Source organism: Physcomitrium patens, chromosome 16 (genome assembly GCF_059467195.1).
Source record: "Physcomitrium patens ecotype Gransden chromosome 16, ASM5946719v1, whole genome shotgun sequence".
In the NCBI taxonomy this organism is placed as follows: Eukaryota; Viridiplantae; Streptophyta; class Bryopsida; order Funariales; family Funariaceae; genus Physcomitrium; species Physcomitrium patens.
In genome coordinates, this window is record NC_143425.1 from 8,583,720 (window position 1) to 8,717,082 (window position 133,363).

The 133,363-nt window shown below is 34.8% G+C and overlaps 10 protein-coding genes, 3 long non-coding RNA genes and 2 other non-coding genes across 33 annotated transcripts; 7 read left to right on the top strand and 8 right to left on the bottom strand.

The window, feature by feature from the left end:
- Positions 1-25,375: 25,375 nt before the first annotated feature.
- LOC112293043 (putative choline kinase 2) lies at positions 25,376-28,526 on the bottom strand. 2 transcript variants are annotated; one of them, XM_024542071.3, is made up of 8 exons: positions 28,252-28,526; positions 27,508-27,996; positions 27,140-27,261; positions 26,812-27,004; positions 26,417-26,534; positions 26,251-26,298; positions 25,944-26,044; positions 25,376-25,703 (listed from the first exon to the last, which is right to left on the bottom strand). In XM_024542071.3, the coding sequence occupies exons 2-8, from the start codon at positions 27,943-27,945 to the stop codon at positions 25,605-25,607; spliced, it is 1,119 nt and encodes a 372-aa protein (XP_024397839.1). In that variant the 5' UTR covers positions 27,946-27,996; positions 28,252-28,526; the 3' UTR covers positions 25,376-25,604. The 2 variants fall into 2 exon arrangements, with proteins under 2 accessions (XP_024397839.1, XP_024397837.1); XM_024542069.3 differs by having other exon boundaries at positions 28,134-28,526.
- A 3,143-nt stretch (positions 28,527-31,669) lies between these two features.
- On the bottom strand, positions 31,670-32,757 carry LOC149987634 (uncharacterized). Of its 2 annotated transcripts, XR_016507064.1 has the most exons (3): positions 32,709-32,757; positions 32,229-32,620; positions 31,670-31,749 (listed from the first exon to the last, which is right to left on the bottom strand). It is a non-coding gene; the product is annotated as an uncharacterized LOC149987634 (long non-coding RNA). The 2 variants fall into 2 exon arrangements; XR_016507063.1 differs by lacking the exon at positions 31,670-31,749 and having other exon boundaries at positions 32,188-32,620.
- On the top strand, positions 32,523-33,453 carry LOC112293359 (uncharacterized). 4 transcript variants are annotated; one of them, XM_090256914.1, is made up of 3 exons: positions 32,523-32,640; positions 32,751-33,045; positions 33,118-33,453. In XM_090256914.1, the coding sequence occupies exons 1-2, from the start codon at positions 32,563-32,565 to the stop codon at positions 33,018-33,020; spliced, it is 348 nt and encodes a 115-aa protein (XP_090113040.1). In that variant the 5' UTR covers positions 32,523-32,562; the 3' UTR covers positions 33,021-33,045; positions 33,118-33,453. The 4 variants fall into 4 exon arrangements, with proteins under 4 accessions (XP_090113040.1, XP_073395657.1, XP_073395659.1 ...); XM_073539556.2 differs by having other exon boundaries at positions 33,137-33,453; XM_073539558.2 differs by having other exon boundaries at positions 32,751-32,928; positions 33,137-33,453.
- Positions 33,138-35,225, top strand: LOC149987635 (uncharacterized). The gene is made up of 3 exons (XM_073539557.2): positions 33,138-33,226; positions 34,569-34,688; positions 34,785-35,225. The coding sequence occupies exons 1-3, from the start codon at positions 33,190-33,192 to the stop codon at positions 34,946-34,948; spliced, it is 321 nt and encodes a 106-aa protein (XP_073395658.1). The 5' UTR covers positions 33,138-33,189; the 3' UTR covers positions 34,949-35,225.
- Positions 35,226-53,116: 17,891 nt separating this feature from the next.
- On the bottom strand, positions 53,117-53,187 carry TRNAG-GCC (transfer RNA glycine (anticodon GCC)). Its single transcript has one exon. It is a non-coding gene; the product is annotated as a tRNA-Gly (tRNA).
- A 21-nt stretch (positions 53,188-53,208) lies between these two features.
- TRNAD-GUC (transfer RNA aspartic acid (anticodon GUC)) lies at positions 53,209-53,280 on the bottom strand. Its single transcript has one exon. It is a non-coding gene; the product is annotated as a tRNA-Asp (tRNA).
- A 7,232-nt stretch (positions 53,281-60,512) lies between these two features.
- On the top strand, positions 60,513-64,846 carry LOC112293945 (uncharacterized). Of its 2 annotated transcripts, none has more exons than XR_002973171.3 (6): positions 60,513-61,147; positions 61,972-62,240; positions 62,759-63,021; positions 63,226-63,405; positions 63,588-64,116; positions 64,232-64,846. XR_002973171.3 is itself a non-coding variant. In XM_024543965.3 (6 exons), the coding sequence occupies exons 3-6, from the start codon at positions 62,839-62,841 to the stop codon at positions 64,523-64,525; spliced, it is 1,044 nt and encodes a 347-aa protein (XP_024399733.1). In that variant the 5' UTR covers positions 60,515-61,147; positions 61,972-62,240; positions 62,759-62,838; the 3' UTR covers positions 64,526-64,846. The 2 variants fall into 2 exon arrangements, 1 of the variants encoding a protein (XP_024399733.1); XM_024543965.3 differs by having other exon boundaries at positions 60,515-61,147; positions 63,588-63,974.
- Positions 64,847-73,845: 8,999 nt separating this feature from the next.
- On the bottom strand, positions 73,846-78,202 carry LOC112293192 (putative polygalacturonase). 2 transcript variants are annotated; one of them, XM_024542357.3, is made up of 8 exons: positions 77,729-78,202; positions 76,704-77,053; positions 76,095-76,358; positions 75,861-75,981; positions 75,416-75,590; positions 74,994-75,064; positions 74,497-74,702; positions 73,846-74,384 (listed from the first exon to the last, which is right to left on the bottom strand). In XM_024542357.3, the coding sequence occupies exons 2-8, from the start codon at positions 76,899-76,901 to the stop codon at positions 73,968-73,970; spliced, it is 1,452 nt and encodes a 483-aa protein (XP_024398125.1). In that variant the 5' UTR covers positions 76,902-77,053; positions 77,729-78,202; the 3' UTR covers positions 73,846-73,967. The 2 variants fall into 2 exon arrangements, with proteins under 2 accessions (XP_024398125.1, XP_090113042.1); XM_090256916.1 differs by having other exon boundaries at positions 76,704-77,076; positions 77,729-78,197.
- On the top strand, positions 78,069-78,892 carry LOC149987636 (uncharacterized). Its single transcript, XR_016507065.1, has 2 exons — positions 78,069-78,201; positions 78,588-78,892. It is a non-coding gene; the product is annotated as an uncharacterized LOC149987636 (long non-coding RNA).
- On the top strand, positions 78,876-82,193 carry LOC112293275 (uncharacterized). 6 transcript variants are annotated; one of them, XM_073539815.2, is made up of 8 exons: positions 78,876-79,039; positions 79,172-79,328; positions 79,779-79,964; positions 80,254-80,349; positions 80,626-80,702; positions 80,888-80,969; positions 81,105-81,185; positions 81,466-82,193. In XM_073539815.2, the coding sequence occupies exons 2-5, from the start codon at positions 79,191-79,193 to the stop codon at positions 80,671-80,673; spliced, it is 468 nt and encodes a 155-aa protein (XP_073395916.1). In that variant the 5' UTR covers positions 78,876-79,039; positions 79,172-79,190; the 3' UTR covers positions 80,674-80,702; positions 80,888-80,969; positions 81,105-81,185; positions 81,466-82,193. The 6 variants fall into 6 exon arrangements, with proteins under 6 accessions (XP_073395916.1, XP_073395915.1, XP_073395918.1 ...); XM_073539814.2 differs by lacking the exon at positions 78,876-79,039 and having other exon boundaries at positions 79,046-79,328; XM_073539817.2 differs by lacking the exon at positions 78,876-79,039 and having other exon boundaries at positions 79,046-79,328; positions 80,254-80,310; positions 81,466-82,101.
- A 232-nt stretch (positions 82,194-82,425) lies between these two features.
- On the bottom strand, positions 82,426-84,794 carry LOC112293245 (uncharacterized). The gene is made up of 3 exons (XM_024542458.3): positions 84,228-84,794; positions 83,497-83,708; positions 82,426-83,239 (listed from the first exon to the last, which is right to left on the bottom strand). The coding sequence occupies exons 1-3, from the start codon at positions 84,514-84,516 to the stop codon at positions 82,856-82,858; spliced, it is 885 nt and encodes a 294-aa protein (XP_024398226.1). The 5' UTR covers positions 84,517-84,794; the 3' UTR covers positions 82,426-82,855.
- Positions 84,795-88,158: 3,364 nt separating this feature from the next.
- On the top strand, positions 88,159-91,034 carry LOC112293329 (uncharacterized). Of its 4 annotated transcripts, none has more exons than XM_073539512.2 (4): positions 88,191-88,691; positions 88,986-89,567; positions 89,941-90,126; positions 90,316-91,034. In XM_073539512.2, the coding sequence occupies exons 2-4, from the start codon at positions 89,004-89,006 to the stop codon at positions 90,634-90,636; spliced, it is 1,071 nt and encodes a 356-aa protein (XP_073395613.1). In that variant the 5' UTR covers positions 88,191-88,691; positions 88,986-89,003; the 3' UTR covers positions 90,637-91,034. The 4 variants fall into 4 exon arrangements, with proteins under 4 accessions (XP_024398381.1, XP_073395613.1, XP_024398380.1 ...); XM_024542612.3 differs by having other exon boundaries at positions 88,995-89,567; XM_024542613.3 differs by having other exon boundaries at positions 88,159-89,567; positions 90,323-91,034.
- Positions 91,035-91,295: 261 nt separating this feature from the next.
- On the bottom strand, positions 91,296-93,622 carry LOC149987637 (uncharacterized). Its single transcript, XR_016507066.1, has 3 exons — positions 92,206-93,622; positions 91,818-91,940; positions 91,296-91,590 (listed from the first exon to the last, which is right to left on the bottom strand). It is a non-coding gene; the product is annotated as an uncharacterized LOC149987637 (long non-coding RNA).
- Positions 93,623-115,954: 22,332 nt separating this feature from the next.
- LOC112293445 (uncharacterized) lies at positions 115,955-121,046 on the top strand. Of its 4 annotated transcripts, none has more exons than XM_090256920.1 (15): positions 115,955-116,372; positions 116,575-116,729; positions 117,128-117,226; positions 117,430-117,503; positions 117,649-117,696; positions 117,935-117,986; positions 118,331-118,396; positions 118,580-118,672; positions 119,053-119,109; positions 119,294-119,356; positions 119,487-119,555; positions 119,736-119,808; positions 119,938-120,029; positions 120,316-120,348; positions 120,625-121,046. In XM_090256920.1, exons 2-15 carry the CDS (start codon positions 116,589-116,591, stop codon positions 120,667-120,669), a joined length of 1,005 nt encoding a protein of 334 aa, XP_090113046.1. In that variant the 5' UTR covers positions 115,955-116,372; positions 116,575-116,588; the 3' UTR covers positions 120,670-121,046. The 4 variants fall into 4 exon arrangements, with proteins under 4 accessions (XP_090113046.1, XP_090113047.1, XP_024398614.1 ...); XM_090256921.1 differs by having other exon boundaries at positions 120,319-120,348; XM_024542846.3 differs by having other exon boundaries at positions 115,955-116,229.
- Positions 121,047-121,280: 234 nt separating this feature from the next.
- LOC112293444 (uncharacterized) lies at positions 121,281-126,273 on the bottom strand. Its single transcript, XM_024542845.3, has 14 exons — positions 126,012-126,273; positions 125,177-125,324; positions 124,904-125,022; positions 124,591-124,678; positions 124,326-124,474; positions 123,997-124,173; positions 123,612-123,722; positions 123,179-123,290; positions 122,904-123,062; positions 122,629-122,666; positions 122,380-122,469; positions 122,202-122,282; positions 121,789-121,944; positions 121,281-121,574 (listed from the first exon to the last, which is right to left on the bottom strand). The coding sequence occupies exons 1-14, from the start codon at positions 126,078-126,080 to the stop codon at positions 121,392-121,394; spliced, it is 1,680 nt and encodes a 559-aa protein (XP_024398613.1). The 5' UTR covers positions 126,081-126,273; the 3' UTR covers positions 121,281-121,391.
- Positions 126,274-133,363: the final 7,090 nt, after the last annotated feature.

Below are 133,363 nucleotides of genomic sequence, written 5' to 3' on the forward strand. Positions count from 1 at the left end.
TATTCTTGGTCTTTTCTGGTTGGAAAAGTATAATCCATCCATAGATTGGAGGTTGCGGAAGATGACCTTTCCCACAAAACCATCCAAGAACAAGCCTAGTAGAAAACCCCGAATAGAGAAATCTTTATTCATTAGAGTAAGAGCGTTTGTAAGATCGTCCAAGGAAGGCACACCGTTTGTCATTTATGCGGCTCCAACTACCGGAGAGAAGATCTCGACAGCAAGTATATCTGAGCAATATAAGGATTTTAAAGACGTGTTTCAAAAAAAAAATGCAGACATGCTACCACAACACTGACCATATGATTGCGCCATAGACTTGCAGGAAGGAGCACAACCGCCTTTTGGCCCAATCTACAATCTATCGCAGATGGAGTTGGCGGAGTTGCAGAAGTACATCGACGAGAATCTAACCAGGAACTTCATCCGTCATTCAAAATCGTTAGCTGGGGCAACCATCTTATTTGTGAAGAAGAAAGATGGCTCGTTGCGGATGTGCAAGGACTATCGAGGCCTCAACAAGGTAACAAAGAAGAATCATTATCTGTTATCTTTGATTTCTGGTCTCTTAGAACAACTTGGACGTGCAAGGATCTTTACAAAAATTGATCCAAGGGGAGCTTACAACCTCGTACGAATCAAGGAAGGAGATGAATGGAAGACATCGTTTCGTACAAGGTATGGCCATTTTGAGTATAATGTCATGCCCTTTGATCTTGCCAATGCTCCAGCGGTCTTTCAACATATGATGAATGATATTTTCCGAGACCACCTTGATGATTTTGTTGTCATCTACTTGGATGATATTTTGATATTCTCCAAAAATGAGAAAGAGCATGAAAAGCACGTTCGTTTGGTCTTAGAGAAACTACACAAGCGAGGACTATATGCCAAGTTGGAGAAGTGTTTATTTCACCAAATAGAGATGGAGTTTTTTGGATTCATTGCGACTACGGTGTCGTATCACGTGCTTTCCTGCTCGAGAACGCATCGGGCGTCTGACTGTAGAAGGTAGTATGGAGATTCGCCAATAGTCAAGCAGTCTATTAGTTTTTGACTGCTGGAATATAAACGACTGCAAGAATACACCGTAAATCTATACGGATACCCTTCGACTGCTTGTTGAAGTCCTTTTTGCCCCAGCCGGTAGGTCTCTAGACGTTACAGAGAACCTCGAACAACCCAATCTGCTAATCTTTGATACCGCTTTGTACTTACGATCTTGTATCCACTTACTGTCTTGTTAGATTAACTCAATAAATTTCATTCACTCCGCATACTCAATCCTATAGACACCCTTTTAATTCTTCAATCACAAACGTAACTCGATTTCACAAAACAATCAAGAGTAATCAAACCCACTTCATTAAAAAATCCCAATTCAACATTACAACACTGACTTCAGCAACGATTGCCTCAGTCTTTCCAAAACTCTATGAAGAAGAAAAATCCAATTCTCCGTCTTTTCTTCCCCGACCCGAAGCATGAAGCTCCTCTCCAATCCCCTTTGATCTTCAAAAACCTCCAATGAAACCGAACTAGTAACTTTGCAAAGAGCTTGAAGCTAGCTCTTCGATCCAAAAAACCCTGATCTGAAAAAAAAAACCCCCCCTAAAAACTTATTCTCCCCCTAACCTTATCCTTTGAATTTCTTCAATCTTCCATCTTGGATCCGGAATTGGCTCCCATCGTTAGAGCTTAGATCCAAAATTGGCTCCCACCGGCAAAGCTTTCTCCTCTGTTTTTACCTTTAAGAGATCCATTTACCGAAAACAACGTTCCTCAAAACGACATGGAGAATAGGACAGCCTGAAACAGAATCGAAACCCCGTACTCGGTCTACATTGAGTCGTCCGACCAATTCAGGTCTCATATTGAGTATGATGCCCGTAGTAACTCGGATGTTCTCGTAATTTGATCAAATTGGTCCTTCGCGTTAGACTGGCTGAGGCCTGTAGTAAGACCTAGATTTTCCCATAATTAGACTGCATTGGTTTGCCCGACCAATGCAGGTCTCATATTAGGTAAGAGGACCCGGATTGGATTCTTGAAATTGGATCGAATTGGCTCTTCGAACCAGGCTCATCCGTCGTGTGAATTGGTCCTTTTTCTTCCTGCTGACTTCCGTTATTGGAATCGAATGGAGCATTTCAGTATCCCCTGGCTGACTGTAACGGGGTGACTAAACCTGGCCACTTAGTATTTGCACCGGATTTGGTCGTTGCTCCCAATATTCGAGGTAACTGAACATTAATAAAAGTCCCCTTTCTTTATATTTTCACGGTATACTCGTGTTACAACACGACATCCACCCCCTATGAACCTGTGCATCCTCCGATATGCACCAATTTACCCAATTGCTGTTTGATTCAGAATATATTTTCTACGTCTTTATCATGTTCATCTTCGTCACCTTCATTATCCAAATCACTTTCATCTTCTTGCTGTTGAATCTCTATACCTTCATTAAGGTCTTCCATATTCATCTTTGCTTGTCTTCGTTTAAATATTTTTACTCGCTTCCCTGTAATTGGTATTTTCAATTTTGTACCATCTAACTCCCGTAATGAGTAAGTTGCATTATCATGAACTGTTGTTACCACATATGGTCCAAACCAATGTTTTGAAATTTTTTGCAAAGTACTATGTTGATTATCCAGACTATTATCATAAACAAGTACCCAGTCACCTTCCTCGATTGCTTTTGGTCTCAATCGATGTTGCTTATCGAATCGCGCCTTGTTTTGTAACCTTGCTCTTTTTAACCTTTCCAATGCTATCTGCACATCTTTCGTTCTTTGTTCCAATTGTCGAATCCTAATAGCCAGAAGTTCTTCTTTTGTCAATCCATCTTCCCATGGTAGCATACTCCAAGTAAGTACCTTTTCTTCAATCGGCATAATTGGTTTTTGACCTCTCATAAGTTCTACTGGCATATATCCTGTCACCGAACTATGTGTTGTTGGATCAGCCCATAATGCAAATGACAAAAGCCGTGGCCACTCTTTAACTTTCCCATTACAAGCTTTAACCAATGCTTTCACAATCGGTGGGTGACCGCGTTCGCTTTTTGCATTCCCTTCTGGATTATAAGCAGTAGTCAGTGATAGTTTAATTCCACATCTTTCAAAGAACTTACGAGCTTCTTGTGCATTTAATTCTCCACGATCTGCAGTGATTTTTCCTACGCATCCGTAGCGGCAAATGACATCTTCAAGCAAAAACCTACAAATCCCCTCTGTAGATTTTGTCCTCAATGCTCTTCCTTCTACTTGATTTGATAAATCTTCGCAAGCTAAAACCAAATATCTCATCTCCCATAACCCAACCGGCATAATAACCAAATCAACAACCCATTTAAAATGAATAACCAGAGGATACATAGGATGAAGACCATCTCGATGTTAGATATTAGAATACGATTGACAGATTTCACATGACTCTACAAATGAGAGCACATCTCGATACATATTTTTCCACCAATATCATTTCTTGAGTTTAGCAAAAGTAGCCTAGATTCATCTATGCCCTGCCCATAAACTATCATGAAACTCTTTTAATAATTTTAGTCTTTCTTCCCTTTTGCCTATCACTCGTTGTGGCATCCCAATTCCTTTCTTCGGTCTCTTCCATAAGAATCCATCTCGAAGTAAAAATCCATATGCTTTTTTTCTTATTTTTTTGAATTTTTCTGTAGACCAATTCCCCTACTTACTCAAGGTATTCAAGTAATGACCAATATCCAATAATTCTCCTTCATAAGATTCTTCAAGAAATAGCTTGTCTTCTCTGTTGAGATTTGATATTGAATAGAATTTCAATCCGACGTCATCAATGTCTTCAACCATTTCGTCCTCCCTCTCATATCTTGCTCGAGATAGCATGTCTGCTACTAAATTATCTTTCTCAGTAATATGCTTAAATTCTGGATTTAGTGACTTAATATAAGCAATCCATCTCAACATTGCAATATCTGGTGTTGAACAGTTAATAATCATTCCAAGCAATGGCAAGTAATTTGTTTCAATTACTACTGCTGCCCCAATCAAATAATCCCTTTCAGCTTTCATAGTCAAAACGATTCCCCAAAGTTCTCTTTTGACTTACGAATATGCACGCTAACGAATACTTAAAACTTTAGCCCCAAATCGAACTGCAAATCTACTCCCATTTGAATCATCTTGACCCATAGCCCATCCAATGGCAATTGGACTAGTGTCCACAGTAAGAATCACTAGTCTATTGCACTTATAATCAACCTTCCTCAATATTGGAGGTAACATCAACAATTCTTCAATCTTTGCATTGCCTGAATATGCCTTTCTTCCCATTTAAATCGGTAACCCTTGCGTAACAGTTCATATAATGGATTCGCTATGTGAGCAAAATGAAGGATCCAGATTCGATAAAATACACATGCATCCAAAAACCTGCGAACCTCTGTTAAAGAATCACAAATCCTCTTTCATCCTTCTAATTGCATCAATTTTAGTCAGATCTGGTTTTCTTCCGTAAGATCTATATAAATGTCCAACAATCACAACCTCTCATACTCCAAATACGGACTTCATACCCGATAATGTAAGATGAACTTCTCCAAGCCGAGTTAAAATCTTTTCACAATCTTGTATATGATCAACAACATATTTGCGACACCCCCTCGTATCTAAAGTTTCATCCTTGTCTCCTTCTCTGCACCCTTTTATAGGAACATCATCTAAAAAAGGCATAGTCTTTTTCAGAATAAAATCTCTCAATACCTTATTCATCCCATTCATCATATGCGCAACTGAGTTGGTCGCGCCTTGAGGAAGAGTGCACATTCTAACCAATCCAAGTGGTTTCCTCATTGTTGTCATATCTCTACTTCCTTCGGCAAGTTGAAATTGATCATAACCTGAATACAAGTCACCCATTGAATAGATCGCCCTTCCAGCAAACGCCTCAGCAAATTCATCCACAATAGGTCCAATTCCTGTATTCCTGACAGTTACTGCATTCATCGGTTACATATCTTGAATAAACCGTAGTGACCCATTCTTCTTAGGTATCGTAAACCATCGACTAGAATATGGTGCAAATGAAGGTTCCAATATTTTCATCTTTATCTTTTCTTTTAATAGTTCAACCAATTTAGGTAAATGTGCCCTCGGTACTGGAATCGGTCTTAGATTCCAAGGTACATGTGGTACAATGAAGATAACCATAGGTCTTATAATATTTGGATCCACACATCCAATTTCATGAGATTCGAAGGCAAACGATCTATCTTGTTTAGCCAACATCTTTTTGAAGCAAGTGATTTCCTCTGGCAATAAAGAACCATCAGAACCAATCTTCAATTCTTCAAAAGTCTCTTTAGTAAACTGATGTCCAATACTCATTGGATCTCTTAAACTTGCTTCTTTTGATGCTTCTCCCATTTGTTCTTTAGAATCTTCTGGTAATGGTCCGGCAATAGGCTTTACCTTCTTATCTGCCGTTTTATATCTCGTCTCTACAGTGACTTCTGGTGCTTGAAAAGATTCAAGCATGGTATAAACCTCTCTTGAATGAATCTCAACAATCTTATCATTATCCCCTAATCCAATAGATGTAATCAATTCCAATGAATCTTCCAGTCCATTTTCTTCATAAATACCTAAAATCCTCTCATCATCTTGCAATGTACCTAACTTGCATAATTCTCCTTCAATATTATATAATCTTTTTCTTTCTTTTCTTTTAAAATCATCAACTTTCTTATACATAATATTTCCATTCTCCAATATATCAATAAAACTCGCATCAAAGGCACCTTCATCTCATGAGAGTACCTCCTCCTTTGTACCTCCATAATCTCGCTTTACAGTGGTACCTTCCCAAAATCCTTAAATCCTTCAACAATCTTTGGCAATGGTTTCTCCCTCAACCTATCTCGATTCCGTTCATGGTTAGGAGGTACTGTTAGAAATTGTACAGCTTTCCTCTCATCTTTGCTACGTACCCTTGCAAAAGCAGAACCATCGTCAAGTACTTTTTTTTCCATCCGTGTTGCCGTAATATAAGGTTGTCCTAAAATCAACGGATAAGATGTTGTATCTTGAACAAAGAAATGTTGCTCCGACGCAACATCTCCAATCCGAATTTTGACATCTGGACAAGCTCCATATAATTCGCCCCATGTGTTATTAGCCGCTCGAATTGCCCATCCATGTTCCATATCAATTGGCCATTTTTGCTTCTTTTAAAGATCTTTAGACATAAGATTTATTTCAGAACCATGGTCGACCAAAGCAACTATTGGTTCTTCTATATCTCCTACTTTCACCAATACCTCAGTAGTTGCCCTTGCCCAATGTTTCCGAGTATAATGGCTCAAAGTTTCCATTTCCTTGTCACTAGAATCTTCAAAACATACTCGTTGATTATACCCATTCTTTTCAGTTGTTGGTTGCTTGTAACTAATATCAACCTCTTCTTCATCTCTACATATTCTTGCATCAATAGCATGATTCATTCCAGTTTCACCCATTAATTTCCTCTTTCGCTTAATGCTGTCAATGATAACATCATGAAACTCCTTCTTTGCAATTCCCAAAACTTCTTTCAATGTGAATTCCACCTTAGCGTTTAATATACGTTCTTCCAACACCCCTTTCAAATTTGTTGCCACTTCAATGTCAGAAAGTAGCTTATAAGCAATTGATTTGCCCTTATCTTTTGTCTCCTTTGTTTTTTCTCCCAATGATGCTGAGGTATCCTTTACAAGCAATTCTTGTGAAGCTGCCTCCCAGGCCTTGTCTCCTCGAGTTTGCCTCTTAGAAGAATTTCCTTTTCTAGTATCATCAAAATTTCCTCGTCTCTTTTCTTCCATCAAAGCTTCATGTTGGCTCTTAGCAATATATGCATGAACTGAAAGAGACTCAACAGAATCCTCCCAACCTGTTAGACCTCATATTGTAGATGCAGTCCTCAATAATGCTTCTCAAGGTAATTTTCCTTCTTGCATTGTAGAAACGGCAGAAGCCCAAAACTCACTAGTTTCCGTACTTCCACTAAGGTCATCATCTACTCTAGCACCATAACTTGCACTCTCTCGTGCTGCTGTTTCATGCTCTTTTAGGTAATTTTGAACCAATGCTCTCATTCCTCCCTTGCCAAAATTAGTTTGAAGAAGATCCTCCCTATCTTTCAATGCTATCTTTCCATCTTTCCAGCAAATAATTCCTTGTCGTATCATATTATTAAATTCATTGCAATCTTTCCTAGTGTGTGAAGCGTCATCACACCAAATGCATCTTTGTACATATCTTTGTTTTGAAACATTCTTTAAATTATTTGTAGAAGTATTCTCTTCAAGTCTTGCCAATTTGATTTGAAGATCTCGCATTTCTCGTATAATTTCTTCCATCCCTATATCTGCTTTCTTTGATAAGGATGTCGAAGGTTGAACTGTAGGCATTGTTGGTGGTATTGTACGTATTAGAGCTTTGGGTACTTGTACTGTTTTCGGAATATTGCTCCTATCCTTCCTCTTTTCTCTTTTTGTAAGCAACCCCACCGCATCTTCAATGTTCTTCCACTTCGTTGTCAATCCTTCATCTTCTTCTTTGTCTTCAAGAAGGAGTTCTAATTTCCCTTGCAATTCTCCATCAGCAGCTTGAAGAAATAGATCAACTTTGTTTGGCTCCAATGTCAATTTTTCTACCTTCGATAATTGAGAGTATTGCCTTTCAAATTCCCTTAGTAGCTCTGTTAATTGCAAATTCTTATTGGGCTGTTCAATCCATTCCAGAAACAGCTTCTTAGTAACGCGATCAGCATCTTCCAAGAAATATTCGTCTTTCAATGCATGTGAAAAAACCTCCCAAAAATTTCCATAACGATCCATAATCGATGTAATGTAGTCTCTTATCTCTGGTATCGTGGCAAGTCCAAATAGTTCAACCATTTTCTTTTCAGAAACCTGATTTAATTCCATTTCACGAACATAACATCTTAAATACCTTGAAATATTCCTTCCATCAAATTGATCAATTTTATTAACCACTGCTTGCAATGCTTTGGTTGCCAAAGCTTCCTTTCGATCATTGCTTTGTTGTTGCTGCATTGATAATGAGAAGGCTTGAAACATACTAGCAATAGACGGATCCATGTGCCTACCTTGTCCTTTAGAAGAATCCTCACCAGAAACTCCTCCCAAAAATCCTTCAAAATTTTTATTTTCGTTTTCCATAAAATAAAGATAAAATCAACCAATATCCAATACCTTCCACCTCAAGCATTCACGTCGAGTTCACCACTTTTGTCGTATCACGTGCTTTTCTACTCGAGAATGCGCCTGACATCTGGCCGTAGAAGGTAGTATGGAGATTCGCCAATAGTCAAGCAGTCTATCAGTTTTTGATTGCTGGAATATAAACGACTGCAAGAATACACCGTTAATCTATACGGATGCCCTTCGACTGCTTGTTGAAGTCCTTTTTGCCCCAGCCGGTAGGTCTCTAGACGTTACAAAGAACCCCAAACAACCCAATCTGCTAATCTTTGATACCGCTTTGTACTTACGATCTTGTATCTACTGATTATCTTGTTAGATTAAGCCAATAAATTTCATTCACTCCGCATACTCAATCCTATAGAGACCCTTTTAATTCTTCAATCACAAACGTAACTCGATTTCACAAAACAATCAAGAGTAATCAAACCCACTTCATTAAAAAATCCTGATTCACCATTACAACACTGACTTCAGCAACGATTGCCTCAGTCTTCCCAAAACTCTATGAAGAAGAAAAATCCAATTCTCCGTCTTTTCTTCCCCGACCCGAAGCATGAAGCTTCTCTCCAATCCCCTTTGATCTTCAAAAACCTCCAATGAAACCGAACTAGGAACTTTGCAAAGAGCTTGAAGCTAGCTCTTCGATCCAAAAAACCCTGATCTGAAAAAAAAACCCCCCCAAAAAACTTATTCTCCTCCTAACCTTATCCTCTGAATTTCTTCAATCTTCCGTCTTGGATCCGGAATTGGCTCCTACCATCAGAGCTTAGATCCAAAATTGGCTCCCGCTGTCAGAGCTTTCTCCTCTGTTTTTACCTTTAAGAGATCCATTTATCAAAAATAACGTTCTCTGAAATGGCACGGAGAATAGGACAGCCTGAAACAGAATCGAAACCCCGTACTTGGTCTACATTGAGTCGTCCGACCAATTCAGGTCTCATATTGAGTATGATGCCCGTAGTAACCCGGATGTTCCCGTAATTGGATCAAATTGGTCCTTCGCGTCAGACTCGCTGAGGCCCGTAGTAAGACCTGGATTTTCCCATAATTAGACTGCATTGGTTTGCCCGACCAATGCAGGTCTCATATTAGGTAAGAGGACCCGGATTGGATTCTTGAAATTGGATCGAATTGGCTCTTCGAACTAGGCTCACCCATCGTGTGAATTGGTCCTTTTTCTTCCTGCTGACTTCCGTTATTGGAATCGAATGGAGCATTTCAGTATCCCTTGGCTGACTGTAACGAGGTGACTAAACCTGGCCACTTAGTATTTGTACCGGATTTGGTCGTTGCTCCCAATATTCGAGGTAACTGAACATTAATAAAAGTCCCCTTTCTTTATATTTTCATGGTATACTCGTGTTACAACACGACAACGGAAGGCTTGAAGATGGATCCTAAGAAGGTTGAAGCAATCATGTCTTGGGAGGTTCTGAAGACGATTAAAGACGTACAATGCTTTCTTAGTTTTGCTAACTTCTATCGGATCTTCATCAAGAATTACTCTCAAGTTGCTGCTCCTCTCACTCGGTTGACATGCAAGAATAAGTTGGAATGGGGACCTCTAGCAGAGAAGGCGTTTCAAGACCTGAAGACGGCATTTACTACGGCTCCAATCTTGGTACATCCAGACTTTAGAAAGGCCTTCTATTTAGAAACAGATGCTTCGGATTTTGCTTTGGGAGCTGTACTTTTACAAATGGGAGAAGACAAGAAGCTCCATCTGGTTGCATTCTATTCTCGAAAATTCTCTGCTGCTGAAATCAATTATGAGATCCACGATAAGAAACTTCTTGCTATAGTAGATTCTTCCCAAGAATGGCGTCACTTTCTTGAAGGAGCTGCACACCTAGTGACCGTATACATGGATGACAAGAATTTGGAGTATTTCATTTTGACTCAAGTTCTAAATCGACGTTAAGCTCGATAGAGTATGTCGCTATCTAGGTTCGAATTTGTTATCACTTATTGACCTAAAAAGCAACAAGGACTATTCGATGCCTTATCAAGGAGATCGTATCTTATACCAAAGATTAGAGAAGCAGCGTTTGATCAACAATGTACGACATTGTTGAAGCCAGAGCAATTTTGGCTTTGCGCTACTATTGTGCCAATTGATGCTGACTTCCTAAACCAGGTATGTACCGTGACCATTGAAGATTTAGTAGCCATTGATATCAAGCAACATGCCAATGATAACAAGTTCAAGGTGGAGGGAGATCTTTTATACTTTGAAGAGTAGTTGTATATTCCAAAAGGACCAGCATGACTCCGAGTGCTTCAATCTCACTACGATTTTCCAATTCCGGGACATTTTGGATTCAACAAGACCTTGGAGCTTATTTCTCGAGATTTTTAGTGGCTCCAAATATAAAAAGATGTGAAAGATTTTGTCCTCTCCTATGATATCTGTTCAAGATCCAAGAATCCTCGGCATCGCCCTTATAGACTCCTACAACCATTGTCGATTCCATGTCGACCATGGTCTTCAATTTCCATGGACTTCATCATGGACCTGCCATCATCGAATTCATTTGACAGCATCTTTGTCGTGGTAGATCAGCTTACAAAGATGGCACACTTTGTCCCTTACAAGAAGATTTTGTCTAGTGAAGTCACAGCAAGGCTCTTTCTCGATAATGTGTATCGATATCATGGACTACCAGATGATATCGTATTAGATCGAGGAACCCAATTCATATCAAAGTTTTGGAGATCTCTCTTTGAGATACTGAAGGTGGATATCAAGCTTTCTTCGACTTTTCATCCTCAAATTGATGGCCAATTGGAATGGGTGAACCAAGTCTTGGAACAATACTTACGATGCAGCATCAACTATCAGCAAGACGATTGGACCACATATCTGCCGCTAGTCGAGTTTTTATATAACAACACCCTCCATGCGTTGACTCAATACACACCATTCTTTTCCATCTATGGATATCATCCGAAGCTTGATTTATTGAGTCCGTCAACAAATAACAATCCAGTAGCTGAAGGATTTACGAAGCAACTATCAGAGCTTCAAAATACGTTGAAGCTTCAATTACAATCCGCTCAAGAATCTTACAAGGCGTTTGCAGATAGATTTTGGAATCAAGCACCTACTTTCAAAATTGGAGATAAAGCATGTCTTCTTTGATGGAATATCAAGACCAAGCAACCATGTGATAAATTGGACTATTAAAGATTGGGACCATTTATCATCCAGAAGCAAATCAATCCAGTGGCGTATCGTCTCGAATTATCGACTTCTATGAAGGTACATCCAGTCTTTCATGTTTCTCTGTTGGAGCCTTATCGAGAGTCGTCTTTTTTTGGAAGAGTGCAATGTCTGCTACGTAGTATTGAGATCGAGAACCACGAAAAATACGAGGTAAAAAAGGTGCTAGATTCATGACAAAGATGGGACAAGTTGGAGTATCTTGTTCATTAGTGCGGCTACGACATTAATGAGCAAACGTTGTCGTGTTGTAACACGAGTATACCGTGAAAATATAAAAAAAGGGAACTTTTATTAATGTTCAGTTACCTCAAATATTGGGAGCAACGACCGATTCCAGTGCCAATATTCAGGGGCCAGTTCAGACACCCCGTCACAGTCGATCAGGGCATACTTACTAGTAACGAAATGCTCTGTTTGAGTCCAATAGTGGGAGTCAACAAAATCAAAAGGATTAAATCGATGACTAAGCGAGCTTGAGGTGAAGGACCAATTTGACTCAATTACAGGAACATCTAGGTCTTACTATGGGCCTCTTAGCCAATATGAGACTTGAATTGGTCGGGCGACTCAATGTGGTCCCGATTACGGGGATTTCGATTCCGTTTCAAGCTGTCCTGTTCTCTGTGCTAGGGAATGTTGTTTCCAGAAAAAGAACCTTTTAAAAGGCAAAAAACGGAGGAGAAAGCTCTGACGATGGAGCCAATTTTAGATCCAAGACGGAAGTTTGAAGAAATTTTGAGGCTAAGGTTTGAAAGAGAGGAGAATTAGGGTTAAAGAAGAGGATAGGTTAAAAAATGAAAAGGGGGAAGAATAAGGGATTTAAGGGTCGGAGAGCTAGCTTCATGCTTCAGGGAGGAAAAAAGACAGAGAATTGGGGGTTTTTTTTCTTCATAGGATTTTGGAAAGACTGAGGCAATCGTTGCTGAAAGTCAGTGTTGTATTGGTGAATCGGGATTTTAATGAAGTGGGTGTGATTACTCTTGACTGTTTTGTGAAATCGAAGTTACGTCTGTGATCAAAGAATTAAAAGGGTGTCTATAGGATTGAATATGTAGAGTGAATGAAAAATTTTGGATTAATCTAACAAAACAGTCAAATGGATATAAGGTCGTGAGTATAAAGCGGTATCGGAGATTAGTAGGTTGGGTTGTTTGGGGTTCTCTGTAACGTCTAGAGACCTACCGGCTGGGGCAAAAAGGATTTCGGCAAGCAGTCGAAGGACATTACTATAGATTTATGATATATTCTTGTAATCGTTTATATTCCAATAGTCAAAAACCGATAGACTGCTTGAATATTAGCGAATCTCTATACTACCTTCTACAGCCAGATGCCTGGTGCGTTCTCGAGCAAGAAAGCACGTAATATGATATTAGTGGTGAACCCGACGTGAAAGCTTGAGGTGGAAGGTATTGGATTTTGTTTGATTTTTATTTTTATTTTCATGGAGAACGAAAATAAAAATTTTGAAGGATTTTTGGGAGGAGTTTCTGGTCGGGGTTCTCTTAAAGGACAAGGTAGGCACATGGATCCGTCTATTGCTAGTATGTTTCAAGCCTTCTCATTATCAATGCAGCAACAGCAAAGCAATGATCGAAAGGAAGCTTTGGCAACCAAAGCATTGCAAGCAGTGGTCAATAAAATTGATCAATTTGATGGAAGGAATATTTTAAGGTATTTAAGATGTTATGTTCGTGAAATGGAATTAAATCGGGTTTCTGAAAAGAAAATGGTTGAACTATTTGGACTTGCCATGATACCGGAGATAAGAGACCACATTACATCGATTACGGATCGTTATGGGAATTTTTGGGAGGTTTTTTCACATGCATTGAAAGACGAATATTTCTTAGAAGATGCTGATCGCGTTACTAAGAAGCTGTTTCTGGAATGGATTGAACAGCCCAATAAGAATTTGCAATTAACAGAGCTACTAAGGGAATTTGAAAGGCAATACTCTCAATTATCGAAGGTAGAAAAATTGACATTGGAGCCAAACAAAGTTGATCTATTTCTTCAAGCTGCTGATGGAGAATTGCAAGGGAAATTAGAACTCCTTCTTGAAGACAAAGAAGAAGATGAAGGATTGACAACGAAGTGGAAGAACATTGAAGATGCGGTGGGGTTGCTTACAAAAAGAGAAAAGAGGAAGGATAGGAGCAATATTCCGAAAACAGTACAAGTACCCAAAGCTCTAATACGTACAATACCACCAACAATGCCTACAGTTCAACCTTCGACATCCTTATCAAAGAAAGCAGATATAGGGATGGAAGAAATTATACGAGAAATGCGAGATCTTCAAATCAAATTGGCAAGACTTGAAGAGAATACTTCTACAAATAATTTAAAGAATGTTTCAAAACAAAGATATGTACAAAGATGCATTTAGTGTGATGACGCTTCACACACTAGGAAAGATTGCAATGAATTTAATAATATGATACGACAAGGAATTATTTGCTGGAAAGATGGAAAGATAGCATTGAAAGATAGGGAGGATCTTCTTCAAATTAATTTTGGCAAGGGAAGAATGAGAGCATTGGTTCAAAATTACCTAAAAGAGCATGAAACAGCAGCACGAGAGAGTGCAAGTTATGGTGCTAGAGTAGATGATGACCTTAGTGGAAGTACGGAAACTAGTGAGTTTTGGGCTTCTGCCGTTTCTACAATGCAAGAAGGAAAATTACCTTGAGAAGCATTATTGAGGACTGCATCTACAATACGAGGTCCAACAGGTTGGGAGGATTCTGTTGAGTCTCTTTCAGTTCATGCATATATTACTAAGAGCCAACATGAAGCTTTGATGGAAGAAAAGAGACGAGGAAATTTTGATGATACTAGAGAAGAAAATTCTTCTAAGAGGCAAACTCGAGGAGACAAGGCTCGGGAGGCAGCTTCACAAGAATTGCTTGTAAAGGATACCTCAGCATCATTGGAAGAAAAAACAAGGAAGACAAAAGCTAAGGGCAAATCAATTGCTGTAAGCTACTTTCTGACATTGAAGCGGCAACAAATTTGAAAGGGATATTGAAAGAACGTATATTAAACGCTAAGGTGGAATTCACATTGAAAGAAGTTTTGGGAATTGCAAAGAAGGAGTTTCATGATGTTATCATTGACAGCATTAAGCAAAAGAGGAAATTAATGGGTGAAACTGGAATGAGTCATGCTATTGATTGAAGAATATATAAAGATGAAGAAGAGGTTGATATTGGTTACAAGCAACTAAAAAATGAAAAGAATGGGTATAATCAATGAGTACGTTTCGAAGATTATAGTGATAAAGAAATGGAAACTTTGAGTCATTATACTCGAAAGCATTGGGCAAGGGCAACTACTGAGGTATTAGTGAAAGTAGGAGATATAGAAGAACCAATTGTTGCTTTAGTCGACTATGGATCTGAAATAAATCTCATGTCTAAAGATCTTTATAAGAAGAAAAAATGGCCAATTGATATGGAACATGGATGGGTAATACGAGTAACTAATAATACATGGGGCGAATTATATGGAGCTTGTCCAGATGTCAAAATTCAGATTGGAAATGTTGCGACGGAGCAACATTTCTTTGTTCAAGATACAACGTCTTATCCGTTGATTTTAGGACAACCTTATATTACGACAACACGGATGGATAAAAAAGTACTTGACGATGGTTCTGCTTTTGCAAGGGTACGTAGCGAAGATGGGAGGAAAGTTGTACAATTTCTAACAGTACCTCCTAACTATGAACGGAATCGAGATAGGTTGAGGGAGAAACCATTGCCAAAGATTGTTGAAGGATTTAAGGATTTTGGGGAGGTACTACTGTAAAGCGAGATTATGGAGGTACAAAAGAAGAGGTACTCTCGCAAGATGAAGGTGCCTTTGATGCGAATTTTATTGGTATTTTGGAGAATGGAAATATTATGTATAAGAAAGTTGATGATTTCAAAAGAAAAGAAAGAAAAAGATTATATAATATTGAAGGAGAATTACCCAAGTTAGGTACATTACAAGATGATGAGAGGATTTTAGGTGTTTATGAAGAAAATGGACTGAAAGATTCATTGGAATTGATTACATCTATTGGGTTAGGGAATAATGATAAGATTCTTGAGATTCATTCAAGAGAGGTTTATACCATACTTGAATCTTTTCAAGCACCAGAAGTCACTGTAGATACGAGATATAAAACGGCAGATAAGAAGGTAAAGCCTGTTGCCGGACCATTACCAGAAGATTCTAAGGAACAAATGGAAGAAGCATCAAAAAAAGCAAGTTTAAGAGATCCAATGATAATTGGACATCAGTTTACTAAAGAGACTTTTGAAAAATTGAAGATTGGTTCTGATGGTTCTTTATTGCTAGAGGAAATTACTTACTTCAAAAAGATGTTAGCTAAACAAGGTAGATCATTTGCCTTCGAATCTTATGAAATTGGGTGTGTGGATCCGAATATTATAACACCTATGGTTATCTGCACTATATTGCATGTACCCTGGAATCTAACACCGATTCCAGTATCGAGGACACATTTACCTAAATTGGTGGAACTATTAAAAGAAAAGATGAAGATGAAAATATTGGAACCCTCATTTGTGTCGTATTCTAGTCGATAGTTTACGATACCTAAGAAAAATGGGTCACTACGGTTTATTCAAGATATGCAACCGATGAATGCAGTAACTATCAGGAATGCAGGAATTGGACCTATTGTGGATGAATTTGTTGAAGCGTTTGCAGGGAAGCGAGTAAAAATATTTAAACGAAGACACCTGGAGATGAATATGGAAGACCTTAATGAAGGTATAGAGATTCCGCAGTAAGAAGATGAAAGTGATTTGGATAATGAGGGAGACGAAGACGAACTGGACAAAGACGTAGAGAATATATTATAAATCAAACAACAATTGGATAAATTGGTGCATACCGGAGGATGCACAGGTTCAGAGGGAGTGGATGTTGTGTTGTAACACAAGTATACCGTAAAAATATAAAGAAAGGGGACTTTTATTAATGTTCAGTTACCTCAAATATTGGGAGCAACGACTGATTTCAGTGCCAATATTCAGGGGCCAGTTCAGATACCCCGTCACAGTCAGTCAGGGCATACTTACTTGTAACGAAATGCTCCGTTCGAGTCTAATAGTCAGAGTCAACAGAATCGAAAGGACTAAATCGATGACTGAGCGAGCCTAACGTGAAGGACCAATTTGATCCAATTACGGGAACATCCAGGTCTTACTACGAGCCTCTTAGCCAATATGAGACCTGAATTGGTCGGGCGACTCAATGTGGTCCCAACTACGGGGATTTCGATTCCGTTTCAGGTTGTTCTGTTCTCTGTATTGTTTCAAGGAACGTTATTTCTGAAAAAAGAATCTTTTAAAAGGTAAAAAATGGAGGAAAAAGCTCTGACGACGGAGCCAATTCTGGATCGAAGACGGAAGATTGAAGAAATTCAGAGGCTAGGGTTTGAAAGAGGGGAGAATTAGGGTTAAAGGAGAGGATAGGTTAAGAAATGAAAAGAGGAGAGAATAAGGGTTTTAAGGGTCGGAGAGCTAGCTTCATGCTTCGGGGGAGAAAAAGACAGAGAATTGGAGGTTTTTTTTCTTCATAGGGTTTTGGGAAGACTGAGGCAATCGTTGCTAAAAGTCAGTGTTGTATTGGTGAATCGAGATTTTATTGAAGTGGGTGTGATTACTCTTGACTGTTTTGTGAAATCGAAGTTACGTCTGTGATCAAAGAATTAAAAGGGTGTCTATAGGATTGAGTATGCGGAGTGAATGAATTTTTTTGGATTAATCTAACAAGACAGTCAATGGATACAAGGTCGTGAGTATAAAGCGGTATCGGAGATTAGTAGGTTGGGTTGTTTGGGATTCTCTGTAATGTCAAGAGACCTACCAGTTGGGGCAAAAAGGATTTCGACGAGCAGTCGAAGGACATCAGTATAGATTTACGGTATATTTTTACAATTGTTTATATTCCAACAGTCAAAAACTGATAGACTGCTTGAATATTAGTAAATCTCTATACTACCTTCTACAATCAAATGCTCGGTGCATTCTCGAGCAAGAAAGTACGTAATACGACAACATGGGAGCCAACTGAAAATCTCGCCAATGCACCGCAAAAGGTACAAGAGTTTCATCAACAACATCTTCATAAATCTAAGTCGGTTTGATGATAGCTTCCTTCTGAAGCTTGCTCACCCAAGAATATAAGAAAAGGGGAGAGCACCACCAAAATTCGTAGTTGATGTAGTTATTTTCTCCAAGATAAAGTAGAATTTTTTCAGTAGCCATAGTTTGGTTTTCTAATATGGATAGCCAAGAGATAGATACTATGCCAATCAGATTGTCTCAACCGACTAGCTCACAAAGGTGCCCTCAAGATGAAGAACCGCCTATATCATGACGATGACGGAGGATACCGAGTAACCGATCACTGGTGATTGTATTTGAGTTCGAGTCTGCTGTCATGGATACAAAAATACAAGCTCGAGATGTAACAAGAAGTTCAAGAAGAACTGGCAAGAACTAGATTAATCAGATGAATATAAGAACAACATCAGAGAGGTGAGCGAGAGCTCCAAGAGATGTATTGTCGAGACTGAAGAACTCTTCAACCTCGATTCCAATATATACTCCTATTTAGGAAGCTTCTCAAGCAACTTCTACCAACTAGGAAGCTTCTAGAAGGTTCTTGAGACTTGTTTCTAGAAGGTTCTAGAAACTTATCTCTACAAGGTTCTAAGGACTATGTCTTTAACATCTTCTACTAACTAAGAAGCCTCTAGAAGGTTCCAGAGACTTGCTTCTAGAAGGTTCTAGAAACTTGTCTCTAGAAGGTTCTAAGAACTATGTCCCTAACATCATCCCCTCCTTTAGCTTCGAGGTCTTTGAGAGGCAATGTTGTTGTTAATTAGTACCAACGGAAGAAAATGAAGATCTGTCACATAACGTCTGCTATGAACTCCAACTGTTGTTCACGAGGCAAGTGGTTCATGGGCCCTTGAAGCCAACGGTAGTCGCCCACTCCTTCAACTTTTGACCAAGCATGAACTTCCGTGTCCTCATTGTAAAATTGTCCTACAAACACGCCTTTTGGCTGACCATCGTAAGCAAACTCGAATTCAAATACAATCACCAGTGATCGATTACTCGATATCCTCCATCGTTGTCGTGGTGTAGGCGGTTCTTCATCTCGGGGTCGCCTTCATGAGCTAGTCGGTTGAGATAATCTGACTGGCATAGTATCTATCTCTTGGCTATCCATATCAAAAGACCAAACTATGGCTACTGAAAAAAATTCTATTTTATCTTGGAGAAAATAACTACATCAACTACGAATTTTAGTAGTGCTCTCCCCGTTTCTTATATTCTTGGGTGAGGATGCTTCAGAAGGAAGTTATCGTTGAACTCGCTTAGGTTTATGAGGATATTGTTAATGAAACTCTTGTACCTTTTGTGGCACATTGGCAAGATTTTCAGCTAGCTCCCACGTTTGCTCATTAATGTCGTAGCCGCACTAATGAACAAGATACTCCAACTTGTCCCATCTTTGTCGTGAATCTAGCACCTTTTTTACCTCGTATTTTTCGTGGTTCTCGATCTCAATACTACGTAGCAGACATTGCACTCTTCCAAAAAAAGACGACTCTCGATAAGGCTCCAACAGAGAAACATGAAAGACTGGATGTACCTTCATAGAAGTCGATAATTCGAGACGATACGCCACTGGATTGATTTGCTTTTGGATGATAAATGGTCCCAATCTTTAATAGTCCAATTTATCACATGGTTGCTTGGTCTTGATATTCCATCAAAGAAGACATGCTTTATCTCCAATTTTGAAAGTAGGTGCTTGATTCCGAAATCTATCTGCAAACGCCTTGTAAGATTCTTGAGCGGATTGTAATTGAAGCTTCAACGTATTTTGAAGCTCTGATAGTTGCTTCGTAAATCCTTCAGCTACTGGATTGTTATTTGTTGACGGACTCAATAAATCAAGCTTCGGATGATATCCATAGATGGAAAAGAATGGTGTGTATTGAGTCAACGCATGGAGGGTGTTGTTATATAAAAACTCGGCTAGCGGCAGATATGTGGTCCAATCATCTTGCTGATAGTTGATGCTGCATCGTAAGTATTGTTCCAAGACTTGGTTCACCCATTCCAATTGGCCATCAATTTGAGGATGAAAAGTCGAAGAAAGCTTGATATCCACCTTCAGTATCTCAAAGAGAGATCTCCAAAACTTTGATATGAATTGGGTTCCTCGATCTGATACGATATCATCTGGTAGTCCATGATATCGATACACATTATCGAGAAAGAGCCTTACTGTGACTTCACTAGACAAAATCTTCTTGTAAGGGACAAAGTGTGCCATCTTTGTAAGCTAATCTACCACGACAAAGATGCTGTCAAATGAATTCGATGATGGCAGGTCCATGATGAAGTCCATGGAAATTGAAGACCATGGTCGACGTGGAATCGACAATGGTTGTAGGAGTCTATAAGGGCGATGTCGAGGATTCTTGAATCTTGAACAGATGTCATAGGAGAGGACAAAATCTTTCACATCCTTCCACATTTGGAGCCACCAAAAATCTCGAGAAATAAGCTCCAAGGTCTTGTTGATTCCAAAATATCCCGCAATTAGAAAATCGTAGCAAGATTGAAGAACTCGAAGTCGTGCTGGTCCTTTTGGGATATACGACCGCTCTTCAAAGTATAAAAGATCTCCCTCTACCTTGAACTTGTCGTCATTGGCACACTACTTAATATCAATGGCTACTGAATTTTCAATGGTGACGGCACGTACCTGATTCAATAAGTCAGCATCAATTGGCACAATAGTAGTGCAAAGCTGAAATTGCTCTGGCTTCAACAATGTCGTACATTATTGATCAAACACTGCTTCTCCAACCTTTGGTACAAGATACAATCTCCTCGATAAGGCATCGGATAGTCTTTGCTGCTTTCCAGGTCAATAAGTGATAACAAAATCGAACCTAGATAGCAACATACTCCACCGAACTTGACGTCAATTTAAAACTCGAGTCGACATGAAATACTCCAAATTCTTGTGATCTATGTATACGGTCACTAGATGTGCAGCTCCTTCAAGAAAGTGACACCATTCTTGGAAAAAATCTACTATAGCAAGAAGTTCCTTATCGTGGATTTCATAATTGATTTCAATAACAAAGAACTTTCGAGAATAGAATGCAACCAGATGGAGCTTCTTGTCTTCTCCCATTTCTGAAAGTACAGCTCTCAAAGCAAAATCCTAAGCATCAGTTTCTAAATAAAAGGCCTTTGTAAAGTCTAGATGTACTAAGATTGGAGCTGTAGTAAATGCTGTCTTCAGGTCTTGAAACACCTTCTCTGCTAGAGGTCCCTATTCCAGCTTATCTTTGCATGTCAACCGAGCGAGAGGAGCAGCAACTTGAGAGTAATCCTTGATGAAGATCCGAGAGAAGTTGGCAAAACCAAGAAAGCATTGTATGTCTCTAACCGTCTTCGGAACCTCTTAGGACACGATTGCTTCCACTTTCTTGGGGTCCATCTTCAAGCCTTCCGTAGTCGCAACGAACCTCAAAAACTCCATCTCGATTTGGTGAAATAAATACTTCTCCAACTTGGCATATAGTCCTCGCTCGCATAGTTTCTCCAAGACCAAACGAACGTGCTTTTCATGCTCTTCCTCATTTTTGGAGAATATCAAAATATCATCCAAATAGATGACAACAAAATCGTTAAGGTGCTCTCGGAAAATATCATTCATCATATGTTGAAAGATCGCTGGAGCATTGGTAAGACCAAAGAGCATGACATTATACTCAAAATAGCCATACCTTGTACGGAATGCTATCTTCCACTCATCTCCTTCCTTGATTCGTACGAGGTTGTAAGCTCCCGTTAGATCAATTTTTGTAAAGATCCTTGTACGTCCAAGTTGTTCTAAGATACCAAAAATCAAGGATAACGGATAACAATTCTTCTTTGTTACCTTGTTGAGGCCTCGATAGTCCATGCACATCTGCAACGAGCCATCTTACTTCTTCACAAATAAGATGGGTGCTCCAATTGACGATTTTGAATGATGGATGAAGTTCTTGGCTAGATTCTCATCGATGTACTTCTGCAACTCCACCAACTCCGTTTGCAATAGATTGTAGATTGGGCCAAAAGGCGGTTGTACTCCTTCCTATAAATCTATGGCGCAATCATATGGCCAGTGTTCTAGTAGCATGTCGGCATTCTTCTTTTGAAACACGTCTTTAAAATCCTTATATTGCTCAAGTATACTTACTATCGAGATCTTCTCCCCGGTAGTTGGAGCCGCATAAATGACTAACGGTATACCTTCCTTGGACAATCTTATAAACGCTCTTGCTCCAATGAATAAGGATTTCTCTATTCGGGGTTTTCTACTAGGCTTGTTCTTGGGTGGTTTTGAGAGAAAGGTTATCTTCTGCAACTTCCAATCTATGGATGGGTTATGCTTTTCCAACCAGGAATGACCAAGAGTAACAGGATTTGATGGGATTCTAATAATATTGAAAATAATATGACTATTATGGCCCTTAAACGTCACTTCTATAAGTTTTGATTCATGGGTGATCTTATGACGCTTCGCAAATTCTTCGTCTAAGAAACAAGCAGATGCTCTTGAATCTAATAATGCTAAGGTTCTCAATTTTTGAGAGCCAATAAGCAAAGGGATTGTAAAGCAAAGGGCAGGTTGAGCGGAAAGAAAGGAACTTGGTTGTTGTTGCGATATTTCACTGTCCAGCTGCACGGTTCCTATTGTGGCTGGGCATCCTCGTTTTCCTGAACAAACATGCTCCTAGTCGTGACAATACGTCGATTTTGCTTCTTGAGACAATTTCCAACTTTGTGGCCTTCTTCACCGCAATACAAGCATAGATCTTTTTCCATACGCCGCTTTTTTTCTTCTAGAGTAAAGGATTTGACACATATCGCATCAATTTGCATGTCTTCTACCTCTGAATGTGAATTCACATTGCTTGTCGATATAGTTGGGGCCTGGCAAACCGTATGTTGTCTTGAACGTTGGTCTTGGTGACGTTGGAATAGGCGGTTATCACACTTCACAGCTTGGCTAATAGCTTCGTTGAGCATTCGTGGATCAGGAAGAGTTAACAGCAAATCCTTCACATTGTCCCTTAAATCCCAATAGAATTGACTCATCAATGCTTCTTCGTCCCAATTGATGTCGCATGCTAATTACCTGAAATCCGATGCATAGACTAATGTAGAGTGCATCCCTTGTCGTAGTGACCGGATCTTTGTTGTAGCCCATCAAACCTTGTCGTGTTTACCAAATGCTTCCTCAAACGCCTCCAAAAAGGTTTCAAAGTTCTTTAGTATGGACGATCGTTTCTCAAACAAAGGAGCAAACCATGATAGAGCTTGCCCTGTAAGTAAGGTTCCAACAAGCCCAACACATGACTATTTTGTTGGATAGCGTTCTGGCTATAAAATTGTTAACAATTTGATTTCATTGAAAAATCCTTGAAACTTGGAACGCATACCATCAAACTTGTCCGGAAAGCTAACTCGGGGCTCTTTATGTTATAGAACTAGTGGTGCTTGTCGAACCTGAGGCAAAGTTGTTTCTTTAAGTATAGAAGTTTGAGGTTGGTGCAACCTAGATTGTGCCATCCCAAATGCTCCATCATTATGAAGCCTTGCCACGACTCCTTCAATCTCTGCAATTCTCTGCAATAATGTAGCAAGGGCATTCATGATAGCATCCAACTTGGACTCTGAACTTTCCATCATACTAATGTCTTGGCCCCCAGCCATTCTAAGAGAAGGACAAAAATGACTCTACAAGAAGACAATATTGGTTTAGAGGAGGGTACTCTGCAATCTCTAAAATGCTAGTACACTTCCAAGCAGAGGGATAATCCACACTCTAACGAGGAAGAAACTATCTCTGATATCTGAGGTGAGTGAAGTCTCGACAAACTGTCACGGACACAAAAATACAAGCTCGAGATCTAACAAGAAGTTCAAGAAGAACTGGCAAGAACTAGATTAATAAGATGAATACAAGAACAACATCAGAGATGTGAGCTAGAGCTCCAAGAGATGTGTTGTCGAGAGTGAAGAACTCTTCAGCCTCGATTCCAATATATACTCCTATTTAGGAAGCTTCTCAAGCAACTTCTATCAACTAAAAAGCTTCTAGAAGGTTCCAAAGACTTACTTCTAGAAGGTTCTAAAAACTTATCTCTAGAAGGTTCTAAGGACTATGTCCCTAACATCTTCTACCAACTAAGAAGCTTCTAGAAGGTTCCAGAGACTTGTTTCTAGAAGGTTCTAGAAACTTGTCTCTAGAAGGTTCTAAAGACTATGTCCCTAACACCTGCTTACAATGGTCAGCCAGAAGGCAAGTTTTCAGGACAATTTTACAATGAGGACACGGAAGTTCATGCTTGGTCAGAAGTCAAAGGCGTGGGCCACTACCGTTGGCTTCAAGGGCCGATGAACCACTTACCTCGTGAACAACAGTTGGAGTTCATAGCAAACATTATGCGACAGATCTTCATTTTCTTCTGTTGGTACTGATTAACAACAACATTGCTTCTTAGAGACCTCAAAGCTAAAGGAAGGGGTGATGTTAGGGACATAGTGTTAGAGACATAGTCCTTAGAACCTTCTACAGACAAGTTTCTAGAACCTTCTAGAAGCAAGTCTCTAGAACCTTCTAGAAGCTTCTTAGTTCATAGAAGTTGTTTGAGAAGCTTCTTAGTTGATAGAAGATGTTAGGGACATAGTCCTTCGAACCTTCAAGAGACAAGTTTCTAGAACCTTCTAGAAGCAAGTCTCTGGAACCTTCTAGAAGCTTCCTAGTTGGTAAAAATTACTTGAGAAGTTTCCTAAATAGGAGTATATATTGGAATCGAGGCTGAAGAGTTCTTCAGTCTTGACAACACATCTCTTGGAGCTCTAGCTCACCTCTTTGGTGTTGATCTTGTATTCATCTGATTAATCTAGTTCTTGCCAGTTCTTCTTGAACTTCTTGTTAGATCTTGAGCTTGTATTTCTGTGTCCGTGATAATTTCTGTGTTTGTGATAGCTAAAGGATAATATCAAAGATTTATTATTAATAATGCAAAAATAAAATTGATTACAACAATGTATTGTTTGAGCCATTGCATGCAACAATCAATTCTTTAAAAGTCTCCAAGAATAAAGATTTAATTGAAGATGAACAAATCAAGTCATAACAACTTCTAAGTTTTTAGAAACTTATTCTTTAAGATCAAAATCAATGTAAATTAATACAATATATTTTGAACTTCTCATCAAATAAGATTTAATATCTAAAATTACCAATATATATATATATATATATATATATATTAAATCAATCCATTTAAAAAAACATTAATCAATGTATGATTTTTGTAGAGATTTTTTGAATTTTTTAAAAAAACTTTATAAATAATTTTTTTAAAAAAGTAACAAAGATCAAGAAAGAAGTGAAGAATTGTTAATAAAGAATAATATAGCCAATTTTAAAATACCAATTATATCTTTGCAAAAAGATCTATTAACCATTGTACAAAGATGGTTAATATATCTTATTAATTCACACTTTAAAAGATTATAATTGTTATTATTATTAGCACGTTGATTTTTTCTTCTAATAAAATTGTCTCATCTTTACCTTTCTAATGGCATCAACACAAAAAAATCTATTGGACTTCGATTTTGGCTATGGCCTTCAATTTGGCGATGTATATATATATATATATATATATGTATATATATTTTCCTTCCTTTGGCATTTGGCATTGTCACATGTTCATTCTTCATCTATTTGCAATATATTGGCTACATGTCTTCATCTATTTGTAAAGAATTTAAAAACATTATATTGTATATATGTGTCAATTCAAATGAAACATATGTATTATGGCACAGAGCATCGAGTATTTGATGACTACAAATTGTGCACCTATAATTTTGGAACTAACCTGCAAAATGGTTCTTAATTTTCTGCTGTACAAGATTTCCTCTGACACCATACAGATCTCAATTTCTATTGCTCACCTTGCATGATACATCCACGGGCAATCTATCTACTCCCAAACAAATCATGTTTCAGCCTGTAGTATTCTGCAAATCGCTGCCGAGAATAACTAAAGAAGTCGAACTCCACATCTTGGTGCGCAGCCTGTGACAAATTACACATCATACAGTTAGTATGAGAGATGATCGACGTGCCACTTTCTCTTATCACGATAACCTAAATGATAAATCCAGGTACGACGTAAGCAAACAAACCTTGAGGATTTCGACCCAGGAAGATCATTCTTTCCATATAAACAATACATAACCCAAAACTAATAACATCGGCATTGTCCCTTGCGAAAGCAGAAGGGACCTGAGTATGACTAAGATAATGAACTCTTACCGACAACAAACCCCAAAGAGCCCAGTGTAGGTGACTCGCAACCACGAACTCGTCCACTTCTTTCACAAATCTCTCCACATCAATCTGGGTAGCTGAGTCCCCTGATATTCAACACATCCAAAAATCTTCAGTTCAAGTAAAAGGTAGCAGGAGAGCCTTGATCACACGCAAAAAAAATAAACAAAAAAATAAATAAATTACCAAAAAGTTCGATAGGTTAGAGGCTTGCAATGAAAAATACCAGAACTAGAAAAATTTAAACTCCGATCAGGAAAAAAAGTTGAATGAAATGCACTAAATCAAATACCTGAAGCTTCCAGATACGCACGGCAAAATCGGCTTCGTTCTTCGTAGTCTGCATAAAATTCCTCATTAGTATTGTAGTAAATATAAACTGTTGCACATCACTTCATATACACTGTGTTCGTTTCCCAGAGAGGACTTTAAGTCAGAAATGTATCAACAAAACTCACCAGGGAAGCTTGCTTGATTCAACAAATGAGGCTCGTCAGAATGATAATCTGCAGTCATTTCACAGAAATGATTGGCAATATCAAATGCCACAGGGTTGTAACTGGCGTACTCATAATCCTGCTCCCAATCCGACAAACCACAACAATGTAAGCATAATAGTAATATAATGTTCACCAAAGCAACTACCTACTTGTGCAAATACCTTCCTGACATCTGCCACATCCACTGATCCTAGTTTAGTATTTTAATTTTAAAAAACGATGAGAAGGCTCTATCAACGTGCGTAGAGCACGAAATTTCCACGATGCGCTATCAAGCGTCCTACAAAAGATAAGATTCAGCTGATTCAAAAAGAGATAAATAAACAAGTAAAAGTCGAAAAAGGTACACATACTATGAGTGTGATAGAGTCGTCCTTCTCTGAAACCATGATATTGCCATATTGCAAGTCGTTATGACAAAAACCAATTCGAGTATCAGGCTTCATCAATCGGCGTTGCAAGTCATTGATTTCATCGTCCAATTTGTTGATACCAAAGTCCTCTTCAGTAGAATCGGAATGCTCGAAAATCTTCACCAACCAATCCCTAGCATATATCAAAGCTTTTCAGCAACGTGGTTCTATTTATAAACGGTACTTGAAATACTAATAAAAAGACGAAGAGAAATAAAACAGCTCTTCACAAAATTTTGTGCTAAAATGATTGCTCGCATAAGCTCACCTGAGGCGTTCCCACAACTTGGCTTTCCGTGGCCCAGGCATGTCGAGACTGTGAAATTCCTGCAGTTTCTCAGCAATTCTCTTCGAAATTTCTGGATCTCGCAAGTCGTGCTTCTCGAGTGTCTGCAGTAGGAAAATTCAATTAACTGTTTTTAAAATACCAAACTTTGAAATGGACAAAAGGACGCTTTACTACACGGCAGGTGAATAACAAGTCGTAGATCTTCAGAATCTAGCTTATTCAGAAGCGAAACCTCAAAAACTGCTTCGGTGTGAACCAGCATAGTGGATTCCTGGATGAGTTTTCTAAATTGTCCTTCACGTCTGAAGAGTACGACCCAACAACGACGAGCAAGAATTGGTACAAACCCGTGCTCGCAAGAATTCTTCCACTCGACCATTAGGGAACCGACCCAGAAGGTGCGGTCCTTGACCTTTCTGCGACATCAACTCAAACGTGAGCACTTCATCGTTTCTGTTAAAAAACATGCTCGAACCTTCTCCATAAATCCGCACAAGAACTGTGCGAGGGCGGTGACCATTGTCTCTTTCCCAGTGGCACTGGTAAACATAATTTGTCATGGCACCTTTGAGCCGTGTCAAAGTAAGATCTTTGGGATCCAAGATGTCAGTCCATTTTCGAGCCAACTTGTGAAGCATTGCGTAGGCTTCGCCTGGTAAGTCTAAAACGTCCGACGGTTTTAGGTTCTCCTCCAGCTCTCCCACTGTCTGCCAAGATTCTAGGCTACATGGTTTCGCAACAGTGGTGTGCACAGAGCTTGGAGGAACTGTGTCCATAACCACCATCCCGTATCCCGAGTGAGCGTGAACTCGTCGTAAAATTGTAATGCAGGCAACCTAATAAGAAAGAAAAGTAAAGACTCAGCCAAATCTGTTGAATTTCAGACGAAACTATAACTGTAAAATCATAAAAGAAGAAAAAAAAAAAAAAATCAGTTTCAACATCATCAAAAATACATGTAATGAAAACCAACCTTGAACACCGTTTGCTCTAAAAAATTGCTAAAGATCTGAAAAACATCCACAACAAAACTCATAATAAACAATCTTCCAGAATTGGCACACAGCTATTCAAAACAAGCAGAATCATACCTTGAGACCCCACCTAAAGTATACGCTCCTACACTCAAACTCTCCCCGACTTCCTTAAATCTCCACTCACACCCTTACCCCCGCCCTCTCAGAAATTCGAACCACCAAAGCTCTCACCAACAACACAAAAACTCTTAACAAAGCCACAGCTCTAGATGCTACGTGCAGTTTAACAACTTCCCCCCAAAATATGGTGACAAACGAGCAGATTGCTTTCGAAACCACGGTATTGAGGAGATCATAGACCAATTCGGAGGCAGAAACACGAAAATGGCAAGCTCCGATTAGAAGGGCGACGACACCAAGGTGCGGGATCAATAGTCTGGAAAAACATCTGCGTTCATACGGGATAAGTGGATCCAGGCAAAATTTTGTCTCGTTCACACGTGGGATAAGAATCAACGGCAAAAAACCTCGGGAAGCGGATAGATTGGATTGGAGATTCCGGGTGGGGGGTGTAGAAGGGGCAGGTTGGCCCGGGATTCTGATCGCCGAGGGTGGCGCACGGCCAATGGCCGTGGCGATGCTCATAGGTGAGACCTACGTGGCACTGGGCGTGGACGGATATTCACGAATCCTCGAGATGGCACCCGGTGGCGCCACACTCTTCCCAGGTGGGGACATCGCACTCACTCACTCACTCACAACCCTTTCAGGTCCTCTGGGATCTACTACCGCGAGCCTCTTCTGCTCGCCAACCCATCCTTCCCGTGTGAACACGTGAATGTACAGATCAAATCGATGGAGATGAACGGAGAGAGTATAACATTTCATACTCACATCTTCGCATACTGTGTTAGAAAGCTCAGGATTGATTTTCCAACACATGTCACGTTGGCCCGTTCCTTATTGTTTATTTTGGTTTTGGTTTTGGTATTGTTTATTTTAGTTTTCTTTTAAGAATGGTGAATATTTCTCTGTATTAAAGTACATTTAAACTTCTTAAAATAAATATATAAATAAGATAAAATTATTATTCGAAAGACATTTGAAAAAGTTGAGAACTACACACGATCCAAGAAGCTCAATTCAATACAATTGCAGATATTATGCATCCACACACAAGTTACACGTGGCATAACCTATATTGCAACATGTACTTGCCACATGGCATTTTTACAGGGCACAAGGTTTGAGAATCCCTGGTTCTCTAAGCATTGTAAGAGCTCCTACTCCACAAGTGTGAAAATGGATAGAGTGACATCAACAAATATAAAGAACCCTAAAGCGTGTTTTCAACTGCTTGAAGAAGCCGTGACTGATTGGGCCTTGTCCAAAAGTATAAATTATGTTCCCCCATCATCGAAAGGGACTTCGACCAATCCAGCACACAACAAACTACTCCCATATTGTTGGTGCGACACTATATTTCTTCGTGAATTTTTGCTTGTGTAGTTTGAATATAAAACTAAAAAGGCCAAACACTTAAACGGAATGTTGAATTGGAGTGTGCGTTTCAGTTCGTTTATTTATTTGTTTATTTGCTGTAGTTGAATTGCTCTAAGGAAAAAGAAAGCAAGAAAGAAAAAAAAGAAAAAAGAAGGTAAAATTTGATTTGAGCTGAATTAGTAACAAAGAATCGTTTAATCCAATTTTCAAAGCTGTTGGATTGATAAGAACAAAACAAGTAAAAGAATACAAGATACGTGGCCTCTTTGCACATGATTGAATCAGACATAGAGGAGCCACGTATTCAAAGTTATCTACATATTGTACAAAATCACTTTTTCAATAAATAAATATATTTTTTTTCTCATTAGTACACAATGTTTGCAACAATAAGTTTTTTATTTCAAATTTGGAATTTAAAAAACTTTGACACTCACACAACGGATGAAAAATAAGTTCCTAATTTTTTTTATTTTTTTTATTTTTTTTATTGAACCCTAAGAATTTCTCTTTAAAATCCTACGTAATTTATATCAGGATTTCAAACAAAAATATTTCAATTACAAAATTAGGTCTACCAATTAGCTTTTTCAGCTATGTGAACAAGGGCACGAGAGAACACAACCGTGTCTTATATTCCACGTGGGATGATTTTACAACTAAACTTACCTAAACATTTACACAAGTACATGCAAAGCTTCTCAATTCTGAAGTCCCGTGTTCGGTAACCTGGATGTGTATGAGTCGATACCTGGTCAAGCATGCTAGAACTGGTCTCTTAGCAAGAGCTGGATTCTAGTCACAGTGGTTGTGAGAATCAGAACACTGAAAGCCTAGAAAACAGCAAAAGCGAGAGAGAGAGAGAGAGCGAGAGAGGTAGAGTGAGTGCGTGGGAAGAATGTTTGACTGAATGAAATATTAATTTCGAAAAGATTCACATGTGTCTGTTCGAAGATCCATGCAATGAAAAGTCTGTCACGGAAGTCGTTGTCGATCACAGTTACGGTTGGGGAGGGAACAAAGCAACGATTGGTGTGAGGAGGAGGGTTTGCATCGGGGACCGTGCTTCCAAATCCTGTGTGGTCTTCCGAATGCGCAGGGAAGCCATTTCAGTTGCACGGGGCGGTGCAGAATCGGCAGTGTTAGATTCACAAGGCCCACCCCCTCCTCCCACCGTGTGGCTTGTCCCACACTCTCCTGTCAAATCTGAACAAGTCCTTGCAGTGGCGTGTAGACTGTGAAGACTGCGCATCGTGGGGTTCTCCCCGACTCCCAAAAGTCTCGGATATAGACTTTGGGGGCTGAGACGAGGAATATGCACCCGCTCAGTGAGAGGTCTGTTCGGAAACAGCGACCGGATAGTCACCTACTCTGGATGGTGGTTTCTAGCATGAATAGGGGAATGACAGGGAAAGATAATTGGAGGAGCAAAGCGGCATAGGAGACAAACTGGGGGAAGAATGGGGGAGACGAGGAGAATTGCAGTAGGAAAGATTCATGGAGAATCTATCTGACCTAACCAGAAGTTAGCACTTTATTATTTTTTTCTTATTTTTTAAATTATGTCAGTAACGTCCTTTAGACATGTGGCATTACATGAAATCAAAAGTAAGTTTGGAGATTGGAAGAAGCTCCCATGCTTTGTGTTGGATCCACAACAAGACTGTCTTTGTCTATGGAGAAGCAACCTTCTCCTCCACTGGCTTCTCACTTCGTATTGATCTAATTGGAGGACTCCCATTCGGTGCATCTTTGAGCTAGTGTCTTTTAAACTACTCACCTCCTTTGATGTTTCCTATTTTAACATGACTCAATTGGCCAATTAAAATTTTTACGTAAAATTTACACGTGTCTTCTTATTTATCTCTTTATCCATGAATAAAAACTAACTCGCTTCCCAGAATGTATATATATATATATATATGTATATATTTATAAACGATCTTTCTGTGTGTGTGTGTGTACATGTTTGTAGGTGGATACAACAATAAAGTTACTTTCATACATTCTTAATAACTTTGAAAGGGTACCTGACTTACAGCAAAGCCAGGAGGAGCCTAGAATTCTAGGCAGTATTCGAGTGTTTTTGGATTATTGGTCAATGACCACCTACAGAAAACGAGAACAGAAGTGAATTTCGATTGCGTAGACTTGCGCATGCTACCATTTGGGTCACATACATGCAAGGGGATATATGTGGTAGAACGTGATCAATATCAATATCATGAAATGTCACCACTAAGACGTGTATGAAAACACTTTGCAACAGGTTGTGTGAAATTAGCCTGCTTTCCCTCAAAACTCAAGCTCAAGGATCTGCGAAGTGTCGACTGTAGGTTTCCAGTTTCAGTACCTTCAGATCTACACGAATTGAGTTGAAGACACAGAGAGGCATACTCAATGCTTCCTTGATGATGTGGGAAGCCAGAAAATTATATTGGTGATATCTACTGGAGGTGCCGAAATTGGAAAACTATTTGTCTTCAGGAAGAGCTGTTTTCGATCTCTGTTAAGCGAAATAACGATTCCTACTGTGTTTGGGTATAATTCTTGTCAAGAATAGATAGATTTTATTGAAAGGAAATTACAATGCAACATCTGAAGGTGGGCCCGGTGTTTCCACAATCGTCCAGGAGTCTGAGACTAATTTGCGAATCGGAGTTGTGATTCATCACGTTAAAGTCGGGGAAAGTCTTTAGGGCACGGGATCGCTCTTTCACGAATGAACAAGATTGATCCTTACGAGGACTCATCATTTTGGATATCCATTCTCTGCAACTTCCTTAGCTCTGCCAACGGTGTACTTCGTGGTGATGCAATGTTTCTGTAAGATTCCTCTTGTAAAGCCGGATTCCCTCTGAGGACTTCGTTAGTCTGTATTTGCAAAGTTAACCATTAATTTAGGTACGAGTACTTTTTGCCATGGATCGCAGTTCGATGGTCGTCCTGCAAGCTGAGCAGTCCTACCTGAGTAAGATATCTGCACATTTGAGCATACATGTACGTGTTTCTTTTGTAAAAACTCCTTTGACAATGAGATTGCTAAGATTACTTGAGCAAAATAGTACCTCTTCCTCTCGCTTAGAAGGGGCGGACTGTGTAACGTTCAGATTCTGAGAAGACGGTTGTCAGTTTGTTGGCGATATTGGAAGGAACTGGTAAAAGCGATAGACCTATCCATATTTCTTGGAGTCGTACCACGGCGGCCGGACATGGCTAAGGCTCACAGATCACTCAACAAGACTACCTCACATTTCTTCGCCTACGGATATGCGCAATCAGGGCCACGTACAATCATTTTCCCTTTCCCTCGAAATAAGATAAGAATCTGGAGCTTGACATTGAGCAAAATTGTACCTGAAGCTACATCGATCAGTTAGAGGGGATACGGATGTTATGAACAGGGTAAGCTTGCTCTGGTTTGGTTCTGAACTTGCAGATGAGGCTGCACGGGATTGCACCCTAACCGTAATGTAGTGAGTTCTAAACTGTGCAGGACGCCATAGCTGATGCAAATATTTGGAGGTGAGTCTTATCCGCAGATTGTGGATGTTTGTTTCCCCAGCGAGTCCTTCGGATCGTTCAGGTATGGAAGGGTCGGGTGTCTATTATTACATAAAATAATATAGATGCAAGAAGAAACTCTAATTAAAAATATAGATGTTTAATTGGTGTAGGTGGGTTTAGTATTAGTGTTGTAGATCTTTTTTCTTTGGCTACTTTTTTCAAAATTGACTTTGTTATCCAAATTGAAATGACATTATATGTATGTATTTTTGCTAATAGTAATAGTAATTGTATTTTTTGTTCTTATTTTAGTTTTAAAATGCTATGGTTAGTTTTATGTATATATATATATACAAATGTTATTAATATATATCCTCCAATTGTGGTAGAAGGCTTAGATGGCTTCTTTTTTACTCACTATTTTGTCTTCTTTTTGTCTCTTAATTGCTTATTTAGAACATTTACTTGGCTTGGTTGACTACAAACTTGTCTTTTTGGTAATAATCTTTGTCACCTAATTTTAGGACTAACAAATATTTCAATGTTTTAAATATATATATATATATATATATATATAAATAGTCAACAAAATCTATTGTTTAAAGATTGTTTCACTTATTTTTTATTATTATGAAAAAACACAATGTCCAATTACTTTCTCCTCAACAGGTTCTTCATTAACCTCTTCTTTTGATAATTTAGAATTTTTTTAAATGGAAAATACAAAACCAACTATTACTCAGTTTTAACAATATTTGATTTCAAAACAAACACTTCAAAAATTGTTCAAAAAATTAAAATCTTCCTCTAAAATTAAATCAGATTACATTATCTCGTCATACATGAGAGTTTTTTAAACATGTTTGAACATTTTTCCTCTGTTGATTCTTCTCGAGCACCCTCCGATGCGGTTTCTATATAAACCTAAAGTTGGAAATATGGTTTAGGCTTCATGTATCATGTGTCTTGGTCACTGATGCCTGCCAGTCATGGGAATGAGTCTCTGTCGATCAGTAGCGCTTCAGACATTAGGAAGTATGAAAACTGTTCACATTCTGAACCCAGAATTGAAGTTTGTTTTCAAAGAACCGTTGCACCTGTGGCCAAGCTCTTGTACTCAAAGAGCATATCTGTAGGAAGGATGTCGCATTTGATGAGAAAAGGGACTTGCAGCTATCTAAGAAAAAGCCATTTAAAATGAATGACAAGGACGCATCACTAATCCTGCTCTGGACTCTGCTATCTGAAAGAGCAACCCAAACAAAATCCTTTCGGATTCACATGATTTTAACTCACTTTTGAAATTTTTTTTTTATTGGTGGATGTAGAATTGTCTAGTTTCTTGGGGAACATGACAAGTTTTGATCTGATCCATCTCTGAGAAAACTGATGAAAGGGATTTTTTTTTGCTTGCGTTGCAGGTACAATGGGTGTTTCCATTTGTATGCTTTCGACGAGTGTGTATCCTCTTCATCAATGTGGTTTCTTGCTAACTACCTGGGATACTTTTGGACTTGCCATTCCGGAGAACTTTCACGGTGGTAAAATTCTATACCTCTTTTTTGTGCAATTGTTGTATGTCTCCAGCACTTCTTCACTTCTTCGTAGTGTAAGTTTCGTTTCTCCGCATGATGTAGAGTTGAACATGCGCTGCTCTGAGAGGAACAACAGACAGTTCCAAGGTTTCGTGCAGCCAGCAAGCCAAGTAGTTGTAGGAGTCATTTGCTCCTTTCAAGTAAAGTTCCTTCCTGTTACGGCATATTGTTTGCCTCTACGAATGTTGAGCCTTCCATGGTTCTAATTTCAAACATCAACAAAACCCATTCGATTCAATGAGAATGGCACCTGCGGTCAATGGGTACGTCATTTCTGCGAGGTAAACGACGCTTACTTCGTTCAGTTCACAGAACAGCTTTGTGAAGTCTAAATTCGAATAGAGCAAGAGTGCTGAAAGGAATCGGCAGCCTCTTGTGGGTAACCTTCCTCTGCACACATCATAGTGAGTATCTATTATGACATACTTTTGATTTGTGAGCTTTCTAAGTAATGCCCTGGCAAACGAATCCAGATCCCATACAGAGATTTAGTGGCCCCTGACATGTTCATATCTTGGTGAGGATCTCTACTAACGATAATGCGATTCGCAAGGGTATGCTTCTGAGCGGAGCTCAACATGGACTGTGCAACGGTGTTTTTCTGGATAGTTGTGCTCATGGACAACGCTGAAGCTGCAGATATGGGCTCGTCAGCATCAAACTCATAAATTTCATTTAATCTGACCGTCAAAGCTTTTAGTACCGGCCATCGATACCTGTTCGATTAAATCCTCAGTTACTTCGTGGAATCTCCAATTTCATCTCTTACGTATCTTGCACTCTCTCTACTAATTGCTCCAGGGAATTTACTACGCACGTTAACTTTATTATCAACACTGCACCTCTATGGTATGGATACTTTTGCAGTTTAAAACAGAGATCCTATACATACATATGCATACATATATATATATATATATATAGATATATTATTCACAATAAAATTGATAAAATCACAAGTTTGACTTTTAATAACATAACTTTTCGCCATCCAAAATGTATAAATGAACGAAAGGAAACCAAATAAGAACCATTATAAACAATTATCAAAATAGTAAGACATATTTATCATTTATACAAAAAAAATAAAGTAATAAAAAATTTAAATTATAAACAAAGTGAAAAGAATGTTTCTAAAATTACTAAGTTAAAAAAATATTTTATTTTATATTTTAAAAATTAAAAAATTGATGAATCTACAAACATGAAATTTATTTAAAAAAAGTTAAATAAGTAAACACGACAATATAGATAAAAAAAAAAAACAAAAAAAAATTCAAATCTTAAAATATATATATATATATATATATATATAGAGAGAGAGAGAGAGAGAGAGAGAGAGAGAGAGAGAGAGAGATAAAGATAAAAATAATAATAATTAAAAAAAACTGAAAAATATCTAATTTATTAAACTAAACTTAAAGTTAGAAAAAATAAAAAATAAAACAATCAGTATAAGGCTAAAAACTTAAAATATTATTTTTTATTTTTCATTTTACTTCATAGAATAAATAAATAAATAGATTATATCAAAGACATGATTTTAGACAAAATCTAAATTACAACATACTCATATACTACTAAAGAAGGGAGATAATAAGAAAAAATGATATAATTGTCAATTCAATAAAAATCAATGTAACTATTATTAAATTAAAAAAAATAAGAAAATCTTAGAATATAAAAAGATTAGAATATAAAAAAGATGCTAATGATATTGAAGGCCTTAGTCTTACTTTTATATATACTAGCTACTAAAAACATCTTTTAGATACTTCTTAACAACTGCAAGGCTTATGGCTCAAGCATCAAATTATAGGTTGTTCTCAAAATAAAAATTGTAGGTTGTAGCTTCTTATCAATTAAAAACTTTGATGTTAAGTTTGATAACCAAAAGACATATCTATAAAAGTCCAAATATCTAATCCACACCAACAAAACTTTTTTGAAGCTTCTTAAAGAAAATATTATCTTTTTGATATATTTCTAATTATTTCTACTTACTTCTATTTATTTAAGTAATATGAACATTTATTACATTCTCCTCTCTTCCAAATCAAAATTTCTACAATCAGCAATCAAATTATTTTATAAGTTTATAGAATTGAAGATTTATTGAATGGTATTAACAACAAACTTTGATCTATTTTATGTACAAGGATAGTTGATAGGCCACTTCAATCATCAATAATAATTTGTACCAAGACAAGAAGACCATCTTGTTATTTGAAGATTGTTGAGGACTTTTTAACTATCTTTAAATAATATATTTAGCATTCTAGCATAAGTAGTATGTACCTTTGATAGTATTACTAAGCATCAAGAATTTTATTTAAGATTATGGTATCAAACACACTATATCTTATTACTTATTCAAAGAATGACATATTTTTTTTAAAGATCTTTATTATAATTTTAATATTTTTAAAGTTAAAATAATTTAAATCCTGCATCTAGGAATTTTGTAAATAATAAATCTTTAAATAAACTTCATAGTTCTTGATTCTCTATGTTATAATGAAGTTCTACTAATAGATCTTTCAAATTTTTTATCTTTGATTTAGATTCTATTATTATTAATAGTTGATCTTTTATTATTATAGATGTTGTTGATAAAAAACCACAATAAATATTGATGCATTTATGAGATTCTTTGAGAGTGCTAGTATACATTCACTAAAATCATATCTATGCTAATATATAAGATATTTTAATTTTTTTTAGAAATGCCTTAAATCCAAGATTATTTTTATTTTATACTCTTTGTTATCTACTTCAAGAAAAAGTAGTAGTAATTGCCTTCTTTCCAATATGTTGGTTGTAGTATAAAGCTCAATAAAAGATACATAGAATGCACAATAATATTTTTTTTTTTATTTAATTTTGGTAGTAATTAATATATAACTAGATTTATTTAATTTTAAATAATAAAAAAAATCTTTATTAATTTAGCTTCTTATAAGATCAATTGGTCTAGATATTCAAATAAAATAATTATTAAGTGATTTAAAAAATTTAATTAATTTTTATAATTATCCCATATTTTATTTTATTACAACTTCTTTATAATCTCAAATAGCATATTGCTTGAACAACAAACTAAATACCATTACTTTTATCATGAATGCAAGAATCATAGAAATTGATTGCATTTTCAAAAGATAATGCAACAATATGTTACGAATATATATCTATTGTAATTCTTACTTAGATAATATGAATAGATAGAAGTAGATAAAAATAGATTAATTTCATAATATCTTCTAGAAAAACTTCTTAGAAGGTTCCTAGATATTATTTTGACTTTACATGTCTTTATAGTTGATTGGTAGGTTAGAAACTTGGTCAATAAGCTAACCATATGCCACATGTATTGGTAGCTTGTGGAACAAGCTAACTATGTGGCATTTATATAAGAAACTTGCCTTGCAAGTTAAGATACGTATCATACAAAGTCAACACAGTTTTGGAGGTCCTAAAGAACATCGCCACATAGATCTTAAGTAGATAGTATATATAAAGACAAGAATGAAGCCTTCTTCACTCTTGTCAATTCTTTTCTTGCTTCTAGTGTCAAGGACAAAGACTCGATGAGGGAAAAATATACACCAAAAGGCTATCTCGATATAATAAGTCAAAATATAAACAAGTAGGTATATTAAAAGGAAACTGGAATGGCTATTGCCACAAGACAAGAAACTAAAGACTCTTGAACCTGGACTAGAAGCAAGAAAGGAGTTGACAAGAGTGAAGAAGCCTTCACTCTTGTCTCTATATATACTATCTAACTAGGGGCTACGTGGCGACGTTCTATAGGACCTCCAATATGTGTTGACTTTGTAGGACACATGCCTTGACTTACAAGGCAAGTTTTTCTACGTGTGGGCCACATAGTTAGCTTGATCTTCAAGCTAAGAACATGTGTGGCACATGGCCAACTTGTTAACCACGTTTCTAATCCAAAAAGTCAATTAAAGACACCTATGAAGTCAAAGCAGCGTCTAAGAAGTTTCTAGGAAGCTTTTATATTAAATATTATAGAATTAACTTACTTTTATCTACTTTTACTTACTTCTATCTATTTCTATATGTAATTATTAGCTTACATGATTCTGGCCGTGACATTACCCCCGCTTCTAGAGACGAGTTCCACGAGGAGTGGTCATCATATGTTGAGAAAGTCTATGATGCAACGAATTGTATTCGCCACATACTCTGATCTCTGTTCTCTTCGAAGATGATTGATAGGGCCTCTCAACCATCGGTAGTGTCCTATACCAGGGCGGGAAGACCACCCAATTATTTGATCATTGTTGAGGCCTTCGTAACTTCCTTCGAATAGAATATTCGGAACACCATCAAGAGTTGTTCCTACCTCTAGCAAAATCACCAAACATCGAGAGTCCCTTCCCAAATTGTGATACCAAACGCGTTGTATCTCACCATCTGTTCGAGGAAGAACATGTCGTTCTTGAAGATCTTCATCTCGATTGCGTCGTCTTGAAGGTTGTGACAATCGTAATGTCTCGTCCGGGAGGTCAGCAAACGAAGGTTCTTGAGTTGAATCTGCTGGTTGTTGGCTCTCCATCTAATTAGCATCACAAATGCAAAGAAGTTACAAACAAGAATAGGAAATTGAATGTTATCTTGCCTCAATCTTGTCTCTTTTATAAGAGAGATTTTCATCTTGGTTTTGATGGATGTCGTTGATGAAAAACTTTGACTTTAGCTGATGCATTTCCTAGATTCCTGGATGGCTCCCATGTGCGTTCACTAATATCATATCCGTGCCAATGAACAAGATATTCTAGCTTATTTCGGCGCCGCCTTGAGTCTAATATCTCTTCTACCTCAAATTCTTCACTATTATCTACTTCTATAGGAGGCGGTGGCATTTGTCTTCTTCCTTGTATATCCACTGTCTTATATGGTTCAAGAAGAGATACGTGGAATACAGGATGGATCTTCATTGACTCCGGTAGATGTAACCGATATGCAACTCGGTTGATCTGTTCAGAAACAGAAAAGGGGCCAAGCCTACGATAGTCCAACTTGTCACAAGGTCGAGTAGTCTTGATATTGCGACGATGTAGCCATACCTTATCACCCACATTGAGTTGTGGTTGCTCCTTACGATATAGATCTGCGTTTATCTTTTGTCGTTCTTGAGCTTCCTTCAATTGCGTCTTCATTATTGCATGTAACTCTGACAACCGATTTGCCATATCTTCTGCTGCAGGATTATCAACTTTTGAAAAATCAAAAGTATCAAGTCGTGGATGATAGCCATAATTGGCAAAGAAAGGTGTTTGTTGCGTGGAAGAATGTACCGTATTATTATAAGCAAACTCTGCGAATGGCAGAAGGGTTGTCCAATCATCTTGTTGGTAGTTGATAGTACACCTTAAATATTGCTCCAAGACTTGGTTTACGCGCTCTGTTTGTCCATCAGTTTGAGGATGGAAAGCCGAAGATAGCTTTATGTCCACTTTTAAAATCTTGAAAAGGGTCCTCCAAAATCTTGACACAAATTGAGTTCCCCTATCTGATATGATATCTTTAGGTAATCCATGATAGCGATAGATATTATCAATGAAAAGCTTAGCTGTTTCTTCACCTGTGATAGATTTTATACATGGCACAAAATGTGCCATCTTGATGAAACGATCTACTATCACAAATATAGAATCATAAGATCTTGAGCTTGGAAGATCTGTGATGAAATCCATAGAAACAGAAGACCATGGTTGTTCTGGTATAGGTAATGCCTCAAGAAGTCCGTAAGGTCGATGACGAGGAATTTTTGATCTTGAACAAATATCACATGATTGTATAAAGTCTTTGACTGACTTCCACATTTGTGGCCACCAAAAATCTCTTGATATGAGTTCCAAAGTCTTATTATATCCAAAGTACCCTGTTGCTGGAAAGTCATGACGTGCTTGAAGAACACGTAAACGTGCTTCTCCTTCTGGAACATATAGGCGTCCTCAAAATATAATAGATTATTCTTGAACTCGAACTAAGAAGGATCATAAGACTTGGAAGAATTATTCTCGATATCATAAACAAGAGGGTCTGAGGACATACTGGACTGGATTTGCTTGAGAAAAGTTGAATCAACAGTCAATGTTGATTTCATTGCTCGGAGATGAAATTGCTCCGATTTCAAGAGGACCGTTCTTTGTTGCTCAAAAGCTGCATCTCCTTCTTTTGGTGCAAAATAAGAACGTCTAGATAGGGCATCAGACAAACCTTGTTGTTTTCCTGGCCGATAAGTGATAATAAACTCGAATCTTGACAAAGACATACTCCAACGAGCTTGACGATGATTCAACACGCGTGCTGACATGAAATACTCGAGGTTCTTGTGATCTGTATATACAGTGAATGGACTAGAAGCGCCTTCTAGATAATGACGCCATTCTTAAAAGGAATCCACGATCGTAAGAAGTTCTTTATCGTGGATCTCATAATTGATCTCGGCTGCTGAGAATTTTCTTGAATGAAAAGCTATCGGATGAAGTTTGTCATCTGTTCCCATTTGTGATAAAACTGCACCCAAGGCAAAATCTGATGCATCTGTTTCCATAAAAAATGCCTTGGAAAAATCAACACGATATAAGATTGGTGCAGAGACAAACGATGTCTTCAAGGCTTCAAATGCTGCTTCCGCTTCTTGATTCCATTGAAATTTATCTTTACTAGTCAAGCGTGTAAGTGGAGCTGCAACTCGTGAGAAATCTTTGATGAAGATCCGATAGTAATTGGCAAATCCTAAGAAACATTGGACATCTCTTACTGTCCTTGGAATCTTCCAATCCATGATTGTTTGGACTTTCTTAGAATCCATCATGAGACCATCATTTGAAATGATGTATCCTAAAAAGTCAACTTGAGTAGTGTGAAATACACACTTTTCCATCTTAGCGTACAACCCTGCATCTCTAAGTTTTTGTAATACTTGACGAACATGTATTTCATGTTCTTCGACGTTCTCAGAATAGATCAGGATATCGTCTAGATAGCAGATGACAAAATTATCTAAGAATTCACGAAATACATCATTCATGAGATGTTGAAAAGCAGCTGGTGCATTCGTGAGTCCAAAGGGCATGACATTATATTCAAAATGTCCATACCTGGTTCGAAATGCAGTCTTCCATTCATCTCCTTCTTTGATCCGTACTAGATTATATGCTCCTCTTTGATCTATTTTTGTATAGATCTTAGCTTGATTCAACTGGTCAAGGAGTCCTGATATCACAGGTAATGGATATCTGTTCTTGATTGTGATCTTATTGAGTCCTCGATAATCAACACACATTCGTAAAGATCCATCTTTTTTCTTTACGAATAGAATTGGAGCTCCTGCTGGAGATTTTGAATGGCGTATGAAATTCTTCGCTAAATTCTTGTCAATATATGTCTTGAGTTCAGCCATCTCATCTTGCGATAAACTGTAAATTGGTCCAAATGGTGGCTGAGTTCTTTCCTTGAGGTCGATTGAACAATCATATGGGCGATGCTCAGGAAGAATATCTGCATTCTTTTTCTCAAAAACATCTTGATACTCCTGATATTGACTTGGAATGCCAATTCAAGTCTTTACGTTTTCAGAAATAGGTGCAGCATAAATAGCAAAAGTTGATCCTTCTTTTGCTGCGTGTATAAATGCTTTTGCACCTATCAGTATGGGTTTTACTATACTAGAATTATAATTTTTTACTTGGTTGGTAGAACTATTAATAACGCTCTGGGAAAAGTCAAGTTTACGCGAATTCCAATCTATTCGAGGGTTATATTTTTCTAGCCAAGATAAACCTAAAATAACTGGATTGGACGGGGATTTAATTATGTTAAAAGCTATGTAGCTATCATGACCGTCTATTGTTACTTTTATAGGATGAGTTTCATGAGTGACATCTCCAGAAGACAAGGGACGACCATCTATGACTTCTACATGTACTGGTTTAGGTTTCTGTACAAAGAGTATTTTACGACTTTTAACAAATTGTTCATCCAAAAAACATGCTGAGGCTCCCGAATCTAATAAAGCAGAGGCTTTGTAATTCTTAGGTCCTAAATATAAGTCTATTATAAAACAAGGAGATGGTTCTGAGGAGAGGATAGGACCTTCATTAGGAATTGTACAAGGTTCCAGCTGCACGGTCCCTATTGTAGCTGGACGAATCCATTTTCTGACATGTTGTCTTCTTTGACCGTCGTACCCCTCATTTTATAGTTGCGTCGTTTCTTTGGACAATATTGAGCAGTGTGCTTAGGTTCTCCGCAATATAAATATAATCCTTCTTGACGACGATGAATCTTTTCTTGCTCAGTTAGGGGTTTAAAACGTACCGCGTCAATTTGCATGTCTTCTACTTCTGAATGTACGTTTGGCAAAGATGTTGATGTTGCCATTGAGTAATAACGTTGAGGTTCCCGTGAATGATTCTCGGATCGAAATTTGAAAAGTCGATTATCACATTTTACCGCAAAATCGATTGCTTGACTCAAAGTTTGAGGATCAGGTAAGTTGAGCATCAATTTCTTTACTTCGTATTGCAATCCATAAAGAAATTGACTGATAAGTGCAGCATCATCCCACTTGATGTCAATTGCAAGTTGTCGAAATTGTGAAGCATATACTGTTACTGAGCGATTTTCTTGTCGCAGAATTCGGATCTTATTTGTTGCAACACGAGTTCCATCGTGTTCACCATACATAGATCAAAACTCCGCCAAAAAAGCTTCCAAATTGTCCAATATTGGATTTCGTTGTTCAAGAAAAGACAAAAACCACGATAATGCAGAAACAGAAAGTAGAGTGCCAATAAACCTGACTTATGATCCTGGAGTTGGATAGCTTTGCGGTTGAAGTTCAATTGCCAATTGTACTTGATTGATGAACCCTCGAAACTTTGATCTCGTACCATCAAATTTATCAGGTAAGGCAATTCTTGGTTCTCTAGTGCTTATAGGGTGTTGTACAATTGGAGAAGGAACGTGATTTGTTGTAGATGTTGAAGAAGCTCCGATCATCTCTATATCTCCACTTTCTGCTATTCTTGTTCTTTCCTGTGTTGGTGAATTGAGTTGATGCATCGCAAGCATTAACTCCCTCATTTGCTCTTGCATTTGTGCCATTGCACTCTTCATTTCAACAAGCTCTGCCATAATGACACTAAAAAGAAAAATTTGTTTGATATTGCTCAAGACAAAAGAAAGGAAAGACTTGATAACAAAGAAGATACTAAGAACAATATCCGTTTAGAAGTGGGTAATCCGCAAACTTCTAATATGCTTATGTCTTGTCAAGAGAAAGGGGTAATCCACTCTTACTCAAGAAAAAACAAAGCTCTGATATTGTAAGTGTACTCTTGTCAATCTGTCAAGGACAAAGACTCGTAGAGGGAAAAATATACACCAAAAGGCTATTTCAATATAATAAGTCAAAATATAAATAAGTAGGTATATTAAAAGGAAACTAGAATGGCTATTGCCACAAGACAAGAAACTAAAGACTCTTGAACCTGGACTAGAAGCAAGAAAGGAGTTGACAAGAGTGAAGAAGCCTTCACTCTTGTCTCTATATATACTATCTAACTACGGGCTACGTGGCGACGTTCTATAGGACCTCCAATATGTGTTGACTTTGTAGGACACATGCCTTGACTTAAAAGCCAAGTTTTTCTACGTGTGGCCACATAGTTAACTTGATCTTCAAGCTAAAAACATGTGTGGCACATGGCCAACTTGTTGACCACGTTTCTAATCCAAAAAGTCAATTAAAGACACCTATGAAGTCAAAGCAACGTTTAGGAAGTTTCTAGGAAGCTTTTATATTAAATATTATAGAATTAACTTACTTTTATCTACTTTTACTAACTTCTACCTATTTCTATATGTAATTATTAGCTTACATGATTATGGCCGTGACATCAAGTCTAGTTTTAAGAGTCTTTAGTTTCTTTATCTTTTAATAATAGCCATTCTTATTTCTTTTTAATATATATACTTTTCTATTTCTATTTATTCATATTTCTTTGAAAGAGTCCTACTTATTTATTTTCTTTCATTAAGTTCTTATCTTTGATAGATTCACAAGAGTATACTTATAATATTGGAGTTTTATCTTTTTTTGATTAAGAATAGATTTTTTTTTTTTTTTTTTTTTTTTTTTTTTTATAAGACTTAAGTATATTAGGGATTGTGGATTATCCTCTTCTAAATTGATATTGTCCTTAGTATTTTTTCTTTGTTTTCAAGTCTTCTCATCTATTTGTTTTGAGCAATATTAGATATCTTTCATTCTTTAAGTATTATCATGGCAGAGCTTCTTAAAATAAAGAGTGAAATAATACAAATATAAGAACAATTGAGGGATTTAATGCTTGCAATGCATCAACTCAATTTACCACCACAAAGAGAAATAAGAATGGCAAGGACCAAAGATATAGAGATGATTAGAGCTGCTTCAATATTTGTACTAAATTATGTCCCTTCTTCTATAATAGAACATCCTTCCAATGTTAGAGAACCAAAGATTGCATTTCTCAAAAAATTTGATGGCACAAGCTTCAAGTTTTGAAGATTTATCAATCAAGTATAACTTGTGATTGAACTTTAATTCCAAAGCTATCAAACTCTAGGATTACAAGTTAGATTCATTGATACACTCCTTTCAAGTTCAGCATTATCATGATTTTCATCTTTTTTTGAATGACAAGATCTAATATTGGATAATTTTAAAGCTTTTCTAACAAAGTTTCAATCTATGTATGGAAAATATGATGCAATTTGTATTGCAACTAATAAGATTTATATTTTGCGACAAGACAATTGATTGGTAATGTTATATGCTTTATAATTTTAACAACTTGCAATTAATATCAAGTAAAATGATATTGCACTTAATAGCCAATTTTTCTATAGATTATAATATGAGATAAAAAAATTGATATTCAACTTACTTGACCCTCAAATATTAAATCAAGCAATTGACTTTGTTATGAGGTATGCCAATCAACTTTTTGAATTTTGATCCAAGAGTTACATAAGTGCACCTCAAACGTTACTATAATTCAATGATAATGCCAATGTCTTCTTAATACATATATTTAAAAGTTAAAAATATGTAAATTGATGTGGTACATTTCAAACCTCTAATTGAGTAAGAAAAAATTCATCATTGTCAATGAGGATTATACTTATATTATGGAAAACCTTAGCACACTACTCAATATTGTCCAAAGAAGCAACGCAACCACAAAATGAGGTGTATAGCTATCAAAAAAGATAATATGTTAAAAAACAAGTTTGTCCAACTACAATAAGGATCATGTGATTGAAATCTTGTACAATATTTAATGATGGTCTTATTGTCTCTTCAAAATCTTTTCCTTGTTTTACAATAAATATCATTTTAGGACCTAAACATCACAAAACCTTTTCTTTTTTAGATTCAAGAGCTTTAGCATGTTTCTTAGATGAATAATTTGCTAAAAGATATAACATATTTTTAGTAAAGAAAATTAAACTTGTTCACATAGAAATCATCGATGATTATTCATTGTCTTTGGAAAATGTTACTCATGAAATCTTTTCTATAGAAGTAACAACTAATAGTCATAGTAGCTTTGTAATATTTAATATTATTAGATCTCCCTCTAATCTAAACTTTTTAGGTTTATCATGGCTAGAAAAATATAATTCAAAAATAGATTGGATTTCTTGTAGGCTTGAATTTTTTGAAAGTATAACTAAGAATATATTTATTCAAATAGAAAAGCATAAGTATAGTACAATTAAACATGTATTTGTAGATGCAAGAACTTTCTTGTATGGTGCAAAAGAAGGATTATCTTGTGTCATCTATGTTGCACCTGTTTCTAATGGTAGGAAGACTTCAAGTGGTATTTTAAGCCAATATCAAGATTTTAAAGATGTATTTGAAAAGAAGAATGTGGATACTCTACTAGAACATCATTCTTATGACTATTCAACTGACCATCAAGAAAAAGATCAACTTTTGTTTGGACCAATTTATAATTTATCACAAAATGAGTTAGTTAAATTCAAAGAGTATATTGAAGAAAATCTTACCAAGAACTTCATATGTCATTCCAAATCTCTATCAAGAGCTCTGATTTTATTTGTGAAAAAAAAAAAAAAAAATGGATCATTGCGGATGTATGTCAATTATCAAAAACTCAACAAAATCACTATCAAGAATAGGTATCCACTACTTTTGATATTTGAACTTCTTATCAATTAATTAAGTAAGATCTATATAAATAATACAAAGAGCATATAATTTGATATGCATCAAAGAAGGAGATGAATGAAAGACTGCATTTAGGACAAGGTATAAATATTTTGAATATAACGTAATGCTTTTTGGACTTACAAATGCACCAATAACTTTCCAATATCTAATAAATGATATTTTTTGAGAATTTTTAGATGACTTTTTTGTTTATTATCTAAACAACATCTTATTTTATTTTAAGAATGTAAAAGAATATAAACTTCACATTTGTCATGTATTATAAAAACTAAGAGATGGGAGATTCTATGCCAAGATAAGAAAGTGTGTATTCTACACAATTTAAGTTGATTTTTTAGGATACATTATTTTAAATGATGGACTTATAATGGATCTTAAAAAAGTTCAAACTATTATGGATTGGAAGATTTCAAACATAGTAAAAGATGTCTAATGTTTTTTGGGATTTGCTAACTATTACTAGATCTTTATCAAGAACTTCTTTCAAGTTGCAATTCCACTTACACATTTAATTTGTAAAGACAAACTTCAATGGAATCAAGAAATAAAAGCAACATTTGAAGTATTAAAGATAACCTTTATTTTTATACCAATCTTATATCGCATTGACTTTTTTAAGTCATTTTTTATGGAAACAGATGCATCAAAATTTGCTTTGGATGCCATATTATCACAAATAGGAAAAAATGATAAACATCATCCAATAGCTTTTCATTCAAGAAAATTTTCATCAGCTAAGATCAGCTATGAGATTCATGATAAAGAACTTCTTGCAATTTATGGATTTGTTTTAAGAATGACACCATTATTTAGAAGATGCTTCTAATCTAGTCATTGTTTATATTAATCACAAGAATTATAAATATTTTATATCAACACATATTTTGAATTATTTTCAAGTCCATTAGAGCATGTCTTTATGAAGTTTTGATTTTAAGATCATTTATTAACCTAAAAAATAACAAGATTTATCAAATGTTCTTTCTAAATATTCTTATCTTATATCAAAAGAAAGAAATGCATCTTTTAATCAATAAAGTATAATTTTCTTGAAGCCAGAGTATTTTCATCTTTAAGCAATAAAATCAATATTGACTATTAAGTTAACCCTTGTCAAACAAATTCAATCAAATATGTCCTTTGATCTTCTTGTTCATGATTTCAAGAACTATTTTTTTAAGTCTCATGATGCTTCTAAGTTTGAGTTCAAAAACAACCTAATCTATTTTGAAGGATGCCTATACATTCTTAAAAGAGAAGCACATTTACATGTTCTTTAAGTTCATCATGACTTTCTAGCGATCTGACATTTTTGGATACAATAAGACTTTAGAACTTATATCTAAAAAATTTTGGTGGCCAAAAATGTGGAAGGCAATGAAAGACTTTGTCTAGTCATGTAACGTTTGTTCAAAGATCAAAAACTCCTTGTCATCAATTCTATGAACTTTTTCAACCATTACTTATTTTAGAACAACCATAGTTTTTTTGTTTTTATGGATTTTATTATGGATCTTTTAGTCTCAAGTCCTTATGACTCTATATTTGTGATAATAGATTATTTCACCAAAATAGCACATTTTATACCATGTACAAAAGCTATCATAAGTGAAGAAACTGCCAAACTTTTTTTTGACAATATCTATTATTATCATGGATTACATACGGATATTATATTAGATAGGAAAATTTAGTTTGTATTAAGATTTTGAAGAATACTTTTTAAGATTCTAAAAGTAGACATAAAACTAACTTTGGCTTTCCATCTTCAAATTGATAGACAAATAGAGCGGATAAATTAAGTTTCAAGTAGTATTGAAGGTATACCATCAACTATTAATAAGATGATTGGACAACTTTTTTACCATTGGCAGAGTTTGTTTATAATAACACAATACATTCTTCTTTGCAACAAATATTTTTCTTTATTAATTATAGTTATCATCTATAATTTGATGCTTTTGATTTTTCAAAAGTTGATAATCTTGTAAAAAAAGATTTGACAAATGATTTATTTGAGTTACATACAATAATAAAGACATGACTAAACAAGGCTCAAGAACAACAAAAAAGAATGCAGTTGCTTATTACAAGGAACAACCTCATTTTCACATTGGTGATAAAGTATGATTACTTCATCATAATATTAAAACAATTCATCTTTGTGATAAGTTGGATTATTATAGACTTGGACCATTTTCTATTTGTAAACAAGTCAATTTAGTCGCTTATCAATTACATCTATTGGAGTTTATGAAAATCTATTTTTTATTTTACTTGTCTCTTTTAGAGCCATATAAGACAATGAATATTTTGAAAAAAAGACAAATACCATCACCTCTTATAGAAGTGGGTAATAATCAAGAATTTAAGGTGGAAGAAGTCTTAGATTCAAGGTGACACCGATATAGATTAAAATATATTATTCATTGGCATGGATACAATATTAGTGAACGTACATGAGAATTAGTAAAAAACCTTACAAATGCAGTATAAAAGGTCAAAGCTTTTCATCAACAACATCCATCAAAATCAAGATGAAGAATAAAAAACCTTTGCTATAAATAAATAAATAAATAAATAAAACAATTTAGAAAAGATTACATTCTACCTTCTATCCTTGTTTATAGTTTTTGTACAATTATGGCATTAAAAAGATGGAGAATTAACAGCCACCACATTCAACTCAAGAACCATCATTTGTTGACTTACCAGATAAGACATTGTGATTATTATAGCCTTTAAGACAACAAAATAGAAATAAAGATCTTCAAAAATGACATATTATTCCTTGAATAGATGGTGAGATATAACATGTTTGATATCATGACTTAATTAAAGACTCTTGATGTTTGGTGATTTTATTGGAGGTAAGAATGACTCTTGACAATATTACAAATATTTTGTTTAAAAGAAGTTACAAAAGTTTCAATAGTAATCAGATAATAGGGTGGTCTTCTTGCCCATAAATAAGACACTATCAATGGTTGAAAGGACCTATCAATTATCTTCCAAAGAAACAAAGATCAGAAAATGTGACAAATACAATTTGTTGTATCTTAGATTTCTTCAATATATAATCACTGCTCTTTATGGAACTTATCTCTAGAAGGGAGAGTTATGTTACGGATTTATATCTATTGTAATTATTATCTAAATAATATGAATATGTAGAAATAGGTAAAAATAGATTAATTTCATAATATCTTCTTGAAAAGCTTCTTAGAAGCTTTCTAGATGTTGTTTTGACTTTACATGTCTTTGTAGTTGATTAATAGGTTAGAAACTTAGTCAACAAGCTAACCATGTGTCACATGTGTTGATTGCTTGTAGAACAAGTTAATTATATGGCATCCATATAAAAAACTTGTTTTATAAGTTAAGATACATATCATGCAAAGTCAACACATTTTTGGAGATTCTATAGGACATTGATATATAGATCTTAGATAGATAATATATATATATATATAGATGCAAGAATGAAGCCTTCTTCATTCTTTCAATTCCTTTCTTACTTCTAATCTAGTTTCAAGAGTCTCTAATTTCTTTGTCTTTTAGTAATAGCTATTCCAATTTCTTTTTTAAAATACATAATTTTCTATTTCTACTTTGTCATATTTCTTTGAGAGAGTCCCACTTATTTATTTGCATTCATCGAGTTCTTGTCCTTGATACAATATGCACATGGATAGCATTATAAAAATTCTTTGACTAGTAAGTATTAAAATATTTATAAAATATTTATAAATTTATAAATTTTAAGAATTTTAAAATATAAATAAATTAAAATAAGATAAAAACTAAATTAACAGCATAAATAATCTAATACAAAGAAAATAAATAAATAAATATTATTAGAATATTTTTTTAAAAAAATAGATTTAATTTAATATAAAGATTAATTCAAATGATGTTTTTTTTAAAACCAAACTAATAAGAAAGATAATTAATGAAATCTTTTAAAAATTATGTTTAAAAAACATCTTTCATTCTATCAACTTCTATACTTTTTAAAACAATTTGGTTGTTGAATTCTCTTTGATCATCTATTTTTCTTTATTTTGTATATATATGATTTAAAAAATAATAATTATATAATCTTTTTATTTGATGTTGTATAAACAAGATAAATAATTATACATAAGACGGTATGCCTAAAAGAGAAATATCAAGCATATCACCTATAATGAAGATCATTGTGATTTTGGCTGAATCCACATCATTGTTACAAATAGCCTCACTTCAAAGAAGCATTTTTTTCAAAGACATGTTTATGAGCCAAAAAATATTTTTTACAATTTTTTTAAAAAACAAAAAAATAAAATATACAATAGAAATTTAGCTATAAAAAGAACTAGTCTATGCTAAAATCTAGTTGTTTCATTGAGAAAACACTTGCATGGATCCTCTAATCTTACAAATTTCTACTACTCAATAACTTTCTTCTTATTTGAAACATTTGCAATAATAAGAGTAATTGCTTTGAGCTTTATTATTTTAATGAAAGCTAATTTGTATACAAATGCTAGCAGTTGCTACCACCCACTACTTCTATATATTTTGCCCAAGTACAAAAAGAATATTTTTAAGGCTTATAGAGATACTAAGTATGATAAACATAAAAAATTAATTGTAGACATTTTGAATATAACGTCATACTTTTTGGACTTACAAATGCACCAATAACTTTCCAACATCTAATGAATGATGTTTTTTGAAAAAATTTAGATGACTTTGTTGTTTATTATCTAGATGACATCTTATTTTATTTTAAGATTCACTACTTTTTGAATTTTTAGCTATGAATTTTATTGGATCCATGACATTGAATTATCATGCTCCATAAAATCAAAAAAACATACCATTAATTATCATACAGTAAACTCTTTCTAAACTAATACTACGTTACTTAATATTCTCTTCGAGCTAATACACAAACACCAGTCCTACCATACACAGATACCACCATACAATATTGTATAATCTAATAATCTCCATAAACTAGTAGCATCCACCCAGTCCCAAAGATATTAGTTTAGAGAGAATTTATTGTATATGAAAACCCTACAATACTCATATCAATAAAGTATGAGAGCAACCATATCTGAAGAAATGTAATCAATATAAATCAGAGGAAGTTACCATCTGCTTACATCGGCGCGGCTTGCAACATAAGCAGAGACACAATCAACAAAGCGAGCACCAAAAAGGTGGACCTTGCATTTGTGTTCTTTCTTAGGAAGGAATAAACTCTATATTTTATATGTCCATTGAAAAATAGGGGTGCTTTTCAACTTCTTGTCATTCCTTCCACTATCTTTTTTATTTGTTTGGTATAATTTGATTTAATTTAAGTTGATTTTTATCTTTTATCTTTTCTTTTTAGTTTTTCAAATGACCTCCCAAAAAAATAAGATAATATTTAGTAGAATGGTTGATTTGAGATGCCAACTATGTTTTGAAGGATGTTATACATCATTGGCATAGAAAGTGCATGCAAGGGGGCATGTGGATATATTGGCTTTATGGATACCAAATCAAAGGGTTTCCAATCGAGGTATTGAATGTGTATGAGTAGAAGTTGGATGTTTCTTGCATGTAGGAAAATACAATATTTTAGAAGGAGCAAGAATTAGGGGATGTTGAAATAGTAGGGTTTTTTTTTTCTTCTATATTTTTTGTTTAGAAAAAAAAAAAAAAAAAACAAACAAAAACAAAAACAAAAACAAAAAAAAACAAAACAAAGAAAAGAGGGAAGAAGGTAGATACAAGAGAATGATGAAAATGAGAGGGTGGAAGATGTTTGTAATGTGGGGTGGATATGTGTAAGAGTGTAGGGATATTAGAAACATGATTGGAGTTTGGATGTGGGGTGGATATGGGTAAGAGTGTAGGGTTATTAGAAACATGATTGGAGTTTGGATGAGCAAATGTGGGGTTAGGCAAGCGAAACTCGTACGATGGAAAAGCGGGGTGACAAGAACCTCATGCGTGCGCGCCGTGGATGGACGAGCGGGCGAGGAGAAGAAAATGGAGAGGAAGAAAGAAAAAAGAAAAAGGAGAAGGGCAGTAAAGTAAGTGCACCGGCCGGGAATCGAACCCGGGTCTGTACCGTGGCAGGGTACTATTCTACCACTAGACCACCGGTGCTCAGGGGTGCCGTTGCGTCAACGCCGCTGCCGGGGATCGAACCCGGGTCACCCGCGTGACAGGCGGGAGTACTTACCACTATACAACAACGACTGCGAACAGCTTGTGACACACGGCTCTCCCTCCGAACCAGATGAGCAAAATTGCTTTCACACTACTTATAACACAAACCTCTTCCCGCACCGGTCCCACCCTCAGTATCCTCCTCGCCTGCCGTGCACCACCAGGCCGCACCACGCGGCCTCACCTTCAGGCCACGGCCCCTACGTGCGGGCCATCTCCCACTCCATACCGGGCTCCCCCACCATCTTCGTTTCATGCATCCACTCTTGCCCGCTCCTCACCTTCCATTGTTCATGTCTGAGCTCTTGTTTTGCTGCAACTGATTTCACAATCCATCGCTTGCTTGCCCAAACAGTTGCAGGTGTCAAAGTAAGTAGATGCCTTGTAGAAAGTATTTAGAGAAATAGTTCATTACTCAATTTAGGAATGGTGGATTTCATATTGCTGGAATTCGATATAGTCGTTTTCGAAATTGTTTTTTTAGATTTAATACAAGGATAACTTAATTTCCTAAATTGTGCTTATAACAAATTTATATTTTAAAACATATTTTTATTTCCTAAATGCAACTCTCTAAATCCATTTATTGCTAGCTATTGGATGTGGAACGTGATTCGAATTACGAAATTTGCAATGCAATAAAATTAAAGCCTTTGTTAACAGACAAGGGGGAAACAAAAAAATGAAAATGAAAATGAAATAACATTAAAAAAACAATTTTAAATATCATTTATTAGATATTGGAAAGTTATTGGTGCATTTGTAAGTCCAAAAAGCATTACGTTATATTCAAAATATTTATACCTTGTCCTAAACGCAGTCTTTCATTCATCTCCTTCTTTGATGCATATCAAATTATATGCTCTTTGTATTATTTATATAGATCTTACTTAATTAATTGATAAGAAGTTCAAATATCAAAAGTAGTGGATACCTATTCTTGATAGTGATTTTGTTGAGTTTTTGATAAGTGACATACATCCGCAATGATCCATTTTTTTTTTTTTTTTTTCACAAATAAAATCAGAGCTCTTGATAGAGATTTGGAATGACATATGAAGTTCTTGGTAAGATTTTCTTCAATATACTCTTTGAATTTAACTAACTCATTTTGTGATAAATTATAAATTGGTCCAAACAAAAGTTGATCTTTTTCTTGATGGTCAGTTGAATAGTCATAAGAATGATGTTCTAGTAGAGTATCCACATTCTTCTTTTCAAATACATCTTTAAAATCTTGATATTGGCTTAAAATACCACTTGAAGTCTTCCTACCATTAGAAACAGGTGCAACATAGATGACACAAGATAATCCTTCTTTTGCACCATACAAGAAAGTTCTTGCATCTACAAATACATGTTTAATTGTACTAGACTTATGCTTTTCTATTTGAATAAATATATTCTTAGTTATACTTTCAAAAAATTCAAGCCTACAAGAAATCCAATCTATTTTTGAATTATATTTTTCTAGCCATGATAAACCTAAAAAGTTTAGATTAGAGGGAGATCTAATAATATTAAATATTACAAAGCTACTATGACTATTAGTTGTTACTTCTATAGAAAAGATTTCATGAGTAACATTTTCCAAAGACAATGAATAATCATCGATGATTTCTATGTGAACAAGTTTAATTTTCTTTACTAAAAATATGTTATATCTTTTAGCAAATTATTCATCTAAGAAACATGCTAAAGCTCTTGAATCTAAAAAAGAAAAGGTTTTGTGATGTTTAGGTCCTAAAATGATATTTATTGTAAAACAAGGAAAAGATTTTGAAGAGACAATAAGACCATCATTAAATATTGTACAAGATTTCAATCACATGATCCTTATTGTAGTTGGACAAACTTGTTTTTTAACATATTATCTTTTTTGATAGCTATACACCTCATTTTGTGGTTGCGTTGCTTCTTTGGACAATATTGAGTAGTGTGCTAAGGTTTTCCATAATATAAGTATAATCCTCATTGACAATGATGAATTTTTTCTTACTCAATTAGAGGTTTGAAATGTACCACATCAATTTACATATTTTTAACTTTTAAATATATGTATTAAGAAGACATTGGCATTATCATTGAATTATAGTAACGTTTGAGGTGCACTTATGTAACTCTTGGATCAAAATTCAAAAAGTTGATTGGCATACCTCATAACAAAGTCAATTGCTTGATTTAATATTTGAGGGTCAAGTAAGTTGAATATCAATTTTTTTATCTCATATTATAATCTATAGAAAAATTGGCTATTAAGTGCAATATCATTTTACTTGATATTAATTGCAAGTTGTTAAAATTATAAAGCATATAACATTACCAATCAATTGTCTTGTCGCAAAATATAAATCTTATTAGTTGCAATACAAATTGCATCATATTTTCCATACATAGATTGAAACTTTGTTAGAAAAGCTTTAAAATTATCCAATATTAGATCTTGTCATTCAAAAAAAGATGAAAATCATGATAATGCTGAACTTGAAAGGAGTGTATCAATGAATCTAACTTGTAATCCTAGAGTTTGATAGCTTTGGAATTAAAGTTCAATCACAAGTTATACTTGATTGATAAATCTTCAAAACTTGAAGCTTGTGCCATCAAATTTTTTGAGAAATGCAATCTTTGGTTCTCTAACATTGGAAGGATGTTCTATTATAGAAGAAGGGACATAATTTAGTACAAATATTGAAGCAGCTCTAATCATCTCTATATCTTTGGTCCTTGCCATTCTTATTTCTCTTTGTGGTGGTAAATTGAGTTGATGCATTGCAAGCATTAAATCCCTCAATTGTTCTTATATTTGTATTATTTCACTCTTTATTTTAAGAAGCTCTGCCATGATAATACTTAAAGAATGAAAGATATCTAATATTGCTCAAAACAAATAGATGAGAAGACTTGAAAACAAAGAAAAAATACTAAGGACAATATCAATTTAGAAGAGGATAATCCACAATCCCTAATATACTTAAGTCTTATAAAAAAAAAAAAAAAAAAAAAAAAAAAAAAAAAAAAATCTATTCTTAATCAAAAAAAGATAAAACTCCAATATTATAAGTATACTCTTGTGAATCTATCAAAGATAAGTACTTAATGAAAGAAAATAAATAAGTAGGACTCTTTCAAAGAAATATGAATAAATAGAAATAGAAAAGTATATATATTAAAAAGAAATAAGAATGGCTATTATTAAAAGATAAAGAAACAAGAGACTCTTAAAACTAGACTAGAAGCAAGAAAAGAATTGACAAGAGTGAAGAAGGCTTCATTCTTGTCTTTATATATACTATCTACTTAAGATCTATGTGGCGATGTTCTTTAGGACCTCCAAAACTGTGTTGACTTTGTATGATACGTATCTTAACTTGCAAGGCAAGTTTCTTATATAAATGCCACATAGTTAGCTTGTTCCACAAGCTACCAATACATGTGGCATATGGTTAGCTTATTGACCAAGTTTCTAACCTACCAATCAACTATAAAGACATGTAAAGTCAAAATAATATCTAGGAACCTTCTAAGAAGTTTTTCTAGAAGATATTATGAAATTAATCTATTTTTATCTACTTCTATCTATTCATATTATCTAAGTAAGAATTACAATAGATATATATTCGTAACATATTGTTGCATTATCTTTTGAAAATGCAATCAATTTCTATGATTCTTGCATTCATGATAAAAGTAATGGTATTTAGTTTGTTGTTCAAGCAATATGCTATTTGAGATTATAAAGAAGTTGTAATAAAATAAAATATGGGATAATTATAAAAATTAATTAAATTTTTTAAATCACTTAATAATTATTTTATTTGAATATCTAGACCAATTGATCTTATAAGAAGCTAAATTAATAAAGATTTTTTTTATTATTTAAAATTAAATAAATCTAGTTATATATTAATTACTACCAAAATTAAATAAAAAAAAAAATATTATTGTGCATTCTATGTATCTTTTATTGAGCTTTATACTACAACCAACATATTGGAAAGAAGGCAATTACTACTACTTTTTCTTGAAGTAGATAACAAAGAGTATAAAATAAAAATAATCTTGGATTTAAGGCATTTCTAAAAAAAATTAAAATATCTTATATATTAGCATAGATATGATTTTAGTGAATGTATACTAGCACTCTCAAAGAATCTCATAAATGCGTCAATATTTATTGTGGTTTTTTATCAACAACATCTATAATAATAAAAGATCAACTATTAATAATAATAGAATCTAAATCAAAGATAAAAAGTTTGAAAGATCTATTAGTAGAACTTCATTATAACATAGAGAATCAAGAACTATGAAGTTTATTTAAAGATTTATTATTTACAAAATTCCTAGATGTAGGATTTAAATTATTTTAACTTTAAAAATATTAAAATTATAATAAAGATCTTTAAAAAAAATATGTCATTCTTTGAATAAGTAATAAGATATAGTGTGTTTGATACCATAATCTTAAATAAAATTCTTGATGCTTAGTAATACTATCAAAGGTACATACTACTTATGCTAGAATGCTAAATATATTATTTAAAGATAGTTAAAAAGTCCTCAACAATCTTCAAATAACAAGATGGTCTTCTTGTCTTGGTACAAATTATTATTGATGATTGAAGTGGCCTATCAACTATCCTTGTACATAAAATAGATCAAAGTTTGTTGTTAATACCATTCAATAAATCTTCAATTCTATAAACTTATAAAATAATTTGATTGCTGATTGTAGAAATTTTGATTTGGAAGAGAGGAGAATGTAATAAATGTTCATATTACTTAAATAAATAGAAGTAAGTAGAAATAATTAGAAATATATCAAAAAGATAATATTTTCTTTAAGAAGCTTCAAAAAAGTTTTGTTGGTGTGGATTAGATATTTGGACTTTTATAGATATGTCTTTTGGTTATCAAACTTAACATCAAAGTTTTTAATTGATAAGAAGCTACAACCTACAATTTTTATTTTGAGAACAACCTATAATTTGATGCTTGAGCCATAAGCCTTGCAGTTGTTAAGAAGTATCTAAAAGATGTTTTTAGTAGCTAGTATATATAAAAGTAAGACTAAGGCCTTCAATATCATTAGCATCTTTTTTATATTCTAATCTTTTTATATTCTAAGATTTTCTTATTTTTTTTAATTTAATAATAGTTACATTGATTTTTATTGAATTGACAATTATATCATTTTTTCTTATTATCTCCCTTCTTTAGTAGTATATGAGTATGTTGTAATTTAGATTTTGTCTAAAATCATGTCTTTGATATAATCTATTTATTTATTTATTCTATGAAGTAAAATGAAAAATAAAAAATAATATTTTAAGTTTTTAGCCTTATACTGATTGTTTTATTTTTTATTTTTTCTAACTTTAAGTTTAGTTTAATAAATTAGATATTTTTCAGTTTTTTTTAATTATTATTATTTTTATCTTTATCTCTCTCTCTCTCTCTCTCTCTCTCTCTATATATATATATATATATTAAGATTTGAATATTTTTTTGTTTTTTTTTTTTTATCTATATTGTCGTGTTTACTTATTTAACTTTTTTTAAATAAATTTCATGTTTGTAGATTCATCAATTTTTTAATTTTTAAAATATAAAATAAAATATTTTTTTAACTTAGTAATTTTAGAAACATTCTTTTCACTTTGTTTATAATTTAAATTTTTTATTACTTTATTTTTTTTGTATAAATGATAAATATGTCTTACTATTTTGATAATTGTTTATAATGGTTCTTATTTGGTTTCCTTTCGTTCATTTATACATTTTGGATGGCGAAAAGTTATGTTATTAAAAGTCAAACTTGTGATTTTATCAATTTTATTGTGAATAATATATCTATATATATATATATATATATATATGTATGCATATGTATTTATAGGTATATTCGAATTTCTATATGTTTATTAAGATCTTGATTAAAATATTAGGTATGCATGTATAATGTGGTATATATTTCAATGTACTCAAAATTCAAATTATAATGTATTTTTTTAATATGGAAATCTTTCTATTTTATACTTTAAAAATTAATTTTTTAATATTTAAAAAAATCATATGATAACAAAAGGATGCCAATTGTTGAGAGTTTTCTCTTGCTATGTTTTATTTTATGGTATTAGCAAGTAGTTGATTGCTTCATTTATATGCTTACTATTATCAAATTATTCTGTCCTGAAATTACTAAAATCTGGATCTACTAAAATTGATCAATGATGTATTAATTGTTTATATGAAATAATTTAATCCTTGACATTCTTAATGTTTTTCACTTGATTAAAGCAATTTAGATTTTTTGCATTCCAACATTGTATAAGAATATTCAAATTAAATTTTAATAATTTAGAAGATAATAGTGATTTTTGTAATTTTTAAATAATTTCTGAATTTTTACCAACAATTGATTTGAATCAAATTTATTAAAAATAAAATTGCACTATTCGAATAGGTTTGAATGAATGGATCTTTGTCCTTTACCACTTATTGGACAAAATAGAAGCATTGTCATTATTTCATCCAGATTTGTTGTTAACAAATCTCTATGAATTTTATTTAAATTACCTGAACACTCACACACACAGTACAATAAAATTCTTTTACATTAAGAAGTATAATTTATCCTGACCAGGTGAAGCAACAGACTGAATTCTCACTGATCTAAAAACTCATTTCTCTTCCAGTTTCAAATCCCATCTGCCATGCATGCTCCATCCACGGTGAGCCCTCACACAAGAAAAGAAAGTCCACATGCTGCACATGCAATAGCAACAATACATGCACTTGCATTTCTTTATTGTGGCGACATGTGCCGACAAACCCTAATTTCCAGTTACAATATGGATTTCTAACCCATCCTAACATGAAGTTCGAGGTGTGTCAGTATGGTCAAGGCTGTTGTTCACAGATTCTCATGCTTCAAAGTGGACCACAACACCACACAAAACACAATAAAATGGACCTAGCAAGAGGGTTTGTAGGGCTATATTGGTGTCAATGCCTGGTGAGAACTGTTCCTGATTCCACTTTGTTGACTCTGCATGAGATTTGTCGTAGACTCCATGGACGGAGACTATCCCTCGAGGATGAAGATAAATGGATGAGGAAGGAACGACATCGAAGGTTGGATGAATGAAAATCGGAACCGCGATGTCTTGTCCCCAGAATCTACATCCAATGGATGAACGAGATTCGATTTTAATTGGAAAAGAGGGCTTGGGGTCTCCGGGTGTAGGCAAAGACAGGCCGTGCCTGGAGAGAGTTGTGCACCGAAGGCGCACCATGCTGCTGGCCCAGGATGGGCCATGCCAACCTTGCCCGTGGCTCTGGGGTCGTTTGGTGCAAAGCGCGGTGGCCAGGGATCTGTGAGGTCACTTGCGAATTTCCAGCTCCACCGCCATGGCCAGCCACTTCCGATTCTTCTCAACGCGATCCTCTTCCTGGCTCCCCCTTCCCAGGCACTCTCTGCGCTTCCAACAACTCCTCCCCCGTTCGATCGGTGCCTGCCACCCTCCCGCGTTTATATCCTCTTCTCGTCTGGTAATATCACTCGAATCTTCTCGGGTTCTTCCGCCTCGGTCTCATCCACTTGTGAATTTGAAGATATTTTTTCTGTCCTCCGGCCTTCAGAGATAGCTTCATGCAGGTCATCGCTCTGTTTGTCGATGCCATGGCTGGTGTTTTGTTCGCCATTTGAAGCCTCTCCCTGGTTTCTGATAATTCCTTGGCTCATAGATGGTTCATGGATGGTTCATGGATGTCTCGTAGTTGAAGCCCTAGGCTCGAGTTGAACCCTCGAACCTTTGTTTCTTGTGCTCTTGCGAAGCGCTCCCGGTGGCGATTTGGAAGTGTTAGCAGGATGCTTGCTGCTGCGCAGCGGGTACGTTTTAATTTGCATTCCTCTTTGCGCGTTTTCAAGTCATGTTTATACGAGCCAGCTTTGGTGCAGTTTGTGTTTGATTCTCACTCAGTGCTTTGTCATCGTCCGTTTCGACGTTGTTTGTGGCTGTCTGAAGTTTTTAGATGTTGAAATTTGAAGATCAATCTGAACTGGTTGCACATAGTAGCACCTGTCACATTGCAGTCCACAAGGCTGTGCTGTAAATGCTCAATGGCTGTAGTTTGGGCTGATTAGTGATGAGTGGGGCGAAGGTGCGGGGTACCAGAACATCTTAAATGAAATAAGGTGAAGCATGTGTTAGTGTTTTCTTTAGGTTGTGCATGGGGAAGGAATTCAAAGGTTAGCTAGGGCTTTGTGGAGAGATCTAATGCTTAGGAATACTTTTGATAGAGAGAACATCTGTGAGCCTACAAGATTTAGTAAGGTTGTGGTGTGCACGTGACGAAATGTTAGGCTTGATTAGTGTAAGATATATGGAGGGAGCATGTTGCGTTTTTTATGGCACGATTAATGGTTTGAACCTCTGCATGTTAGTCGAGTGTGAACCAGAGATTAGGTGGTAGGAGTGTTGTCGAACTTCATGATGAATACTTGATTTTGAGACCATAAGGCCCGCAAATCTTACCGTAATTCTGTCACGGTTAGGTTTTTAATTTTTGATTTATTTGTTTCTTCTAGTGAACGTCAGTTCTTATGGCGAGCTAATCCTTTGTTATGCTCGATCTGATTTCTTCCCTTGTTGATTTAATTCATGCGTCATGAGCTTTATTAGCCTGTCTTGACATTGCTGTAGTTTATTCCAGCTGTCTTGTTTGAATGGAAAAGTATTCTGCTTCGAGGCTCCTGACGGCGAGCAGACGTGAAGTAAACATTCTCTCGACAACCTTCTTCAAAGTCACAAACATAGACAGAACGTGAAAGAGTTTACTCCTTCCTAAGAAGGAGCACGGATGCGAGGACCATCTTTTTGGTGCTCGCTTTGTTGCTTGTGTCTCTGCTTCTTATGTTGCAAGCCGCGCCGGCGCAAGCGGACGGTGACTTCCTCTGGTTTATATTGATTACATTTCTTCAGGTATGGTTGTCCTCATACTTTATTGATATGAGTATTGTAGGTTTTCCATATACAGTAAATTCTCTCTAAACTAATATCCTTGGGACTGGGTGGATGCTACTAGTTTATGGAGGTTATTAGATTACACAATATTGTATCGGGGTATCTGTTTATGGCGGGACTGGTGTCTGTGTATTAGCTCGGAGAGGATATTAAGTAAGGCAGTATTAGTTTAGAGAGAGTTTACTGTATGATAATTAATGGTGTGCTTTCTGGTTTTATGGAGCATGATAATTCAATGTCACGGATCCAATAAAATTCATGGCTTAAAACTCGAAAAGTAGTGAATTGTTCGTTTTCGATTAGATTATTATTATTATTATTATTATTATTATTATTATTATTATTATTATTTATTTTCGTTTCTTACGTTTGTTTGGAGTTAGTTTAAAGTTTGTTTTTCAACTAGCGTCATGTGCCCTTGCTTTATGCTCGGGGACGGAGCTGTGAGTTTTGACACTGATCAACTTTACACGCAGGACAAATCTGAAACACTTGTGCTGTGATGATAGCTTGAAAGAAACGGCCTTAATCGAGGGATATATTGCAAGTGATAGTGATGATTCTTCTCCTAGCGTCTTTCTGTGTTAACCTACTCTCCACAGTGACACGTCCATGGCGCCGGCTGTTCTGGTTGGCTTTGCATTTGTACATTTCTGTGTGGAGCGTTGTGCTAAATCGAGTATCAGAAGCATTTTCAAGGTCTGTAGAGATAGTGACAGCATATCGCCGCGAAAAAGAGGTACGTATCAGTGTTCTCCTAAAGGAATGCTATTGTTTTTCAATGTACCAATTTTTTTTTTCATGCATGTCAATTCAATGAAGCATCAATCCTCTTGTGCGTGCCATACAAAGTGGCAGTTTGTGTGCCCTGAATTTTTAGGTTAGATTCGTTTAGGGTCCATGAGTTGTTCCTGATTTGCTTAATCGATTACTTGAGTTGCAGCTGGTGGTACAGCTCTATTCTATGAGGCGCGAATACGAAGTCGTGAAACTACGGAACAGTGAGCTTCAGACGAAATTAGATGCTTTCACAAGAGATCGTCGGAGGATCATGGAAACACTTGACCTTGTGACGGCTGAAAAAAAGAAGGCAGTGGAGACCGTGAAGTTCTTGAAAAACAAGGTATGCAATGAGAATGACCACATCATTCTATGTTTCATACAGCTTACAGAATTTTCCTAATATATTTAAAAGAAATTATTTAAAGACCTCAAATGTAGGCTTTAAATGAAATTATTTTTATTTTAAATCTTTTCCTTAAAAGATTTTAGCATCACTTGCTTCTGATTCATTGTGGGATTTAGGTTCAGGATTTGGAAACTTCGAATCAACAGTTAACCGAGATTGAAGAGATGCTGCGGAGGGGTCTGGAAGAGACTCTATCAAAATTAAAAGTAGCCTCCAATCGAAATTCAGAAGTTTTCTTCAACGGTTTGGGTGCAGATTTTCAATCGATTCAAGCTAAAGATATTGCTAGCAAGACTCTTCTTGACAAGGACACTTACAAAGAGAAAGAGTCTTATTGTGACCTGCAGCCTCTGAGGACTCGACCACCTAACTCTACGCAGATTGGTCAAGCAGATCTCGAGATACCCCATGTTATTGAATCTGAGTATGGTGCGGCCTTTACGTCCACCATGTTCAGTGCGTTGTTGTCAACTTTGGTGGCGATGGTTGCAGGGGAGGCTAAGGTTGGCACCCTTCTGCTCCTCACTGTGTTTACCTGATGTTGCTCAAGTAAAGTTATTTGAGGTGTCCTTGATTTTGTTCTGCTCAGCGTGTAGCCACCGGGTTGGTTGTACCGGAAAATCAACTTGCGAATTGATTTCAAAGGTTAGCCACTGTGTTGATCTTTTGCTAATTCTCTCTTAATGGAGAGTGAGGACTTATTCACTTCGAACAGTTCGTTTACCTTTCACTCATACTCGCGCCTCAATGCTTTGTGCAGGATCCATGCCAACCTCTAGTGATTGCCCTGTTCTCTGTGGTGGGTATGTCACTAATCAGCGTAGTTCGCTTTTTCACTAAACTCCAAAGTCAGCGAGGTTTCTTAGCTGTGGCCCTTCTGAGCCTCAACTGGTTTGTGGTAGGGACCTTGGCTCATCCTGCCATGCCACACGTAGGTCATATGGGTTTTAATTTTTTTTTGGCTATTGGTGGTCGGTTGCTAAAGTTAACGGGATTTGAAAACATCACAAGAGTTGTCAAGTCTGCCGATCATACAGCAGTAATTGAGTTGTGAAAAGGTAGAAATTGCCCAAACTGTAGATCTGAGTTCCATGTTTAATTGATTGTAGTTAGTATATGGCACTCAGGTTTATTTCTGTAAATGATGTCTCGACAGATGAGTGTAGTTGTTAGTGTATAGTTTACAAGGATTCGCAAGGAATTGAAGTGCGTAGAACGAAAGTTTAAGATAGAACTGAGTAAAGATACTTTTATAGAGGTTTAGACACAAATGTTACTTACCTCGCTTTTAGTTCCGTTGTATTTTTACAGTCCTACTATAGCATGCATGATTTTGTTTTTACTATTTTTACTATGGCACTTCCTTTCGGCATAAGAGTTCAGTGTCATGTGAATCGCCTTGAAGGTTGTTCAGAATTGAACTTCTTTAAAAGTTACTTAACTGTGATATCAATTGATGTTTTGTATGTTGAGGACGCATGCTGCCTCTTAAACACTTTTCAGAAAATTATTGTAGTTACTGAAGGAATTCCTTAACTATTGACCAGCGATGAATTAATTCATCGCTGGACGTTGGACGGTAGTAGCAATGGCGCAGCATGTCAGAACATACATTTAGAAAAGTAACAAATTGTTAATTCATATTGCAGTCCCAGCAAACTGGTTTCACAAAGCTCCACTCTGGTCGTCAATTCTCATGCAATGATGCTCTATCACTACAGATTACTTCTTAGAGGTGCTGGATTGCCCTGCCTCAGTCCATTTGGAAGTTTCGTAAGAGACGGCCTCCACGATAAAGTGATGTCTAGAAGTTCAACATGAAGTCCTAACGTGGTATACAAGGCAGATCAAGCCTCAATACGATGCATCTGACCGAGAGCAGGTCATTAGTGAGCTCACATCGGAGGCAAGTTCGATCGGACCATGAAGATGCAGTTTCACCCTATCCTGGGTATAATTTTGCAGTAATCCTGTTTAACTTGACAAGTAGAAAGATAATCCCTGACATGCACAAAGTGCACACATCGCTGTAATTAACCATTCCCATGTGGTTATAAATTTCAACTGGATTACACGTTATTATTGTATTCCTCTTGCTGTCACTAGATGTTTCCAACACCCTGCAAAGTAGGAATGCGGACGTGTAACACGCGAGTATTTCGATCCATATATGTATATATATATATATATATATATATATCTTACTCAAGGATGAACCCTTAGGCTAGAGCCAAGGAGTATTCATGGAACCGCCTAATATTCCGTTGATCTTATGTTCGATGAACGCTGCTCGTGGTGCATGCTAGTGGATCGTCTTCTACCAGCTTCACGGTTGGGCCGTCGTTTCCATTGTCTCGCTTCCTTCGGTGCAGGATTTCTTCGTATATACTCAATTCTCGTTCGATTATGTGTGGAGTAGCAGCTGGTTGCATTTGATAACATCTGCCACATTGCAAATCACAAGTTGTGTCGCAAATGCCTTGCGGTTGCTGTTTACATTGATTGATATTGTCTAGGGAAAAGGCTCATGATTCCCGTAGCAATGTAATCGAAAATAGTGGGGGAGGAGAGTTTGGTTACATTTGAACTAGATTAATTATGAGAAAGGGATGCAAAGGTGACCTGGAGAGTTGTGAAGAGGGCTGATGCTTCTGGATACTGTTTGGGAGAATACACGTGAGGCCACACGGTGCAGTTACGTTGTGGTGTGCAAGTGACGACGTCGAAGCCTGTACTAAATACGACTTGCGAAGGAAGCACGTTGCGTTGTTTGTAGCACATGAATGGTGAGTGAAAATGAGGCTGATGGAAGGAATGGTACAGAAATCGCATTACAATGTTGGCTTTATATAGATTAGTGTACTATTTGTGCAATACTTGAATGTTGATTACTTTGGTTTGTGAACTGTTTGGGTTTTGGATCATAGATGCTTGATGCTTTGTTTCATAAAATATTATAATCAAAAGACAATGGTATTATTTGTTTGTGTGTGCATTCATCTATCAGACAATTCATCTATTCCTGTATTTATTTAGTCATTCATTTATTTTGTAACAATTTTAAGTTGGTAGTTGTTTAAATCTTTAAAAATCAAGTTAGCAATGATTACATGCAACAAATTTCTAAAGATGTAGCACCTCATATATTCATTAGAGTTGTATAGTATAGAAGCATATAGGAAGATTTTTAACCTTTTGAATAAGAAAATATATTTTTTGTACTCATAAATGATATTTAATAAAATAAATAAATAAAAATTATTATGTCAATGTAATTATTAACAAGGTGGGATGATAATTTAAGGAAAAAAAAAAAAAAAAAAAAAAAACTTGAGAGTATAATAGCTAGGCCCTTTCATAGAGAGGTTTTTTTTTGTATGATAGAGAATTGTTCTAGCAAAAAACTTGACACAACTAAGTCTTGTGCATTAACATCATGGACAGCTATAATTATTAGCATATATAATTAGTTAAATAATAGAGCTAAATAGAAGTAAGTTGAATTATTGATATATTATTGAAAAGCTTCTTAGAAGATTCGGAAATAAACATTTAAATGTATACATGTTTGTAGGTGATTGATAGGTTAAAATTTATCCAATAAGTTTGACATGTATCTTCCAAGTTGGACATGTACTATGTGGCATATAAAGCATTGCTATATAATTTTTATTGGATAGTAAATGGATACAAGAGTGAAGTTTTTTTTTTTTTTTTTATTCTTGTTAGCTTTTTTTTGTTTTTGATTTAATTTCAAGAGTCTCTAATCTTCTTATCTTTGGCAATAGTCATTCTAGTTTTTATTTAAATATATATTTTTTTATTCTCTTTTTGTTATCTCTTGTTAATATATATCTCACTTATTTATTTGCATTCTTTAAATTCTTGTCGTTGACAAATTGACAAGAGTATAATTATAATATGAAAGCTTTATTAAAAGTGGATTTTTTTTTCTTGATAATATACAAGTATTTTAGAGATTGTAGATTATTCACATCTAAATTGATATTTTTTTGAGATTTATTTTATTTTATTTTATTTTATAATAATTTTCTATCATTTATCATAAATAGTAGAATTTATTTTATTTTTCTAATATATTATAATTATAAAATTTTTAAAAATTAAAAATTCAATAGCACAAATGTAAGAAAAAATTAGAAAGTCAATATATATTATACATTAATTTATTTCATTATTACAAATAACATCAAGATTTGTTAGAAATGAAGATGTAGAGATGGTTGAAGCTACTTCAACATCTACCACTAAATCTAATACCTTCTCATATGATAGGGCATCCTAAAGGAAATCACTACTATTTTCAAAAAAAACTAGAAATTGACTTACCAAAGAAATTAGATAGTATAAGATGAAAATTTTGAGGATTTATCAACCAAGTAGAATTATTAATTGATCTTAAACATCATAGCTATCTCATCCCAAGATCACTATTTAATTTTGTTAGAATATTACTTTTAAATTTTGTCTTATTACAATTGTAATCTATGTATAGAGAAAAAAATATAATTTATATTGCAACCAACAAGATTTGAATTTTATACTAAGAAAATTCTTCAGTAAGACTATGTGCTTCACAAGTTTGACAACTTGCAACTAATACAAAGTATGAAGATGTTTTACTTATTAGCCAATATCTTTATAGATTATAATATGATATTAAAAAGTTGAGGTTGAACTTACTTGATCCTCAAATATTGAATTAAACAATTGAATTTGCTATAAAGTATAAAAATCAAATTTTTGAGTTCCAATTAAAAAAAACACTACAATATCTTTATAATTGGTTTTCTGTTCCAATTCATATTTAACAAATATAATTTACAGTAGAGTATATAAAAATTGATGAAATTTTCTTTAAATCTCTTATTAAGTAAAAAAGATCTCAATGTTGTCAAAACAAATTGTATTTGTATTGTGAAGCTTTTAAATACACTACTTAATAATGTCTTAAAAATAATAAAACTACAAAATAATGAGTGTGGTTGTTAAAAAATATGATGTATTAAAAATGAGCTTTCCTAGCTAAAATAAGAATTGTTGTTGTATCATGTGAAAATCAACATAAAAATATATTAGGCATTTGATTATGGAAGGATTTGATCATATCTTAAAGTTAGATTTATAATCCAATATAATGCAAAAGATATTTAAAAATACTTTCTTGGTAATATTAAACAACTTAAATAAGCTCCTATTTATATAAAGTATTTTTTATTTTTTTAAGATATTTTATTAACCTTAGGAAAATCTTTAAAAAATCTTATCATAGTCAAATTAACATCGAATAAAACTTAGTAATGTGTAAATTCTTTATTCTATATCAAATAATAAATTATTTTTTTATTCAAACCAATTTTTATTTTAGACCTTTGTATGTTTTTAATAAGTTATTTTTTATAAAAACAAACAATTTTTGTATAGTTTGTAAATTTTTCAAAAAAGAATCAAAAAATTATTCAAAAACAAAAAACTTTTTAAGTTCCACAAACTAATATATATATATATATATGTTAAAATGATCCACCTATTTATTAAATTAATCCATTCTATCGTAACCATCATTAGAAAGATGGATCATCTCTATACACCATCATTACAATCATGGCCCTCATCTCCACTCTTCTTATTCCTAGTCCCTGCTTCCTCCGTTCTCAGCCTTCATCCCAATCACTTTGTTTTCTTCTCTTCATTCCTAGCTCTTATTCCAACCATCTTTATTCCTTTTAATAGCGTGAATTGATTTATTAAATGGATGGATCATTTTTAACATATATAAATATATATATATATATATATATATTTGTATAAGCTTCTCAATTGACTAACTTGATTTTTTAGTACATGATCATTTTGTTTGTATAGTAAACAAAGAAAGGTGAACATAGTATTATAATATTTCACATTTTGTTTTAAAAAAAGGAGCCAAGTATGCATCTATGGTCCTCCTCACACCAAAGTTTGAGGTAGCAAGCTTTATATTAAAAAAAACTATTACATAAGGTTTTGACAATAGGTACTAAGTATTGACCTCTATCTTATATTATATATCTTGCATTAGCTTTTGCAGCACTTCAGGAACCATAAGGTACTTCATAAAAAAGAAGTCAAAGAAATTAGGTGCCCATGCAAAGACCTGTATTCTTACTAGGAGGTAAAATCGAATTTGGATCCATAGAAGTCAAAGCTAAGCATCCACACGACAATGTTGTGAAGGAATTCAGAGGTCTCATAGTAATAGAATTTTTAAGAATCCTAATTAAATCCTAAAGTAATCATAGAGAATTTAAAAAAAAAAAAAAAAAAAAAAAAAAAAACTTGAAAAAATCATAAAGAAAATTTCAAGAAATTTTAACAAAATCTTAGCCAATTCTGAAGAAATTCTAAGTAAATTCTTAAAAATCCAAATCAAACCTTATGCTTTAATATGCTATCAAAAAATAGCAAAAGAAAAGATACAAGAGGTATAAAGTCTCAATGAAGCAAGAATCTTTGCCCAAAAGAATCTTGTGATGGCCTTTATATTATAAAATCTAATGATCAAAGAACATTTGGATATGAAATTAAATTACAACCTTGCTTCTAAAAAATGTTAAGATAAGAAATACAAAAGATATGAAGTTTTGATGAAGTAAGAAATAGAATTGTTTAATTTTTTGATGGTTATATTAGATATGGAAATTTTAGAGTACTTTCAAAGGGTGGAAAAATGAAGGATATAAAAAGCATGAAATTTTCATGGAATAAAAAGTACATCTAATGAAGTACCTTAAATTAATTGTAATACTAACAACAACTAGAATTTTCTAAATAAAATAGGCCACTTCAAATCTTTTACTATATTTAATATGTGGAGGTGCTCAAGCATAACATCACTGCCAAATAAATTGGACAACCTCACATTTTTGACTACGTTAGATGTGTAAAGGTCCTCAAGCTTGAAATTTTTGTCAAATAAATTAGGCAACTTCACATCTTTGTCTACCTTTAATATATATCTGCTCAAAATTGATATCATTACTAATAAATTGGACAACCTTTCATCTTTTACTATCTTCGATATAAGTGATTGCTGAAGCTTAAATCATTATTAAATGTATTAAACAACTTCATATCTATAACCACCTTTAATATAAGAGATTACTCAAGTTTGATATCATTGCCTAAAAAATTAGACAACTTCACATCTTTGACTACCTTTTTTATAAGTGGATGTTCAAGCTTAACATTGTTGCTATATAAATTTACTTTAAATTTGCTTCTAGATCTTTTTTGTTCTTTCTTATCAATTATTATGATCACAATTGAAATTATTTTATTATATTTTATTTATTTCTAAATAAAAAATTAGATATTTAATATAATTATGCTTGTGAGTTTATTAAAAAAATATTTTATATTGTATTTTTTAAAAATATTATTCTATTTTTTATTAAAAGGCAAAAAATTTTGAAACTAAAATTTTATAATTTATAATTTTATTATGTAATTTAATAATTTTATTCATTCTATTAATTAATTTAAACATATACTTATTTAAATTTATATAGTATATATAAATATTTAAAAAAATTGAAAATTAAAATATATATTATTAACTTTAAAATTTATAAAACATTGCACATTAGACATTGTGTAACCTATTTAAATTAAGATATTGCATTTTTAAAATGTATACTGGATTCAATCAAAAAAATAAGTCTATAAAAAATATTAGTTTAAAAACTAATCAATTATTATAATTATTGATTAAAATTTCAATTACTTTGTGTATATAAAATTAAATATAAAATTATTCTTTCTACTTCAATCATTTTTATATATAGAGAAAAAAATGTCTCACAATTTTTAAAAAATAAAATACTATAAATTAATATAAATATAGATATATGCATAAAAATATTTATTTTTATTTACCTACATATATGTATATATGTTCGATAATTTATAAATTTTTATTTAATGAGTTATTATATACAAACGCTTTAAAGATAAAAATTTTAATAAATTTTAATCATATTTTAAATTTTATTAAATGATAAAATAATTATAAATTTTATTAATATGATCAATAGATTCAAATTAATAATAATATATACATATATATATATATATATATATAGTTTATTATAATTTTATTTTTTATACTCGCTGAAATTTGAATTTTTAAGTAGAAATTGATCCTTATTTAAAATAATATATATCTTAGTACAATAATTGCTGCTTGTAACTTTAGAATGCTTTTTTTTTTTTTTTTTTTTAAGTTAGAAATTAAAAATCAAAAAATCAAAAAAATATGTTTTTAGTATTGATTTAATGTAAGGACCAAGTTCTAACTTAAAGCAAGTGGCAATGGTTTTTTTCTTAAAAAAGCAATTGCAATCTTAATAAAAAGTTTGATGGGCATAAGAGCCTTGCCTGTTGAATGCAACTTACTTAATGACCATTGTTGCTTGTTTTATAGAATTTAAATTTTCTAATTATATATAATTGATTTTTAATTATATCATTTATCTTTAGATTTTAGATCTTAGAAGCAAATTTATTCTATGATTTATTTTTGATTTCTACATAATAAAGTTAAAATAGTATTTATATTTTTATAGACTTTTGTAATAATTTAAAGTTAGTATTTCTATTCTAGTAGATGAGTATATATATATATATATATATATATATTTAAATTTAATCATATCTTTAGAAGATTAAGTCTAAGAGTAAAGATTCCAAGAATGTTGTGTAAAATACATTTATAGTTTGGAATTGAAATTATTTTATGAAGTGAAGATTGAAATGAATAGACATTTAATTATTAAATTATAACCTTGTCAAAAATGATAATAACAATAGATTGGTTAGAAGAAAATTTGAATGTAACTTTTGAAACCTAGAACCTAGATTAAATTTTTTAGGACTTGATGTCTTTATGCTCCACATGCTTATTAATTGCTTATTGGTATGCATTATATATAATTGAGATTGGAAGGAAACACAAGCCATATTATTCTACAATCTACATCTCACAATTCAATCGTTGCAACTTAACCAATTCACCCGAAAAGAAAATTAAATACTTCATGACAATATTTTGAAATGGCATGGCAATAAAGCACACACATTCAAGGGTTAATTCTTTGCACGCCACCGTCAATAGTGGAGCCTTCAATGTATTGTCGAAAGTTGGATCACCAATTAGGATCCGTTTTCCGGATGTCACTGTTCTTGAATTCAAGCGTAAAACTGATTACTATTCTCACACGTGAAAGTTTTTCTGTGTTTTGATACTTATGCCACAGTAGATAAGGAATAGTTATAATGCTACTGGTTTTGAGAGTATTATTATTTCAATCGCTAGTGACTTATTCTTGTTAATAAGAAATTCTGAGACCCTTCCAATCTCGTTCTTGAGAACATTTTCTGATATTGATGGCCTTGAAAAGCTTGTGAGAGTACTACCGAATTTCGCGTGGAAAGGAGGCTCGGAGCAGTGGTGTTGATGTTGGGGTTAGTGATTCCTGTGGGTTACATGATGTTTAGGACGAAGCGGGTGCCGTTCAAACGTGCAAAATTTATGGCGTGAATGTGTTGGTTTCTCGAAGGAGACTGTAAAACATGATATCCGTCAGTGACTTTATCATATTGCTTGCGAGTGGGTGCAAATATAGCCAACAAACTTGTCATTCTAGCAAAATCGTATGGACGGGAAAAAATTTATGGGAGTAGTTTACTGTAGACATTGAGCGGTGAGTGTCAACTATCTTTGTCTACCTCCCATGTTTTAACGACTTCCATGTGGGGACAGTGAGATTGTTGGCCAACGAAGAGGTGTGTTACTACAATTGTCATTTTCGTGCTCGTACATCAGATCTCATTGTCATTTAATAAAATATTGTGAGATTTCAAATAGCTGAGTTTCACATATGAGCTGTCTGTATTGGGATCTATATAGAACCTAATTGCAGCCCAACCTCTTGCAGAAGGCATCAAAGGTTATCATGTATTGTGGTATTTTCATTTAAAATTTATATCTCCCATGACAACTCATTACATGCTTCGCCCAATAAGCTGTAGTAACATAATCTTGTGGTTCGACAGAGGCTCGAGTATCATCAAAATTTGTAAGGGTATGGCTTGCTGTGTTATTCAATGCAACTTCACCTAAGTTCGGTTGCACCGATCACTAAGTGGAAAGCGATCATCCAGAGCAGATTCCATGGTTGAGAGTATCGAAACACCTCCTTGTGGGTAGAGTACTGACCTATCCCTTGTGCTATATTTTCCTGACAGGCGGACGTCTAAAATTACCGTTACAAATCTCTGAAAATGGTCCATGACAGGTGCTTTGCTAGGATATGCCACATCATGAGAGCTTTCATAAATTTAAATTCAATTACATGCTGTATAATCGTGTAGTCTCTACAAAACGTCATGCAGCATGCCAGGGTGTATATTTACAAGGTTTTTACAAGCTCGTCCTAGCCATTCGAATTTTCCATAGTCAGCTCAGGGCATGGCTTAGGTAATACAAAGTTATAGAATCCAGTTACCCATGAGCAATTCCAAGGACCTTGCTTTGTTGTGCGAGTATCAAGGACTACTTTGGTGAGGTGGATGTCATGAAAAGGTGCGTCTGGTAACCCCAGCAGAAGACCTGCCTGTGTGATGTTTTCACCCACAATATTCCCCACAAGAATATTCTCAATGACTGGATACGCAGTTCGGTTCCAATTTTCATCGGGATGTTCTCCATAATTGCCCATGACAGCGATCGCAGTCCTGACCGTATGCATTACTATGTTATTCACTGTGACATTCCTTATGTATGCTCCTCGTCCCACTGAAGTTTTGAAGCGCACACCCCATCTGGAATTAGTGATGACCATGTCATCAACCTGCAAAAAAATCAAAAATCAAAAATCAAACAAAAATAACTAGTCAGAGCAATAGATATTACAGGTGAAAATCGATTATTCAGTTCTAGAAACAATGCTGGTGAAACCTGACCTCGATGTCAGAGATGCCCCCAGACATTTCACTGCCGAATGAAATTCCAGCACTAGTATGCGAGAATGCAACTACGCGTTGAATTCGAATATATTTGCTAGGCATCCCGAAGCCTGTTCCATATTGATCCCATCCGCTTTTGATAGAAATCGCATCGTCACCAACACTAATGTAACAGTCTTCAATGCAGACATATTGGCTAGAGTCTGTAAAATAAGGCCAACAAAAAAATATATGTCATTCAGATAAAATATCCAAAAATCAGAAAAAAAATTATTTCCCACGCAACCCACAAAACATAGACAACCATCCTGACAATGACTAGTGCGCTGTGCCGATTACAATTGACCAATAAATCTAGCCATAGTTGGAGATCGATGTAAATTGGTACAAACCCAGTACTTTACGAGGTTAACGTCCAACTCATGTGAAGATACAAAAAACCAGATACTGGTATGGATCTCATTGCGTAACTTCTTTTTTGTCAGAGGTTGTACCTGGGTCAATACCGTCTGTATTCGGAGAATTCAGTGGATTCAAGATGGTTACGCGTTTCACCACTACATTCCTGAAAAACCAACCATGGTACTCATTGTGTAATTTTAATCATAAAAAACCAAGTACTAAATTGTCTTCTACATATTCCACAAAACATTAACCTAGAAGCGAAAGGCAAAAGTTAAAGCAAATCACCACATCACATAATTTCATGGAATACTAAACAGTGATTGACGTTGGTGACCTTATTCAGTTCATAGACGCACTATCCTCTAAGATAGTACACATAACGTACATTGCACCGACTTGAGAACATCACACCTGGTTGTGCAAAATGAGCGAAAGAAGAGTTTGTCAGTTTCTTTTTTCTTTTCTTTTTTTCTTGTGGGCAGGGGAGGGGGGATGTGGAGAGAATAGTTACTTGGAATAGACCGGATGGATGGTCCAGAATGGCGAGTTTTGAAAAGTAAGATTTGAAATTAAGATATCTTGTGCTTCTATAAGCTCTAACAAATGGCCTCGGGTGTGCTCCAATGTTTTGCTGCGAAATGAACTCCACCATACCGCTCCTTGTCCATCAATTGTTCCATTATTACCTGGAACCATAAGTAGCAATAATGGTCAGAACCTGGGATATCATCTGGAAGGTGTCCAAAATCCTCATTTCTTTCATGTGATAGCCTGTTACAGAGTAATGGAACAGAGACGTAAATCTTCCAATATTCTATCATTTCGTGAGCCGAAAGAGGTTTTGCACCCACATCATCCGTTTGCGAGAAAGGCACAGTGGCAGGTTTGACATTTGATCAGTTCAGAGCATGACGAAATCAGCAAGATCGTAGCCTGACTACGAGCTTAAAAAGTACCTGTAATGATAACATCCTCGAGACCATCGCCATTGATGAGACTACTGTATCGTGAACCAGGCAGCTCACGACCTCGACCATATGATGGTAATCCTGGAATGAGTGGGTAGTCGTTAAAGTCCTGCACACACACTGGTGAGCACATTTGCTCTTCTCAACATTATCTACAGCTTTGATGAATTCAAATTCCTAATTTTCAGGTTTCGGCACATTATTTTAGGTTCATGACGTTACCTCTGATCCAAGGATTGTAGCTCCGCTTTCCAGGAATAACGTGAGATGACTTATTAACCTAATACTTCCAGTAAGCCACCTTCCCGCAGGAATGTACAATTCTGCACCTCCTTTATCAGCATAGTTACTAAGGGACAACATGGCCCTCTCAAATGCATGTGTATTAAGTGTCGTGCCATCCCCTACAGCACCAAAATCGATAATGGAGAAACTGTATGGACGCCGTTCCCAGTCGTTCACAGTGTGAGCACAGCTCTCTTTGGACTGCAAGACAGCAAAGATTCTGTAACAATGAAGAAGAGAATTGAAACAAAGAGCAACCAGGTGGGATGTGATAAGTACAGCAACCTATGCATAACATGATGACTTATTGTGAAGCTCATTGCCTGTCCATAACTGCAGAAGCAAGTCCGCACACAACAATTACGGCCAAAAGTACATTTTTCAACCTCCAGATAAAGGCTATCGCACAAGTTTTGCAAGCATATTCTCAACTGACGACTTCCTCTAAAGGAAAAGTGTAAGGCCATTTTAGAGCAAAAACTTTAAGACCAGAAAGGAAGTTTGCTAGTATGCATACAAGGCAAATGGTAGGTCGAAATTTCTTACTTTAACATGTCCAAAGATACTCTGGTGAAAATCCATGGGAATTGAACTGTCCCTGGCTCCATTTGATCCCCGACAATCGTCAGCCAGTGAAGGGCCTACCATACATGTGTGCCAAAATTTATCTGAACCTGCGCAGCTCAACAGGAGGAGCAGGATTCGTAAACTTTGAAAGCTCTGTCTGCTTGTCATTTGGAGCATAAACGTACGACAATGTGTCCCCCTTTGTCGCACTTGCTTTTCCTGTTCCTGTGCTTTCCGATGTTCTTTCTACTTGAGCAAGTTCAAGGAATAACTGTGCGGCTCAAGTTGCACATAAAATCTTCATGCAGAACGCAACCCCTGGATGTCATCTGCAAGCATAACACGTGTACAGCTATAAAACATAATTAGAAAGGAGATAATATTTTTCAAGGAACAGTCAATATTGAGGACAAGGACCAGGTGAACGCGCCGATTCAAATGAATAGCAACATTCAGTTTCCAAAGCTAACGGGTTCACTTTCGAACCCCGTAACGCTTCCGCTAACTACTTCACCAGTGCTAAATTCAGTTGAAAAACAGTGTCACTGGCAACCTTTTTTATGGGATCCAACTCGAGGTGTGACATCTCCAGCTAACTAGGCAACAAGTCAAGAACTACGCCTGATAGTTGGTACAAACTTGGAAAGGATCGCAACTGAAAAATTATTGAATGGCCCGAAAAGGAAATTAACAAGATTATTCCTCATGCTAGCAAGCAACCCGCTCCCATATTTCGTGACATCACATCAGTGCAATCAGCTAAATGAGCACCAAAGGCGTATTCTTCGCAATTTCTAAGTATTTGAGTACTACTTCACCAATAAATATATCTCTTCACCGTAGTAGAACTTCGGCCAACTCAAAATGACTGAAAATTTTATCTCTACACGTACGCCTCAAAAATACACAAGCTACTTCCCACGGACATTTCATATAAAAAAAAGGAAACCACAACTCACGATTACATATTCTCCCTTGAGCTGAAACCCGTGAGTAAACCCTACCTCCAGAGCCAAACAGAATGCGACGAACAAGAAAACTCCGATGAAGTAAATGCTACAAACTTCCCAGTATGCATGTAAGCTCCCTCATAGAAAACAGAGCTGCAGTGAAATCCTCCTCCTCCTCCGACAATAAGAAACTAGCATGTGCTTCTTCGCACTCGTCACCAATGCATCATATCACGGAAAAATCGCCGTCTCTCGATCAATCAACCGCGGATTTTCACGACTATGCAAGCTGCGAGTGACTGGTCGACGCAGTCACGGTCTGGAATTGTTCTAAACCGAGCGTGGGAGAGATTGGAGAGGAAGATAAGAAGAGGAGGGCGGCGGAGAAGAGTGCTGTGAAAGGGATGAATCACGGACGAGCTCGCGCTGCCGAAGAGATGCCTGGTCAGAGCGAGAGTGCTGGCATGAGAAGACGGCCTCCCTCGCGGCACAATGGCCAACCGCTGCCATTTCAGGACGGGTTGAAGGTAAAATATCATTCACCTCCCCCCCCCCCCCCTCCCACATTCCTCTTACTTCCCTCCTACCACCTTTGGATCTCCAGTCTCCTCCCATCGTAGGACTCCCATTGAACTATAGCTTCGACAAAATTAGGGCTTCCATTCGAGTACAGACCAACACTATTTCCTCCATGGAATTGAGGAATTTCTCTTTGTGCACTTGAGAAGCTAGTCAAGCTATTACTACGCGTTTTTTTTTTTGTTTGTTTTAACTCCCCGTCTTGGTAGCGTGGGTCCAGTTTCGCGTTCTGATCGGAAGAGAGGAGAAATGTCAAGCATTTTTTTTTTGTTTTTTCAGTAGCTTTTGAAATGCTCTTACGTCCAAACTGTGAGAATTCTGATGATCGCTGCAGAAAGAAGGGAACTTGGACCAAAGAGCTCTCATAAACCCTGATACATCTACCCTAGAGGCCTCGAGACACGGTGATCTGGTCCTTCGATGTCGATCTCGTTGCAGAAGATCGAGTGCTCTGATCGCAGTCTGCGAAGACGAATCGATGCTTTTATGAGACCTGTAAGCCGAGATTTGAAGAATTTGAAACATAGTTGACTCTCCTGGATTTTATTGGTTGGACGTCACCACAATTGGAACTGCTCAAGACAAGCCTCTGCTTCAAAGGAACTGTCCAGAGACAAAAAGTTGCGGGTGGTCGCTGTGGTTGAATCCAAGATTTTGCGATGTCGTGTCCCTTGCTTCCTGAGGATATGAAAGATTTTTCATCCGAGATCATGGCCTGAGTTCATAAAAGCAAAGGACGGAAAGAAATGCTCACAGTGTCGTGGTTTGAACCATCTGTCAAGTGGCGTAATGCGTCTCCTCTCCCTCTTCGTTCTTCTTTCATCAGACTTTTAACAGTATTGATGTGTGTTGTCATTGCTGTTGAAATGTTCCAAGAGATGGTTTATGATATATTTCTTGCGACCGCGCTGCAAGCAGGATCGCCACTGTAGTCGTCATGGATTTCGAATTTACGATTCCCTCCGCGCCAGCTGATTACATTGCTGAAGATGCCTGCAGTTTTGATGGATCAAGTTCGGATGATGGCTCCGCACGAGATCTCGGCAGCCAATTTGTGCCCTTGGTTGCCGCAATTGTAAGCATATTATAAACCTCGCTCGATTGTAACTTGGTCTGTGGACCGCTGCAGCGGAGCTACATGTGGGGACGGACTTCTCAGCTTGATGTCTTCTCAAAGGTCTCTGTGAAGAGGTCTGGCAAGATGGTATAAACTCCCAATTCGGCAAAGACTTGGACCATGTGATCAGATTTTAGTGCCAGGAGTGGTATGATTCGCTTAGGGTGTGGCACCGAATCAACCAAAAGCTCAATGATCATAAAGATTCTGAGGAGTTAATTCCTTCTTCATCGTCACCATTGGTGTTCGGTTGCTTCGCGGTTTTGTTGCCTCCTTTACGGCATTGTTAGGTTTTTATGCTCCTTGTCTTTCTACTTTCGAATATTCGAATGGTTTTCTGCCTTGGGCCAGAGGCTAAATTGTGTAATTAGACGTTGATGGGATACTTCTTTCCATGCAACTCTACAGGCCAGCATTGCAGAAGTGCTGGTCGATGCACCTGAGATTGGAGAGGAAGAAAGGGATGCAGATGCAGTGGATTCTTCACTGCTTTCTCCGGGGAGAGCAGCTTCAATTCGCAAAATTTGTATTCCAAGATTATTGGATAATTTCAGCAATCTTCTTACAAAGGCACGCCTCAGAGCATTGAAACAGGTCTCTGCAAACCAACTTTCTGATGGGTAAAGCTTAGGCTTTATTCATGCGTGATAGAAGGAATCATAGCATATGTGCAAGTTAAGGATGCTCCTGGTTAGAAGTTGGCTTGTATTTTAGCTCCTGTTTAGTGAACTGAATGCTCTATGTCCCAAATTTAGGATTTCTGCAAGTGATGTTCTTGTAGGATGGCGCAAGTTAAACACAAGGTCTAGAGGATATTTAGCTAAATGAATTCTTTTCTCACACATGTTTGTTGCAACCTTTCATGTGCTCAACCTGAAAGTAGTACCTCGGGTCATTTCAATATAGACACAATCCTCAAAAGAATTTCAGTGTACACAAGGTGCGGCCCCTAACACGGATTTTGGATACGGCAAGGATGGTAATTACCGTTGAACTCTTGCCTGTTCATATTTATCTCTCCTATTCCAAAACACTCTCTGCTCAAACTTCACCTCCATGTTCGGATCTAATTTTCAAGGATACTTCTCTATTGATATCTTTGCATCCTCTATTCCAAGCACTTTGTATCTTGTAAATTGTTAAAGTTTCAATGGCTTTCACACGGGTGTAGTATGCCTAAGCAAGTTGATAATATTCCATTGCTCTTTTTTTGTCTGCTCTAATGGTTACTGAAATTGTGTTCCTTACATGGCAGATTGTACATGCACCCCAGCCTATCAAGTGCGTGGAGGCCGATCTTTGACTGTATTTATTACTATCTGCCTCTAACAGGTAAAAGCAGTCAGTCTTGCGATCTTTGACGAGCATATGGGAGTCTGCTAAACAATTTCGGTCAAATCCTTCAAGAATAAAAGCAAACGGCGCTGTTTAATGAACAAATCTTTTGACTGCGTTTATATCACGTTTTTACAAGGGTAATATTTCACGTAAACTAAGTGCTTGTTCCCTCATTGCAGAATGGCAAGCGTGATTGAGAATTTTAAGAAAGCGTATGAAGGGGAAGGACATATGGTGCTGAAAATTCGAGTGGGTCTACCGGTAGATTTACTATGGCATCCTTCAAACTGATCTTTGTTGTTTTCGAACTTTGCGCTTGTTTCAATTCGCAATGCCTTCACCTTCCTTTCACTGTGCAGAGTATTCAGCAGAATTTGGGTTGTATGCTACTTGCAGGTTGAACATAACATTACATCTGCAAATTTTGTATGTTGGCGCCATCTCAATCTCAACCTAAAACATTCTTCATAGGAAGAGGTAATGAGTTTTCTGCAGACTACATTAGTGCAATCATATATCCTTTTGGTAACATTTTACTTCAATATCGCGTCGAGTAGGTCGCTCTAAGTTCTTTCACATGAAAAATAGTCGGTTTAAAGTGGATTTTCTGTGGTGATATTTTGTGATGTGTTTCTAGTATTGCTTTGGTTAAACGTCAAGCTGAGATTGTAATGGAAAGTTCTGAAATCTTAGATCGTTTATGCACGTATTAATCGACCCGGCGTATGTTTGAAACATTCTCCTTGTAATGACAAAGCAAAGAAGAAGCTTGGTAGTCGAAATGCAACTGCTAAGAAGGCAAAATCAATGCTCATAGAGCACAAAACTATTCTAGAGGGGTCACCAAGTTTAAAGACATTGTCTGAAGCGAACGAAACCACTCTGGATACGTCAAATTTAAAGACGTGCATTGGTGCAATCGAAGTTGCGGTTGAATCAACTTTCAGGGGTTGCACCTCAGAATCACCAGTAGTTGCAGAAGCACTGGATCTGAAAGAAGAACCTAAATGTTGGAGCATAACAAGCGGTTTGAAGTTGCAGTTGATTTGGAGGACAGCAAAATCCATCATCCCGAAGATCACTCGAGCATTAGTTTGGCAGATGCATCGGATAATTTTCCTAGGAGGTCAAAGTTGGTGAAAACTGCAACCTCGCTGCCTATTTCGACGAAAATCATTGATAAGGCATTGGCTGTAAGTCAAGGTTTTTTGGGAACTAAATGTTTTCCAGGGAGACCAGGAAATGGTATAAAAATTAGGGTACGAAGGACTAGATCACCTACGTTTCGAGAAGTGGCTGAAGTTGGTATAATTCCGCTGCATGGGAGATTGCTAGCGAGTGTACTTTATCAAACATTAAATGCAGAGATTCTCATTCAGAATTCCCTTTGATGTCATTATAAAGTATGTAAATGCAGCTGCTTCATTCATGTAAGTTCAAAATTTTTCTTGTAATAACAAACATATTCCTTGGTTTGAGCAAGTATATTAAAGCATTTGATAAATTTCACTTCGTTTATTTTAAGATTTTTTTTCTATACAAAGGGTTGGTGTAACAACTCTTGATCATAAATTAGAATATCGTACGACGCAAGAAACATGTATAACTGTTTAGTATTATCTACGGTCAACATAGTTTGTAGCATTTGGCTTGGTCAAAATATAATCAATGGACACACATAATATAGCACTCACCATGTCAATAACACGAAACACACTTTGCAAATATGCCAAATTTTACACACAAAATCCTTAACAGTTTTAACAGCACTGAGTTATAATGACATCAAAGGATTATTCACTTTGAAGCCTTAAAGTGAATCCATCTCTAGAGCTAGCCTTGAATGCATATCCAGATCAAAGTTGAAAAATTGGCAGTTTAATGCAGTGTAAACAATTCTACTACACAATTACAACCTCTTTTTAGTGGACCACCCCACGATAACAGGAATGCCGCCTCGTGGCTATGGAGTCAGGTCCATGTCAAGTGCTAGAGGAGTTCATTGCCGCTGCAACGAGTCTCACAAAATGCTGGATATTCCACATTTTCCCACATGTGGCTCATGGTGTTACCATGCCTAATATTTTATCAGAATATATGAAGTGCCACTTTCCTGAAATATTTTATCAGAATACAATCATCTCGACCTACTCCTGAATTTGAAAGACGTTGTTGAGAAGGTAGCTGATGCCATAAGCTGCTGCAGCTGCAATTCCACCGTTGAAGACAACAACAGCAATGGAGGACAACATATTCTGCCCTGAGATGCGAGCTTTTGCAGCACCGAGAAGACCAAGAGCAAGGATCGTCACAATGCAAGCTCCAAGGAACTTCAAGTCATTGTTGTTGGTGAAAGGCTTGAGTATCAAGTAAGTCAACAACGGTGTAGATCCAAACGCAAGGAATGATGCGAACGTGACAAGTCCATTTTTTAGAGGGCTATCCTCTGGGTCTGGTGGAAGGATACCCTGTGTCAGAGTCAGTTTTTGATCAACCATGATATCCTTGTATTTGGAGAGAACGTCAACAATCTGCACAAGCACTCAAACACAATTGGTAAGCTCAGTGTATTATGCTCTCGAAAATTATTCATCAATTAGTGACATTATATTAGAATAATTTCTTTGAGAATGTGAGATCGAAGAAGTGTAAGCAACACTAAATTCCGTAATCAATATACTGTTACCCCATCGATATCTCATTCTTTACAGTAAGAGTGATAATCTCATTCATGTGTGCATTTAAAAAAAAAAACTATTTCGAGAATAGTTTGGCACACAATACGAACCTTGTCAGCGTCATCTTTCTCCATCCCTTGTTCTTGATAAGCAGATACGAGCTCCATTATTTCGCCATGAATGTCATTTTCGGCCTCCCAGTCGCTAATAAGCTGTTGGTTTGCTGAGTAATCCTTTTCAGCTGTACTTGATAGATAGTCTCCATAGCCCATGGATATGCCATCTGCGATAAGATTTGCAAAGCCGAGAACCAAAACAGAACCTGCGAACATCCGCAATACTCCATGAGAAGGTCCTCTTCTCAATACCCAGAGAAGTATAAAGCCTTATTTATGTTTCTTTATGAAATTGTATCACCATCACATCGCATTCGTAAAAGAATCAATCCGAAAATACCTTAACATTCTGCAATACTCCACCGGAAAAGTTCAAATCTACCACCACGAAAAAATCAATATCTGCTAACAGATTATGCCTGCCTACCTAATCTCGATTTGCAAAATCTTAATCAAATACCGAAGCCTCGAGTCAAAGTCAGGCTTGAATGCGTTTAAAGATACTCCTGAATTCTCAATATCTCCAGGAGTCACAACCTAACCATTGGAAACCATACTCTTTAATTCAAAACACAAAAACATCGTACTCTATTCCCTCAGACACATTCCAAATCCCGTTTCGAGTCCGATGGAGTATAAGGACACATGCACTGTATTCCACATTCCCGAACAGCGCAAAATTTGAAGGCAGACTTAATACAGAAAAAAAAGAACGACCAAATAACCTGCAGGAAGATCTCCTCCGGAGACCGAGGCCACGAGAGCGAAACTGGTGACAATGGCATCCAATCCACCGTAAACAATACTCTTCAAGTACTCTCCACCCCATCCCGCATTCGCCGGCTTCACATTTCCAACAACCCTGGAGTGGCGGCTGGAGTTGCCTTGCTCTACATCCCCCCGGCCTCCCTCTTCAATCAACGGCTCCTGAATGCCAGATTTTCGTGACTTCAACGACGAGGCCCGCCGCTTGAACTTGCCACCCTCGTGCCTCCAGCTCTTCTCCTTCTCCATTACACCCCCTTTCAATCCAACCTCCGAAAGTGTTCGTGCTGCGGACAAATCGAGCCCCCGACCTCGAATTGCCTCGGCTAGAAGTGCCAAAGGGAAGAAACAGCAGCTTGATGAGAAAAATAAATTAATAAATAAAAGCAGTAACACCCAAACGAGAGCGTAGATTGGGATTTATGTATGAAGGAAGAGGTTGTGAATCTGGTGCGAGAGAGACAGGGTGATCTAACAGTAGGAGATTAGCCTCGTTGCGATTGCGCATGTTCAAAAGGGAGGGCGGGGTTGACGAGTGCCGCCAGCGACGATGACACTTGTTCCGATGGAGCCTTCCCACCAGGCGTGGGTGCGGTTTCTGGGTTCGCGGTCACGTGGACTCCCTCTCTGGGATCCACGTCTACACTTCCCATTCGCAGCCAGATTCCCTTCCTTATAATCCGATTCCGGGCAGTCTATATTTCTGGGCACCTGCCAAAATATGCAATGTACACACACACAAATATAGAAATGGGGACCTTTGCTCTTCAGTACATCGTTTATATTTGGAGATGTTGATATAAAAATATAAATAAAATATATATATATATATATATATATATATATAAACATATTTTTTTTATTCTAAAATTTGCTCATGTAAATAGAAAGTAATATAAATTTTAATTTTATGATATGTTATTATTTATTTTATTTGGAGGAATATTATTTGAAATATTTAGATTATATGAAACACTAATAACTAAGGTGAAATCATACGAGGTATTTTTTTTGGTTTTATTTTACTTCTTACTTGCTTTGTCTAACATGTATAAAATAATAATAATAATAATAATATAAAAAAAATTGTCTTCAGTTTAAAGGGCATTATATCCTCTTACTTGTGATGGAGCAATGCCACTTTTTTTTCAGAGATTTAAGAAATAAACCTCCAATTCATGTTATATAAAAAACAATTATGTAGTAGTATAGGTAGACACCTTTCATCTTATGTAATGTCATCAATTAAAACTATACATTATTAATATTATTGAATTAAATATCAAATTTCACATTCTACATTACAAAACTCATTGATGTTTGTCATATATCATAGATCCATTTCTTGTACCTACTTAGTTTACAACTATTTTTGCATATAATAATAGTGTTGCATGTTTATACCTTATAATAAGGGGTTTCAAACATGGCACTTTTGCAAAACCAAATAACTAGGATTCAACACTAGGATTCACTTACAATATCAAATCCAAAAATATCACAATTCAAACTTTGTTACTCCCTTGGTATGAAATCAAAGAGGGAAGAGAGTTGAGGCAAGTGACATAATTTTTGATATTTGACTTGCCCCTCTTTTGATATTTTGATTTTGAACTCACCCACCTTACAAGGTGGGTGATTTGGTAAAGTATCAAATGATATTTCAAAATATCATGGGATACTTCAAGCTTGCATCACAAGTGAAATATCACCCAAAAAGACCATGTTTGAAACCCCCTAATAGTTATATTTCATTAATAGTTATATTTCATTAATAGTTATATTTCATTAACAGTTATATTTCATTAACATTTACATTTCATCAATGTTATGTCATCTTGTTATAATACAATCTTTATCAGATGTCTTCTTGTTTTCTACAAGCTTGGTTTTTATAATATGGTAGATTTTATCTAGATTCAATTGTATGCTTTAGCATATGAGACATTTTCTTTTATATATTATTTATATTAAGATAATTTATAAGGCTGCCATTTTATTGTAACAACTTTTTTATGTAGCAAAAATATTTAGTACAAATATGATTTTGTTTTGAATCTAGTTTTGGCAAAATAACAAAGTTTTTTTGGAAGTATTAAGAGGTAGGCATAGCTTTCTTTGATAAATAAATTCTACTAATATTTTCTTATGAGCTTATATAGATAGATTAAAATAGAAAATATTATCTTTAAACTATACTATGAATAACTAAAACTTTCTATAATTATCATTTAAAAATATTAAATCACTGAAACTTAGAAAGATATTAAAAAAATCATTTGAATTGTTAATTTAAACAAATACATCAAATGTAAAAATAACAATGACTTTGCCTCCTTAATACTAATTGAAAATGATTAAAATACAAACATAAGATAAATTAAGTTTTAATAAAATAAAAACATTTTTTTAATAAATAAAATTGATAATTTTAAAAAATAATTTTATGTGATATATTTCATAAAAAAAATGTCATATATATATATATATATATTTACTAGCATCTATAATTAATTTTTAATTATCTATTGCAAGAGACTCAAAATATATTAGTATTTTTTTTGAAATAATTCAAAATATGTTTGTTTTTTCTGGAATAGTATCTTATTGATTTCTTATAAACATATTTGAATTTTCTTATTCTCTTTTTTAAAAAAGTTTATTAATGCGCAAAAATTAAGTACTTAAATCTATTTGTAAATGCATTATTTACTTATTGAAAACAAATAAGAAGAAAAGCCTTCAATACTTTGAAGAGAAAAAAATAATTTTCATAAATATTAATACTATTTACGTTTTAAAGTAGTTCTATTAAAATTTCAGAAATAAATGATGTATTTTAAAATTAATTATGTGATTTAAATTTGCAAATTTTGAAAGAGAACTTTAAGCATATTATCATAGTTAAATGGCTATGGTACTTTTACAAATAAAATAATTAAATAAAAAAAAGCAAACATTATATGCAGGAAAAATATGAAAAAAACTTAGAAGAAGTATTGGTACGACATGAAATAATCAAAATCAATGGATATTATATCTTTTTCTTCCAATTGATTAAAAATAAAATAAAATAAAAAATAAAAAATAGAATGCTTTAAAAGTCCTCTTCTTTTACTCATTAAAATCTTAGAAGCTTTTCATTCAATTCTAATGCCAATATAATGCTCTATACTAATGATTTACTTTTAATGCTACTATCTGTTAAGTCTTCATATGTTTTCTTCTTTCAACCAATTAAAAGCCAAAAATCAAAATTCTCATAAACTTTTTTATTTCATCTAGACTTCAAAAATAAAATAAAATAAAATAAAAAATAGGGTTAATAACTACATAATTAGTATGAAAATGAGGTTTACACCAAGCTAACAATTCCCAAAAAATATATGTAAAGAGTTTCAATAATATAAATAATGTGCTGGTAATCTACTTAGTAAGAAACTTACATTCCAAAAGTAATATAAAAGAATAGGGAATTGTTTTAGCGAAGCATGAATTAAGTTATATAAGATATAAGGGGGATACCAGAGGGCGTTAGGGAGGTGGAAGATCCAAAGCCCATCCAGGGATTCGATCCCGCGTGCGCGAGTGTGAACGCGGTCATGACGGTCCTCCAAGATAACTAGTTTCTGAAACTCCCCGTTCACACGTGCGTGAGCTCCCAAGAATGCGAAACCCTGTCGTAACTGCCACCCGAGAGCCAATCGTTCTCGACCGATATAAGCCGTCAGCTGATGACCACAACGGACGGCACCGATTGATGCCAGAGTTCCGAAGCGCGGGGGGGGGGGGGGGTATCCGATAATGGGCGGCCGTCAGGATTCCTCGATTGTGCACTGTCGGTCGCGGCTGGAATTGCTAAGCTTCGTTTAGTTGGAAGAATTCGCGACGAACTGGACGCGGAGTTCGTTGGGATGGGAGATCTCCGGTGACGGAATCAGTTGGGCTCCTCTATCATGGGACAGATGCCTGGCGACTGTTATCAGCTGGGCGGCTTTTCGTTACGTCGTGAGCTCCAGTCATGCCCTCTCGCTTAGCGTACACGATTCTCGTTCTTCTGTTCCGTCGGTGTGGTTCTTTGAATCTTCGTGACAGTTTGCAGATGGGGTTGTGAGTGTGGTGTTTAAAAAGCTGATGAGGGGGAGGGGATTTTAGAAGTGAGCATGAGAAAGGAGGTGGTCCATTCCTTCGTCAAGGTCATTTAACCGACTCGGAGCTATCCTGGTATTGCTCTCCTGATGTTTGAGAAACAGAGCTGGGGCTGTGGAAGGAGAGAGCATTATGCTGTTGCAGTGTCAGAGGGCGTGTAGAACTTGCGGGACGTAGAGAAAGGTTTGCAGATGACAAGAAAGTGTGATAGCTGTCGGTAGGACTCAGGAAGCTTTCGTCGTCCTTCGAGCAACATCAGAAACATTCAACTCGTGGTAATTGCAAGAATCTTCCAAGAACCCTTGTTGAGTCCCATTCATGTCGTGTATGAAACTGAAAATATTGCAGTACGTAGTGCCAAGACCTCGTAGCTCATTCTCCAGCTCAATTTTCCTATGCACCCAGCAGCATCCGAGTACGGCTTTACGCTCTTGTGCTTGAAATCTTCGAATTAAAAGTGTTGAAGATTGTGTAAGTCTCTTCAAGTTCTGAGAATAAGCCTCCTTCAGTCATTGGATTCTGGTGCAAGTTATAACATATTTGAAATCTTGGATCACGCTCCCATGAAGTACTCCCAGTACTTTCTAATGCAGGACCAGCAGAGAGCTTCACTTCTCAACAACCCGCACTTCTGGGACTCTTCCCATCCCTCATCTGTTTATGCTACCCCAAACAACAATATGTACAATAATCCTGGCCAATGTCAGCACTTGGCATATCCTGCATACTATGTGGACAGTCCCTCCACAGTTGCTCTAGACATAAACTCAGACAACTTCGGATACGAGGAAGATCAGAGAACCTCTGAGCGCTTGTCAGAGCCATTCAGTGCCAGCTTGTTGAGCAGAAGCACCTCCTTCTTGAGCAATTGCACATCGGAACGTGTCTCTATACCGGATGTATCGGCCCGTCGACAGTCTTGGTGCAAGTCGATACAGGAATCGATGGCGACGAACAAGTGGGAGACATGTGACGAGGAGATGAGTTTGGAGGCCAAGGGCGAGAGAACTCGACTAAGGTGGCTTGACATTTTGAAGTCTTTGATCTCGTGGTTGTGTATCACAGTCTTACTCGTGGGATTCTTAATGGCACTCTTTACTTCCATGTACTGGCTTATTTGCCACCCTCAAGCACCTAGCACCACTTTTAAGGTGGGCAGTTCTTCTTGCACTACTTTGCATTTTCCACTAACGGAGGGCCCATCGGCAAGAATCTGTTGGAGGGAGAATTGAATCATTTGGCAAGAAGTAAAGAAGGTCAATTACAAGTTAGATGCAGTAAATTCCAATTTGCAGCACACGAAAAATAAACATGATGGCTATCACCACATTTTCATGAAGTTTACACATTTATATGATCTACCTATGTGCCGTTGCGTAGTGTAATGGGAATATATGTTAACTTGAAATTGAGAGTGGCAATTCTTTGTGGGTGAAAATCCATATAGTGTCATACAATGTAATTTTATTTCAAGGACTGACAAACTTTATTTTTTACTTTTTTACTTTTTTCCTCCAACTGCAGGGAGTGGAGTTTCAAAGTTTTAACGTCATGCAAGGATATGATCGAACTGGCGTGCCCACTGATATGGTCAACTTGGATGCAACGGTTAAACTATCTGTCAATAATCCCTCTAAATATTACGGCGCGTTTGTGAGCGCCCCTGCTGTCCACCTTTCATATCTCCCAAGATCCATCGCACATAGTCAGGTACAAGTATGACAAATAATCTTCCGTAAATGAAGCTCCAGCTGTTATATGCTTTCGTACTAAGTCCTTTCAATAGAAGTTTTATGCTCTCGGAGATCATGTTTGCGAATATATGTCAAAAAATTGGTTCGAAATTTAAAAAAGAAATCACACTACGAAGAAACATTAAGCTTAGCATGTACTTGTCAGGTGCCAGGCTTCTACCAAGGCTGCAATTCAGAAAGGGACATTATAATTAAAGCAAATGCTGAGTACGAACCTTTGTATGGAGCGGGGCCGAGCCTTCAGCAAGCAATGCTGGAGAATCGGCACATCCCACTCGGCCTCATTATCTCTCTGAAGTCACACGTCAACGTGTTTGGCAATATTGTACTGAAGTACTTCATTCAAACCCACGTCTGCAACGTTATGCTGAATCCAAATACTGGGACAGTAACTGCTACTTACTGTGAACCTCCGAGAAAGCAAGAGGGCTATGACATTTCTCGCTTTAAAAGGCACTCTCCATGACCGGGTCTGTGTGCAAGGAGCTGAATGCTTCTCGTTGAAAGTCCTCAAATCTAGTAGACTTCAAACATGCCCAACAGTTGGTCAGACTTTGCAATCATTCTCGACTGCCAATTCTGCATGCACTATAACTGAAGGTAGTTCTACGAGCAGTCATTTTCAAATGAGAAGATACTATTCTTAGATTGAAGTTTACGGATAAGATGCTGTAATGTCTTGACAATAGATAGAGAATCTAAAAATAAATGATACCCAACATATCACCAACAAATCTGAAGAAATTTGAAGCAAAGAGGTTGTTTTGGAAGTAAAAGTCTAACAATTAAAAATTTAGTAGAAGTATAATAATAGGAGAAACTGTTTGCTTAATCAATTTTAAGAGTCTACAAATTTTAGCTGTATATACCAACTACTCAACACACCGAGTCTCTGTGTCTCACTTATCGAACACATCCACCGCATACTTTTATTTTGAAATGGCTGGTTTAAAGTGAGAAAAGCCATCAACACTGTTATATATCTAATGGACAGCTAAGTGTACACATCCTAATAGAGAAGCCTTAGCTCACGAGAGAATATTCATAAATGTTTCAATTATCTGAAACAGTCTCGTATACATATCACCACATTGAAATACTTCAATGCTAACAAATCTTGTAAATGATCTCAACCAGGATATATAGTAAAAATTTCCTCCGACAGTTAAGGTTAAGTGTAGCGTAGGCAATTCCAAATAGGCTACGCATGCTGAAGAAAATCTACCAATTTTCAGACCTACAAGGGTGAGAATCAAATAAAATGAAAACTAAAATGACTTGTTGAATGAATATCAAGACTGTAACAAGAATGAAATGTGCAAATCTCTTTCATTCCACATATGACGCTCCTCCAAGAGTTCTGTCCTGCAAAAATTGAATGGGTGTTCTAGTGCCCTCCTCCAAAATCGAACGTCTAATGCTGCACATTTTAAAAGACCACATTCTCAGTCCCTCCCTTAACACTGAAACATCATGAGAACAAGAGATACAGAACACATCTCGTACTTCAGCGTATAGCCTTAGTGAAGTGAGCTCGACAATGTCAAAAATAGACAGCATCAAGGCGGCTAAAAAGTTTACACAAACATCGAGGATTACCACTAATAAAATTATTATGTAAGGAGGTATCAAGGGAGTGATAGGTACCTCCGCGATGAATTGTGATGTACCTTCAAATGCTTCAAGAAAGGCTCCAGGAGCCCCTGCACACGAATGAGATATATTCGAAAGCAACCCACGCTTCGAAAGGAGAGAACGGTGGAAAAGCTTCTGTTTTTGGCATACAAAACGGGAGATCAAAACTATAGATTAAGATTGTACCAATTTTTGCGGAACCTGTGAGATGTTTTTGTCGGAAATGTTAAAGTTTCCGAGCGAGTTAAGCAAGTTACCTACTGCAACATGAAGTCTGATGTAAAATTACTGAGTCAAATGTTGCTTAAAGTAATTGAATGCAAGAGAACACACTTCCGTTAGAAGACTCATCATACCTTAACTCAAGCTGACGAGTTTAGGAAATGATTGGATTATGTACCTCACAGAAGGGGTTGTTAGCAAGATGCACATCTTGGAGGCTTGCTATGCAGCGATAACTGCACCAAGACACTCCACAAGCTTGTTATATGACAGCATTATAACCCGTGCAACCAAAAACATCAGAAATCATCATTCCAAACCAAAACAAATACTACGGGATGTGCAATAGAATTTGTTTCTGAGATGTGATACTTTACAGCTCGTTGAGGTTTTTATTCAAGCCAACTTACCTCCAAAACTGAGCACACGGAAAGCTCAGTTGGCAATGTCTTGATCTGGTTTTGAGTCAGATCTAGAGTTGTGATGCCAGCTGCTTCCCATGCTGCTGGAGGAACTACCGCGAGATTTTTCTTTGTTAAACACAGAACCTAAACATGTAACGTTACTTCTAAAGAAAATACCAGATAATTCATAATAATGAATAATTTTCAAAGTCTTAAATATATTCTTATTTTGAGGTGCTTTGCAAAGGGCTGATAGTATCGTCTCCATCAACAGCATACAATTACGGGCACACAACTTTTGAAGTGTTAGACGAATCACTACGAAAAGACGAATGTCGCAAGGTTGAAATGGGTTCAACACAGATAACCCGTCCAATTACTATGCGTGGTTGAAAGAGTATGTAGGCGGCTATCTACGCATGAAAAATGCAGCAATTAAGACTACTCGGTGCAAATCTGAAAGTAGTCACTATATTACTCAATAGAGGTTCATAACGCACAACTTAAGTGTGGTGATTATTACAAAACGGGACACATCTTGGACATCTCAATTTTTAACTAGTACAAGATGTCAGCCTAAGATCAGAAAACCTTCAAAGACGTACTGAATCCATCACCCATTCGTTTTAGTTCTTGTCGACGAGACACATCAAACTCACTTTTCTTCACCAACAGGAAGCTTTATTTTTCAACGGAGCTACCTTCACTTAATGATAAAAATGCTTCAACCCAGTCACGAGAATACAACTTCAGCTCTGCGTTATTCAAATATTCGATAAATCATATTTCACATTTCTTACCAAAGGAACTTTGATGCAAAGCACAGGGACGAAGCTTGACAAGCAAGGAATCTCCTCGAATACCCTCGCTTACACCTCCTATCTATAAACTACGAAGTCATTGAGAACCAGGCAATGCGATTGATTCATGAATAAGAGTACAAGGGAACAAAGTGTTTTCCATGCCGTGTCAAGCTCAGACGTCACCCACCGGAACCACGAGTTCGACTTTCCTACTTCCATGACCAATCCACAAAATTCAATTCATGGAAATTTCAGCTAACACTTACTATGAAGATAATTACGCACCTCGTCCACGTAATGGATTGAAAAGAAAAACGCAAGCGGTCCATAAACTACGAATTCTGAAAAAAAAAAGCTCCGAAGCTTCTATCTCGTCGTTGTCGTCGGTGTCGGTGTCGCCAAAGCGTCGTAAGGATTCACTAATACGAAATTACGATTCTCATCTATATTGGATGGATGATCTGTATCTGAATTTTGTGTGTGCACGCCTCCCACACTTTGAGTAACCCTAATAAAGCATAAAATTAGCCCCGGAATTCAACTTTATATTTGGCAACGTGAGAAGGTCAATGTTGGAATAGGATTTGAAGCAAGGCACACAGTCTTTAACAAAAGTTCCATGAATTTCTACTTTTTAGAAATAAAATACCATGGTAATGTCAAAATGGGATTGACTTGGAATTAAAAAGATGCATATCTGCAATGGCTTTTTTTTTGGGTGAAAAATTACATGCCTACAGAAGAAAAATTTCTATGGATATTATAATAAAATCAACCAGTAAATATTAATGTCAAAAAGCCAAATTATTTAATTCATGGTGGGTTTCTGTCACAGTTTGCATGCTGTTTTTCATGTTGTTCTCAGCAACCTATATTTCAAGGATATATGTGTGAATATATGCATATATATATATATATATATATATAATCATCACTTCCCACAAAGCATTTCAAATACAATTTGGATTTTTGTTACATATGATTACATTTGAATGATAAACAAAATAAAATAAAGACATTATATATTTGTATATATATATATATATATATATATAATATTTTTGTTCAAATAAGAGATATCTAATGTAAGATAGTCTTCGATTGCATGGAACGAAAAGTTCTTTGTCATGAGGCAATTCTATAATCAATAATTGCTAATTGATGGGCATTAATGGAGAAACTATGCTAGTTGTACTTATTGATTAATGTCATGCACAAAGATGGTTGTTAATCCATTCAATGATAACATTGTTGTCCAATTCTAATGCCAAGTTTCATAAATTAGACTCTATGGGCCTTTGCTTCTTCTACTCTATTTTTACTTTTGTTTCCATGAAACCAAGATGTTGTCAAACCAAAGTTTCAAAATTAATATAGCACAAAAATTGTATAATTTAGACCAAATTGTATGCATCTCTTTGAAAAAAATACTCAAATGTTGTACGTAAGTTTATTAGAGCTTTGAGCTTGGTATTTAAGGTCTTACATAAAACCATTATTGCATCAAATATTTTTATTTATTTATTTCTATTATTCAGTTATGATTTTTTTTTTTTTAGTTTAATACAATATCATCTTTGAGTGACCTTTTAGTCTTTTTAAGTGACACAAGATTTTATTGATCTTTTAGTTCTTTGAGATTTATGTTCTTGATAATTTGACAAGAGTGCTAACTCATTATTCTTGTTTTGTTCTAAAAATGAATAGATTATCCTACTCTTATTATAGTATTTTTAAAGATTACAAACTATCCACCTTTAAACTAAATTTTAATTTTCTAATACTAATTTATTTTTTAAAAAGAAAACATTATACCTATTTGTAGAAATTTTTATTTAATATTAGAAATTATATATTATTCTCATATAATTTGACTTTTGAATTTGTTTGAGTTATCTATGGAAGAAAAAATTATGGATACTACTATTAATAGAAGTGAGAATAGATTTATAACTATTACAAATCTTCACGACCTTGACAATACTCTTAAGATGGAAATCTCACATATTTTTGACATTAATTATAGAAGTACTATTCCTATGTCTATATAAGAAGTCAACAATGGAGTTTAAAGTCTCTTCTAAGAAATTGTGCAATTAAGAAAAGCAAATAGATTAAGTTTACAACTTTATCCAAGAAGTCTTGCTACTATAAGTATAAAAGAGATAAGGATAAGTATGTTCAAGAAGTTTGATGGAACGAGATTAAAATTTTAAAGGTTTTTATAATGAATGAAGCTTTATATAAAGCTGCATCCTTTCCAATACCCTAAAGGATTTATTCAAGTCAAATTCATAGCTATACATTTATTTAAGAGTGCTCTTCCTTGGTTTATACTTTGATGGAAAAAGATTCATGAATATTTTATAATTTGAATTCATTCATAGAAGTGTTTATGACTATATTTAGAAAAATTGATTAAAAAAATAGTAGAGACCAAATATCTATCTTTATAAGAAGGATATGTTTAGCTAACATATATACTATAGAATTCCAAAACCTTACTTGCAATGTGGATTGGAATGACAAAATCCTTACTAATCAATTTTGATATTGGTTGAAAGATGTTATTAAGGATTTATTGTTAAAAATGCCAAGAATAGACTTATAAGAGTGATTTATTGCTCTAGTCATTACATGCCACAATTGATTCTTTGAAAGATGCTAAGAACAAAGATTTAATTGGAGAGGTAGAAGTCAAATCATGGCAACACCTTATAAGTTTTTGGAAGTTTATTCATTCAAGCCAAAGCCTATGCAAATTGACACAATATGTTTCAAACTTCTTATTGAGCAAAAAAAGATTCAATGATATCAAGAAGGTTTGTGCTTATATGGTAGAAAATCCTAGTGCATTGCTCAATATTATCTAAAGAAATAACTTAATCAAAAAATAAAGAATATGCATTTAGTAGCCTCAGTTTATTTTATATATAAATATTTTGTCAAAAAATAAAAAATATATTTAGTCAAGAAAATAAAATACATACGTATAGAAGTTATAAGTGGTTGTTCATTATGTTTTAAAGATGTAATTTATGAAACTATTCATTTAGATATAACTAGTCATAATAGCTTAATAATATTTAATATGATTAAATTTCTTTTTAATCTAATTATTTTAGAAATATTATAATTAAAATAATATAATCTTTAAATAGATTAGATTTCTTTTAACCTTAATTTTTTTTTTTACCTTAGCTCAATTTTCTATTAGTCAAATAAAAATCTAAAAGTCTAATATAATCAAACTCTTATTTGTAGGTGTAAGAGCTTTTATGTATGCTACAAAAAAAAAGATCTTTTTTTGCCATATATGCCACATATATTACTAATGGTAGAAGTACTATAAGCATCATTTCAAGTCGATGCCAAAATCAACAAGATGATTTTGAGAAGAAGAATGTAAATATTCTACTAATGCATTGTCCTTATAACTATTCTATTGACCTTTAAAAAGAAGCTCAACCACCATTTAGACCAATCTATAGCTTATTAGAGAACAAGTTGGATGCACTAAAGGAATATATTAATGAGAACTTAGTTAAGAATTTCATATGTCATTTTAAATCTCTAGCTAGAAATCTTATCATATTTGTAAAGGAGAAAGACAAATCTCTATGAATGTGTATGGACTATCAAAGACTCAATAAGCTATAGATTGATTCTAAGAAGGCCTAGACTATCATGGATTGGAAGATCTCAAAAATATTTAGAGATGTGCAATATTTTTTGGAATTTGCCAATGACTACCAAATCTCTATGATTTTTTTTTTTCAAATTATGGCTCTTCTTACATGTTTGACCTGTAAAGACAAACTTGACTAGAACAAAGAAGCCAATGCATCTTTTGAAGCCTTCAAGATAATATTTGATTTTATATCAAACTTATATTGTATCAATTTTTTAAAAAAATTCTTTATAAAAATAAATGCATTAAATTTTAGTATAGATAGTAAATGACAAGCTCCACTTGATAGCTTTTTATTTCAAAAAAATTTCAACAACCAAGATTAACTACAAGATCCATGATAAAGAACTTCTTATAATTATAGATTCATTTCAAGAATGATGTCATTATTTAGAAGATGCTTCCAATCCACTCATAATATATATATATATATATATATATAGATCACAAGAACCTCAAGTATTTCATATCTATACATGTTTTGAATCATTGCCAAATCCATTAGAGTATGTCTTTGTCAAGATTTGATTTTAAGACCATTTATCAAACTAAAAAATAACCAAGTTTGTTAAATGCATTTTTTGGAAATTTTTATCTTGCATTCAAAGAATGAAATGTAACTTCTAATTAATAAAGAATAATTTTCTTGAAGCTAAAGCATTTTTATCCTCAAGTAATGAAATCAATATTAACTATTGATTCAATATTTTTTAAGCAAGTTCAATTAAATATATCTTTTGATCCTCTAATTTATAATATTGAGCATAATTCTTATAAGTCTCATGATACTTCTAAGTTTGAATCTAAAAATAATCTATTCTATTTTAAAGAGAAATTATATATTCTAAAAGGCAAAGCATGATTATATATTCTTCAAGTTTGTCAAGACTTTTCTACAGCTGGATATTTTAGATATAATAAGACCTTGGAGCTAATATCTAAAGATTTTTGGTGGCCTCAAATGTATAATATAGTTAAAAACTATGTATAATCATGTGACATTTTTTTAAGATAAAAAATTGGTTGTCATTGATCTTATAGACTTCTTCAATTATTACTTATTTTAAAACAACCATAGTCTTTTGTTTCTATGGATTTTATGTAATGACGATTTCATATTTAAAATAGTAGATTCATTTATTAAGATGGCATATTTTTTACCATATATAAAATCTAATATAGGTAAAAAAAAAAAAAAAAAAAAAAAAAAATTAAGTTTTTCTTTGATAATATTCATTACAATGATAGATTGCTCAAAAATATTATATTAGATAGAGAAACTTAATTTGTATCAAGTTTTTGAAAAATTCTTTTCAAAATTCTAAAGATAAAGATGAAAATACCTTTGACTTTCATCCTCAAATCGATGGACAAAAAAAATATATAAACCAAGTTTTGAAGCAATATTTGAGGTATATTATCAACTACCAATAAGATAGTTAAATAAAACTTTTATTATTGGCAAAGTTTGCTTATAATAACACGGTACATTCTTCCATGCAATAAATACTTTTTTTTTCTAATTATGATTATCATCTGTAATATATTACTTTTAAGTTTTTTAAAATTGATAATTCTACAACAAAAGATTAAAAAAATTACTTATTTAAGCTACATACAACAATAAAGGCATAATTAAAAAAATTCAAGAACAAAAAAAGACTAATACAGATGCTTATTCTAAGGAAGAATTTCAATTCTATATTGGTAATAAAAAATGATTACTTCATTGCAATATTAAGATTAATTATCTTTGTAACAAGTTGGAATATTATAATTTTGGACCATTTTCTATTTGTAAATAAATTAATCTAGTTTTTTATTGATTACATCTACCAAAGTTTATAAAAATCCATCTTATATTTCATGTATCTCTTTTTGAGCCATATAAGACAAAAAAATATCCTAAGAAGAAGACAAATGCCACCTCCTCATATAAAAGTGGATAATAAACAAGAATTTGAGGTAGAAAAAGTCTTAGATTCAAGGTAGTGCCACAAAATATTGAAATATTTGATTTATTAGTATAAATATGATATTAGTGAATGTAAATAGAAGCCAATCAAGAATCTTGTAATTGCAATAAAGAAGATTAATACTTCTCATTAATACCATCTATCAAAATCAAGATGAAAGATAGCAAATTTTTGCAACATTTTTATAACAAAATTTAAAAATGATTCCATTCTATTTACTATCTTTATTTGTAATTTTAGTGTATTTATGACATTAAAGAGATAAAAAATCAATAACCAAAAAATTAAACTCAAATTTTATTATTTATTGACTCATTAAATAAGACATTATAATTGTGAAAGCCTTCAAGTCAACATAATAGAGATGAAGATCCTTAAAAATGACATGTTCTTTTTCAAATAAATTGCAAGATATAATGCATTTGATATCACTATTTTAGAAGAGAATCTCATTATTTGGTGATTCTATTGGTGGTAGGAATGACTTTTAATGGTATATAAATATATTGTTTGAAAAAAATTATGAAGACATTAATGGTAATATCTTCCAAAAAAAATCAACTCACCACTTCTATAGACTTTGATCTCAATGCCCTTCTTTTTACATAATTGGAGAATTTCTCTTTTACCAATCCAAATACTTTATGTTCTAAAGTCCTATTGGCATAACAACCAAATCAATCATCCATTGAAAATGAATAGTAAGTAAATAGATAGGGCAAAAACTATTTTTATATCTCACCTTAGATTACAATTGGGACTCTTTATAAGACTCCACAAATTCTTCTACATCCTTGTTTAAGTCCTTCCACTAATAGCACTCCTTATGCTTGATGTAGGTAGCCTAAAATCCTTTATATCAAGTCCATAATGTATCATAAAACTCACCTAATATCTTGTGTTTGGTCCCTAGATCATCCACCACTCTCAATGGCACACCATCTCTCCTCTTTGGCCTCTTCTATAAGAATCCATTACGTAAAAGATAGTTGTAAGATTGATGTCTAATATCCTTAAATGTCTTTTTTAACCAACCTTCTTGCCTTTCCATTGTGTTCAAAAACAAGCCAATGTCTTTCAACCTCTCTTCATACAAATCAATTTTGAAGGATAGAACCTCATCTTTTTGATCTCATTTATTTGTAGCAAATGCAAAGCCTTGGACCAAGTCTTTATCTTCTTCTTTTACAAGCATTTTTTTCTCTATAAAATACCTAATTCTAAACAACATATCTGCTACTACATGTTTTTTGTCCATCACATGTACCAAAATAAGATTTAAATACTTAATGAAAGCAATCCATCTAGACATAGTAATATCTAGTATAATATAATTGAAAACAATTTCAAACAAAGACAAGAAATCAATCTCTAATACAATATGAGTATGTATTAAGTAATTTCTCTTAGCTTTTAATATGGTAAGTGTGCCCTAAAGCTCTCTTTTTACTTGTAAATAAGCTCTTTTCTTTTCAATGAGAATTCTTGCTCCAAAGCTAATCACAAACCAGTTGCCTTTCTTATCATCTTGTCTAATAGTCCAACCAATGATTTTGGAACTTATGTCAATTTCTACTATTATTAGTATTATAATACAATATATCTTATTTCAAAATATACTAGGTACCTGAATATAGAAGGTGAAGTTAAGTTTTACAAATATTCAAGAAAACCTAATAGGTTTGATCCATAGAAAAAGAATGCAATTCAAATTTTAATTCAAAAGTACTTAAAGCCAATACAAAGTGCTCAAAAATATTCTTTTTAGTAACCTCAATCATATATAAATTCCAAATGTCTTATTACTTTAATAATTAGATAATTTTAATTTCTCTTTGCAAGCCCTAATCTTAGTCAATGAGCTTTGATAAGCTATAACTCTTAATTTGATCATCCACTTACTATAAAATTTTGCATATAAATGCCACTATAAGTCTTCTATATGCTTAGAAAAATTCAATCCAATCCAACCAATAAATTGTGAAAAAAAGTCCAAAATACCACATTAATTTTACTTAGCCGCCAACTTGAAAGTTAATGCAAATGTTCGAGAAACAATTTTTTCTTCTTCAACTATTAAATTCAATTCGAAATTGGTGTGTAGCTTGATCTTAAAGTCTTCTAATACCATGCTAAATTTCCTCTTGATTTGATTAGTAGATCTTTAGATATTATAAAAACCCTATTTGTGAATGTAAATTTCTACCCCTTAATCCAAATTACAAGATAGCCTCAATTAAGAGTTGCTTGTAATGGGTGGTGTGAAGTAGAAGTAACAAACAACAAGAACTAAAGAAGAATAATACAAAAAAAGTGAAAAACAAAAGTAAAAAGTATATTTTTAGAAATTTAATTCTTTTATCTTTTCAATGATGTAAAAAAAAATTTAAATCCGAGTTACTATGAATAAGTTATGAAGGATTGAAAATAACAAGTAACAAATAGAAAGTTAAGTGAAAAATGTTTTACCTCAAGGATAACTTGTTAATAGATCAAGGGTTCGAACCTCACCATGACTCACATGTAATGTATATGGGTTGCCTAAAGAGGCCTTGAGGCCTTAGTCTTATCTTCCTACCTACATCCAAAACACTACAACCCATATGGGACTTGTGCACCTCCCTTCTTACAAGGACTATACTAGCTGCTGGTCCTCCTATTTTCTACTAGTAGAATTAATATTTTTACATTTTTGACTTCACCATGGTGTTTAAAAACACCCAATTAGCCTAGAAACGTTGTGTGGCATTCAAACCTTGCTCCATTTCTTCATAATGGCTCCCCAAGCGATAAAACTCAATTTTACTAAGGTCTTAAAAATTACCCTAAAAATTAATAGAAAATTCTAAATAAATTCTAAATAAATTCTAAAAATTCCTATAATATTTCTATAATTCTAATATCTGTTTAAATATATAATTACCTATATTGATGATTTTTTATAGTGATAAAAATCAATTTGAATCTATTATAAATTCTACTTTCTATATAAATAACTAAAAAGACATGACGTTCTTTCTCATGCTTCTTTTAAATAATAACTAACATTTATAGTTTTTTTTATAATTAATACATATATATAAGATCAATATAAATATTGATTTTAGTAACTAATACTTACTCCTCAATAATAAGTAAAAATACTAAACCAACTAAAATAATTGCCTCCAAGTCTTACTAAGACTCCATTTCTTCTCCACTAATACTATTCTTCTTTCTTTAACATCTTCTAACCACATCTTTACCTAATAATTGTAATTTTGGCACTCTGCATACATTCTTTTGTCCTAAAACAACTAATGAGTCAATCTAATGACTCACACTATATAATCCCAAAATGTCAACTTTTGATATCCTCTTGCACCAAAACTCAGATATCTCTTAATTGCACTATTAGATTAACACAAAATTTTATACATACTTAGTACACCTAATTAGTTAAGCACTATCAAATTTTGAACTATAGATGTGATACCAATTTTACGAATTAGTTGAGAGTACTAGCCCTAATTATATTCCATAAATCCTAAATCATTGATACAAACTGTGATTTTGAACAACAATTACAAAGTCATTCCAAATCCTACAAAAAAAGTCTTACATATTTAAAAGAAGCTTAAAGTTAGCTCACAAATTCAAATTTTTGATCTTAGAATGTCTTCCTATTTTGCCTTAGGCGGCCGTTTTAGTGACTAGAGGTATGATTTTGACCATGTTCCACAAATGGTCAACCCTAAGATATCAATCCAATCTATCCTAAGAATTTTTTAGCCTGATCCTACCTTCAATTTAGTCCTAGTATGAATCATATTAATTTTTTATCTAATTTATTCTATTTTTATCAATTTATGGCCTTTTAAGATAATAAAAGAAATTCTATAGTCTAGAAAGTAAAATTTCTAACCAATCGTTAATCTACTAGCTATTAAGACAAGAAAATAAACGAAGAGACTTTTATAAATTCCATGTTTAAATATCTTAAATTATTATTATAACAAAATATTTAAATATTAATTAAAATTTTATTTTTGATTATATTTTTATCATATAATTGTGTTATAGCATAACACAAGTCTTCTACAATTGTAGTCCTTTCGTTCTAAACCACCACTTGAAATAGGCTTCAAGTCTCAAGACACATGTAGAATGGTAAAAATAACCATATGTACTAGTATGTTAGGATCCATACAACCAATTTCTTTAAGTCCAAAGACAAAAGCCTTAACATGTTTGGAGAAATCTTTAGAAACTTCTCCTTTTCCACATTGGTCAAAAAATCATCCCTTCCAATTGTCAACTTATCCAAATACTCTTTAATAAACTTATGAATAATCTTTCTTGACTTCTTAAATCTTGGCTTGATAGTAGCTTATTTGATGTGTTCTTTCCTATCTTAAAGTGATTTAGTTGCCACATGCTTCATCTTCTTCGCCACGGTTTTATATTTAGTTTGCACCTTTATACTTCTATGCTACAAGGGTGCTATTGAGAAATCCAAAAACTCCTCATTGGTCCTTAAAGGAGATTCTCTCCATTGGTCTCTTTTTTGTTCATGATCTAATCTTATCATAAGAAATTCTATTGAATTTTTTCTATCATAGCTCCTAATCTTTGCATAATAAAAGCCATCATCTAAAATCTTGGTCTCCATCCTCATAGCTATGATATAAGATTGCCTTAAAATGATAGGATAAGTTGTAGAGCTTTGTACAAAGAAATTTTACTCTACCTCTACATCTCTAATCCTTGTCCTAATTCTTGGACATACTCCATATAAATCACCTCACTCATTATTGACAGCCCTCAACACCCATCCATAGTTAACATCAATAGACCACTTGCCTATTTCATAAATCCTCCTTGACATAATATTGATCTTTGATCCATGATCAATAATTGCCAAAGTATGCTCCTTGAAATCTCTCAATCTCACTCAAGCCTCTATAATAGCCCTAGCTCAAAAAAATATGAAAATTGAGTATTCATCCTTTGTCACGGCCATAATCATGTAAGCTAATAATTACATATAGAAATAGGTAGAAGTAAGTAAAAGTAGGTAAAAGTAAGTTAATTCTATAATATTTAATATAGAAGCTTCCTAAAAACTTCCTAGACGCTGCTTTGACTTCATAGGTGTCTTTAATTGACTTTTTGGATTAGAAACGTGGTCAACAAGTTGGCCATGTGCCACACATGTTGTTAGCTTGAAGACCAAGCTAACTATGTAGTCCACACGTAGAAAAACTTGCCTTGTAAGTCAAGGCATGTGCCCTACAAAGTCAACACATATTGGAGGTCCTATAGAACGTCGCCACGTAGCCCCTAGTTAGAGAGTATATATAGAGACAAGAGTGAAGGCTTCTTCACTCTTGTCAATTCTTTTCTTGCTTCTAGTCTAGTTTCAAGGGTCTCTAGTTTTCTTGTCTTTTGGCAATAGCCATTCCAGTTCCTCTTTCAATATATATACTTGTTTATATATATTTTATTACCTCTCTTTGAGTGAAGGCTCACTTGTCTGAATTGTTTTTTCATCGAGTTCTTATCCTTGACAGATTGATAAGAGTACACCTATAATATCAGAGCTTTGTCTAATCTTAATTAAGAGTGGATTATCCCTTTTTTTTGATAAGATATAAGCGTATTAGAAGTTGCGGATTACCCTCTTCTAAACTGATATTGTCCTTAGTATTTTCTTTGTCTGCAAGTCCTCTCTTCTATTTGTCTTGAGTGATATTAGACATCTTCTCTCTTCTAAGTGTTATCATGGCAGAACTTCTTGAAATGAAGAGTGCAATAGCACAAATGCAAGAGCAATTGAGGGAGTTAATGCTTGCAATGTATCAATTCAATTTACCACCACAAGGAGCAACAAGATTGGCAGGAAGTGAAGATATAGAAATGGTTAGAGCTGCTTCAACATCTGCAGCAAACCATGTCCTTTCTCCTATGGTGGAACACCCTTCAAATGTTAGAGAACCAAGAATTACCCTACCCGAGAAGTTTGATGGCACCAGATCCAAGTTTCGAGGATTTATCAATCAAGTGCAACTTGTAATTGAACTTCAACCCCAAAGCTATCCAATTCCATGATCACAAGTTAGATTCATTGGTACGCTTCTTTCAGGTTCGGCACTATCATGGTTTTCATCTTTTCTTGAACGACGAGATCCAATATTGGATAATCTAGAAGCTTTTTTGGCAGAGTTTCGATCCATGTATGGAGAACATGATGCAATTCGTGTTGCAACCAATAAGATCCATATTTTATGACAACGCAATCGATCAGTAACATTATATGCTTCACAATTTTGACAACTTGTAATTGATATCAAGTGGGATGATGCTGCACTTATTAGCCAATTTCTCTATGGATTACAATATGAGGTAAAAAAATTAATGCTCAACTTACTTGATCCTCAAATATTGAGTCAAGCAATTGACTTTGCTGTGAAGTACGACAATCGCCTTTTTGAATTCCGATCTGAGAACCATACAAGTCGACCTCAACGTTATTATAATTCAATGGCAACACCAACACCTCTTCAACACATACATTCGGAAGTAGAGGATATGCAAATTGATGCACTACGTTTCAAACCTCTTATTGAGCAAGAAAAGACTCGTCGTCGTCAAGAAGGATTATGTTTATATTGCGGAGAATCAAAGCACACTGCTCAACATTGTCCAAAGAAACGACGCAATCACAAAATAAGGAGTATGGCTGTGAAAGAAGATAATATGTCAGAAAACGAGTTTGTCCAGCTACAATAGGGACCGTGCAGTTGGAACCTTGCACAACTTCTAGTAAAGGTCCTATTCTCTCCTCAGAGCCCTCTCCTTGTTTTACATTAAATGTTATTTTAGGACCTAAACATTACAAAGTCTCTGCCTTGTTAGATTCAGGAGCCTCAGCGTGTTTTTTAGATGAAGAATTTACTAAAAGACATAGCATATTTTGAGTAAAGAAAACCAAACCTGTTCATGTAGAAGTCATAGATGGTCGTCCATTATCTTCTGGAGATATTACTCACGAAACCCTTCCTATAGAAGTAATAATCAATGGTCATAATAGTTTTGTAGTATTTAATATCATTAGATCTCCCTCTAATCCAATCATCTTAGGTTTATCATGGTTAAAAAAATACAACCCTCAAATAGACTGGATTTCTCGAACTCTTACTTTCTCTAAAAGTATAACTAACAGTGTAGTTAAGCAAGTAGAGAGTCTTAAATCTAGTTCAATTAAACCCGTATTTATAGGTGCAAAAGCTTTCTTGCATGTTGCTATGAAAGAATTACCATACATTATTTATGCTACATCCATTTCTACTGGTGAAAAGACTTCAAGTGGCATTCCAAGCCAATATCAAGAATTTCAATATGTATTTGAAAAAAAGAATGTGGATACATTCCCAGAACATCGTCCCTATGATTGCTCAATTGACCTTCAAGAAGGAGCACAACCGCCATTCGGACCAATCTATAGTTTATCACAAAATGAGTTGGCTGAACTCAAGGAGTATATTGAAGAAAATCTAGCCAAGAATTTCATACGCCATTCTAAATCTCCAGCAGGAGCTCCAATTCTATTTGTGAAGAAAAAAGATGAATCATTGCGGATGTGTGTTGATTATTGAGGACTCAACAAGATTACCATCAAAAATAGGTATCCACTACTTTTAATATCTGGCCTTCTTGATCAGCTGAATCAAGCTAAGATCTATACAAAAATAGATCTTCAGGGAGCATACAATCTAGTACGCATCAAAGAAGGAGATGAATGGAAGACTGCGTTTCGAACTAGGTATGGACATTTTGAATACAACGTCATGCTTTTTGGACTTAAAAATGCACCAGCAGCTTTTCAACATCTAATGAATGATGTTTTTCGAGAGTTTTTGGACGATTTTGTGGTATGTTATCTAGACGACATCTTGAACTATTCTAAGAATCCAGAAGAACATGAACTTCATGTTCGTCATGTGTTACAAAAATTAAGAGATGCAGGACTCTATGCCAAGATAGAAAAGTGTGTATTCCACACTACTCAAGTTGATTTCTTAGGTTACATCATTTCAAATGATGGACTTATGATGGATCCTAAGAAAGTTCAAACTATTATAGATTGAAAGATCCCAAAAACGGTAAGAGATGTCTAATGTTTTTTGGGATTTGCCAACTACTATCGGATCTTCATCAAAGACTTCTCTCGAGTTGCAGCTCCACTTACACGTTTGACTTGTAAAGACAAACTTCAATAGAATCAAGAAGCGGAAGTTGTTTTTGAATCTTTAAAGACAGCGTTTGTTTCTGCACCAATATTGTATCGTGTTGATTTTTTCAAAGCATTCTTTATGGAAACAGATGCATCGGACTTTGCTCTGAGTGCAGTTTTATCACAAATGGGAACAGATGACAAACTTCATCCAGTAGCCTTTCATTCAAGAAAATTCTCAGCAACAGAAATCAATTATGAGATCCACGACAAAGAACTTCTTGCAATTGTGGATTCTTTTCAAGAATGGCGTCATTATCTAGAAGGCGCTTCAAGTCGAGTCACCGTGTATACGGATCACAAGAACCTCGAATATTTTATGTTAGCACGCATATTAAATCGTCGCCAAGCTCATTGGAGCATGTCTTTATGAAGATTTGAGTTCATCATCACTTATCCGTGAGGAAAACAACAAGGTTTATCCGATGCCTTGTCTAGACGTTCTTATCTTGCACCAAAAGAAAGAGATGCAACTTTTGAGCAACAAAGAACGGTTCTCTTGAAGTTGGAGCAATTTCATCTTCGAGCAATAAAATCAACATTGACTGTTGATTTAACTTTCCTTAAGCAAGTCTAGTTAAGTATATCTTCAGACCCTCTTGTTTATGATATCAAGAACAATTCTTCTAAATCTCATGATCCATCTAAATTTGAATTCAAGAAAAACCTACTCTATTTCGAAGGACGCCTATATGTTCCAGAAGGAGAAGTACGTTTACGTGTTCTTTAAGCTCGTCACGACTTCCCAATAGCAGGATATTTTGGATATAATAAGACTTTGGAGCTGATATCTAGGGATTTTTGGTGGCCTCAAATGTGGAAGGCAGTTAAAAATTTTGTACAATCATGTGATGTTTGCTCAAGATCGAAAACTCCTCGTCATCGACCTTTTGGACTTCTTCAGCCATTATCCATTCCAGAACAACCATGGTCTTCTGTTTCTATGGACTTCATTACGGATCTTCTAATCTCAGGTTCTTATGACTCTATATTCGTGATAGTAGATCATTTTACCAAGATGGTACATTTTGTACCATGTACAAAATCTATCACAAGTGAAGAAACAGCTAAGCTCTTTCTTGACAATATCTATCGCTATCATGGATTACCCAAGGATATTATATCAGATAGGGGAACTCAATTTGTATCAAGATTTTGGCGGACTCTTTTCAAGATTCTTAAAGTGGATATAAAACTATCTTCGGCATTCCATCCTCAAACTGATGGACAAACAGAGCGTGTTAATCAAGTTTTGGAGCAATATTTAAGATGTACCATTAAATACCAACAAGATGATTGGACAACTCTTTTGCCATTGGCAGAGTTTGCTTACAATAACACGGTATACTCTTCTACAAAACAAACACCTTTCTTTTCTAATTATGGTTATCATCCACGACTTGATACTTTTGACTTTTCAAAAGTTAATAATCCTACTGCGAAAGATTTGGCAATTCATTTATCAGAGCTACATGCAACGATGAAGGCGCAGTTAAAAGAGGCTCAAGAACAACAAAAGGCCAATGCGGATGTCTATCGAAAGAAACAACCATCATTCGTCTTGGGTGATAAGGTATGGCTACTTCGTCACAATATCAAGACCACTCGTCCTTGTGACAAGTTGGACTATCGAAGGCTGGGACCATTTTCTATTTCTGTACAAATCAATCCAGTTGCATATCGTTTAGATCTACCAAAGTCAATGAAAATCCACCCAGTATTCCACGTGTCTCTTCTTGAAGCATACAAGATAGTGGACATACCAAGAAGACAACAAGCTCCACCTCGTCCTATAGAAGTGGACAATAATGAAGAGTTTGAAATAGAAGAAGTCTTAGATTCAAGGCGGCATCGAAATAAATTATAATATCTTGTTCATTGGCGCGGATATGGTATTAGTGAACGCACATGGGAGTCAATAAAGAATCTTACAAATATAGCAAAGGCGGTGGAGGCTTTTTATCGACGACATCCATCAAAATCAAGATGAAAACCTTCTTTATAAAAGAAACAACATCTAGGCAAGATAACACTCTACTTTCAATTCTTGTTCGTAGCTTCATTGTAGTAGTGGCACTCAGGAGATGGAGAACCAACAACCAGCAGATTCAACTCAAGAGCCTTCATTTGCTAACCTACCGGATGAGACATTATGATTGTCACAACCTTCAAGACGACGCAATCGAGATGAAGATCTTCAAGAACGACATATTCTTCCTCGAATAGATGGTGAAATACAATGCGTTTGGTATCACGATTTGGAAAGGGACTCCCGATGTTTGGTGATTTTGCTAGAGGTAGGAACAACTCCTGATGGTGTTCCAAATATTCTATTCAAAAGAAGTTACGAAAGCTTCAACAATGATCAATTAACTGGATGGTCTTCCTGCCCTGGTATAGGACACTACCGATGGTTGAGAGGCCCTATCAATCATCTTCGAAGAGAATAGAGATCAGAGTATGTGGCAAATACAATTCGTCGCACCATAGATTTCGTCAACATATGATGACTGCTCCTCGTGGAACTCGTCCCTAGAAGGGGGGGTAAGGTCACGGCCATAATCATGTAAGCTAATAATTATATATAGAAATAGGTAGAAGTAAAAGTAGGTAAAAGTAAGTTAATTCTATAATATTTAATATTGAAGCTTACTAAAAACTTCCTAGACGCTGCTTTGACTTTATAGGTGTCTTTAATTGACTTTTTGGATTAGAAACGTGGTCAACAAGTTGGCCATGTGCCACACATGTTGTTAGCTTGAAGACCAAGCTAACTATGTGGCCCACACGTAGAAAAACTTGCCTTGTAAGTCAAGGCATGTGCTCTACAAAGTCAACACATATTGGAGGTCCTATAGAACGTCGCCACGTAGCCCCTAGTTAGAGAGTATATATAGAGACAAGAGTGAAGGCTTCTTCACTCTTGTCAATTCTTTTCTTGCTTCTAGTCTAGTTTCAAGGGTCTCTAGTTTTCTTGTCTTTTGGCAATAGCCATTCCAGTTCCTCTTTCAATATATATACTTGTTTATATATATTTTGTTACCTCTCTTTGAGTGAAGGCTCACTTGTCTGAATTGTTTTTTCATCGAATTCTTATCCTTGACATCCTCTCACCTTCAAACCTCCTATGAAAAGTATAATTAAACACATTTACCTTATTTATATCTACACCATGCTCTATTTCTTTGTCGCTTCTTGCTTCTCCTTGATTTTTGCATCTATTATAGCCTTGAGTAATTAAGTTTTTTTTTTTAAGTGGCATCTCTTCAAATATAGGTACACAAATTTGAAAAAAGTCTTACCTTATCTTTTGGTTATCTTCCTATATCAAATAAGAATCCAATGCCTTTACCATAACCACCTCTACTGTCATTTACTTTATCTTAATAAGCATCAATAATAAGCTCATGAAAGTCTTTCTTTGCAATGATAAGTGCTTCCTTTGAGATGAACTCAATTTTTGCATCAAGAATCTTTTCTTCCAAAATTCTCTTCATATCCATAGATCTTTTGATGTTTGATTGAAGCTTATAGGAAGAACTTTTATATTTAGGCTTCTCTAAACCTTCTTTCTCTTTATCTTTTGTTCTACTCTCTTAAGCTCTAATTCGACTTTTTGATTGAAATAAAGCCTTTACTTGAGTTTTTCGATAGGAAGCCTCTTTTCTTCTTTGAATAGAATTTCTAATTTTTAGTGGCCTCTTCTTATTAGAGAGCTCTATTACATCTTCTTAAGAGGATCTAATCCTCTTTTTTTCTACAATGGCATCTTAGTCTTCTAAATCTTTATTACCACTTAAAAAGACTTTGATGCTAATAGCATCAACTCGATCATTCCAACTTATTATTCTCTTAATAGCTTCTACACCTATAATTAAAGCCTCTCTTGATGGCCTCAAGATAGCCACCATGCCTCCAATCTCTACTTCAATGAAATAAAACTTGATCTCTATCACATACAATCCACTTATTGTTCTAATAAAGTCTTTTATAAGTTTCTTCATATCTCTTCTTTCAAAATTGAGCTCCAAAGGTTATCATATAGTGGTGAATCTAATTCTACCTTTTTTAAAGAAGATAACTTTATTTTCCAAGTCTTCATTATAATCAAAGCAATCTTTTCTTTCATGCTCTGAACTATCATAATACATGCACTTATTAACAAATCCCTTTGATTACTCCAATGTACGCAAACAAGTAGCCCTTTGGCTGTTCTTTAATTTATTCATCTCTATTCTCAATTCTTTCATACTTTTAACCAACTTCTAAGGATGTCTTTGAAAAGAGTCTTACATGTCTCTTGGATTGAAGTAGATGTTACTAGACTTTGATAAAGTGATTAGCATCATAGATAGTAGAGCTTTATGCCTCAAATTTATTTTTCTTACCTTCATCTACTATTGCTTGGTCACCAATAGTACCACATTCTCTATTCTCTTTTAATTATTAGTTAAACCTCCCTCGATGGACTTATCAATCAAAAGGACAAAAAGTATATCTCCTAGTACTTCATCTACTACTTGCAAGAAGAGCTTGTTCTTCCTTGCACCCAATAAAAGTCTCTTTGAAGATGAGAATTAAGAGAATTTTCTCTAAAATTCTCTAAGCAATTCATTGAGGGCCATAGGTCTATCCAATTATTGCTCAATTCATTCCAAAAATGACCTCTTCATGACTTTATCTACATTCTCATCAAAAAATTCATCTCTTAATCTCCCCTCAAAGTCATTTCAAGCTTCTAAATTATCTTGATGTAAATCCTTCATTCTCTTTTTAATTTCAAGAATGCATGAAAATTTAAACTAAATATATAGTAAGACTTTAGAACTTAATGTACCTCCATCTCTTTGATATATACTCAAAAAAACTTAATGATGTTCCTCCCATTGAAGCTTCCATATTTATTGATCACATCTTGTAATACTTTAGTCACCTCCTTTTCACTTGATTGTATCTTTTGCTCTTTTTCCATCAACATACTCAAAGCCAAAAGCAAATCATTGCTACTTACTCTTTCAGTGCCATTTGCATTACTCCTTCCAAAATCACTCATCATCTTTAAATATCAAAAATCTCTCACTTCTCTTCTTTTAACTCTTAAACTCTTCCTCATGCTCCAAGCTTGTACCTTTGTTCCATAATTCCATTGAACTCCACTTATACTATCAATTATCCTAAAAATGCTCTTAATGGAAGCACCAAATTTTTGTCAAGAAGACAAGCTTCTTCAGAAGTACACAAGATCTTTGATGATAAGTAGGTTATAAAAAGGCACAATATTGTCTCAAATGAAATCAAATATAAAAGGCAGCCTAAAAGCTAGGTATAATTTATAAATTAATTTCTTTCTTATATTAGGATATATCCAATTTCTAATTCTAATTTCAAATCTAAATTCTCTTTCATTAAAATATCTATAACTTATTTATTATTTATTCAATTTATGCAAAGTATAGCTTATTGATAATATAAAAAAAATTAAAATTAAAAAATCCAATAATTGGCATAGAAAATCCAAAACCAATCTTAAATTTTGTTGCCAAAAAACTCCAATAACTCCCTTCGAAAAATTTGCTTCACAATTCTATTTCTTGTATACTATAGCATGTTGGAAAGCTCACAACTAGATCTAGGTTTTCTCTACATATCAATACAAAAAAATAAAAACACAAGAAGTGGCACAGAAAAATCCAAACCAATGTTGGATCTTCTTTTTCAAAAAATCCAACAAAAAAATAAATAAATAAATAAATAAAACCTACTTGATTCTAAAACCTTTGCCCTAACCTTTTCCTAATACCCACTTTGAACCACTATATAGTTGGGTATCTATCCTAAAAGACAATACCTTCAAGCTCAAATAATCCATTTAAACTAACGACCTCTTATTCTAAATTTCATTCAAATTTGTAAATATATTACCATTATATTCTATTTCTTGTATCAATAAAATTAATTATCTTCTAAACAACTTTGATGCACTTAAATTAAATACATCAAAACAACATAGCTCTTAATTAGATAGTATATATGGAAACAAGAGTAAAGCCTTCTTCACTCTTATCAATGTCTTTTTAGTCCTTATTTTTGTTTCAAGACTTTTTAGTCTTCTTGTCTTTAACAATAGTAATTTTGGTTTAGTACTATACTATCTTTGAGTGAATTTATAGTCTTTTTAAGTGACATAAGAGTTTATTGATCTTTTAATTTTTTGAGATTCATGTCCTTGACACTTTGGTAATAATATTTCTATTTTTAAAAGTATACATAATTTATACATTCTAATATTATAAATATTAATTATTTTTTTAATTATTTTTTTTAATAATCCAAAATATATTTTAAACTCAAAATCCAAATAAATTGCTTAAATTTTTAAAAAATAATTTATTAACATATAAAATTATATCAAAGTATTTTTAATTTATATATATATATATATATATATATATATATATATATATATATATATATATATATATATATACGTAAAAAAAAAATTATAATTATTATTTAGTACAAATTAACTTGAGAATCTTAAACCAAGATTAAATTATAAAAAAGACATTAATAAGACTACAAATGACCAAAGACTTTCTCCTATACATTATAATTAATAAGATTAACATGTGGAAGGTTCTTAAAAAGGTGGGCCATGTTCCCATTTTCTTTCACATCAACTTTTTTACACAAGAAATTACAGACACATTATTTTTAATACGTATTGTGCATGCATCTGGCAATAAAGAAGGTATAGAAAAGCTTAATTCCTTCTAAGATTCCTTTGAGTTTTTGTGTGCATGTGGCAAACAAGTACAAAGTTTGTGGTCAAATTGAGGGCTGAAGCAGAATGGTACCTAGTTCTACATGAACCAAAAATGCAAATGGTTTGTTGCACCAAAGCATTTTAATAAATCTTAAACTCTTAATTTTGTCTTGTTGTATCAGTGGCCTGCTCACAAAATCTTGTTCATAATTTTATAAGTGCTTTTGTGTGTGTGTGTGTAAGTGTGTGTTTTGTTTTTTGTTTGTTTGTTTTTTTTTAAACCCCAAACTCTTAACCATGCACCCCACTTACCAATATTTTAGGGACTTCTAACAATATTTGTTAGTGGCCTGCTCACAAAATCTGAGGCAGCTAAAAGGTAAAAATTCAAGTTGGGTACTTGTTTTGCAAATTTGCAAATAGAAAGACAAAAGACAGTCATTTTTAGAAACCTTTTTATTCTAGCAACATTCATATCTTTATTATTATTATTATTATTTTTGTAATAGCTTAAGAAAATAAGGCATTTTTATATACAAGATATTAGTTGATTTTTCTTGTGAATGTAAATCACATGTGGAGTTGTAGGTGTGAAAATAAGGCATTTTTATATACAAGATATTAGTTGATTTTTCTTGTGAATAATAACAAGGATGTGCAACAAAGATGAAGTGATTTTGTGTTACATCAATTTGGGAGACATTTTTCCCACTTGATGATGTCATCTTCACATACCATGTATTTTCTATCCTTTAACTATCTACACAGTGTAACAAAAACCACCTTTGTGTGCTTGTAAAAAAATATATGTAATGCTTCTGTCTGAAGGGAAAACCTACCACAGAGATATTAACTCTCTGATGTTCAAAAAAAGAAATAAATGAATTTGAACTGCCAAAATAGTTTTTTGTTGGCCATGGCTGAAGTTGTCAAATGTCTAAGTCGAATCTGGTTGTAAATAAATAAATCTTTGTACACACACACACACATACATATATATATATATATATATATATAAAAACATTACTTTTCTAATTAAAATGAAATTCACACAACATTCATTAATCATTTTTGTATCATTATTTACATTTTTCAAATAGATTTAATCTGCGATTATGAATGGTGATGCTTCTTCTTGTGTCATTGAGGAATATGCATGTTGGTATTATGGTTGTCTTTGGCATTATATATCAATACTTTTGTTAGAAAATGATGTTAAAATTATTTACCATTTGAAAAAAATACCATTTATAAACAATTTTTGTTACCATATAGGTGTTCCTTTTCAATATGGATGGAAAAAAATTAATACTATTATTTAAGAGATAGCATGTATTGCTACATACTTCTACTTCTATGCAACATATACATGAATGTTAACTTATATAATCAATCCAAATTACAAAAAATCATGGATATTCACCACCTTTCAGTAATACAAGACCACAAAGGTGAACTTTTCAGATTCCTTTAAACAAATGAAAAATTAAACTTTGCACAAGAACACTCAAAAAAAAGAAAAAAGAAGTAAAAAGTAAAAGTAAAAGTAAATGGTTCTACCAAAGTTGATTGGAGGGAATTAATTATGTTTTAATATGCTTAGTATTGTTCATATACAATGTTCTTTCCAATACAATTGGATATTGGCATTAATATTGTTGCAATTCCCTACACTCTCCCTCTTTCACAAAATCTAATGAAAAGATCAAGGAAGAAAGCTGGAACGAACGAACGAACGAACTAAAGAAGGAAGAAAGGAAGGGAGAAGCCAGCTGGGGGATGGGAGGATGCGAATCGGAAGACCCGGGTTCGATCGCGGGTGGGCGGGTGGGGGAGGAGCAGGATGGGCACCACCCACGTGTACCGTGGCGACGTCGCCCGTGCATCGGCTTTAGACCGGGGATTCAGCCTCACCCGCGATCAGAACGGACAAACGGATGCCATCGCCATCGTGGACGAAGAACACGCGCTTAAATATCCCTTTTCCCCGCCCTCCTCATTGCCATCCCCTCCCCTGCCCCCCGCCAGGCAAAGGCCGAGGTCCCATTGCTCCCTGCCCTGTTTCTTCTGCCATCGCCCACGCCCATGCTCCTCGCCATCGGGGCTGAATGTTCCGGAGTGCCTGAACCAATTCCGAGGAATGTCGTAGCACCTGCAGCTCGTCTGGTTTGAGAGTTCGTTTTCGCTTGAATTGCCAACAATTTGATCTCGTTTCAGAGGCGGTAGTTGGTGTCCAGCATGGCTGGTCTGGGCATCAAGGCTGTAAATGCCCGACCTGAGGCGAAAGGTTTGCTCGTGGTTGCTTCGATTTGTGCGGCGTCTCGGGAGCATTGTTAGGAATTGCAAGGAATCGTGGGAGAATTGTGTTTGTAGGGTGGTGATAGATTTGGAGATGGTTTCGGTTATGCGAATTTGGCTTCGGGTTTGTAGGTTTGTTGTGCAATCTGTGCTATGCGGGTGATTGTGAGGGAGAATTTGAAATTTTAGTCGAATTTCTGGTCGAAGATGGCATGCAGGACTGGTGTAGTTCTGTTATGTTGTCAAATTTCTGGCGTGCGGTGTTCGATCGAGCTGCGTTCAAGTCTTGGCTTTGCTGATTTGTTGTTGTTGTTTTTTCTTTTTCTTTTTCTAGTGTGTTTGACGGGAATGGAGAGTGAGAGTTTGTTGAGGAGCGTGATGCCGGCTCTGCCGATGTTTCGAAAGGGAATTTCGAGTACGAGAAGAGCAGCTGACTTTACGACAAAGATGAAGTTGCGAGGTTCTTGTCGAAATGATTGGTTTTCTGAGGTTCTGCTCTCTATTGTGAATTTCTCTTTTTTTTTTTTTTTTTTTTTTTTTTTTGATGTATAGTCTTGTAGTTCCCGCCATGGTTCCATTGACGTCATGAATTTTCTTAAATTGTAGAGAATATAGTTGCCAGCAGCGGGTCGTGATAAAGGGTCCGCATCAAAGGTTAAATTGATAGCAATTACCTGCGGTTTTTTATGCATGTGCTTCTTCACCAAATCTGTTCTGAACAGCCTGCATTGGTATTTGAATGACGACTTTATTTATAGTCAAATAAGCCGAAGTCAACAATCTCCAATTCAATCGCATTGTCTTCGCTGTATTCGTTCTCAGAGCTGCTTTGAGCTTCCCCACTCCAACTACTAAATATTTGATTGGCCCTCCTTCTTGGACTTCAGAAACCTAGGTCTTTCTTTGCGGGAGCATCAACCTCTTTGAAATATAGGATCACTTCAAATCCGACACCGGCTCATGTTTGTCGAGCTGATAGTCTTGATGTGAGTACTTTTCGTGAAGTACTTCTGTATATTGTTTCATAATGAATTATCCACTTGACATTGTTCCTGTATACTCCTGAAATTGAGTCATTGTTTACCACACTCACACATGTTGTTTCGGCTTATTCGAAATTTCACCTTACAGGCAGATTCGTATTTGGGGCGATTTCTGATCATGTTCTTGTCTTGAATTATCCTGATAGACAATCCGGGAGACCTCTAATTTGGACAATGGTACAATAAATGGTATATGGGAGCGAGTGCAATTGTTGGAGAGGTAAATTTAAGAGTGCTTATGGTTCGAAATTGGCTTGTGCGTTTTTTCATCCAATTAAAACATGGTATTCGGTTTCTTGTCCCGTAATATTGATATTTGGTCCTAGTCTTAGTATGAGTACTGATCTGTAATTATTTATAACCAGGCAGTTGGGCGTGGCGGTAACAGAGGAGAATTACTCTGAGGCCTCGAGGTGGTTATTGTGTTAGTGACCTCCTGGATGCCCTATGTTTCATGTTGATGCACATCTCGCTCTCAAAATATCTGTAGTGATATATTGAACTTATCTGCGAGAGCAGATAAGCATATGATTACGTTCTATACGCTGCAACTGTTTTCACTTTTCTTTTACTAGATAATTGATGTTTATTTCTGGTATTTCAAGAATCTCCTGTCAACATCTTATGACCAACATGACCTGGGGTTGTCAGGATACGAGACCAGCTGACTAGCTTGAAGTCTAAATTAACACCTGGGGAGCAGGTGTGACTTAAAACAAATATGAGTTGATTGTTTGTTTGCTTGTTTGTTTCAAATTTGTGATTTTCTCTTTCCTTCGAGGACTATACTTTACCTGGTGTTTCTCGTTGGGTTTGTGATTGGCTAGGAAGACGCCATTGAGGCCGAGAATGAGTAAGATAGAGTATGCATTTGTTGAGCATTATATGCAGTAGAAGTTGTCACTGCTCTGAAACATTATACCCTCTTGCTTTCACCAGTTTCACTTTTTGTAATCCGAGGTTGCTATGGGCATTGTCATTGTTAGTGATGGACAGTACTCGCTTTGAGTAATCGTACTTACAGAGCTTCGTTTTGTGTACTACTAGTTTCTCTTGACTTATTCAGCCCGATCTAGGAGTGGCAGCTTGGGGCAAAGAATGACGGCTTTAGCAGTAAGTTTGCTATATTCTTCTATAGATGGCACGTGGATCTGAGATATCTTCAGTTTTTCGTGTCTGAACGTAGCATACTCAATAAAGCTCACTTCCTTATTCGTGAATATGGTTGAATCGTCCTTGATTGAATCAACACATACTTTTTCTTGGGACGATATAACATTAACACTCTTTGTTTAGGCTATGGGTGAATTAGGTGATCACCGTGCCTTACCTGTATTACTCGAAGGCTTGCGTGACAATAACCCTCTTGTAGTGGAGCAAACTGAGAAGGTGCAAGTTCACACTTCTATTTCTTCATCTTCCTTGCTCTCTTCTCTTTTCTTGTCTTCCCTCTTTTTTATTTCTACAATTTTTCTTTTCCCCTTTCATTCACTCTGGAACTTTGTTTGCTTTTAAGTATTGTTGAAAATTTCTGCAGGTTTTATTGTTCAGCTCTGTGGTAAATCTGATTGTGTACCTTACGTTTATTATGGTCTGTAGGAGTTTATAAGATTACAAGAGGTGGAATATTTGTGTTAAACAGTGAGAAAATACAATATATAAATATAGTTTCGCAGTTAACATATGGCCTGGCTTTTACATATGAAATGGCTCCGTTATTTGCTGTTTTTGACTTCAATTACGCGCATCTGGTAAACATGACGATTCAGGCGATGTGGAAAATATTTATGCGATCTGGAAGAGAGGACATTGATCGGAAGCTTCAAGTAAGTCCTTGTGTTGTTACTAAATGTTGTTCCACTGCAATGCACGTAGATTTAGTGTGTTCACTAGAATGGCCATATTTTGTAGCCCTCCGATATTTCAATGAAATTAGCAGATTTATCACTAAACTTTCTTTGAAAATACTCGTGATTATTTTGCGCTGAGTTTGGACATCTCTGTTTACAGGATGGAATTGACCTTTTGATGACCAAAGATGGATACAGGAAGGCAAAAAACATTCTCACTGAGGTGGGTAAACTTCTGCCATATGAAAAGTTCTTATGCAAAGATGTGCCTGAATTCATTTTCCAATTTAAGTAACATAATCTATCCAATATTAATTGAGTTACGTGGTGATGGGATCTCTATCCATGCACAGATCATAAGTGAAGCGCCCTCATTTGCAGAGGGGTTTAACAAGCGAGCAACTGTCAACTATTTACTAGAGGTAAAGGAATACAGAGCTACCAACAATGATTGGTAGATACAAATTGGAGCGATGGTGCAAACTCTTTTTGCGATCTATTCTTCAATGATTTGATCTGTTAACCTTTTCTTTTGGTTTCTGCTTATAGTCCAGGCAAACTTGTGGCCTTTTGCGAGCTTTTTGACAGAGTAATTCGTGCAGGAATATGACGAAGCAATCAAAGATTGTCACAGCACACTTCAGTTGAATCCTTATCACTTTGGTGCATTGAGTGGTATGTGTCTATCATTTTGCTTCTTGTAATTAAAGATATGTTGTTTGAATAACAATTTCTTGAAGTGATTATTCTGAGAAGTATGTTTAACAGTAATAATAGTAATAACAATAATTTATACCGTTGCAGGTATGGGCTTGTGTTATGCCGCTCGACGAGAACTAGAAGCTGCACTGTTTTGGTTCGAGAAAGCTCTGGCTTTACATCCTGGATTACATCTGGTATAACACAGAACAAGTTTTTTATGTAGCACACAATGATTTCTTAGTTGTAAATATTGCCAAGGATGTTGGGTCGTCAGAGTTTTTTCTTTGGCGGTCGTCTACTATCCTATTATCGAAGTTCTTTCCTTCACGTGGTTACTTTATTGTATTATGTCGTTTATTTTAGAGAAGAGAAGCTTTTCTCAGTGGTTGCCTGGCAATAAGTACCAGAATCCCTGTTGCTCAACCTCGCAGCTTTTGAATAAAGTGAAAAAGTTCGTGACGTGGTTTTTGTTCTTTTAAGCAGATTGGCAAATATATTGAGGCGTTAAAGCAGGTGAGTTGTTGCATGCTACATATTGTGTACGTGTTACGTAACGAGGCTGTATATCAGATATCCTCAAGCTAGACTCTAAGCTTAAGTATGAATGCACTTGTTCAATCTTTACAGATATTTGTGGTAATTCGATTGTGGCATGCGGATATTCTAAGAGAACCTTTTTATGACTAGCTCGGAACGCAGTGTAGAGGATGCTGTTGGAGGTTGGAAGCAGTAGATAGCAGCGATGACATAAATCACAAGTTAGCTAAATTGTTACCTTTCGTTTTGCAGAAAATTGCTCATCGAAAAGGAAATGTTGAGGGCGATCACAAGTAATCCAAAAGGCCTGCAAGATCTGATTTCTGGTAAATGAGAAAATGGTTGGAAAATTAGTTATCCACTTGTACAGTATTTCCAGGATTCAACTGCCTTATGTATAGAATTATTAAATGACTTTGGTTGACCTAGAATCATGCACATTATCAGGTAGTTGACGAATTGATATTAGATCGTGTACCTTAGGTTCTCCTTTTCTTCAATATATTTGAATATAAAGCCAATGAAAGGGAATGTGAGCAGTGTTAAGGCAGTCAAGTTCAAGTGGAATGTGTAATAGTTAGTGCAAGAACTGGCAGACATGACCGTACTGACCACAACACTTCTACAACCCATCTAAGCAATTATCTTTTAGCCAGTCTGGCCTTTTCAGTGTAGCAGCGATTTCAGGAGTGCGAGAATTTCAACCCATCAAAATTATGGAATGAACGTAATTATGATGATCTGTGTAATATTTGAAATGCCAATATTGAAAAACTAGTAGCTTACATTAGACTTTGCACATATACCACACTGTACGTCAAAACCACATTCAATGAAGATGGAAAACTCTCAGATAAATGCTGTGTAATCATACTGATAAAAACCCATTACAATTTGTGAAACAACTGTTGCAACGTCACATCACAATATTCTTTTATAGATTTCGGTGACCTCTCGATGCACGCAAAAAGCGAGCAAAAATATTCATCCGTACCACATCGTGGCACAATCATATGACCTCAAAAATCATGGAAAAGTAATATTGCATCATCGAGTTTTAACAATGAAGCATCTAAAATTTTTGTGATTCGGCTAATACGCTTTACTTGATCCTGCTGGGCACTGGTCAATGTCACATGCGACACTTGCGCACCGTCTCCTGCATCCCTTGTTGCATCTAGCTGGTCCACAAGTCCCAAAACCTGGGGGAGAAAAAAGCCATTCACCGATAAGATGGACGAAGTCAGTTCTTTTTGTAATATGAAAAGTCAGCTGTAAAGTAAATTGGGCACCAGCTGGGGACATACTCACACCCATAAAAAGGTAACTTTATCCAACCAAAGTGATGCGCGACGGAGCTGCCTGGGAGAGAGGGGGGTGTGTGTATGTGTTGATAGTAATCATAAATAATCCTACCTCTTGCTCCTTCTGAATTTCATGTGCATGCCGAAGGCACAAATTTGTTGCTGCGTGGTATAAGTCATCTAAAACTCTATACAGCACAGCTCGATAATTCACTTTCCACAAATATATAGACTTGCTCGCTATATGTTCAGACGTTTTAGCAATTTCCTGCTCAATCAACAACTCTGGCAGGTCAAGATCTTTGTCATCCGAACCAACAGGATACAGGGATAATGACGTAAACATGTGCAGAATTGAATGCATGGGCAGTAGATAGAGTAGTCCTACATTTTTCCCAACAAAAAGCTTTACTACGCAGAATCTGAGATTAAGATGGCAGAAAAAACAAAATAAATAAACCGAAATACAAAACAAAACAAATTGCCCATGAGAAACAGGTCGGGAAATACACAACCAGAACACACCTGCACTTGAACGTATTGCTCCTTAAGAAGACGATAAAGCAACTCTTTCACATTTTTTGGAGCCATCGCTCTTTCTCCAATCTGGAAGAAAAAGTAAATAACAAAGCCCACTTAAGCTCATTGACAGTGTTATCCAATTATTTGTAGTAACAAGAGAAAATTGCCGAGTGAATCTCACTTGCTTTTGTTCGAGTTGTCCCTTTATGGCCAAAAGTCTATAAATACGACAGCATTCCCTCCCAAACCGCTGCAAAACTATACCCTCCACCTGCACACATGGTCCTCGACAAGTACTTGTAAGATTTGCATCGTCTAACTCAAAACGTAAAATATCGACTTAAACTAAGAAATGAACTTTGGTAACGGAAAACACCAATGCTAGACAACCATGAAAAAATGCCGCACATTTCGCCGGCGGAAACTTTACCTCGTTCCTTTGGCGCGCTTCTATGATGTTGTGCATATCTAATAAAATTAAGCGAGAACCCTTCAAAAATCAACAAAAGAAAAAGCCTGAACAGACAGACAAAAACTATCTGCAAACAGATGTAGGAAGTCTAACCTCCTAGTTAGTAAAATGGTAGTTAGTAATAATCAGATGATGCTATTTGGGTAGTAACTTTATTGTCAATAGCATCATTCAGTAAGTCTTCCAACTAAACCTCGACAGCGGATCAACTTAAGTTCCAGTCACAAGGATACTGATAGCATAACTGTTGCCTCCTTCTCCAGCTTTAGCGAGAAAACCAACTCCATCAGAAGCAAGTTGTGCTACTAAACCTCGAATGCGCTCTAAAGTCATATGTTGGCCGTCTGGTGTTGACCGAACAGCTTGAGTAATAGCATCCATGGAAAGGGGAACTGCACCAAAAGTACTCAGTGATATCAGTGACTTTGATATAAGAACATTTAGAAAATTGACATCTTGATTGGGTAGATTTAAGAGATCATAATTTTGTCAACTCATTGATACGCACCTGAATGATGTTGTCTAGCAGATGTTTCTTGATTCCCTGTTGCTTGAAGCATCGCGCTTAGAATTATAGCAGCTCCTGCGTCGAGCCTGGTCCTAACCATGTCAACACATGTCTGCCAAAATAACAACCCATGTCATGATCAATCTTCGAAGTAGTGATTTTGTATCCTCTTGAGTTACTAAGGATGCTAGCCAAGCCCAGTGCACTGTATTACAACATAGTTCATTCAAGAAAAATCCAGATCATTTCATACTTGAAATTTGCTTAGTCAATGCACAAAGACGTGCGTTAAAGTCTCACTTGCATTCATGAACTAACATGACCTCAATGATTCTCAAAGCATTTCATGACTAACAATGCTTTAATACATCCCTCACCACTACGCAATCAATCTTTTGAACTCAATTAAGCTCAAAATGACGTCAGTCATCACCTGGTGCCTTAGTTTCCGCAAGAATTGCTCAAAATTAACTCGCCATAAAACTTCCTTCTCATCAACTGCAGCAGCGGTCTTCGAATCCATCTTAAGGGCTTCGAACTTCCTCTGCACCACCAATCAATGAAGGTCAAGTCTGATTCTCCTGCAGGAAGAGAGAAAATGCAGTTGACATATTTGTGATCTATGTAGTGAAGATAGAGTAGTAAGCTAACATGACAAGAACAAAGAGACAGAATGTTGCATTCCATCTATGTTAAGATCAGAAAAGGTAAATAAATATGTAAAAATCCAAAAGATATGTACACAGACTTTGTTGCAACGTCTGAACAGTGTTAGCTTCTATGAAACACCAAAGAATAGTACTAAGAATGTCATTCACCTTCTGCGGAAGCGAACTAGGATCAGTCGTTTCATTGTCCACAATCGGGGCACTCATGCCAGCCATGGATATTGGCAATCGAAATCTGTCTGTCTCATCCGGAGCTGCAGCTTTGAGGATGCGCTGAACTACTTCAGATACAGTGTCTTGCGCAGAAAGTATTGGTCCACGCGCTTTCTGTTTAACCAGGTATGGAGGTCAGAACTGAAGGCAGAGCTAGTACATGCCGCATATTGAAACAGTGTGCCACAAGAACTTATGCTTTAAATCCAACCGGAGCATACTCACGGTAGAAACCTCAGAATTGTTGTAGTAGTGTGTGAACTTACGGCAGCACCGCGTGGCACTTTCTTTGGAGGTTCTACGTTAGAATCCTTTGGTTGCAAAGAAGGTTCAGCAGCTGGGCATCTCTCAATGAAGCGTGCGGCCACCAGCTTTGCAAACGTTTCTTTCACCCCCTTCACCACCTCTGCTTCCGCTGATCATGGAATATAAAACCATCCTCTTAGCGACATGATGACTACGGGGAATATACTAAGTCTTGCGAACTGTGAAACTCAGTTTTAAAGAGCATTTGTAGTTTTAAAGGCTTACTTTTTCCAGCTTTCGCAGCAGTCCGTTGTGTGATTTGCTCCAAAGTAAGCCGACCATGCTCAAGCAATCCCTCTACCAACGACTCTGCCTATGTCCAATTTGAAAAACTCTTAGAAAGCACAAAAACCATTAATTTTAAAGAACCTAAATGAGGCAAGAAAACAGAATCATGCCACCAAACGATGCGTTCTCTCAATATAAGAATGTATATAAAAACGTTATTGAGTATTGATTATCTGACTTACAAAGCTCCTAGACCTAAATTTTAATTTAAGCCGAGACAAGTATGGATAGAATATATTATGACCCCAACCTCTTCGCCCAAATCTTCACGCACTGCTAAGAGAAATTTCGGAAAGCGCATGCGGTGAAGAATATTGTCACATAACGGAACATACGAAGTTGAAACACGTGGAGGTGCTGAGCCAACACCTGCAACGAAAACCATTGTTTTCAGTAAACCGTGTTGCAAAGGCTGTTGACAAAACCTATCAACAATAGGTGTGGCAGAATCGGATGAAGCCCAATTTCCAGCTTGTAATCCTTCCCGAAGAAGGGAAAAATACCCAATTACAATTAAACTCACCCTCGTGTTCGACTTTGTACGCTTGGACGCAACTGTGCTGAACGAGAACAAGCAGGGAACTCTTGAGCGTCGAAGGGTTCAACTCCGAAAACCGGGCAATGTCCGCCAATGCCAGCGGGCCGCGGTAAACTAGACACTTGACAACTTTCTGCAAACCACCCCGAAGTTAGAGAAATATAGTAAAAAACAAAACGCCACTAACAACACCAATTCTAACGCCAATGTTGATCTACCAGAATTCAATTCCGAACCGCAATGTACACACACCACAAAGTTCGCAGGAGTTCTAATTGAATAAGTGCTATACCAACATTGTTGTCAATGTTCACCACCACACATCTAACTCAGATTTGGTGTATAAATGCCCATATTTGCAATCCTCGACAATGACCAATACTCGCAAATATTATGATGCACATGGGCAGAACTCTAAATTACATTTATAACAATGCGTGCAAACCGGAAAGGCTCTCAATCAGCTGCCCCCATCCAACTACGAGGAAGCAAGTCACAATTTCTGATTCCACACAGACGGCCAAATTCCCACTTCCCATTCAAATAAACACACACAACATCAATGACAAACTCCACAAGTCCGATCAAATCTAAGAATCACTCATTAACTCAAAACCCTAAAAAATTCTAGAAGACGCACTTACCAGACATTTTTGTCCTATGGCAAATGGACACACAAATTGCGCACTGTAACACGAAGTCAGGGTAGACAGAAACATGAGAAGCAGAACACAACCACACAATTCCAGCGAGCACTCAAGCCAACGCTAGAATTGATAACGTCCGATCCTACTTCGGGGAGGTGAGAGAAAGCATAAACCTGTACAAATTCGCCGAAGTGAGTCTGAATTAGGTCGCAGCACAGTCTGCGTCCGTAGGCCGTGGCCATCGCTGCCTGCGATCGATCCTCAAGTGCCCCGAACGAAGCCCCTGCGCTACATACTCTGCATCCCGATTGGGAAAATCGCAACTCCTGACAAGAATCACTCGCACCTCGCAGCGAAACCTCGAGTCTAGAGGAGGAGCATCATCGTCGTGGGGTTGATCGCAAAGGTGACAAAACCCCCGTAAGGATCCGAAACCCAAACATTCCGCGGCGGAAGCCCCCCCCCCCCCCCTTCACCAAATCAGCGCTCATGCCCGCCTTGCGATGGATGGGTGAAGAGATGGATGTACTTTTCACGAACGACCTTCATCTGCCAATCCACCATTCCATGTTTTACAGATATTGCTGAATTGATTCTAGTTTTCGATAATTTCGACTATTCTCATATGCTAAAAATATTTTTGACTTTTGATAATACAAAATAATTTTTCACTGTATCCATTTCTCTAAAAAATAAAAGTTTATCCATTTCTTTAAAAATATAAAGTGTTGTGTTAGTAAACATAACTTTGTTCTTTTCTTCCATCATTATGAACTTGGATCTTTGATAGAAGGATAAACAAATCTTGATAAATTTTTACGTGTCTCAATGTATGCATTTTTTAATGAATTAATCTGGTTCTGAAGGAAAATTTTAAAGTAAATTTTGGATTCTGATATATAACACTTAAATATTTTCAATCAGCTTCAAAATAATTAGTATTAAAAAAATAAAAATAAAAAAAATAAAAAAAAAACTTCATAATACGTCAACAACACAATGATCATTGAATAAATATAAAAAATATATAAAAATAAAATGCTAAAGTTTATATGAGCCAATAATTTTTTTAATTAGATTTGTTATACACCAATGTAATGAGTAGATTTTTTAAAAACAAAATAAAAATAAAAATTAACTACTCAAAGATAGTTTTATAATGTTTATTGTACTTACTGATAAGGAATTTTAAGTATATGATTAAAATAATAAGTATTATGTTGTATTTACTCTGTCTAATATTATTCATATCTCTAAATAATATCATAGTACAATAACATGTATGAGCAATCTTAATATGTGTGTTCAATATATATATATATATATATATATATATATTGGATTAAAGCTCTATCCACTGTAATCAAATAAAACAGAATATATTGTATTGTTTTCACTCTTGCTTTAGCAAAGACAACCACATTTTATGTTGAATGTAACACAAAGATGTTAGATCTGAAGAACGCCAATTGCCATATTCTGGTGTATGAGTTAATATGATTTTATTATAAATAAAATAAAATAAGACTTTTTTGTCTTGAAATTTTATAAACATTATTAATTTATGCTTTTATTTTAATTCTTATGTAAAATAAAATTTAAAGAAAGTTCATAAATTATCATATTTTTTGAAAGACAAATATAATGTATTTAAAAAAATATTTAAATTTTATGTTTATATGAATTCATTAATAAAATTAAGAATAATGTATAAATATATATATATATATATATATATAATGATTTAATTTTTTGAATAATTTTAATTGATACCATATGCAAGTCAGATTTCTATTTAGATTTATTTAAAGTTGTGAAAAGGATTAAAAACGTTTGATTCTTGAATATATATACATATACATACATTGAGATATTTTAAAACATTGTAATCATAAGAAGAAAAAAAATCTAAATGTATTATTGTTTATATAACACAATGTTTGTCTTAAAATAATAAAATTTGTAAAAGTTCTTTTTGAAACTTATAAAAACTCAATTATTATAATTTTGACAAACAAGTTTATCCTCACCATAACTTCGTATTTGTCTTATTTTGCTTATAAAGAATGAAAAATTTGATATCGTGATCAAAGAATTTTAATCTAAAATCTGTGAAATATAGATCTTACAAAAGATAATAAAAAGGTTTTTTTCATCCTATTTAATTTCTGATACATGCAATTTTATTAATTTGAATTGAATCGGTTGTAATAAAATGAAATAGTCAATTTTATACTCTAATGACTACAACCAGAAAGTTATTGCATGCGCAATAATATTAAAAAAAATAAAAAATAAAAATAAAATCACATTGAAATATAAAATGTATCTCACATATATTTATAAAATAAATAGAATACAATAGAGTAGTTGTTTAGGTATTTAAACCCAATAAAAACAAGAAAACTTTTAAAATGTCTACAAGACTTTGTGAATATTAACAAACAATATATTAAACAGAAAATATTTTAATTTCAGTTCACAAAAGCATATAGAAGTCTTAAAGAAGTATTATACAATGTAGTGTAGAATAAGGGAATTTGATTAGACTAACATGTATTAAGAGTGTTTCAAAGAATTATTCTAACATACAAACAAAGTTTGTTCATGTGAGCGTTTTAGTTGCTCACATGTTATCAAATAGTTGTACCCCCTCTCAAACTACACTTAGTTTATATAAGATTTTTTTTCTTTTAAATATTCTTTTATCTCTTTGTAATTGTATTTATTCTCTATTCTTGGTGAGTGCTTCATCTTATCTATGATGACCTAAAAGATTCTAAAAGAAAACATATACTTCTAGTATTAAACTTATTGTGCTGATCACTTGTTTAGACTTGGAGCTCTTAAACAAGGAAGAGGTTTTGTTAAAAGTATGTTGAAGAATAGTCTTTTTGGATGAACAATATCTTTTGATGCATTTTTCAAAATAATATATTGTATTTTGGTAGTTGATAATACAACTACATATTGTAGTTTGTTTATCCAACAAATGTTTGAATTTCCAATCTTGTATACGACTCTTCATAAGAATCTTCAGGTATCAAGGGCATGTCCCCAATTTTTATTTGAAAAGATAAAGAATTGCAAAACTTTATATAATGGTCATACATACTTATTTAAATTAAATAAACTATATAAAAATAAGTAGAAGTTTATAAATTTGATAATATCTTATAGATAAGCTCCTTAAAAGCTTCATAAGTGCAAATATGATTTTACATTTGTTTGTAGGTGATTGGTAAATTAAAAACTTAGTCCAAAAAATTGGCTATATGTAGTACATATTGATGACCTATAGTACAAGTTGGCCATGTGGCATATTCATAGGAAACTTGTCTTGTAAGTTAGACATATGTCTTGTAAGTTAGATACATATTGGAGGTCTTATAGAACATTGTCATATAATTCTTGGTAAGATAGTATATATAGAAAGAAAAGTAATGTCTTCTTTATTCTTGTCAATGCCTTTCTTCTTCTTAATCTTGTTTTAAGAGTTCTTAGTCTTTTTTATCTTTGGCAATAGCAATAATAGTTTTAATATTAGACTAGCTTTGAGTGATTATCTACTCTTTTCTAATGACACAAGAATGTATTGACATTTTGGTTGTTTATAATTCATATTCTAGACTCTTTATAAAAAATAAAATAAAATAAAATAAGATTTGATAATGCAATGCTCCATTGAAATATTATACAATTTGTTTGACTGCTTGGAAGTGAGTCAATTTAAGATTTTTTGTGTATTGATTTAACATACTTATAATATGACAAATATTTAGTCTTATATTTGTCATATATATCAAGTTTTATATATAGACATGTATATTTAAGGATCTACTTTTGATATTTTAGTGTGCTTTTGAAGCATAGTTTTGAAATATATATAAAGCTTATAAGGATTGCATTTTAAAAAATCAAAATTTTCTAATATTTTTTTAGTGTATAATCTTTAGTAAACATAGATCCTCAATGATATTCAAACTTTACATCCAAATAGTTTTGAATTATTTCTAGATTAATTATTTTAATTTTTTTTTACAAAATTTCTTAAATTTTATCAAATTCTTTAATATCATCATAAGTAAGCAATAATTTATTTACATGAAGCAATATTATGATTATTTATGATTATTTATTGAATAACTTAGGTTTGAGTTTGATTTTCTTATTAAGCCTTGACTTTATAGCCATGCATCAATTCCTTTGTACAAAGCTTTTAGATCTTGTTTTGATCCATATAATATCTAATTGATCTTGTATATCTTAATTTTCTCTATATAATATAAAAATCTTGTGAAATCTCCATATATATATATATATATTATTTTATTTAAAATATTATCATAATATCTATTTATAGTAATTTATAGTAATTTTGAATTATAAGTATTAAAAAAAATTGAATAATTGACCATCTTAGTCTACATGAGGAAGTATTATAAAAATTTATCCCTTTAATTTACATGAATTATTTTTGAAAAATCTTAGGTTAGATTTAATTTTTTAATTTTTTGATCCTTATTAAATTTTAAATGTTAATTTTGTGTTTATTTTTTTAATCCATAGTTCTTTGTCAAAAATCTCTTAAATTTTTGTTTTACAATAAAATATTTTTCCTTGTTCATAACTTCTAACCATCTTTGATAATTTATGGCTTTAAAGAACTTGAGTGGTTTTTCTATTATCTTTGATAAAAAGTCTAATAATCATGTAGAGCTAAAGATGGTATTGATATTGAGAAGCATAGCACTTGTTAGCTAATTCAACTTGTTTATTTGTAAGTAATGGCATCTTTGAATTTTTTTATATAAGGTATTTTTTTTTTTATTTGTGGTAATTGTAGTATATTTTTAAGTTATTGAAGAATGAATATTTCACTATAATTTTTTGGATGATTTAGTTTTATATTAGGTTTTGAGTTATAACTTTCTATTTATGGCTCTAAGATTAATTCATTTGAAATGGGTTGAATTATTTAAAATAAATCATCATAAATATTCTAATTTTTTTTTAATATCAATATTATATCTTTTCCTTGTCACATACTATATCTTAGTTGATAACAACCTTGTACTTTATTAGATCAAATATTCTATATGCTTTGTTTTTTTCATCATAGCTTATAAATAGATACAAATAAATCTCATTGTTTATCTTTTTTGTCTTTTGTCTTTTGTCTTTTTTTATTTTTTATTTTTTATTTTATTTTGTTTGTTTGTTGTTGTTGAGATATGCACATATGTAGGACAACTAAATACTCTTAGGTTAATGATACAAGATTTATTACTTAAAAATATTTATTTTAGATTTATTCTTAGAAATAGCCTCATCTTCTATATACTTAATAGTGCATATAGATGTTAGATTGTGGCATGGACAACTTTTGGTTGAAACTTACTATAAGTGTGTCTTCATTTCCCAACTTGATGAGATGATGTTTTTTTTATATGTTTTTGTTAGTAGGCTTGAAACTACTAATATATGATGGTTTAAATGATGCCTTAATAGCTTCTAAGAGAGTTATTTATTATAAGTTAAATAAGCAATTTGTTTGATGCAATCTCTCCCATACTTGTTAGTGGGTTCTTTAGCTTCTTAGCCTTCTTCAAGTAGTCTTCTATTAAACCTCTTTCAAAGAACTGAAAAGATAAAAAATAATTAACAATTGTAAGTAATTGGTTCAAATCTCTAGCTTGACACAAAGCTTAAAGTGTTGCCCAAGCTATTACTAGAGTTGTATGGACAACTATAATTTCAACAAAATTATTGGTAAATGCTATAATCAACCTTCTCAATATAATATCTTTTAGCCTATGAAAGTGAAAGTAGATAAATTTACAACCTTTATGATTGTATTAAAATTTTGGTAGATGAATGACAATTGCTATTACTTTCGACAATTATATACTACATAAGATTGTCCTCATCTTTAAGTTTCACACATAGTAGTTTGAGACTCATATCAACTTATGAGTCTTTCTAACATTTAAATTGGACTTAATTATTTATAGTATTTATTCTATCTCTCTTCAAAACAAAGCTTCATTGATCTTATTTTCTTCCTTCTTTCTTTGATTCTTTCTATTAATCCTTCAAGGAGCAATGTTGACATTTTATACTTTACACATCTTGATACATCAAGGTTTAACAAGATTCTTTCTTGAAAAAAACTAACTTTCATACAACTCCAAGATATATTCCAGAATTTGAAAGTGGATGAATAAGTAAATGGTGCACCTTCTTACTTTAGTAGCCATTTTCTTTAACAATAGATTGTTAGGAGTAATATTCTCGAAGAACAAAAGAACACGGGTATTGCATATAAAGATTAACTTTAAAAGTTTGGATTCGGAGCCGATGGTCGGCAGCAGGTTCGTGTCTCCGGATTCTCGCCCACGACAGCGATGGATCCTCGTCGGCAGGGCAAATTTGAATCGCTATCGAATTCAGATCAACACCGAGTGCAATTGTCACTGGAAGTGGGTCTCCTTCGTGACCTAGAAACGTCACTGTTATCGCGGATTCTCCGCATGCAATGTACCTCACATCATCTATTGTAGCGAGTCCCCTCACTGCGATGATTGCAAGATCCGATACACACTCTCACTGACATTGGCTTTTAATTGCAGCCTCTATACCATGAAGTATACCATGTTGGTCGATTCAATGGTAGAACTCACAGTACATGGCAGGAGGCTATCACGAAGTCACCACGCATGTAGGCAGCATGAAAACCCACCTAGCATTTCGTCCTGAAAATTACTGCATTCAGTCTGTCCTTACTCTACGATAACTTGGACTTTTTGGATGCGTTACACTTAACTACGGCACAGGAGATGGTCACCACGGGAGCACGCAAACGTAGAATTCTCTCGTAAGGGAGAGAGATCAGAGCGTGGGTGTGTGAGAGGGTCCGTGGTTTAGATCACTGTCGAGCATCTCGTAGCAAGCTGGCTATAGATCGTAGTCGGATGAGAGCGGGGGAACGGTGCAACACTCATGCATCTGCTAAATGAACCGCATAATCAGCCATTTTCAAAATCACCAATCCCTACAATAAGGCGTCCAGCACTTTACGCGTCTGATTAACTCCTCACAGTGGAACCAAAAATAGGTCGTTACAACGCCTAAATGCCGTTACAAATAGATGAACGAAATTTCCAACGATGGCAACACATTCATCCAATAATATCAACTCCTTCGACGAGGCAGTGCAGCCAGCGGAGATATTGGCATCACAGGAACAGGCGGATGGATGAATAATGAACGGATAGAATCGGCGCGCAGGAGGGTGGGGCGGGGGGACCGGAACTAGGCAGTTTGAAATGGCAGAGCGACGTCTGCGTCGTCCTCTCTTCAGCAGAAGAGGCTGTTCTTTCTGTTTTGCCTCGCTTTGTCGTCAATTTGAGTGCTTCATAGCCCATCAGCCAGAGCCGTAGGTACAGTGTCTAGAGTTTAGACCCTTAGCCTGGAGTCAAGGAGGCCAAGGGCATGTCCCAACGGCTACCTGCAACGTAACAGA

Coding starts and splice junctions, on each gene's coding strand:
- LOC112293043 (XM_024542069.3), bottom strand. CDS start 28,196: ATGAGTTTTGTTGTGGATGTTTTTCAGATCTTTAGCAATTTTTTAGAG. Junction 27,005..27,139: donor AAGTTGTGGGAACGCCTCAG/GTGAGCTTATGC, acceptor GATATATGCTAG/GGATTGGTTGGTGAAGATTT. Junction 26,045..26,250: donor TGCGTATCTGGAAGCTTCAG/GTATTTGATTTA, acceptor GTTGAATATCAG/GGGACTCAGCTACCCAGATT.
- LOC112293359 (XM_090256913.1), top strand. CDS start 32,563: ATGGATCGCAGTTCGATGGTCGTCCTGCAAGCTGAGCAGTCCTACCTG. Junction 32,641..32,750: donor CTGCACATTTGAGCATACAT/GTACGTGTTTCT, acceptor TGTAACGTTCAG/ATTCTGAGAAGACGGTTGTC.
- LOC149987635 (XM_073539557.2), top strand. CDS start 33,190: ATGTTTGTTTCCCCAGCGAGTCCTTCGGATCGTTCAG. Junction 33,227..34,568: donor GAGTCCTTCGGATCGTTCAG/GTATGGAAGGGT, acceptor CTTGCGTTGCAG/GTACAATGGGTGTTTCCATT. Junction 34,689..34,784: donor TCCGGAGAACTTTCACGGTG/GTAAAATTCTAT, acceptor CGCATGATGTAG/AGTTGAACATGCGCTGCTCT.
- LOC112293945 (XM_024543965.3), top strand. CDS start 62,839: ATGATTCTTCTCCTAGCGTCTTTCTGTGTTAACCTACTCTCCACAGTG. Junction 63,406..63,587: donor TGAAGTTCTTGAAAAACAAG/GTATGCAATGAG, acceptor TGTGGGATTTAG/GTTCAGGATTTGGAAACTTC. Junction 63,975..64,231: donor TGGTTGCAGGGGAGGCTAAG/GTTGGCACCCTT, acceptor TGCTTTGTGCAG/GATCCATGCCAACCTCTAGT.
- LOC112293192 (XM_024542357.3), bottom strand. CDS start 76,901: ATGCTCCAAATGACAAGCAGACAGAGCTTTCAAAGTTTACGAATCCTG. Junction 75,065..75,415: donor ATCCATCCGGTCTATTCCAA/GTAACTATTCTC, acceptor TTGGTTTTTCAG/GAATGTAGTGGTGAAACGCG. Junction 74,385..74,496: donor GGGGCATCTCTGACATCGAG/GTCAGGTTTCAC, acceptor ATTTTTTTGCAG/GTTGATGACATGGTCATCAC.
- LOC112293275 (XM_073539815.2), top strand. CDS start 79,191: ATGGATTTCGAATTTACGATTCCCTCCGCGCCAGCTGATTACATTGCT. Junction 79,965..80,253: donor GCCTCAGAGCATTGAAACAG/GTCTCTGCAAAC, acceptor ACCTGAAAGTAG/TACCTCGGGTCATTTCAATA. Junction 80,350..80,625: donor TTTTGGATACGGCAAGGATG/GTAATTACCGTT, acceptor CTTACATGGCAG/ATTGTACATGCACCCCAGCC.
- LOC112293245 (XM_024542458.3), bottom strand. CDS start 84,516: ATGGAGAAGGAGAAGAGCTGGAGGCACGAGGGTGGCAAGTTCAAGCGG. Junction 83,709..84,227: donor CGGAGGAGATCTTCCTGCAG/GTTATTTGGTCG, acceptor GGATGTTCGCAG/GTTCTGTTTTGGTTCTCGGC. Junction 83,240..83,496: donor AGAAAGATGACGCTGACAAG/GTTCGTATTGTG, acceptor GTGCTTGTGCAG/ATTGTTGACGTTCTCTCCAA.
- LOC112293329 (XM_024542611.3), top strand. CDS start 88,980: ATGAAGTACTCCCAGTACTTTCTAATGCAGGACCAGCAGAGAGCTTCA. Junction 89,568..89,940: donor CACCTAGCACCACTTTTAAG/GTGGGCAGTTCT, acceptor CTCCAACTGCAG/GGAGTGGAGTTTCAAAGTTT. Junction 90,127..90,315: donor GATCCATCGCACATAGTCAG/GTACAAGTATGA, acceptor TGTACTTGTCAG/GTGCCAGGCTTCTACCAAGG.
- LOC112293445 (XM_024542846.3), top strand. CDS start 116,181: ATGGCTGGTCTGGGCATCAAGGCTGTAAATGCCCGACCTGAGGCGAAA. Junction 119,110..119,293: donor ACATTGATCGGAAGCTTCAA/GTAAGTCCTTGT, acceptor CTCTGTTTACAG/GATGGAATTGACCTTTTGAT. Junction 120,030..120,315: donor TACATCCTGGATTACATCTG/GTATAACACAGA, acceptor TGTTCTTTTAAG/CAGATTGGCAAATATATTGA.
- LOC112293444 (XM_024542845.3), bottom strand. CDS start 126,080: ATGGCCACGGCCTACGGACGCAGACTGTGCTGCGACCTAATTCAGACT. Junction 124,174..124,325: donor AAGTGCCACGCGGTGCTGCC/GTAAGTTCACAC, acceptor CTGGTTAAACAG/AAAGCGCGTGGACCAATACT. Junction 122,283..122,379: donor GACAACTCGAACAAAAGCAA/GTGAGATTCACT, acceptor TTTTTCTTCCAG/ATTGGAGAAAGAGCGATGGC.